The sequence below is a fragment of the Phocoena sinus genome, chromosome 2 (genome assembly GCF_008692025.1).
Source record: "Phocoena sinus isolate mPhoSin1 chromosome 2, mPhoSin1.pri, whole genome shotgun sequence".
Classification (NCBI taxonomy): domain Eukaryota; kingdom Metazoa; phylum Chordata; class Mammalia; order Artiodactyla; family Phocoenidae; genus Phocoena; species Phocoena sinus.
The window spans coordinates 130,385,372-130,529,550 of NC_045764.1; the positions used below are offsets into that span (position 1 = coordinate 130,385,372).

General features: G+C 38.4%; 1 protein-coding gene across 9 annotated transcripts; it reads right to left on the reverse strand.

Annotated features, from left to right (window-relative positions):
- Positions 1-30,535: 30,535 nt before the first annotated feature.
- Positions 30,536-121,030, reverse strand: DDHD1 (DDHD domain containing 1). 9 transcript variants are annotated; one of them, XM_032623219.1, is made up of 14 exons: positions 120,032-121,030; positions 80,828-81,001; positions 73,178-73,279; positions 71,183-71,311; positions 69,966-70,113; positions 62,774-62,880; positions 57,191-57,297; positions 50,045-50,307; positions 48,157-48,232; positions 44,784-44,933; positions 42,150-42,402; positions 40,944-41,135; positions 38,253-38,336; positions 30,536-33,381 (listed from the first exon to the last, which is right to left on the reverse strand). In XM_032623219.1, exons 1-14 carry the CDS (start codon positions 120,882-120,884, stop codon positions 33,200-33,202), a joined length of 2,820 nt encoding a protein of 939 aa, XP_032479110.1. In that variant the 5' UTR covers positions 120,885-121,030; the 3' UTR covers positions 30,536-33,199. The 9 variants fall into 9 exon arrangements, with proteins under 9 accessions (XP_032479110.1, XP_032479112.1, XP_032479111.1 ...); XM_032623221.1 differs by lacking the exon at positions 73,178-73,279; XM_032623220.1 differs by lacking the exon at positions 38,253-38,336.
- Positions 121,031-144,179: the final 23,149 nt, after the last annotated feature.

Below are 144,179 nucleotides of genomic sequence, written 5' to 3' on the forward strand. Positions count from 1 at the left end.
ATTGTGCTCTGGGGGCTGGACTTAATGAACCACACCTGAGGTGCTTCAGCCCCACCTGGGACTGATTTAGATGTTGAGATTCTGGACCTCAAAGTGATGCTGTAATGCGATGAGACTTCTAGAGAACTTTAAAAGGTGGGCGCATTTTGCATGTGGGAGGGACACCAATCACTGGGGCCCAGAAGCAGACAGACTCTAGGTTGGCACCCAATGAATCCCTTGTGTAATCCTCTCCCCTTGCATGTGAGTGGGGCCTGTGGCTTTCTTCTAACCAACAGGTTACGGCATGGCTGATGGAATGTGGCTTCTGTATATTGTACGTCCACCTTGCTAGTGGACTCTGCTGACATTGCCCCTTGCTGGCACTGATGAAGATTCCTGCCATAGGAGAGGCCCACGTGGCAAGAAACTTAGAGTGGCCTCCTCCAGCCAGCCAGCAAGAAGCTGAGGCCCTCAATGTGACATCCCCTCAATGAACTGAATCCTGCCAACAGCCACGTGAGCTTGGAAGCAAATCCTTCCTCAGGCCAGCCTCAGATGAGACCCCAGCCCTGGCTGACACTTTGCAGCTTTGTGAGAGACCCTGAAGCAGAAGACCCAGGTAAACGTGTGCCTGGATTTCTGACCCACAGAAACTGTGTGGTAATAAATGTGTGTTATTTTGTTCCTAAATTTCTCGTGATTTTTTATGTAGCAATAAAAAACTGCACAAATTTATATGGAAACTTAGTTTCTGATAAAGGTAGCATGGGTGAGGATTGGATTATTCAGTAAATGGTGTTGGAACAACTGGATAGGCACCTGAGGAAGTTATAGATGGAGGCCTACTTATCCTGCCACTACAATAAATCCCAGCTGGATCAGATTAAAATGCTAAATATAGAATAACAAATCTTCAAGGAAATGATATGGGGGGAAATTTTGTCATTTCAGGGGACATACAATCTAAATGCTAAACTTTCTGGATGCCAAGAATAAAAAGATAACTTCAACAACATAAAACTAAAGAGAGTTCAGTATGAAATAAACAATGTAAGTACAAAGGGAAGAGAAAAATCAAGTGGAAAAAAATTGTCCTGTATATACACTGACAAAGGACTATTTTCCTTAACATACAGAGTCCAGTGAATCAGAACAAATGATGCCATAGAGAATGGGCAGAGAACATAGTTCACAGAACAGAAAATGCCAGCAGCTTTCAAACATAGGTAAAGATGCTCAGCCTCATTTGTTAAAGAAGAAACTAAATTAAAATTACAACGAGATACCATTTTTTAACTTATCAATTGGCAAACGTAAAAAAGTTGAATAGGGGAAACTCTCATGGATGTGCATATACATTTGTATAATCTCTATGGAGGGAAATTTGACAAACTATCTATCAAAATGTCAAAATGCGACATCCCACCTCTAGAAATCTGACCTACATGTATACCTGCACATGATATATGTTCAAAGATATTCAATGAAGCACAGTTTGGAATAGGGAAAGATTGAAAATAACCAACATGCGTATTAACAGGCTATTGTTTAAATATCTAGTTAAAAATCAACAAATGAACAGGGGAGTTCTATTTGTACTGATATGAAACAGTTTTCTAAGTTTATTAAAAACAAAGAATGGAACATTGTGTAACATATACTCTTTGTACAAAAACGTACATATACCAGACATGCTTGTACATGCAAAAAACACTTCTCGAAAAATATGCAAAAAACAAATAACAGTGCTTGCTTCCAGGATGGAGAACTAGGTGACTGGGGTGAACACAAGTGAGAGGGGCATTTACTTCTTATTTTACAGTTTTTCAAATATTTTGCATGGATATTACGAATGTATTCTCTATTCATAATTATCAATAAAAACACTTAAAAGAGGGTAGTGTTTTGACACCAAAGGCTCTCTCCAGGACTTAAAAGGGAGGAGTGCTTTCAGGCAGGAAGAAAAAGCCAGTGAATGCCCCCTCTGTTGGCATTAAAGGAGAGCACGCCTACTGCATTTTTAAAGAGCTTCTTAAAATAGAGTACTGCAAAGCTCAGTGGGCTCAGCCCTTTCTGGTTGCTGGTTAGAGAACTGTCAGGATCATTTTCCTCCAGCTAACTTGCAATCCTCTATATTCCAGGTTGTTTTTCCTGTGAAAATGTTTGGGGCTTAGAGGATGTGTCTGTTAAGAGCCCACAGCTCCATGCAGAGCAGGCGAGGAGGCTTCAGAGGAGTGGTCCCTACACAGCTTTTCCCTGGTTGTTTTCTTTCTTCATTTCAGCCAGTGCTGCCGCTCCTCTTTCCCGGTCTAGCCTTTGACACAAGCTCTGCAGTTGCTGCTACCGACCCCTCCTCCCTCGTTCCCTCTCTCAGTCTGGAACAACCCTTGCTGGCACCTCTGCAGCTGTGACTCATTGCAAATGCTTTGCATTCCGGGAGGTTCTGCAGGATTTTGGGTCTCCCCTGCTGCTCGAAGCATTAGGCAAGTTGAAAGGGAGGAGCAAAAGAGGTCCCGCAGCTGCCAAAACATTGCAAGGATGAGGGGAAAAATTGTTAGGGAAACTGCAAACGTTTTGTGAGAGCAGGACCCTGGCCAGCCGCTCCCTGGCGTGGGCCTGCTGGTAATTTGATCAGGGCTGGGGGAAGCCATAGAGGCCGAGTTGTAGGGAGTGGTTGTCGAAGACCCGGTGAGGCCCAATCACACATGCAAAAGCACCACAGGCCATCTGGAGACCACCTCCATCTGCCCAGGAAGGACCTGGGTTGAAGCCACTCTGGAAAGCGGAAGTGTGTGTCTCATCCAGAAATGTTTGCTTCAAATATGTTTACCTTTAATTCACTGGAGTTACTATGTTAGCTTATTTCTCCTACCCACCACCTACAACTGTACACAACTTATGTTTATATTCAGGTTAACTGATAGCTACTTTTAAAACAGTTGTGTTCCTTTGTTTTTCTTCCTTAAAGCTATGGAACCCTGTGTTGAAGTCTTTGTGTAAAAGAAAGAAATTCTAAACTGCCCAGATTAATTAAAAAGACATGGGTGGGGGCTTCCCTGGTGGCGCAGTGGTTGAAAGTCCGCCTGCCGATGCAGGGGACACGGGTTCGTGCCCCCGTCCGGGAAGATCCCACATGCCGCGGAGTGGCTGGGCCCGTGAGCCATGGCCGCTGAGCCTGTGCGTCCGGAATCTGTGCTCCACAACGGGAGAGGCCACAACAGTGAGAGGCCCACATACCGCAAAAAAAAAAAAAAAAAGACATGGGTGGGAGCTGGGGGAGGGGAAAGCCTTCCCCAGTGACCTTTACCTTCATTTCTTCCCTGCTCCTCTATGCAGGCTCCAATAGGGCATAATTTAAACAAATCTTTTAAATAAACTTCATCAAGGTAAATTTGCATACAATAAAATACACCCATTTTAAGTGTACAGTTTGATAAGTTTTGGCAAATTTATATACCAGTGTAAGGTATAATTTGAAACCATTGGCTTAGTAGATATGAACACAGTGAAATAAATGTACATTTTTTAAAGGGGAGATAAACTGTATTTAATATTCACCTGTATCGTCCTAACCCCACGGGTGTAACATCATCTCATGTTAAGTCTCCTTTACTATCAAACAAATAATAGTATTTGATTTAGTTTTACTTGTATTTCATAGATGAAAACAACTTGGATTTCTTAGAAAACAAAATTTAAGTGCAAAGAATTGTTGAATTTCCAATAACTTTTTCTTCTTTATAAGAAATATTAGCTCCTAAAAGATCTCTTTAAGATTAAGAAGAGAGGGACTTCCCCGGCAGTCCAGTGGTTGAGACTCCACCTTCCAATGCAGGAGGCATGGGTTCAATCCCTGGTCGGGGAACTAAGATCCCACATGCCACGGGGTGCAGCCAAAAAAAACTTAAAAAAAAAAAAAAGATTAAGAAGAGATTTTGGAAGTCACTAAGCGTGTTTGAGTCACGTGTTTCAAATTCATACATTAGTCGACCCCTTCTATGAAAGATGGGGATAACATGGTCCCCCATCTTCACACCCTCTCTCCCCAACTTTTATAGTACTATCTTTATATGTTTGCAACAGTAATGTTCTCTTCAGTGGCAGTGCAACAGTTTGTACTGGTCTATATTTAAATAGATTTGGTGTTCACTGAAAGCCCTTTATATGGTTTCTCTGTTCCTTTTTTTCTTAAATTTGTCTCTTAAATCCTAGGATATCACCAAGTAGTTTTTTTGAGAGGCTCATGGGTGCTGTGTTTCCTGATTTTTTGCATGTTTAGGAAAGTCCATTTTGCCTATGTACTGGAATGACAATTTATTTGGATAAGACACTCTTGGTTAACGTTAATTTAGTCATTGTTCCTGTTTTCTGACATTAAATTCTGAGGTCAGTTCGTCCCCTGCAGATAATTTGATATTGTTTGTCTGAATGCCCAAAGAATTCTTTCTTACTTTTGAGTTTCAGTAGGTAAGTCATGATATGTCTCGGTATTGAATGTTCCATGTTGAAGTTTTCTGAAACACAATGTATTTTTTAATTCTGCAGATTCACTTTCCTTTGTTTCAGGGGTATTCTCTTGAATATTTTTGTTTAATTTGATGGGTTTACTATATGAGGGCCATCATTTGTGATTATATTAGATAATCTTTAGTCTCCATTACCTTCCTTCTTTCTACTTACTTTAGTCTTGGGTTTTTTTAATCTGTATTTACTGTGATTACTTCGAACTTTTGCTCTATGTTAGTAAATCAAGTTTTAGCTATTTCTACTCTGTTCCTTGTTGTTTTATTTTATTAGTTTTATAATTATGTTGTTTTGTCCTTATTTTCTTTCACCTCATCCTGCTTTTTTCTTTTTTCATCACAGGGTATGTGAGCTCTTGTTTTATTTAATGCATGTTCTTAAAATGGTTTGTGGTGGAAAGCATTTGTAGGCAATTCCCTTGTTCCTAGGGCTCTTCTAAATTGTGTCCTTTAGCTACCATGTTTATGTTCTTTTCTTTCTGTGAATTGTTGGAAAAGCAAGTATGTTTATAAAATTGTTTTGCAATTTTTGTTTTCATTTTATTCACATTCCATCTAGATTTTATACTTTCTATTTGCTTTGAATGAGGATTCTTTTCCCTCTGTAAACTTCTGAAACCAGTTTGCTGCACTTTGTTTCCCTCTCTATACCTCTCTATATGGTTTGAGGGCTGGAAAGTTTGTGTCTTCACACTGTGTTGTCTGTGACTTGAGGTGATGGTAGTGGATAGAGGAGATAGACATCAACTGAGGCAATTCTCAGTCTTAGAATATTTGAGCTCTGCTTTTCTGAAATGTTGTTAAGTATCCTGTACCAGCTTTCTTTCACCCAGCTGGAGGTTGCATTCTCTTCTTGGGGGTGTGGGGAGGAATACTTTTGAGTTTAGGTTTGGACAACTATTTCCTGAAGATATACGTGTGGTCCTCAAACCAGAGGGAAGCCTGGTCTCAATGCTTACTTTTGACCCTATCCTGTGCAATCCTTTGACTGAGTCTGGAGAAACACAAAGGATTAGCTTAGAAAATGTGTAGCAGCAGAAACCTGGTAATGAAAACTAATTAACTGCATGATAGCACCATTACTTGAAAGATATTAACTTTAAGTTTGAACCCAAATTAACAAAATGAAAATTTATACCCAGCAAGGCTCTCATTCAGATTTGGGGAAATCAAAAGCTTTACAGAGAAGCAAAAGTTAAAAGAATTCAGCACCACAAGACCAGCATTGCAACAAATGCTAAAGGAACTTCTCTAGGTGGATAAGAAAAGGCCACAACTAGAAACAAGAAAATTACTAATGGAAAAGCTCACTGGTAAAGGCAAACATAGAGTAAAGGTAGGAAATCATCCACACACAAATATGGTATCAAAACCAGCAGTCATGCGAAGAGGAGAGTACAAATGCAGGATATTGGAAATGCATTTGAAATTAAAAGGCCAGCACTTAAAACAATCTTGTTTATATATAGACTGCTATATCAAAACCTCATGGTAACTACAAACCAAAAATCTACAATAGATACACACACACAAAAGAAAAAGGAATCCAAACACAACACTAAAGTGAGTTATCAAATCACAAGAGAAGAGAACAAAACAGGAAGGGGAGAAAAAACACCTACAAAAACAAATCTAAAATGATTAACAAAATGGCAATACGAACATACATATCAATAATTACATTAAATATAAACAAAATTAAATGTTTCAACCAAAAGACATAGACTGGCTGAATGGATAACAAAAACTCTTAGAGGAAAACATAGGCAAAACACTCTTTGACATAAATTGTATCAGTATCTTTTTCAATCCATAGGGTAATGGAAATAAAACAAAAATAAACAAATGGGACCTAATTAAACTCAAAAGCTCTTGCACTTCAAAGGAAACCATAAACAGAACGAAAAGACAACCCACAGAATGGGAGAAAATATTTGGAAATGATGTGACCAACAAGGGCTTAATCTCCAAAATTTACAAACAGCTCATGTAGCTCAATATCAAAAAACAAACAACCCAATCCAAAAATGGGCAGAAGATCTAAATAGACATTTCTCCAAGAAGACATATTGATGCCAAGATGCTCAACATCGCTAATTACTAGAGAAATGTAAATCAAAACTACAATGAGATATCACCTCACACCGGTCAGAATGGCCATCATCAAAAAGTCTACAAACGATAAATGCTGGAGATGGTGTGGAGTAAGGGAACCCTCCTACACTGCTGGTGGGAATGTAAATTGGTACAGGCACTATGGAGAACAGTATGGAAGTTCCTTAAAAAACTAAATATGATCCAGCAATCCCACTCCTGGGCATATATCCAGAGAAAACCATGGTTCAAAAGGATACCTGCACCCCAATGTTCATTGCAGTGCTGTTTACAATAGCCAAGACATGGAAGCAACCTAAATGTCCATCAACAGATGAATGGATAAAGAAGATGTGGTACATATATACAATGGAATATTACTCAGTCATTAAAAAGAATGAAACAATGCCATTTGCAGCAACATGGCTGGACCTGGAGATTATCATACTAAGTGAAGTAAGTCAGACAGAGACAAATATCATATGATATTGCTTATATGTGGAATCTAACAAAAATGATACAAATGAACTTATTTCCAAAACAGAAACAGATTCACAGACCTAGAAAACAAACTTATAGTTACCAAAGGGGAAAGGTGGGGGAAAGGGATAAATTGGGAGTTTGGGACTGACATATACATACTACTATATTTATTTGTTTGTTTATTTATTATTATATTTTTTTTGGTTTGGTAGTTTTTTGGTATTATTTTTTTGGTTGTGTCATGTGGCTTTTTTTAGTTCCCCAACCAGGGATTGAACCTGGGCCCACGGCAGTGAAAGCCCATGTCCTAACCACTGGACCGCCAGGGATTCCCCGCACTGCCATATATAAAATAGATAACCAACAAGGATCTACTGCATAGCACAGGAAACTCTACTCAATATTCTGTAATAACCTAAATGGGAAAAGAATTTGATAAAGAATAGTTACATGTATATATATCACTGAATCACTTTGCTATACACCTGAAACTAACACAACATTGTAAATCAACTATACTCCAATATGAAATAAAAATTAAAGAAAAAATGATCATGTATATATAGTAGATATTTACAATATTGGTTGCCCAGTGTCCAAAAGCTTTACCTATCTGGGAGGAACCCTAAGATAATAATAGAGAAGCAGCCCCCCTCCCCTATGGAGGCCAAAAGGGCTGCTATCCCCCTGGGAGTATGAGCAAGGACAAGACCTAAGCACAGCCAATCAAATGCTGCCACCTGGACTTTATATCCTGAGGGGGTGACAACACAGTTCAGGCCAATTAGGGATGCTTCCTGGTGGCTGCGCAGGGAGGAGTGTCTGTAAGGGCAAAGTGCATGTCCAATGACAGTAGAACCCAGCACAAGGATGGTAGGTGTCCAGTGGTGCAGATACCAGTCTTGGGGTACTGAGTGCCCTGTCGGTGAGTGGCACGTCCTGAGCAGCCTGCCACTGTGGCGAGTATCTGATCCATTTCTACTTTTCTTTGCTTCTAGGAGCCACCAGATACCCATCCAATACATTCCATTTCTACTTAAGGAACTGTAGTTGGTTTCTGTTATTTACAATCAAGAACCCTAACAAGTATAATATATCTGGGTTCAGGATTCAAAAATCAACTGAGAAGACCTGGATACTTGGCAGTTCATGTGAAACAGACTTCGGAATTTTTGTGCACCATGATATAATGGGTCAATAAAGTGGCGTGGCTGCCAGAGGCTACAGCGGGTAGGACAAAGAAGGTCAGAGGCCTGCTTCCTCATCCTTCTGCTCTTGTTAACTACAACTAGAGTGTATTTTCCTGTTTAAAGCATTTTATTTTAATGCAGACAGGGACAAATTAAAATTTGTCCAGTGGGAGAGTGATTAGGAAGGTGATGAGTCTTTATATGAAGAACCGGAGAAATTTAACTTAGAAAAGCCATACGGAGGACATTCTATGATTCTTTTAAATTATGTTACCACTGAGATAATTTTATAAAAATGTAATGGTACAAAGGCAGATGAAAAATGGCCTTAAAAAACAGCACCCACTCTCTGCACCAAATATCGGATCTGGGTAGATATCACAAAAAGTGAGAGAAAATGAGAGATGAAACTTTCCAGATGGGACTAGGATGAGAAACGAGTGTTGTTTGAACAACTAACTTCCATCACTAGTAGAATGAGCCTGGAGGGACCATTTCCTGGTTCCACCCACTTTCCTCTTGGAGGCCCTTACTCATGGGATGCAGATATCTTCCTCCCATAAAATGTTCATAAAATAACTAAATAACTGGAGTCCAGAGGCTCCAGATGATTCACCTTTTCCATCATAGAAGAAATACAAGATCTAAATTTACTGAAATATTCCAAAGGTATACTATTGTATACTCTCATATTCTCACTTTGCTTTCTGGTTTCTAATGTATTAAAGTGAGTGATAAGCCCCAAATCCTGTTATTTCCTTGCAACTTCATAATAAATCTAAGGCCACTTCCATCATCAGTGTGTCCCTGAGGATAATGGTGATTATTTTGAATTAACTATTTCAAGTAAGAAATGATAAATATATCTCGGAAGTGCATTTATTACTTGCATATCTCTTCTAACTTCTATGTGGAATGTAAGAATTGAAATAATTAAGGTTATTTTGCACTTGCAAGAAATAAAAATCTCTGAAGGTCACTAAACTCTTTTGCTAGCTTGTATGTAAACTGGTTCTACCAGTCTCAGGATCCAATGGCATCAGGAATTGAGAAAAGTTGTGGGGAAACAAAGGCCTCCCCCACCTTCAACTCTCCTTGGCAGAGCACGGAGGACCAAGGCTTCTCCAGGGGAAATACAATCTGGCGATTCAATACCAGCAGGATTTAGAGAGTCAAATAAGAGCTTCATTCAGGCTCATGAGGGCTGCTAAAAGCAATATTGCTGTGAGGATCCTTCTGACTACTGAGCATGCATATTAACCTGCCTAACTTTTGTTCCATGTTTTTACAGTTATGGCAAATGATCTGGGTTAAGCCATCTCTTCTTCTCCCTGTCCTGTCTTGTGACACATATTTCAGTAAAGTCGGATTGAGGCTTAAAGAACAATCTGTACCAACAGAACAGGCTGTAAGCTCCTTAGGGTGGGGTTGAGAAGGTGTGGAGAGAGGGAGGCTTGGCTTACTGAGTTTTCTCTCTCTTGCACTTAAGAACACTTACAAGCAGGTAGTAAAGGACTGCTGGATTGAATTGAACTAAAAGGACTGGAACTAACCGGCCCATAATATCAAAACCATACACAAACAAGGAATATTTGTTAGGTAGCTAAACAATTAAATTAATAGATAAAGCAACGTTTTGGCAGGGAGAGAAGCTGGGGAAGTAGTTTTCCTTGATCTTCATATTATAGCTTGACCCATTGTAGAATAATTTATTAAGAAATAAGAAAAGAGAGGAAGGCCATTTTAAAGAACGTCAATAAGCATAGCATTTTTTTTTTTTTTACTCCTATTGTCATATTAGATTTGTTACTTAGGAGAAATTGTCAACAATTCCAAAATTAAAAAATTACATGACAGTTAAATTTATAATTATATTTATCTAAAACAAAGGAAAAAATTATAATTATATTTACCTAAAACAAAGGAAAAAATTAAGGACTTTATTCCATTTCTCTTCACTAAAATTTAATTCTCTCTCTTTAAAAAATTCTTCATATGGAGGGCAACAGAAATGACATACTAATTTTTATTTATTTAAACAATTTCCAAAATGCTACATTAGGCATGAACTGGCATTATTGCACCTAGTACAGCAAAAGGAAGGAATGCATAAAGATAAAAGTAGATTTTAAAGAATTAAAAAACAGAAAAATAGTAATACTAATAAATAAATCCAAAACCCAACAAAATTAATAATTAACCCTACTTTCACCAATGGACAGATCATCCAAAATGAAAATAAATAAGGAAACACAAGCTTTAAATGATACATTAAAAAAGATGGACTTAATTGATATTTATAGGACATTCCAACCAAAAACAACAGAATACACATTCTTCTCAAGTGCTCATGGAACATTCTCCAGGATGGATCATATCTTGGGTCACAAATCAAGCCTTGGTAAAATTAAGAAAATTGAAACCATATCAAGTATCTTTTCCGACCACAAAGCTATGAGACTAGATAACAACTACAGGAAAAAAATCTGTAAAAATACAAACACATGAAGGCTAAACAATACACTACTTAATAACCAAGTGATCACTGAAGAAATCAAAGAGGAAATCAAAAAAAACCTAGAAACAAATGACAATGGAGACACGACAACCCAAAACCTACGGGATGCAGCAAAAGCAGTTCTAATAAGGAAGTTCATAGCAATGAAATCCTACCTGAAGAAACAGGAAACATCTCAAATAAACAACCTAACCTTGCACCTAAAGCGATTAGAGAAAGAAGAACAAAAAACCCCCAAAGTTAGCAGAAGGAAATAAATCATAAAGATCAGATCAGAAATAAATAAAAAAGAAATAAAGGAAATGATAGCAAAGATCAATAAAACTAAAAGCTGGTTCTCTGATAAGATAAAATTGATAAACCATTAGCCAGACTCATCAAGAAAAAAAGGGAGAAGACTCAAATCAATAAAATTAGAAATGAAAAAGGAGAAGTAACAACTGACACTGCAGAAATACAAAGGATCATGAGAGATTACTACAAGCAACTCTATGCCAATAAAATGGACAACCTGGAAGAAATGGACAAATTCTTAGAAATGCACAACCTGCCGAGACTGAACCAGGAAGAAATAGAAAATATAAACACACCAATCACAAGCACTGAAATTGAAACTGTGATTAAAAACCTTGCAACAAACAAAAGCCCAGGACCAGATGGCTTCACAGGCGAATTCTATCAAACATTTAGAGAAGAGCTAACACCTATCCTTCTCAAACTCTTCCAAAATATAGCAGAGGGAGGAACACTCCCAAACTCACTCTACGAGGTCACCATCACCCTGATACCAAAGCCAGACAAAAATGTCACAAAGAAAGAAAACTACAGGCCAATATCACTGATGAACATAGATACAAAAATCCTCAACAAAATACTAGCAAACAGAATCCAACAGCACATTAAGAGGATCATACACCATGATCAAGTGGGGTTTATTCCAGGAATGCAAGGATTCTTCAATATACGCAAATCATTCAATGCGATACACCATATTAACAAATTGAAGGAGAAAAATCATATGATCATCTCAATAGATGCAGAGAAAGCTTCTGACAAAATTCAACGCCCATTTATGATAAAAACCCTGCAGAAAGTAGGCATAGAGGGAACGTTCCTCAACATAATAAAGGTCATATATGACAAACCCACGGCCAACATTGTCCTCAATGGTGAAAAACTGAAAGGGTTTCCACTAAGATCAGGAACAAGACAAGGTTGCCCAAAGGTTGCCCACTCTCACCACTATTATTCAACATAGTTTTGGAAGTTTTAGCCACAGCAATCAGAGAAGAAAAAGAAATAAAAAGAATCTAAATTGGAAAAGAAGAAGTAAAGCTGTCACTGTGTGCAGATAACATGATACTATACATAGAGAATCATAAAGACACTACCAGAAAACTACTAGAGCTAATCAATGAATTTGGTAACGTAGCAGGATACAAAATTAATGCACAGAAATCTCTGGCATTCCTATACACTAATGATGAAAAATCTGAAAGTGAAATTAAGAAAACACTCCCATTTACCATTGCAACAAAAAGAATAACATATCTAGGAATAAACCTACCTAAGGAGACAAAAGACCTTTATACAGAAAATTATAAGACAGTGATGAAAGAAATTAAAGATGATACAAATAGATGGAGAGATATACCATGTTCTTGGATTGGAAGAATCAACATTGTGAAAATGACTCTACTACCCAAAGCAATCTACAGATTCAATGCAATCCCTATCAAACTACCACTGGCATTTTTCACAGAACTAGAACAAAAAATTTCACAATTTGTATGGGAACACAAAAGACCCCAAATAGCCAAAGCAATCTTGAGAACGAAAAGCAGAGCTTTAGAAATCAGGCTCCCTGACTTCAGACTATACTACAAAGCTACAGTAATCAAGACAGTGTGGTACTGGCACAAAAACAGAAAGATAGATCAATGGAACAGTATAGAAAGCCCAGAGATAAACCCACGCACATGTGGTCACTTTATCTTTGATAAAGGAGGCAAGAATATACAGTGGAGAAAAGACAGCCTCTTCAATAAGTGGTGCTGGGAAAACTGGACAGCTACATGTAAAAGTATGAAATTAGAACACTCCCTAACACCACAGCATACACAAAAATAAACTCAAAATGGATTAAAGACCTAAATGTAAGGCCAGACACTATCAAACTCTTAGAGGAAAACACAGACAGAACACTCTATGACATAAATCACAGCAAGATCCCTTTTGACCCACCTCCTAGAGAAATGGAAATAAAAACAAAAATAAACAAATGGGACCTCACGAAACGTAAAAGCTTTTGCACAGCAAAGGAAACCATAAACAAGACCAAAAGACAACGCTCACAATGGGAGAAAATATTTGCAAATGAAGCAACTGACAAAGGATTAATCTCCAAAATTTACAAGCAGCTCATTCATGCAGCTCAATATTAAAAAAAACACACAACCCAATCCAAAAATGGGCAGAAGACCTAAATAGACATTTCTCCAAAGAAGATATACACAAATCATGCCAACAAACACATGAAAGAATGCTCAACATCATTAATCAGTAGAGAAATGCAAATCAAAACTACAATGAGATATCATCTCACACCAGTCAGAATGGCCATCATCAAAAAATCTAGAAAAAATAAATGTTGGAGAGGGTGTGCAGAAAAGGGAACACTCTTGCACTGCTGGTGGGAATGTGAATTGGAACAGCCGCTATGGAGAACAGTATGGAGGTTCCTTAAAAAACTACAAATAGAACTACCATATGACCCAGCAATCCCACTACTGGGCATATACCCTGAGAAAACCATAATTCAAAAAGACTCATATATACGATGGAATATTACTCAGCCATAAAAAGAAACGAAATTGAGTTATTTGTAGTGAGGTGGATGGACCTAGAGTCTGTCATACCGAGTGAAGTAAGTCAGAAAGAGAAAAACAAATACTGTATGCTAACATATATATGGAATCTAAAAAAAAAAAAAAAGGTTATGAAGAACCGAGGGCCAGGACAGGAATAAAGACACAGACATAGAGAATGGACTTGAGGACACGGGGAGGGGGAAGGGTAAACTGGAACAAAGTGAGAGAGTGGCATGGACATATATACACTACCACATGTAAAATAGATAGCTCGTGGGAAGCAGCCGCATAACACAGGGAGATCAGCTCGGTGCTTTGTGACCACCTAAAGGGGTGGGATAGGGAGGGTGGGAGGGAGGGAGATGCAAGAGGGAAGAGATATGGGAACATATGTATATGTATAACTGATACACTTTGTTATAAAGCAGAAACTAACACACTATTGTAAAGCAATTATACTCCAATAAAGACGTTAAAAAAATTAATTACTTAAATAAATAAATACATTTATTTATTTCTTTTTATTTATTTATTTTTGGCTGCATTGCGTCTTTGTTGCTGCACGTGGACTTTCTCTAATTGCAGTGAGTGGGGGCTACTCTCCGTTGCAGTGTGCGGGCTTCTCATTGTGGTGGCTTCTCTTGTCGCGGAGCATGGGCTTTAGGCGCACGGGCTTCAGTAGTTGTGGTATGCCGACTCAGTAGTTGTGGCTTGCAGGCTCTAGAGCACAGGCTCATTAGTTGTGGTGCACGGGCCTATTTGCTCCACGGCATGTAGGATCATCCTGGACCAGGGCTTGAACCCATGTCCCCTGCATTGGCAGGTGGACTCTCAACCACTGTGCCACCAGGGAAGTCCCAATAATTAACCCTACTTTTAAAATGGAGAATGCACACAAACTAAAAATAGGAAATGGAAATAAATTAATAACCACAGACATAATGGAAATGAAAAAGCCTTATAGGGCTTCCTTGCTGGCGCAGTGGTTGAGAGTCTGCCTGCTGATGCAGGGGACACGGGTTCGTGCCCCGGTCCGGGAAGATCCCACATGCTGCAGAGCGGCTGGGCCTGTGAGCCATGGCCGCTGAGCCTGTGTGTCCAGAGTCTGTGTTCCGCAACGGGAGAGGCCACAACAGTGAGAGGCCTGCGTATCGCAAAAAAAATAAATAAATAAAAATACAAAGGCTTATAAAAGCTGATTTTGCTCAGCTCTATGTAAATAAGTTTTTTAAATGCACAAAATAGATTATTTTCTAGTAAAATATTAATTGCCAATGTTGTCCTCAGAAGAGACAATCAAAACATAGCAATTACTATGAGAGAAGTGTGAAAAGTTGTCAAATTTCCTACCAAAAATAAATAACACCCCAGTCAGAAATGATTTTACTAGTAAATTTTACCAACTTTTAACTAAAAGATGACACCAAATGTTCTAGAGTATGTAGAAAAGACAAAAAACCTCCAGATCCTCCTGACAAAGCCAACCTAAAACTGATAGCAAAACATGACAAAGGAACACAAAACAGAAATCACAGACCAAAAGCACTTATGAGTGTCAATGCAAAGACTCCAAACAGATTCAACATCACATAAAAAGAATAGCATACCGGGCTTCCTTGGTGGTGCAGTGGCTGAGAGTCCGCCTGCCAATGCAGGGGACACGGGTTCGTGCCCCGGTCCGGGAAGATCCCACATGCCGCGGAGTGGATAGGCCCGTGAGCCATGGCCGCTGAGCCTGCGCATCCGGAGCCTGTGCTCCGCAACAGGAGAGGCCACAGCAGTGAGAGGCCCGCGTACCGCGAAACAAAAAAACAAATAAAAAGAATAGCATACCTTCTCCAAAGAAGGCATACATATGGCTAAGAAGCACGTGAAAAGATGGTCAACATCACTAATTATTAGAGAAATGAAAACCAAAACTATAATGAGGTATCACCTCACTCCGGTCAGAATGGCCATCATCAAAAAATCTACAAACAATAAATGCTGGAGAGCGTGTGGAGAAAAGGGAACCCTCCTGCACTGTTGGTGGGAATGTAAATTGATACAGCCACTATGGAGAACAGTATGGGGGTTCCTTAAAAAACTAAAAATAGAGCTACCATATGACCCAGCAATCCCACTCCTAGGCCTATATCCAGAGAAAACCATAATTCGATACAGATGATACATGCACCCCAGTGTTCACTGCAGCACTATTTACAATAGCCAGGACATGGACAAAAACTAAATGTCCATCAATGGAGGAATGGATAAAAAAAATGTGGTACATATATACAATGGGAATGTTACTCAGCCATAAAAAAGAATGAAATAATGCCATTTGCAGCAACATGGATGGACCTAGAGATTATCATACTAGGTGAAGTAAGTCAGACAGAGAAAGACAATTATCATATGATATAGCTTATATGTGGAATCTAAAAAAATGGTACAAATGAACTTATTTACAAAACAGAAATAGAGTCACAGATGTAGAAAACAAACTTATGGTTACCAAGGGGGGGAAGGGGGAGGAGGGATAAACTGGGAGATTGGTATTGATATATACACACTACTATATATAAATAGATAACTAATAAGAACCTACTGTATAGCACAGGGAACTCTACTCAGTACTCTGTAATGACCTATATGGAAAAAGAATCTAAAAAAGAGTGGGTATATGTATATGTATAACTGATTCACTTTGCTGTACAGCAGAAACTAACACAACATTGTAAATCAACTATACTCCAATAAAAAATAATAAAAAAAAGAATAGCATACCTTGATGAAATATGATTCGTATAAGAAATGCAAAGATGGTTCCATTTGAGGAAATATGTATCTATATAATTCACCCTATTAGTGTTAAAAAGAGAAAAATCGGGCTTCCCTGGTGGCACAGTGGTTGAGAGTCTGCCTGCCAATGCAGGGGACGTGGGTTCGTGCCCCTTTCCGGGAAGATCCCACATGCCGCGGAGCGGCAAGGCCCGTGAGCCATGGCCGCTGAGCCTGCGAGTCCGGAGCCTGTGCTCCGCAATGGGAGAGGCCACAACAGTGAGAGGCCCGTGTACTGCAAAAAAAAAAAAGAGAGAAATCATATGATCATCTTCATACGTCCTTTTAGAAAGCATTTAAAAAATTTCAACAATTGTTGATTAAAATGCTTAAAACATGATATAATCACATTATATCATTCATATATATATCCCAACCGGAAAGCCTATGCTCTTATGCTCCATAGGGAAATTGAAGGATGTCTACCCTCACAATTATAACCCAACATCATCATTCTGGAGATAATAGCGTACCTAATTAGACAACAGAAATAAATAAGAGGTACAAATATTGGACTGTAAAGATAGAATTAAGATTAACCATTATTAATAGATAATATGATTACACACTCGAAAAACTCAAGAAAGAAAATCATATGAAAAAATATGATAAACAACATGAGTATTCACTAAGGTAATTAGGAACAAAGTAAATGTAAAAAATCATTAGCCTTTCTTTTAGGAAAGCTATATGAAATTGCCAATATTTAACTTTTTTAGACTCACAGAAATGGCAGTCCCATATAGCTTAACCTAATGTATACAAATAACAACCACTGAGAAAACATAACAGGTAAAAGAGGCCATTTATAACAGTCACAAAAAAGACAAAATATTCAATAGTTCAGTACAGGATAAAACTAAGAAATGTTCACAATCCATACAAAGAAAACTAAAAAAAAAGCTCTAAGAGACACAAAATAAAACTTGAGTGGAAAAACACATCCTTTTCTGAGACAGGACGTTTCAACGTCAAGAAGATGCCTGCTTCATCCCAATTAATCTAGAAATATAACGCAATCTCAATGAAAACATCAAAAGAAATTTTTTTTTAGTAGAAAAACTGATTTTAAAGTTCTTACTGGAAAAAAAAAAAAAGTAATAGCCAAGAACTTTATGTAAAAACAGGAGAACAGTGAAGGAAGACCAGCCTTACAAGATAACATAGCATTATAAAACTGCAGTAGTCTAGTGTGTGTGCTTTGTGAATGAAGTCAACGGAATATATTCCAGAATACAGAAATACACTTATATATGAAGAATTTTAGCATGATAAAAGTGGTATTTTAATTAAGTAGGGAAAGGATTGATTATTAAATTAAAAACTGTTGGACAGTTAGTTAATTGAGGGATGATGTGAAAAGCAATACTTCACCTAAAGACCAAGATAAATTTTGAGATAGATCAACAGATTTAAAAGTAAACAAACTAATAGAAAAAAACACGGAAAGATTTTGTGAGATTCTAAATTCTTAGGAAGTTCTTTGGAGAAAGAATTTTTGGAAGCTCTTTGGAGGAGCAAGTATTTTAAAAATCTCAGGAGAAATTAGAAGTTTTAAGAAGTCTGATCTTCTGACCATCAGTTGAAGAATGGGTTGGTTTAAACTTCTGAAAGTTTCCTCTTAGAGATAGGAGCAGGGAATTCCAAGCACTTCCTTTGTGCCTGTTTAAACTGTTGATAAATAAATGTATTGCCTCTTTCACAATCTCATTGTGCAGGTCTTTAGTGGAGGGAGGTATAACACAGAAGTCAGGTGAATTACCTTCTGCTTTGAAATTCGAAGGGAATTAGTTTGAGCTCTCGAGTGCCTCCTCAGGGAAATCTGGGTAGTCTGTGCATTTTCCAATCACCTCAGTATTTGAAGAATTAATTTCATTTATCCATTGTTCTGCATTGCTTTGTCCCAATGAGGAGCATCAGCCCTTTCCCCCTCATCTCCCCTTAAATTATCATTCACACAAGGCATTTATGTATGGAGTGAGCTTTATAGAAGGTTGCTTGGTTTCCCTTTTCCTTTGAGACCCTTTTCATACCTTCTTACCTTAAACTTACCTGGGCTCTCGGGTTCTCTACTCATCAGCTCAATTCTCTTTATGTGCAGAACTATTTTGATCTTTTCCAGGCCTGCCTTTGCATATCTCCAAACTCATCAGTGTGTTTTGCAAAAACAATGGCTCATCTAAGGGAAGGTGAACCTTGAGCCACAAGGAGAAATACTGGCAAAGACTTTTCTTTTTGGCCTCTATGTGAAGTGGGGAGCAGATATTTTGCCACAGGTAGGAATCACTATTCCACTGTCCTTAGAAGGTAGAAGTGGCTACAGTCAGTTTTGGTCTTACATAATTTGCTTCTTCTCCATCATAAAAAGGACCAGATTTCATAGCCTCTGTGATAGAATTTTCCTCCTTGCCTAACATTATTCACTACATAAAAGAAACATGAAACAATATAAAGGTAAAACAAAACAATAAACTCATTATGGAGCTCCTAGGTCCTGTGAGAAAGTGTTAGATCTAAATCCTGTTATGCATATTTGAATACTATTCCTAAAATGTTTGGACCACTCAGAGGCTAGTATTCATGGGCAAGTGTTATGATTTTAAAAGTTACTTAGGTTATTAGGTTTGACTTGAAGTCATGTCCCTGCCAACACTTCAGTTAGTTCTTTCAGAATACTGGGACAGATCACTCTACTTTTAAAGATTCTGATCCTCTATTCCTTTAAATGTTTGGGTAAGACATTTCTTTCCTGTTTCCAACTTTCTACAATTTCCCAGTATCTTCCTCTGGGATAATAATAATATTTCTATTGCACAGTACTCTCAAAAAAGAAGAGACATTTGCATTCCATAGTATTTAGACTGTGGTATGTAAATGTATCCCAGATTATTCTTCATATTATTTTATTTCTGCTATCAGTGGTTGTATTGTTGTTGTTGTTTTTTAAACACATACTTTCCAATAGGTAACTCACACATACAGTTAAAAATTCAAAAGGCATAAAAGACTATATACCTAAAAGTGAGTTTCCCTCCCACTCCTATCCCTCATCTATCTAATCCTCTTTTGCAGAGGAAACCACTGGGACTAGTTTCTTACCTTTCCAAGGTATTTTATACCCCCCAACCCCCTTCACAATAGATTACATTCTATACATTCTACATTCTATACACGCTGTTCTGCGTTTTGGTTTTCACTTAACCATATAGCTTGGGGATTGTTTTATATCTGTACATCCAGAACTGCCTTATCTTTAATTTCTTAAATCTTTAAAGTGCACATCATTCCACTTTATGGAGGTACCATCATTTATTTAACCAATCCCAATCAATGGACATTTACATTAGTTCTAATCTTTTGCTGTCACTAACAGTTCTGCAATGAATTACTTTATATGTAGGTCATTTTGCACACGTGAGAACATTTGAAGGATACATTTGTAGAAACAGAATTGCTGAATTGAAGGGTATGGGCATTTACAATTTTGATAGCTATCGCCAAATTGCCTACCAAAGGGCAAACACCTATTCGTGTTTCCGCTGGCAAACAATTGAGAGTATCTGTTTCCTAGACCCTGACCAACAGAGTACATTATCAAGCTTTTTGAACTTTGTCAGCCTTACAGGGGAAAAGGGGTATCTCATACTTTTAATTTAGATTCTTCTCACTGAGTGATTTAAAATATCAACTTTATCACAGACTAAATTTATCTATTTGATGCCTTTCTTGGCTTTCTAGTTTATTCCATTGGTCTCTCTTGTCTCTTCATACACTATAGTGTTTTCATCACAGTAGCTTTATACTACGTTTTACTTGATAGTAGGTCTAATTACCCTTATTACTCTCCTTTCCCCTAAGAAATTTCCTTGCTATTCTTGTTTATTTTTCCAATATAAATTTGAGAAATAGTTTGTCTTCAAATAAAATCCTGCTGTATTTTTATTGAGATTGCATGATATCAATAGATTACTTAGGGATATCACTACTCACTTGTTATTTAAGGCTTACCATTTCTTGTCCATATCTTTTGAATAATGTCTTCCTTGTGCTTATAACACTGTCTTAAATAAAATGTTTTCTTATTCATTCTCCACAGCATCTTTGGAAACAGGCAGGGAAGATAGGAGATACAGGATTAGTCCCAGATTATATCTGATAGAAGATCTTAACCCACTTTTATATCTACTATTTGGTAATGCCTCACCAGTAAGTAGATTTTAAGAAAATTCAAAAACAAAACAAACTTTTCCACCCACAATTAAATTTTCCTATTGCAAAAGCAAGCAATATGGAAGCACAATTCTGCAGTGTATTTTCTGTGTGGTGATCTGTGGCCAAGCAGTGTGGAATGCATTCCAATCATGGAGTAACAATCTCAAGAGAATTTTGAAACCAGAGTTGGCTTGAATGCTGTACAATGACACCCAGGATCTTGGCTTACTTCCCAGATTTTCCCTTTTTGGTTTTCTAGCAAGTTTGGTCATGCCTGGGAATTTGCTGAATATGGTACTTGGATCAGTGACTTCCTGAATGTTACGCTGGGATCAATGGCATTTGTCTGCCCAAGGGGTTTTGGACTATAATTTTTAGATAAACCTCTGTTGTAAATAAGTTCTCAGGAAGCCCTGGCACGAGGGTGCAGACAGGAAGGGCAGTTTGTGAATTGTTAATGGAAGGCAAAGATCTTGTGAGAGTATGTTCTATTGTGAATAGTACTGAGTTGTATACCTGGGCACACTGGTGTTCCAGCTGGAGGATCGTCAAGTTTTTAAGTAAATATCTAATGTATTTATAAGCTATCTTTAATGCCACCCTTGACACTCATTAAAGGTCAGCCAAGACTTGATAAACTTGCTAATCTGCAGTAACCTGGCCACTGCCTACCATCACCCTAGTTCAATTAACGTGGAGAGAGCCGAGAAAGCGCCTACATTAGTTACTGAATTACTTAGGACACAAATATGTGTTGACATATATCTGAGTATATTTTTGGATTACATTTCCAAAACAAGTACTGTGTGCATCATTTATTTTTAGTCAACACTTTTCTCCTCAATGTCATGTGTAATTAAGACCTGACTTAGGTAAAATATTTTAAAAATGTACAGCAGTGTGACACACATACTTAGGTAACATCTGAGGCTTTTTGGCACCGCATAAATGAGAACTTTCTTTAGCTCGTCCCTCTGCAACAAAAAGACTACTGTGTTCTAAACTAGAATGTTGTGCAAGAATCTGAATAGGGTACAGTTTACTGAATGCTCAGCCTGTTTAGTGACATACCAAAAAGTAGGACAAAGGCTAAAAGCAAAAATGTGGGGCAAGTTTTAAGCAGTGAAGTTAAAGGCATATGGATGCTGAAATGTTTAATTATCAAGGCAGAGACCAGGTTGTAAAATCTAGCTAATAAAAGTATAAAGATGAGCTGGGAATGGGATAGTTGTTTGATTCAATGATCTCACTTGTTTGTTGAGCATTAAGTGTTGCCAAAATTCTGAAATTAGACCACTGTGAACAAAGAATGGTGATGGTGAGATGGTGTTTTATATCACTTGCCTTTTATTTCCACTATCACGGCAACTCCTTAGATTATAAATATTAACCATTTATACATGAGAAATTAACGAAAGGTGAGGCAAAATGGGGAGCAAAAGTAAAGTGTTACAGTAAATTAGGTAAAGGGTGCATAAAGTTAGGACAGCATTTTCAAGTCTAAGAAAATGACATAAACACAAATTTCATGATTCTACTAAACACAAATTTCATGATTCTCCTCATATTAATAGAATTTGTGTCAAAAAAGTCACACGAGAGTCTGACGAACCTCTTAGAGAAATGTAAAATGTGATTTAAACTAAAGAGGGGACTTCTCTGGCAGTCCAGAGGTTAAGACTCTGTGGTTCTAATGCAGGGGATGCAGGTTGGATCCCTGGTCGGGGAGCTAAGATCCCACATGCTGCGTGGCGAGGCCCAAAGATAAAAAGAAAAACAAAAAACAAAAAAAAACTAAAGGGAATTCTAGTTCCTTTTGATGACAATTTTTCATTTATGGACTCCTTAGGGAGCTCTATATAGCTCAGAACCTGAGTGTCTTCATATATATATATATATGTCATTGTAGAGAACTGTCTGAAAGATTTCAGAGTCTGAATTCTGCAATAGACTTCACACCATTAAAAATGTGGTTCCAGGATGATTATGACAGATTACAATACAGGATATTTTTCAGCCTTCCAAAACCTAGGGAATGCGAGTTAACCATTCCCAGGACTGTTTTATTCCTGGGTGATAATATTCAGGTGCTGTATGTACTTAAAGGAGTACGGGTAAGATCATACTCATTGGGCAACTCACTTGTCAAGACATCGGCCATTTCTGCTCCTAGCCCTGAAGGGGGAAAAGCAGGATGTGATCACCTTGGTTTATTCCTCTCGTGAAATATGCTCATTTCTATCCTGCTTGCAAGCACTGTGGCTATTTTTACCAGCATCTGAGACCACAAGCAGGGGAGTAAGCTAGAATTTTGACTGAGTTACAATTCTCAGGCTTTTACCTACAGATAGTGCGGTAGAGTCTGGTCCTGAGGCCCATCTGGACTGTTTTCCCACACATTGCACTGGGAGAGGCAGCACAGTACAGGCTTGAGCGTCACACACCGTGCCTCCATCTTCTTGTAGCTGTGTGACCGGGGTCTGGTTACCTCAATCTTTCTATGTCTTGGTTTCCTTGTTGAAAAATAAGGCCTGACAACAGTGTTTACCTCAGGAGGGCACTGTAAACATTAAATGAAGGAATTCATCTAAAGCATCTAGAACAGTGCCAGGTAGAGAGCAAACAGGTAAATGTTAATAATTTTAACAAAAGCCACATGATTGAGGGTTTAATTTGGCAAGCTAGTAAGCTCTCCCCCGATGCATACAGATATATCCTTAAATCTTCTTATAGTAGAGAGAGGGAAAAATGAGCAGGGAATCCTTGAGACAGGTGATGTCAGCAAATCTTTACAACCATAGATCTAGTTGAGAAAAATTCCCAGGCTTCAATGTCTCAAGTTGGTTACTATGAGGAGCCAGTCAGCCCCGAATAAGATGCCCCAGTTGTTCCCACTTGCTAGGTCACTTTCCACTGTCACCGCCTGCGGGAGCAGTCCTTCCCCTCTGCAGTGCTGCGGTATCCTTTCCCCACACAGGTCCTCTTTAGTACAGCACTATCAGAGGCATCTGATATCAGTCAACCATCAGAGGCAAAAGTTTTGTGTAAGTACTGACACAAAACTTTGTACATTTACGTACAGGTACAAACTGGTGATCCTCACCCTCCACAAAAGTTGTGCTCCCTAAGTTGACAGCTATTCATATGAAACCTGGAAAACATTCCCTTCTTTATAAACAAAACACAACAGAACATTATAACGTCTCTCACAGAAGCAAATTAATTGACCAACTACCATTTCCCATGAACTCCATCTTCTCCTCCTTTGCTTGTTTTCTCTTCCTTTATGTTTCAGTTGCAGAGAGGATAAATCATAAATTACTGTCTGGTATAGACAGAAAATAGTCTGCAGCTGGAAGGAATTGGGAAAGCACTGAGAATTTTCTTTTCCTAATCATGAATGCAGTGATTACTGACTTCAAAATAAGTAAAAGCTCCGTAAATGGGAAATAAGCAGAACACATTCTAGGGTGAGGGGACAGCAAGCGCAAAGGCAGAGATATGTGAACATGCACTGCTACGTTTCGAGAACAGCATATGGCAAGAAGGAAATACTTCTTGGTCACTGTAGGAAACACCACTGAGTTACTATGGGGCACAAGTTGGGGAGTAATTATGAATACCTAATTAGGCATTTTTCTTCCGCACAGGTAAATACAACAGTCAGTATTTTAAATAGTACACCCAAGATCTATTTTCAAGTTCACCCTGGCATATAATACTTCCTACTTCTTTTCTGCCACATCCTAGGAGCTATTAATTTTGCTCTTTGGTTGTGGAAAAAGCAAGATCCCTTCAGTCTGAGCCTCTTGGTTCCATGTAGGGTTTGCCTATTCTCAAGGCTTCTCCCAATTCAGCAATTCCCACGAATTTCGGTCACATAATTTTCATGGTTATTCCTAGCACTTACGCAGTACCAGTCTAGATATAATTCAATAAATTTGAGCCCCTACGATGTAGTGACCTATGGAGAGTCCGACGATGCTCCCTTTTTTTTTTTTTTTTTTTTTTTTGGTGGAGGTACGCGGGCCTCTCACTGCTGTGGCGTCTCCCGTTGCGGAGCACAGGCTCCGGACGCGCAGGCTCAATGGCCATGGCTCACGGGCACAGCCGCTCCGCGGCATGTGGGATCTTCCCAGACAGGGGCACGAACCCGTGTCCCCTGCATCGGCAGGCGGACTCAACCACTGCGCCACCAGGGAAGCCCAATGCTCCCTACCTTTAAAGAGCCTGTCAGTAAGTGAAAAAGCGACAGGTAATCAAACACCAAATCAAGGCAAAATGAAACCAGTGCAACAAACACATTGTTAATGGGGGGTGCTAAGGACTGAATGTCCCCCCTAAAGTCATATGTTGGGACCTAGTCCCCAGTGTGATAGTGTTTAGATGTGGGGCCTTTGGGAGGTGATTAGGTCATGAGGGTAGAGCCCTCATGAACGGGATTAGTGTTCTTATAAAGAGGTTGCAGTAGAAGATGCGGTCATTGAGGAAGTGCTCTCTCACCAGACACTGAATCTGCCATTGCCATGAATCTTGGACTTCCCAGTCTCCAGAGCTGAGAGAAATGTTTGCTGTTTATAAGCCACCCAGTTGATGGTATTTTTGCTCCAGCAGCCCAAATGGACTATGATGAGAGCTCACGAGCTGTTATTAATTTCAACCAGAGGATTAAGGAAAGTCTTCAAAAGACATTGTCCTTAAACACAGAATTTCCATTAGGGATGTGGAGGTTAGTTTTGGTCAAATGATTATTAACTTGAATTCTTCTGGACCCAAGGGACAGAAACCCATCTCAAAATAGCTTAAGCAAATAACAGGAAAGTGGAATTGGGAACGCTGGGGGTGGCATTTGCTTCAGTTCTCCAGGAACTCTTGGCCCTGTTCATCTGTGTGTGCTTCCCTCTCTCCCATAGCAGAGGGACATAACCCATGTTGCAGGAGGAAGGGGTGGAGTTTGACTACAGGTGGCTCCATGTTCACATCACACCATGTGCCACCAGAGTGTTTTGAATAGCCACGGAAGGCTATCTGCACATACGGGCCAGCAACTCAGTCCTATGGAAGTCCTCTTCTTGGTCTAGTTTGGGGCATGTGCCCATCTCTGGGATAATCACTGTGGCTTATGAGATGGGAAATATGGTCTGATCTGAGACATGTACCCATCACCTGGCCACGGTACAGACAGTGCTTTGATCATACTGTTTTAATAATAGGGACTCATGCGAAACAAAATAATTTTAACCAAGGGTGGGAAAGGTTGCAAGAAGAGTTTTATGGGATTAGCAACTTAGAACCACACAGAGTGGTCAGAGCAAGGGCAGTACTTCATAAGGAGATGGGAGGAGAGGACCCTAAAGGAGGAGAAACAGGATGTTGGGTAGACAAACACAACAGGTAACCACTACAATAACTAAAATGCATGCATCCTTAGGCGAATGGTGTGCAGCCTGTGACAGAAATGCTGCTGAAGATAGGCAGTGAGAACTCAGGCAGGAGGTGCAGGTTGGGCTAGGGTGTAGGGCCTCCAATGATAAATGGAGCCATCCAAGGGCTTCAGTTCAAGAGATGTTGTGATCAGACCCATGCCGCCCTTTTACCCCCCCTTCTCTGAAAATGAAATGTCTAAGCTGTCAGACTATCATGACCAGGTGCCAAGCTTCTTTCCTTCCCCATGTTTGCCTTTTCTTTCTCCAGTTCATACACTGTCCCGTCTCAATTCTATATGTAGTCCCTACATCCTGGCCATTTATTTCCCAATCTAAAGTCAATACCACTTGAGGGAATTGCTTTTGTCTAGCACTGATATGCCTGGATTCTTACAAAATACACCTAAAACCCTACTTTTCAGTCAGTCTGGCACCAACCAAAGGGTGAGAGAACTGGGAAGTTAAGTGGAACTGTCGTAGTGATTGGTCCCAATCTGTATGGGTTCTTGGACTTAATTTTCTATCAGTGATCACATATTCAGATTAGCCTGAAAGCCTGAGGACTATGGTCATCTTCTGACCCATTCACAATTGAGAAGCTGTGAATGGGTTTTATTCTTCAAGATCAGAATGGGCCAACCTTTTCCTCTCACGTTTGAGGGAGCCAGTGTGCCACAGTGGCCACCGACCCTGCTAGTAGGAGGCAGTGTGGTGGCCATTGCTCGTGAAGAGGTAGATTTTAATATTTTCACTCTTCATGAACTTTCTGGATTATCTAATCAAAGATTAGGAGGACTATGTTCCCAAGAATGCTTAGAACAGCCTACTCTTTGAGGCTGTTTACTAGAGGGCACAATTACTTGCACTTGGTGAATGAGATAATGAATGGATCATTCAGCTAGAGAAACAGTGTAATCCAGGAGAGAACTACATTTATCTCTCACTTCCTTGAAATTATTAAAGGTGCATGCACTAGTTCCAAATGAGAAAAATCAAAGCCGGACAATTCTAAAATGAAAGTTATATATTTTTTGCCCTCTGAACTGATCACTACACAGATCCAACGGGAATAATGCTTCAGTAAAACTGAACATTCTGAGAAAGCTAACCTGCTTTGCTAACTGGAAATGAAAGGCAGCAAAGGAAAGGGAAGGAAAAAGGCCACCTTCTGTGAATTGTTACTGCAGTCACTGACAGCACTTAGGGAGGGTAAACGCAAGAAGAGGTCACAGAAGCTGAAAGAAAGGCAACAACGTAAGGGTCGCAAGAGAGTCATAGTGTTAGCTGCCTCTGAGAATTGCACCTAAGAGCAAAAAACAAAAAACTTCCCAGACTCTTACTGGCGGAGTTTGGATTTATTATGACAGCCTTAGACCCACAAAATGGTTGTACTTTTCCATCACAAAGCTCATGGGGAATCAAATATTTTCAGAGATCAAGCAGAGATGGTAGTGAGTGTGGGTGTCGTCAAGGGAAGGTATGAAGGAGCTCATAGACATTCGATGTCTTCCAGGAGAAAGTACTAAAGGTCAAGTATTAACATACTTGTTTTTCATCTTACTCTCCAACAGAAGACCAGATGTAACCTCCCTAAAGAACAGCTTCCCAACACAGCCTGGCAACTGTACAGTGGGAAGGAAGCGAGATGCACTCTGTGACACATAAATGAAAAGCCAGAAGGTAACAGACAATACTAAGTGCACTCCCACCCCTATTCAAACACAAAGGCCGAGGAAAAGTTCATGCTAACTACCTGCCAAGAGACTGTTTTTGGGGAAAACACGCACACACACCAGAAACTCGTCTCATATTCTCCACATAGTACTTGAATTTTAAAATTTCTATTAGTTAACCTATGTTGGAACAGTTTTAGAAGGGCTCTACTTGTCATGAATTGATAAAAGGTCAACATATAAACAGTATAGAAAGGAAACAAAAGGAATATTAAACATTATTTAACACTGTGCAACTTGTTTCCCTACCAAGTTTGTATTGTCACTAGAATGGAAAACTAATACAATGTATCCTGGGCATTTTGGCTCTTATTTTTTTCATTCTTTTGCTTATTATTATTTTCTTTGATTGTGCCACCCAGCCCTCGGCAGTGAAAGCACGGAGTCCTAACCACTGGACTGCCAGGAAATTTCCTCTTTTGCTTTTCTTTTTTTTGGGTATTTTGAATCTAAGACACGAAAGGAAGTCTATCCAGACCCAGTAGGGCACTCTTTCAGGAGAGCCTGGGAACAAAGGAGACCAACTGGGGAACTCAAGCCTAGAGCCATTCTTTGAGAGCTCACAGCTCCTAAAGCATCAGGTTACAGCTAGAGGGCTGGGGGAGGGGATGGGGAAGACACACACACACACACACACACACACACACACACACACACACACACACACACACACACACACACACACACACACACACCTCCCCCACCCCACCCCCTGCCCCGAGGTAGTTTCTGCCATTTAGGAGCTTGATATATATTACGGGAAGGAAAAAGGCACTGTGGTGTAAGACAAAGCTGGGAATCAGGGGACTAGGTTCTAATTCTGACTCTGTCATTGGCTGGCCATGTGACCTTATGGGGTGGGAGTGGTCACTTGTCAAACAAAACGATACATCTCTGTAAAATACAGGAATTAAATGTGATGGCATTTCTCTAAGTATATTCATATAAAGTTATGGTTAAATACGTTTGGAAAAACTCCCCCTCCTGCACCCCACAGCACCAGGTAGATTCACAGTGCATTTAATGCATCAGAGGCTCCTGAAAGTCCTGCTGTAAAGGAATCTTCTAAATTTGGTATTTCTCATACTTATTTTCTGAACCAACATCTATTGAAGTTCCCAGAACATGCTTTGGAAAACGAGGATTTCTACAGCCCTTCCAGCTTTAGAATTCTACTGTGGTCAACGACATTTTCCCTTAGAGACACCATCAAATTGCCTCCTCTACTGCTGAGTATTTAGTCTCTCAATGTCTTTGGGCTGAACCTAACATGCCACCCCTCACTTCACTTTTCATGACCTTTATGCTATTTAAGTGCTTACATGAAACTAAAACAGGGTTGGACTAGATGACCTCTAAAATCTGAACAAACCCTGAAATTTTAGGATCCTTTGAATCATTGCAAACATCCAATGAAGACTAAAATAGGACGCATACGACCCAGGCTGTTATCATGCCAGCAGTAACATTTACTAAATGAGACCTTTGAGATGAAATTTTATATCCTGCCATTCTGTACACTGCTCCAAGCTCAATACTACACATATTTCCTTGGCAACTTCCTTTCCCTCTGACTACTGCGAAAGGAGACAGTGTGGTCTGCAGGCTTCCTAGACCATCCTAGAAGTAACAGAGTTCAGAGTTCAGTCGAGGCACTTCCTGCCAAATCTGCTGTAGATACAGCAAACGTTTTTCTATGTAGGTAAGTTATTATAAAATGTCAGGAAACTATATGCATTGCCCATACCTAACCATAAAAGGATTTAATGTGTGTGTTTCAAATTCAGCCAGAGGACCATCTGACTCCTGGCAGAGGCCTGAGGTGCAGGGATGACAGCAGAATCTGGGTAAAAGACACTTGAGAATAACCACAGAAGTTACCTACCGAACACTCAAGACTGTCTGGTCAAGTTCTAGTTCTTTCTCCAGTCAATGACTGCTACATCCTCTTTTTAGCTCTGCCTTGACTCTTCTTTAATATCGCGTATCTTTTTTAGCCCCATTTCCATGCTAACAAAAGATTATTGAAACAATTGTTAAGACATAACACTCAAATTAGTTTTCTCAATTGTCCAAATGCCTTACTCACTACAGCTGAAAGACAGAAATATTAACTAACCTAATCAGAAAGCAATTCAGTTTTTTTCCCTCTACTGTCGGCCTTACAGTGAACTTTCTAGGTTTGGTCCGATTCCACCTTAAAGGGCTCAAGTGTCATCACTGGAAGGAGTTGTGGAGTTGGCCGTGACACTCCACTGATGGTTTCCTTTCCTCTGTTTACTCTTTGGGGGAAGGATATGACCCGAATGCTTCAGCCCCCAACGAGGAAACAACAGAGAGAAAATGAGAATGAGATGAATGTTTACATGTCACTGTCTGAGGGCTTCTACAGAACATTCAATGTGAGAATTTCCAAAGGCTGACAGATGTTATTTAATAGAAGTCAAACATAAGATTCCTAAGGCTTGCTATGAGAAACTGAGTACATTTTATAATATGTTCTAATATACTGTAACACTGGATTATAACACAAGCATAATTACTGTTGAAAATAAAGTTATGAACTAACAAAACATTCTCCTTATTCTAAGTTTAAATAATTCTTGGGGACCTAACTGGATTAAAATTGTTTGAACAATCTGACCAGTACTCAGAAGAATCATCATAGCAGGTACACAAAATAGAGAATAAAATTTTAATGGTATCAAAAATTTAGTACTTGTTGGAATCAAGTTGCAAAATATTACTCAGTAACTGACTCAGTTTCTAAGTCAAGCTAGAATTACACATACTCTGTATATTACTTGAGTACATACAAGTACATTCCATGATAACATGCAGAGACATGGAAACAAGAGTACTGTGAAATCAAAATCACCATCTCTATTGATGAAATAATGAATTGAAAACAAAACCCCTATCCAATAATCCAGAATACCTCATTTTGAAAAGGAGGTTTTGAATGTTGTTTTCAAGAACTCAAATAACTTCCATGTGGTTAAATTGGATTTTTTTCCTCAATATGAATAAAGGGAAGCAGATATATTCCTATAGCTATGGGAATATACTTTTCTTTTTACTCTATATCAAATGAAAAGGTTTGCTAGGTTTTCACTCCTCTCAGGTAAAAGGGGCTCTTCACATTCTAATGGTTAAGAATGAATCCCTTGGGACTTCCCTAGTGGTCCAGTGGTTGAGACTCCATGCTTCCAATGCAGGGTGTCCAGGTCTAATCCATGGTTGGGGAACTAAAATCCCACATACCTCAACTAAGCCTGCAACTAGAGAAGCTGCAAGCCGCACGAAGACCCAGAGCAGCCAAAAAAAAAAAAAGAGAATGAATCCCTTAAAGCTCTTAGGCATTTGAGTGTCATACCACCCAAATGCTCACATACCTTTAATGATAGAGTCATATGGGATACGAGTTTAATTCTCCTGAGAACTAAACAGACCTACGAAATAAACAGGGTATGAGAATGACCTGAGTTCACAGGAATCTCTAAATTCGAAAGACATTGCTTCAGCTTTGCTAAGATTGCATCAAAAGCCTTTTATAGCAAGAGTTTCTTAGTGAGTCACGTATCTGGGCATGGAGCCTTGGGATCTTTTTAAGCACTAAAAAGAAGTGCTTTATGTTGTGCAAATTCAATGAAAGGCCAAAACAGATAGAGGACTGACAGTGCTGAGTAAAACCTTCAAGTAATCCAAAGATTCTATCATCTTAAAAAGAAAGGAGAAGGTGAGATGTACGACCGACCAACTTTGCTCCCAGTTTGATGATTCCTGGGGAGCTTAAGATAAGCAAAGACAGCACCTTAAGTGGAACCCAGTGGAAGCCTCTCAGAAGTATGGGTTGGTTGTTGCAGAGATGGCTACTGATCCCCTCTAAGTAACTCCTCCTTTGAGTGTGAGAACCCAAGAATGTATATGACAAGTAGGGTAAAGTACTGGCTTCACAGTCATTTCTCCAAATTATGAATTGCAACTTCTGTTATTATTACTGTTTGCAAAACAAGAGGTCACATGTGAATTATCAATGAACAGCACATAAAAGAATATGGTCTGTCTTCAGTCTGAGCTCTGATTTGCTCTGTAATCAAGGCACTTTAAATGTTTTGGTGCCTCAGTGTACTAACATGTAACATGAGAATAACACTCATTTACTTACCTCAAGAAGCTACTACATAGGTTATTAAATCGCAAAGCACTTTGAGCTCCTCAGATGAAAAGCACTGTGGAAAAAATTACAGCTGAGGAAACTCTTTCAATGCCTCAGAATCCTGAACTATTGTGTCTATGTCTCAATTACGATTCCTTAAACACTTTAAAAATAAAATTTGTTAGTGGCACTCCATCCCCTTTTTATATGTTAATTGTTTGGCACACAGACGTTTATGTACTTAAAATTTAGTTGTCATACTCCCTACTCCAAAGAAGTTTACTAATTTTCCAGTTAAGTTTATTAAATGTACCCATTATGGAGTATTCCATGTCAAGTTTAGAAAACTTTAGCTTTCTCTGAGGTACACGGGACATAATAAAAAGTTCATTTTTTTCAAAATAATTGAACTAGTGTTATTTGTGTAAAACTACAACTTTTTAATGAAAAAAATGCTGAAAGTATGCCACAGTGTCTATATATTCATCTGAAGAGTAAAAAGATGGAGTTCTGAGAAAAAAGGGTCTTAACACTATAGAAAATAAATGTGGTTCTTAAATTGTTCAAAGGAAACATTTTAAAAAATGTAATGTTTCATACATTGACATAAAACAATTAGTCAGAGGTAATAAACTATAAATAGTTAAAATGTTGTTTCTATTTTAGCATTAGTTTTTCTAAACAAGTTAAATTCAAAACATTTAAAATCTGTTACACTCATGTTTCAAAGAAATTGTGGAAATGGAAGCTTTCATGGAAATCGAAAACAATGATACCACCTTGTGATCTTTACGTAGAATACCCTGGACCTTGATCATTTTAGATTTATAACATATTTTGATTAATACATTAGATTCAACCCATTAATATGCCTTTATATCTGGGAGAAACTAGATTGTGATCTATAACCTTGCAGTCCACCCAAGTCCTCCTTACTTCCAGGTCTTGCTTGATTCTCTGCAGGGGGTTCTGTCAGACTCATACTTAAAATGATGAAAACTATAAATAACTTCTTTCAGACGGAACATTTGCTTTGTTTTTTAAAGTAAAATAAAGTGCTTCTAAATTCAAATATTTCTTACCCTAAACAAAAGTGAAACATACTTAAACCTGAAACTTCCGTATGTTGACACATATATTTTAACAGAAAAAAATCAGTTTGGGGCCATTAATGTCCTTCAATAGGTCAGACTGGATCAAAGTCGGGTTTTGCACTATTATCGTGCTCATGTTTGTACATGAAGGTTAAAAGAAAGAGGGCGACATCCAAGGACGACCAATAGGCAGTGTGCGATGTGACAGCTGACCAATAGCGGCTCTCCACAAGGCCTTCTCTGAGTTCAAAATCAATTCTGTGATCCAATTCCACTAAAAAGAAAAGAAGTCAAACAAATGAATAAGTATTACAAGATTGGTTCTATACAGACTTACTAGAGTTGAGAATAAAAATTTACCAAATAGAAGTGACTCTCCTAATTATTATTACTATTTTTTAAAAAGTGACTTTCCACTCTAATCTTACAGGAAAAAATACTCAAGAGCCTCAGCAGCTCAGGATTCTATTTGGTGAACCCTCTCCTTTGTGTGCTCAGGTCAATATGGAATAATAAAGCAAGAAAACGAAAATCTCGCTTGGTATCACATAGTATATTTGGAATAAAGAAACTGGGCTCAAATGCTGGCTTTCCCATTTAATCTTTGTGCCTAATCTGTAAAATAAGGCAAACAGCCTTCTTGCAGAATGATGGGCCAGGCTTACACATAACAATGCCTACAGAAGTGCAACAGGGCACTCAAAGGGTCCTTCATTGGGGAGGCCCTCTACATCAACTGGCTCAGGGAGACGTGCTGGAAGATAACATCTATTACAGTCCTACCACGTTTTCCTCTCCACTTGGCTGAATTCCCCAAAGGCAGCCACGACACACCCTAGTCTCTATCCTGTCAGCAGGGCCTAACATGCACCTGGAACATACACTCTCATTAAATGTTTGTTCAATAAAAGAATCCACTAGGTGGCCAGGAAAGTTAAACTGGGAGGAACAATGGTAATTCTTAAGAGGCAGGATTTCATTTTATAACAGTGTTGTCTTCAAACAATTCAGTGAATTCACTCAAGTCTTTTCTAAACACACAGAAAGTCCCTGCAATACGTGTTAGAGAAAAACCACCTTACCAAATCAAGGCGCTAAGATTGTGATCGGTTCATCTAACAAATCCTTAGAGAGAAAACACTTAGAAAACGATAATTTGATCTTCAGAAACTCCTTTAAAACTGTCAATGAGACATACAATATTTTGAAGGGTCTTAAAAATAAAAAGCACCGAAATCACTACTATTCAGACAGTCAAAGTCTGCTCTTTGTTCAGAGTACCAGCAGATGTGAAAAGTAAAAACTGGCAAAAACTAAGGGGGGTGGGAGAAAAAGTTGGGTTTTGCTTTACCCTGGAAATTTGGTAATTGCATATAGGAAATCACATCATTTTAGAGAATGATTTCACATAAATGTTTAGCTAATGCTTATTTTAAACAGGTATTTTGTGACAATACCATTTGGTGATTTAAAAATGCATTTACAGTTGTTATTTTCTATTCAATTGTGCTTTTCTGACAAAGAATGTCAGAAAATATCTACCCAGTTAGGTTATAAAACCCCATGAAATATATCAACATAGGCTTTTTACAAAGTTTTTTAAAAAACAAAATACAAAGTATTTTTTTCATTTAAATTATGATAAGCTAATCCATAATAAATAGTTGAAATCCACATGTGGAACTGTGGGATAGTAATGTCTTAATTTTTTACCTTTTGTATTCCATGGGACATTTGTGTTAAATTGGTAGGTACATTCTGGCACAACAGACAGGAAGATGAAAAGAGGAAATGAATTCTCGAGCACCATGAAGAGGAGTCAAGGTGAAGTTAGTTATAAAGAAAAAAAAGGAGAAATAACAGGAAAAACAGAAGAGATGGGAAACATACACAGTAAAACTGGTGAAGCCCACAGCAAGTTATTTCTAAGAATTCACTTTTAAATGCCACTGTAGAATGTCTTCCTAGTCCAAGTCTTAGGTTGAACTGTTGTTTTAAAGTCAAAGAAAGGGAGATTTTCAACTAGTGTTATTTGGCTCCACTTTGATTTTATGTCCCTGAAATTTATTCTTAATATGCTATTACTGTGCAACACTGCCTTTCATATACTATAAACTCAAATGAAAAATTTATTGTTCCATTATATTATACGCCCTTGTACTTCTCATCACCCAGAGGATCTTCAATAAGTGTCACTAACTAGATTGCCCCTCCCTATCCCTTTCTATTTATCCCCATCAAAATGGGAATTAGGTAGCCAGCTTGTACCTGATGAACCTATTTTAGTCTCTCATCTTCCTTAAAAGGTTTACCCCCGGCAGTCTGGCTGCCATTGCAGCTGACCTCACGTTTGTGTTGGTTTTACAGGTGGATGGATGGATGTAAGAGGGCCTATGTCTCATCTTCCCCCTTTCTGTAGATCACAGTATTCCCAAGGGAGTGGGGTTACTACATGGCAGCACTATTCCATCAATATATGTACTATGAGATGTGCTCTTGGCCAAAGTTGGCCCAAATCTACATGGAGTTGCCTTGGACCCACTTTCTCATTGTTACCATATCAAGAAGGGGTGGCACCATACAGGTTAGTAGTTTTTTCCGAGTTTCTCTCACTGAGTTAGGTCAAAAAGAAAGGAGAACATAAAATCATCACTTCGTCCTTCTTTCTCTCTCTTGAGTGCCTAAGTGCTAAAATTCCTCTATCTACAAAAAGAAATAAGAATGAGATTCCTGAACAATTGAAGAGAGTTAAAAATGAAAAAAAGGTTGTTGGCTTTTAACAATCATCAACAATTAGCACTGTGCTTTCAGCAGAGAATTCTTTTGTGCACAGGGCCTGTCAACATGGATATGGTGTTGAAAAGTAAAACATATGAATAGAAAGTCACCATCTTAGTATTATAATGTGTACTAACTAGACAGGCTTCTTCTGTTTAATGGGAGTGTCTTAACTTCCCTGGAGAGAAATTTTCAAAAACGTAATGAATCTTAAAAGTTATCTTATTTGTAAGTAACAATTATGGTCATAACTGCATGATTTTTTGCTTCAGGTAGATACCAAGAAAACCACTTAAAGTACTAGGTAAAGGAAACTGGGTTTCCAAATGACTGGTGAAAGATTCATTGGCAATAAGAAAGACTGTGCTCAGAGTTCTTGATAAATTATGTCTTCTTATTTTTGTGCTGCCTCAGAGCGACTATATATTTCATGTGGTTAGATGTTTGACATCCAAGGAATATTTAAATTTTGTGACTTATCATAGCTTCAAATATATTTAGGAATATTCTCTAACCATCCTTTATTTGAAAAAAATAACAAAAACTCCATGAGTTTTATAATCAGTTGTCATTTCTAACCCCCAAATTTCCCGACACTAATATACCCTGAAAGACATTCATATACCTAACATTTGACAACAGATGGGCTATTTGGGTAAATACAGGCTCATGGGTTGAATATAAAGAAACTCCTGGAGATGCCCAGATTTATTGGATCCTCTACCATCTGGTTGGAGAAATGTTCCTGATCATATTATTCAGAACTACTCCCTTCCACTCATCCTTAGTTCTCCTCAAAACTAACTTCTGGTTCTCTACATACTCTGTGCTTCCCACCTCTGTGTTTCTGCTTATGCTGTTTATTCTCTCTGCACTGTCTCTTCATCTCTGCTTGTCCAAATCCTACTTCCACGAAGCTTTTTTTGATTTCTCCAGGTTAAATCATTTTCTCATTCCTTAGAACTGTCAGAGGCCTCTACCTGTTTCTCTGTTATGTGGCTCATCACATTCTATCATATATTATAATTATTCCTGTAGTTATCTACCTTCCCTACTAGAATATATGCCCTCTAAAAAATACTTAACTTCCCCACCAGCATTTAAAATCTTTATGGGCAGCACTGAAATCCGTTTCATCTTGGTATCTTTTCTAGTGACTACCTACTTGGCTCATGGTAAAATTGTTGAATGAATAAAAACAGGAAAAGAGAAAATAGAAGCCATATACATAATACCATCTGAATCAGATCAGGGTGGTGCAATTATGATTAGTGGTCTAATTGCTTGGGTAGCTGGGATGGTTTTAAGGTAGTGAATAAAAAGGACTACTTGAATGTAGGACAAATGTATAAGTGGATTAATTTTCCTTTCTCCAACTAAATATGCAAAAAGCACACATCAATTATTTCTCTATGGAAGTGACCATTACATGAACAGGGACCAGAGAGAGCACTTATATAAGATCATTTCTTGAAGGGATTTCACTGAGTTAGATCAACACAAACTGCTGTTATACAGCCCCAAACCCAAATCAGCTTGTTATGCTGAAACACTGTTTTGGAATCTATATCAAGTAAGATTTTTTTTTTTTTAAATAGAAAAAGTGCATGAAAATTAGCAACTATAAATACAGAAATTATGAAATTAGATATGGTTAAAAAATCCAAGGAAACACCTGTAACTTATTTTTTTGTTAAAGGTAAAATTCGATATTTAAAAAAAAGGAAAGAGAAAGAAGCTATAAAAAAAGGAATGAGAAGTTAATGATGAAAATAATTTTAAACTGCTAAGATTAATCTTTACTGATACATTTTGAATCTGCTGAAAATTAAGAGACTAAAAATATCTCTTACATCCAATAATAATTTTTTCAAAGCGAACCTACACCTCTAAAGAACATTAAATATTTGTGTTGAAATCAGTATCAGTTATGGCATACCAACAGCCCTAGGGGAAGTGTTATTAATATCTGAAATAATTAGAAATGATAAAATCCTTTATACTATGAAATCCTTTTAAGTATATTACATGAAAAGAATACTGAATCTCTTTGAAGGCTGTAGGGCAATAGAGGAGAAAGAGAATGGCCTCATGCTTTTCTCCCCTCTCTAAAAGTTTCCTTCTTTGTAGAAGCATATAGGAGTATCATATATTTTAGCACATTAAGGGTCTAATCAATACTCGGGGGTTTCTGGACCACTATATTTAAGATTAGAAAATACAGGAAGAGAATACATATAAAATAGTCTATTAATGGTAACATCCAAGCTGATCTCATAGAACTGATCCAATTTTTCAATGAGCAGGAGAAATCTAAGTAGATCATTTTCATAGTGCTCTGAATGCTATTCCTGACATATACCATACCGAGGGTATTATCTTTATTCTGCATTACATTTTCCGGAAAAAGAAGTTGTGGGAGATTAAAGAACGATTCTTGAAGTCTGAAATCTGTGAAAAAAAAACACAAGATGCTGTAAAGTGTTGGCTGATGGTTACAAATGGCCTTCAGTGATGCAGTGGCCAAAAGTTAGAACAATACTCCCAAATAAGCTGATTAAACCTAGCATACATAAAGAAGTACACACGTTGGTTTTTGTGAAGAGCTCTTTCATGGAAAATGTAAGCATAATTAACTCTGAAATATAATGTCATAATCTGTTAACACCCAAATATCTCCCAAATGTATAGTTCATTTAAGTTCTAACCTAGAGGCAAAACAATGCTAAAAGAAACAGATTCTTTTCATAATATGTTACAAACACAGGGGAGTACAAGAAATGAAACAGTAAAACCACTGGAAATAAGCCTATACTTTTCAAAAGAAATGAAGAGTAGCTATATAAGATGCTTCAAATTGATGTCAATAAGATGGTTTCAACTGACAACACTAAATCTTCAAAGAGAGAAACCTGATTGATCATGAATCCACAGTCTGTGTCCATCTTACCCTCAAAAAGCAAGAGAATCAAAGCCGGTAGCTTCAGAATGAAGGTTATCGAGAAGAACTGAGTCAATCAAATGTGAGCAGAAAGGAAGGAAGGAAGGAAGAAAGGAAGCCAGAATCACCTAATCACAGTGACCAAATTCCAGAAAGAAGAGTTAAGGAAGAAAGGTTTTATGATTTGCAACATATAGCCAAAAGAGCAATTATGACTTAAGAAATTTGTCTAAATCAGGATTACATAGAAGAGTGTATTACTGAAGCAAGTCCAAGAATTAGTAAGGTGAATCTTGAGGATTTGATTTAAAAGGCATAATTCTCCTGTAGTAGTGGTCCAATTTTAAAAGTTGGGCTTTTTAAATCTGTATCTAAAGATGAATACATGTAACTAAGAAATCATGATTAGCTCACAGTTAGTTGAGTCTATAGTTGGCAAGTAATTTACCATTAGGACCAACAAAGAATTTATATGCTAGAATGACAGAAAACATATTCTGTTAAGATATTAAAATATAATAATGCAATACATCTAAGCATCTCTACTCACTTGTACTGCAAGAAGAAATAGGTTTCTTCTTTATTATCACTTTGAAATTTCTAAGTTAAGTAGTAGAAAAACTAAAAGATAGGTTTCTTCTCTCAGACCCTATAGACTTCTCTCTGTATGTCTTCATTACCCCGTCTCTTGGGCTCAAAATACCCTGCTCTTCTTGTTCCCTCGTTCACCCTAATGGTTACTAGCATCATTGCTGTGCATTAACTTTACAAGGAATTGTGACTTTTTACCTGCCATTTTACAAAATTCTTTGAAGTTATTTTTCCTCAGAAGTTTAGTTTTCTTTTGACATCTGCATGTTATAACAGAATTTTGTATTTTCACAATCTCATTTCTGATAGTAAGCAGAAGTGAGAGTTTAAGTCAGCAATAGTATAGGAACTCTTATAAGAAAACTATGAATTTTGTACAAATATCAAAATCTGAAATGAATTTTCTAGGCAGTGTTCAAAAGGCTTGCAACTATAAAATTTTTAGTACTCAGAGTCTGACATAGATAGGATTAAGTTAAAAAAATGGAATTGGCCCAAATAGGAATGTCCAACTCAGAAATGGCTAGGATAATTCATCATGGAGTGGAGGTGACTCTGGAGAAAGATCCAGCCCCTAGGACTGTCGCACAGCAATGAATGCTGGTTGTTTTAAAATTCAGAGTAGCAGACACAGTAGGAAAACAAGGCTCTAAGTATCTGAAATGAAATGCTTAAAGATTTTTAGAGGAAGAAAATAAAATTTTCTTGCTATAGTTACAGAAAGGAAGTAGCTAATTTCAGAGTCAACATTTCCTTATGTAAGTCAATGGAAAACTAGGACTTGACTTATTAGTCTTATTTTACTGGATATTTAAAAATAAGGTTCAAGTTTACATCCCTGGAAGTAAATATATACTAAGTGTATTAGTGTTTCACAACTATTCAAGAGTTTAGACCTTATAAATCCACTGGAAAAAATTAAATAAAGCTCCATTCTAATATAAGTCCAGTATAATTATCCTTTCATTCACTCACTTCTTGAGTATCTATTTTACACAAGGTAGCTGGGACAGGATTGGAAGCGATACAGTGGTTCCAATACAATTAAAGCTCTGAAGGTTTTATAATTCGGTTGGATGAAGGGAACTGAGGGATTAGCACCAGGACAGCTTTGGCATAGCAGTTTTTAAAAGTATCAAGAGTAAATACAGCATAGGTTTGAAGCAATTACATGAATTTTTAAGGCTGAGAAGACCATATTAAAAACAAAAAACCACTTCAGAAAAATCAGGGAGTGCTTACCACAAAGAGATTTGTTTTATGCTTGATGTGTAACACCTCTGTGCCACAAGGCCCTGATTATTAATGCTCTTTACTTAATTCACCAACGCAGAGAGTAAAAATGCATTTACCTAGGGATTATTCCTAAAAATGTAAGTAGAAGAAAAAGCATTGTTTCTTTAAAAGCTAAGGCAGGCGTTAGATTAGATTAAGAGTTGACTGCTAGTGTTAATATCTTAACCCTTTGTGCTCCGCACGTTTTAAAAAGGAACGGTGTAAACCTGTAAAGAACAGTATGAACTAACATGCAGAGTCAAGAAAGCCAGAACTGCTATGTGCAAGGGTCTGCGTTGCCACAGTGGACGTGGGAGGTGAGGCAACCGGCTTCTTCTCGTCTTCCACAGAGTCCCTTGATGCCTCAGATGGCTGTGATGCAGACGAACGTCCGAACCTTGAGAACAACATTCCTCCAAGTCCCTTTCCAATGCTCGCAGCCCCTACATTTCACAAAACAGGGCAGTCATTCTGCTGAATTACACCACACACCAGGCTAAAGAGCACCACCCATATTTACAGCCAGTTGGCAGAGGGACTAAGCCCTAGTCACGTTTTTCCAGGGTGGGTACATAAGAAAATTACAATTTATATTGTAGGTTTCTAAATAAAAATGGTGTTGAATAGAATAAGAGTTGTACAAACTCCAGGAATATAGCTTACAAAGGAGTAAAGATTCTATTTTATTCGTGATCATTGTTTTTTAAAGTATTTCGTAAGATTACAAATGTTAATAAAAAGAACCATGCCATTCACATGGGCATATATTCACTATTGATATGCTTACTCCTGAGGTTAAGTGGATATGTTATAAAAAGCTATGAATAAACAATCTTTATGACGAAGTCAAATATCAATGAGTGCAGCAGATAAAGCCTTTTTACAGTGCCATCTTGTGGCATTTTATACTAAGGCAACTTGTAACCAAAAGCAATGGACAAACCAAAGTGGCACAGAATTGAACTCTGGCGCTACACCATTGTGGCTGGTACCGGAGATCATTCAAAGAGAAATTAAATACCCTTGTTGCCCTCAGGAAGGACACATATTTCGAGAGACTTTTAGGACAGGGATCAGAGAACTGGTCGGCAGGGGCACCCTTAGTACTCAAGCACTCCCTCATTTCATGGATGAGGAAGCAGAGCATTAAAAACTACGTGACTTCCCAAGATCTCACAGTAAGCGATGGGGCCAAGATAAAAATGAGGGACTTGATTCCCCGATCTTCTTTTGTGCATCCAGCTGTCTCATATTCTTTAACTACAGGATCTGATCTAATTAAGAGAACTCTAGGGCTTTTGCCCTCAAATATGAACAGTGAGAAGGTGGTTAACACTAACCACAAGGATTAACTGTTGGATGTTTTGTAATACACAGGGTATTTCCAAGTACTTACAATTTAATGTCTATATAAAAGTGCTTAAATTCATTGATAAGGAATACTGAAAAGAAATTACCTAATATGCTTGCTTTGCCTATATTTGTTATAGATTCCCCATAGTGTCGGCGGGACAAGACTGGTGAAGTCACAGGGCTTGGTATTGCTGAAATGCCTTCACTGTCTGAAATTGAGGTAGGTTCTTTTGCTGGGTGAAGAAAGCTTGGCTTCATATATTCATAAGGTAGAGGATTGGAAGTATTATACCAGTGGATCTGGACTGGTGAAATGTTGCTGTAGTGTTTCAGTATTAACGGTTCTAATCTATAAGCCTTGATTTAAAAAAAAAATTCAAAGAAACAAAACATTAAGGTACAATGCTTGGATTTTAGTAAACTGTTCATTCTTATTTTATTGCATGCTCAGTAGACCTTAGCAAATGTTTAAAAACCTGATATTCTTAACATGCGTTCTTATTTCTTCACTGTTAATAATATGTAGTTTGTCTAATTATAGATCCTTGATGAGATTATAAAAAAAAATTAGTCTAGGCTAATAGTGCCCACTCATTTGTTTTTCAGAGAAATATTCATTTTTATTGTGTTCTGATATCATCTAGCAATTAGATTTATATTAGTCTCACAAACAAAACTGAAGCAGTAAGCAGTAACCTGGAACAGAGCAAATAAGGTCAATGTTTAATATCTAAGCTCCCAGTAAGCCCTACTTTCAAGTAGATTCATATAGTAACAAACACGAGATGATGGTATAAGACCATTTGTCTAATGTGAAGTAGGGATGATACAGCAGAAAAGCCAATGGACTTGGCATCAGAACTCCCCTAGTTCATATTCTGGCCTCTGTCACTTATTAACTATATGACACTCACCAAGTCACAAGGTCTCAGAGCCTCAGTTTCCTGAGCTATAGAAAGGAGATAACACTTCCTACTACCTCACAAGGATGTTGGGAAGGATAGATAACTTTGGAAAAACTGCCTAGCACAATTCTGACATAAGCTATTTAAAATAAATTTTCACAGAAGAACTATAAAATGAATAATAAAAATAATTTGTAATAATAAGTTTGGAACCCTCCTTTATAATACAGCTGACCCTTGAACAACACAGGTTTGAACTGCGTGGGCCCACTTATTCGTGGATTTTTTCCCCCATAATTACATGTTACAGTACTACGTGATCTGCAGTTGGTTGAATCTGTGGATGCGGAACGGTGGATACAGAGGGCTTCCTGTAAAATTACACCCCAATTCTCGACTGAGCACAGGGTGTACCCCAACCCCTGAGTTGTTCAAGGGCCAACTGAATAACAAAGTTTAAGACTGTACAAAGTATAGGGTATATACTGAAAGTTTAGAGTTCACCTATGATCTCAAGTTCACCTTCAAGTTATAGAAGAGTGAGTTAAATGAATGCATATGAACAAAATACTCAAGGTCTAACTGGGTGTTTTGCACACGTTTTACTTAATCCTAATAACCCTATGAGGTAAAATATTATCATCTGCATCATATAGATAAGAAACAGTCTCAGAAGTGAGTTGGCCAAGATCGTGCAGTCAGTATTTGAATCTAATACTAGATTCCATTTCAGTGAAATTTCTTAGATATAACCGTTTTGATTCTTTAACATATGAGAAATTTTCTAAAATTCTGGTGTTTAGTCAATGTTATATTTATTTGGTACTAGCTAAAGATCTTTTAAAAGACTTTATAGAATTATATAAAGCTATTTTTCAGAGAATAAATGCTATTTAAAATAGTTTGTCTTAAATCTAGTTATATCTAGCCTTGTCCCCAAGAGGATTTAAGGAAGAATTTTTCTCATCCAAAATCATACTTGGCGTTAAACTGGTTACCTGGATGCAGACAGATCCTAGGAGTATTTACATTAAAAAATTTATTTACAGTACAAACATACAGAGAATGTAAAAATCCAAAATGTCATAATTCTACCAAGCTAAAATAAATTCTTCCACTTTTCTATGTTTAATACATAATATTTAAATATTTTCATTTCTAAGAGGATCTACCAATCACATTTCAATGTGCAGCATACTTTAGAGAAAAAAGTATTTAAAGTGAGATTTTAAAAATTTATGGTTGCTACATTATTGGTATTACAACTGGTTAAGGTCTGAAAGTCCAGATGACTCCTGTCTTTTGGATTAATTGTCTAAAGATAACATTTTTACATTATGCTTTCATCCTACATATACAACATAAACAGAACATCTTTAAGGTATTTTATTTCCTGATCCCTAAACTAATCAAAGAACAAACATTTAAAAAATATGAACTCATGCAAATGTAATAGATAAAGGCATATCTTGGAGATACCGCAGGTTTGGTTCCAGATCACTACAATAAAGTAAATCACACAAATTTTTTAGTTTCCCAGTGCATATGAAAGTTAAGTTTACACCATATCTGTTAAATGTGCCACAGCATTATGTCTAAAATAACAACATACATACCTTAATTAAAAACTAATGCTGTTGGAAAAATGGCACCAATAGACTTACTCAATGCAGGGTAGGCACAAACCTTGTTTGTAAAAAAATGCAGTATCTACGAGAGATGTCTGTAAATGAATGCTTTCTCATAAATTCAGCAGTACCTTGAAAGATTTCTTACAGAGTCTCTTAGGAAAAATTTAATATTGAGAGATAAATGTCCATATTTGCAACTCACCACTGGATCTGTTGGATGAAAAATGTTTAGTAATCGGTTACAAATCTCTCTGGGCAAAATATGGTCTTGACTTCCAGTGTTTCCTGGGCGGATGCCACGCAATGCCAAAAAAACTGCCAGTGGGGATCCCATACAGAAGAAATTTTCAACCTACAATGATAAAGTCATCCTAAATTTTAAAAGTAGTGAAGTGTTTTTCAAAGAATTCAGGTACAACATAATATATGGTAAAATACAAATAATAAATTTATCTCCAAATATATATATTTTTAAATGAGCTTTGTCTAGATGGTATCTGCATTACTTATTAACTATATAACAACCATTAATTATTCTAAACAGTCTATCCAGGAGCAACTTCCTTACCTTTAAATCTAATAGAAAATGAAGAATGAGAATAAGGAGAAGGAAGATTTATTAAGCTACTATTTTGTGTAAAGTAATAGTATATTAGGTATTCTAAAACGTATAAAGACCAATAAGGCAGAGCTTCTGTACTCAGAGTTTACAATCCTGCGGGAGAGGCAGAATAAAATAGTGCATAATAGAGGGAAAGCGTGCTACAGGAGAGTAGACAAAGGAATAATTAATCCCAACTTTGAGGGCTTTACAAAGGAGGAAGCATTTGCACTGGCCATAAAAGATGAAAAGGATTTCCAAAGTTGGGGTTGGGATATACGGGGGCTGGAAAGATATTCCATACTAATAGAACCACATGAACTAAAGCAGAGGGAGGAAAGAAACTGGCTTAATTTAGAGAATAAAAATAACCTGATATGGTTGAAAATTGAGTGTGGGGAAAATGTAACTTGGAAAGAGAATGTACAGAACCTTGACTGTCTGACTAAAAGAGTTGGGCTTAATTTATTTTACAGGTAGTGAAAGACAACAGGATTTGACCCATGTTTTAGGAGGTTAGTACATCTGGTAGCAGCTTGTGAGTGAACTGGAAAATTAAGAGGTTAGTGACTTGGAGACAAGTTAGAAAACTATTGAAAGAGTTTAGGCAAAAGATAATCTGCACCCAGGAGGACAAGCTGTTCCATTCAGAAATGGAAATTTGAGAGATTAGGATGGAATCAACATGAATGAATGGAGATGGGGATAAGGAAGGTGTCAGAGGCAATTCACAAGATTTGGGTCTGGCTGACTGGGAAGATATTAATTAATCCATTAATTGTAACAGATACTCTAAGTAAATCATGTTTTTGTTCATAATTAGTTTGAGGTATCTGTAACATACCTAACAGGTAATTGAGAATTTAAGACAAGAAATAAAGAATTGGATATGCCAACTTTTCTTTCTTTGTTTATGATTGGTTTGCAGTTTGGTAGACAAACACACAAAGGAATTATTCTCTCTCAGATAAGAGTAACGATTGCTTTAGTGTTATCTATATTCATCAAATAATTTTAAAGGTGAAGAAGAGCTTTAGACATTTAGTCTAACCGCCTCATCTAGAGATGAATAAACAGATGAATTCAGAGATGTTAACTGATTTTGATTTGGCTAATGTTACACAACTAGTTAGTGGCAAAGCCTCATGAGCACAACCAAAGCTTCCCACTCTCTAGACCAATGTTTGTTGACATTTTTTTCCTCTTTTGAAAGTTCAATGGTAATGTGTGACAAATCTAACACTTTTATTTATGAAAGTAAATCCATCTGCCAGTTAACAGGCATAGAAAGACCTCTGTTTCTTTTAGAACTCGGGAGTACTAAATATTAATTTGCTAATTCATCATATATTCCTTTTTAAATTTCAGATTTCTATATTTTTTCTCTATAAGTAATTAAATTAAAAATTCATATTATTAGACTACATGACTATGTATTAGAAGGATACACAATTATAGGGCATCAACTCTGGTAATGTGATAACTGAATTTTGAGATAATAATATACTTAGTGGATTGTACTCAACTCTCTAGTACAAAACCCAGGACATGAAATAGAAGAGTTTACTTTTACTATCAGATCAATTCTACATATTTAACATTGATTATATATAATAATGGTGGTAGAGATGGAACTCAAATTCCAGGTGGGGGGGTGACTCCAAAGACCATGCTCTTATGGCTTTTATTTTATTTTTATTATTATATTTTAACATCTTTATTGGAGTATAATTGCTTTACAATGGTTCTGCTTTATAACAAAATGAATCAGCTATACATATACATATATCCGCATATCTCCTCCCTCTTGCGTCTCCCTCCCACCCTTATGGCTTTTAAATGTATCTTATAACTTTACCATATGGCTTTTAAATGTATGTTAAAAAAAAAAAACAAAAACCTTTATAAGTCATACAGATAGATTCAATAAGAATTTTTGCATCATTCCATCACTTAACCTGTATGTTAAGTGCCCATGATAAAAGATATCAAGAAGAAACAATAGTACACTAGACATGGGCATATATTCAACTGGAAATTAGTATTAGGAAACTTACGTATGTTCCATTTAACACTGCAAACAAATTGTTATTCAGGTATAGGCTGTGTCTTCTCCAATGGTCAGGTCAATGTCAATGTCTCTCTGCAACTTTTTATTCTTCTAAACCATTGCTTTCGACAGCTCTATTCCAACGCTCAAAAACCCTGAAAAGCTTTCCACCGTCCGTATCAAACATAAGGTCTCTTTTTCTAGCTCTTCCTGCTTTCCTACAGCCTCCATGCCCTTTATCCTGTATATTCTGGCCAAACTGGTTTGCTCACTTTGCTCCAAACTAACTGCGTGCACCTCATCTTGTGCTTTTATCGTACACTTCTTATTGATTAAAATGTCAGCTTTCCATCCCTGGAATCATCACTGATATAATTCCAGTTATTTTTCTTACTACATACCACTAGTTGCTCACAGAGATTTGTTGAATTCTAAATATTAGATATTTACCAGATCTGTCTCTGTTTTTCTTTTCTCACTATTTAAGATTATTTGGTGTTTCTTGGACGTACTATGAAGGTATATCCCTCCATGCCTTTGTTTATGCTGTTTCTTTCAAGAACAGAGCAGCATTTCTCCTTTCCTCTACTTGGCAATATCCAATTTACTGAGATTAAGTAAAAATGTCATTCATTTGTAAACATTTACAGGCAAAATTAAGCCTCCTTCTTATGCATACATCATTCTTTATACTGCTAATAGATCCAGTAACACTGCGTTACATATTTTGAGGGCTAGAAAACCATCTTGTCCATTCTTAGTGAAACACAGAAACCAGCAGTGTCCAACACACTGTAACTGTTAAAAAAAAAATTCATTTGAAAGAATAATTAGGATTTAATTTGAACCCTAACATCATGCTTCAAATGATGTTTGAAAAAAACCCTGAGATCAACAATGAAAATATCACCTGTCTTTCCTTACCTTAAATTTTAAGGCAGGTGTTTGTGTCATAGATGATGCCTTCAGTCCGTGTAGCCGTTCTTCTATGTCTCTCAGCCTAGAAAGGAGTATGAGATTATGTACACATTCATATTTATAATTTCATAAGTATTAGATGTTTACCAGTTCACTAAGCATAAAGAAGAAAATAATGACCCATCATCCAATCCCTCAAATTAATCCTTATTGACAGAATTTAATAAATGTACCTGCTGTAGTACAGAAAGTCTAAAAGTTTATGAAAGGACTTCCCTGGCAGTCCAGTGGTTAAGACTCTGCACTTCCAAAGCAGGGGGCGCGGGTTTGATCTCTGGTTGGGAAATTAAAATCCCATAAGCCATGTGGAGCGGCCAGAAAAAAAAAAAAAAGGGGGCTAAAACAAAAAGTTTATGAAATAATTAGTAAAAGTACCCCTATTCTTCCAATACATGCTGTTAATAGCTTTTTGGGGGAAACCTTTAGAAAAATGTGAGGCACATACAAGCATATATACATCTTTAAAAAAAAAACAAAGCAAGTGTTCATACCACATACACTATTCTATATCTTTCCTTCTTCTACAGTTAATAATGAATCTTAGCAATCCTTTCACTTGTCTGCTGACCTACTTCAGTCTTTACAACAACTGTAATTGTCCATCATACAGATAAACCACAGTTTAACCTTCCTCTGCTAGGAACATCTGGGTTATATCAACTTTTTCCTACTACAATGTTCTGTATCTAAGTCTGTTAAATTTGTTTTACTGGATTTTATGTCTAAAATATGGCTCTGAGGCTTGCCAACATGACATTTTCTTTCAAAACTACCAATTATTTCTGACACTAAAAAATTTATGTATTTTTCCTATGGTACTTAATAAAATTCTAAATGAAATCCTTAGACAACTTCTATAAGACAAAAATAAATTCAACTGTTCCTGAGTGAAAATTTAAGTCAGCTAAATTGGTTGTTTTTATATAATGCTAACTATCAAAATGAGTGACTTTTCACTGTTCTATTAGAATCAATCAGATGATCATTAAGAGAACAAAAGAGCATGTAACTAGAGATGAAGATAGGAATGTAGCAAAGAATTAAAAGATAGTATCAGGGGCTTCCCTGGTGGTGCAGTGGTTGAGAATCCGCCTGCCAACGCTGGGGACACGGGTTCGAGCCCTGGTCTGGGAGGATCCCACATGCCACAGAGCAACTGGGCCCGTGAGCCACAGCTACTGACCCTGCACGTCTGGAGCGTGTGCTCCGCAACAAGAGAGGCAGCAATAGTGAGAGGCCCGTGCACCGCGATGAAGAGTGGCCCCCCCTTGCCGCAACTAGAGAAAGCCCTCGCACAGAAACGAAGACCCAACACAGCAAAAATAAATTAATTAATAAACTCCTACCCCCAACATCTTCTTTAAAAAAAAAAAAAAGATAGTATCAGGAAGGCTGCAAGTGATAATTATAAAATCTGTCAAAAATATATTTGTCAACAAAAAAAGGGCTTTAAAATTATTTTCAGAATAATAAGAAAGGTAAAGGTCCATCTCTAATATTAGTAAAACTACGAAGGATTACAAGCTAGTAAACATTTTCAGTAAGGATTCTACAAAGTGACTCAGCTTGGAATAAGTTTTAGATTTCACTCCTAATAAACTGTGAAGAAAAGACAGAAGGAAAAAGAGGAAGATGGAAGAATAATTCATTCCATGCTATAGGAAAACACCTAATTAGTATGAAAATTAAGTCTCTAGCTTGATTAGGCATGTTATTCAATAATCTTTGTACCTGAAACAATATATTTTTTTCATTATGAAAATCTTTTCACCTAAGAAGTTCAGTGTTTCCATGAAGACATTTTAAATTCTTTTAAGAGATTAGGATATTTTACCGTTGTTTAGTTATATAGAGCTCATCAAGAAGATGACGTTCTTCATAGCTCATCCATTGTTCATCAGGCAACTCTTCTTCCTTCTGCAACAACTGTTCATAGAGTCGAACTGGATTCCAGCCAGTCATTATGTCATAAGTGATTACACATCCCAAGGAATGTGACACTATTGAGACTTTACCCCCTTTTTCTTCAAAGTCTGGATTCCGAGAACAGAAAAGGGAATATAATCGATTCAGCTCTTGCTGAAGGCCTTTAACTAGCTGTTTGAAATAAGAAAACATCAAATTAGAGTAATCACTGACTACTATAAACTTTATTTCTAAACTCAAATACACTAAGGAAGAAAAACACACATTACTGGCCAAATATATCTAGGTAATTAAAATGAACTCAGAACCCTACAGGAAATGAAGTAAAGGTATATGTAATATTATAATCCATATCAACACTAAAGAATAAAGGCAGATGTTACCCACACAGATCCTTTCATAGTCCTTAAACCAATTACTTAAGCCAGCAGTTCCAGAGATTTAAAAAAAAGTTCCATGCAAATTCTAGTAGATTTCCAAAGAGTCCTGGATATTTCTTCTTCGTTGCAACGGACTCATATGCAATTCTAAAGTCTTGTACCTTGTAGTTTTTAAGCCACAGTAAGTTTTAGGAAAAGAATATCTGAGTTTATGGTAACAGGGTTACTAACATATTGTACATGCAACATATATATACTATTACTTTATGCATTCTTTTAAAGATTTTTTTTGATGTAGACCATTTTTAAAGTCTTTATTGAAATTGTTACAATATTGCTTTTTTTTTTTTTTTTTTTTAATGTTTTGGTGTTTTGGCTGTGAGATGGTAGCTCCCCGACCAGGGATGGAACCTGCACCCCACGCACTGGAAGGCGATGTCTTAACCACTGCACTGCCAGGAAGTCCCACTTTATGCATTTAGATAAGAGTAATGTAACAAAAGCCCATTGTGTGACAAAAGAAAAAGCTTATGTTGATCTACTTGATATTCCAAAATTCCCACTAAGTTGGTAATACAGATAACAGCAAAAACTTGTTTTTAAAAAGCAGGACTTTTTTAAGGTTTAGAGGTTAATAATGTGGAGAGTATCATAGTCATTTTTCTTTCTAAAACTGCTTTCTTGAAATTTAGCTTTAACAAATATTACTGAAATATTCTATGAAGTAGGAAGAACAAGGTTCTTTTGTTACTCAAATTCATTTATATGGGGCCCTGACCTGACTTTTAAGGCAGTCCTCTCCTCTTCCTATCATTGCTTACTACTATTTAGTTATAAAATTCCTGCCTGATATTCAATTTCTCACTTCAGTCCTTCCTAATATGTCAGCTGTTATTCAGACAAACAAACATTATATACTGCTTCCATTTTCAATCTTTAGCCTCCACTAGGTTTCACTGAACATTCTTTAGCAGATACAAACTGGAAATTATTTGAGCATTCATGCTTGGCTGGGTTAGCAGTGACATGAATGAAGGTGCAATGTTCTTTCTGATTGCTGACATCACAGAGCTCTACACTGCAATACTGAGGTCTGGTTAAAGCTACTGAAACCATGTGTTGGGTCTGGAGGGCTTGTTAAATACAGATTGCTGGGCTCCATCCCAGAGTTTCAGACTCAGCAGTTCTGGGGACCACACTAGTGGCAAATGCATATAAAAATCTCCCAAGACATGGGTTGTAGGTAATTCTAGTCAACAGAATTTAAGAAATAGGCAGTGTGATATCAAATTACATGCTCTTTTCAAAGGGAGCTATAATATAATGCTTTGGACTTGGCTTTGATAAGAATATGAACCAACCCTTAAAATTTTGTTACTTTCCTAATTTATAATCTACATGAAGGGATGTGTAGAAAAAGTTAATGTTCCAATAAAATAAATTCCTTTAAAAGCAACATTTGTTAATAGTTTTTACTTTTGAAAGCCTTGATTTTAAGACTCCTACCATGTAAGAATAGAAGCACTAGATCCCTTTGTGACCAACTATATTCATTTGGGATATCTGAACCAAGATTAATGATATATCCTGTGATCTTGATTTTATTAATTCTACAATATTATCTAATCAGTTCAGCTAACCTCTTACATACGCAGGCACTGGATGGCTCTTCAAAAGTTTAAAAGTTTCTCATTCTCATAACCACTGCCCCCAAATTAAAATTTATGAAGAAAGTCAACCGAAGAGGAAAAAACCCCAGCAGCTTCAAGAGAGAATCCAAACAACCAAAATAGGGCTGAAGAATATAATTAGTCATTTGTCCTTCTCCCTGTTACAGGAAATTTTAATGAGAAAAAGTAATTTAGAGAGTTTTAGTCATATACATCAATTAAACAATTTTCAAATAACAATGGCAAGATAGGGCCATGACAATTCTCTTTATAGTTCTTCATTTTTAAAAGCCATTGAAAAGAGAGTTCAGATGTACAAAAGATATACAGTTCTCTCTGGATTTTTCATGTTACTTTATTTAGGGTTGAAGAAAGAGCCAAAGGCTCTCTGATGATGTCTTGATAGAATGGAGTTAGTTTCTTTTTTAAAAACTGGTCCTCAGAAAGTATGGCCTGAGAAGTACTGATCGATACACAAAACTTTTTCCCTAAGCACACTTGTTTAGTGCACAATCACTAATTAGGGTCCTCCCATGTGCATCTCAGAAACTTGAGTGAAAAGGGGCCTTAGAGATGATCTAACTTAAACTGCTGTGAAGATAAAAGTCCCTTCAGTAACACTCCTCTTAAGGGATAAGGAGCTCAGCATCTACCCCAGTGAGTGTCTTCATCCAGAAGTGGTCACTCCTATTTAAAAAAAAAATTTCCCCCCCAGTTTTACTGAGATATAATTGAGATAGACTGTTTAATTTTAAGGTGTACAATGTAATGATGTGATACAGGTATATATTGTGAAATGATTATCACGGTAAGTTTGGTTAAAACCCATCACCTTACATTATTTACAAATTTTTTCATTGTAACACTTCTGTATTTTTAAGGCAGTTTTGCTTATAACACAGTTCTTCATTAGTAACCAAACATGTTCCTTTCTGTATTTTCAATTCACGGATCCTTATTTTACTTTCTAGAATTAACAGAGTAAGTCTATCCCTTTTTTTTTTTAAATTGTAGCCCTTGAAATATATAAAGACAGATATATACTTAATTACAACTTGAAACTCTAAGCACAAGGAATTTATATATCATAATATCTTTGATCCTCATGACAATCTTTATCAACTAGGTATTTTATATCCATTATATAAGTGAGGAAGCTGAGAAAGTGAGAAATTTGATCTAAGCTAGTTAAGTGGCAGGTTTTGAATCTGCATCTATTTGACTCCAAAGGTTGAGAGGAAGAGAAAAAAGACTCTTATTTATGCCTATCAAATAAACCTAACAAGGTTAATTCACCAGGCATGACAATCCTACAGAAGCCCTGCTGGCTGTTACTTATCACTACTTCCCTTAGGAAACACATATTGTTGAAAAATAATTTAGTCTAAATATTGCCTAACACCAACCTTGTGTGAAATGGACTTTGATTCGCAAAATCAGCTTTCCTTTTTAAAGAATAAGAACAATTTTTGCCCACTTCTCACTAAGTTTTTCTTTTCTTTTCTTTTGTTCTTCACAATGCCTTAAGCAATGTTCCCAAACTTCTCTGATGTTATCACCTGGGGAACTGTTAAAAACACAAATTCACAGGTTCTATCTCAGACCCACTGAATCAGGATCTCCAGAGGAGGGACCTGGGAAAGTATTTTTTAGTTTCTTTTTCTTAACTTCTTATTTGGGAGTAATTTCAAATTTATTAAATGTTGCAAAATAAAAATAGTACAAAGATCCTCACATAGGCTTTATCCAAAATTCACCTAATGTTAGCATTTCCTCCTATTTGCCTTATCATTTGTTCTGTTTCTGTAACACACACACAACTTTTTTGTGAACCATTTAAGGATATATTACATGTCATGGTCCTTTACCCCCAAATACTCCAGTGTATATTTCCTAAGACTAGGAATATTCTCTTCCACAATCATAGTGCTGTTATCAATTTCATAATTCACTTTGATATATTTCATCTAATCTAGTCTACCATTCACATTTTAAATTTGCCAGTTGATCTAATATTATCCTTTGTAGCATTTCCCCCGATCTAGTACAGGATACAGTCTAGGATGAGATATTACAATTAGCTATCACATCTCTTTAATCTTCTCTATCTGGAACATTTTCCACAGCCATTCTTTCTCTTTTATTATACCAACATTTTAAAAGAATACAGTCTCATTCCTACTTTTTTATTACAACTTCCTCATTTTATGTTTGTCTGATGCTTCCTCATAATTGGAATACTGCATAAATAATGCTGTGTCCTTCTCTGGGTGCCCCGCAGGAACACCCCATAAAGTTGTGCTTGATTTCTCCACTGTATACCTTTATTTTTCTAAACTAAAAGCAGTCTGAGAGGATACACTTTAAGACCATGCAAATATTGTTTCTCATCAAAAAATCTGTCCTCATTTTAGCATCCACTGATGATTCTTGCCCAGTCCTCTCCCCTACCTGATCCTACCATGACGGCTGCAAAATCAGACTTTCCAACTCCAGCATTCCTTCCACATTTATTAGTAGGCCCTTGGCATCCTACTGAAGCAAAGGACCTCCCTTCTTCCCAATTTGTTTATTTATCATTGATAAGGACTTACACATTTTTCAATGATTTAGAATTCCTTAGTACATTATCCTTATTATAATTCTACAAAAGTACTATTAGTAATTCCTTACAATAAGTAATAATTACTTAATTATTTTGGTGCTCAAATTGTTCCAGATTTGGTCAGTGGGATACGCTTCTTTAATTTGACTATTATGTCCTTGTGTCTTGCTTCATCATTCTTTGGAGCATTTTTCTACCTTCTGTCAAAACAAATTCTTCCAGCTTTGACTTGGACCTATCCTGTCCCAGCCCTGGAATCAGCCATTTTTCCAAGGAACTCTACTTTTTCTTAGTGGAGAATAACAATGCTAGAGGCAAAGATCTGGGTGCTAGGTATGCTCACTGGACTGGGGTGTCTGCTTCTTGGCCCTTTCAGTGGACAGAGGTAGGAAATATATGCATATATATATATACTTCTGTGCTTAAGCATATACGCTTAAATATATAGATGTTATCTACATACACTGGCTTATTTTCAAAATAATAAATTCACATTAATACCCTCAATTCCAATGCCCCTCATGGGGTTCTTTTTTTGCCCGCATTTTTAATGAGCACCACAAGTGACTGTTCTAATTAGGGATGTTTGGGATACATTGCTGAAGATTGCTGGTGAATCTCAGACACCATTCTCAGTGCTTTTCCATGAAATTCAACTGGATCAAAAAACCAACTAATTTAAAACACTGGGTGTTCTTCCATTTCATTTATCTTAACGATCAGTTCCCTTTTCCTACTGAATATCTGGTTTATTCAGTTCCATTCTGAGGAAAATTATCTTTGACTATAAGAGCAAACTAAAAAGTGATCACTTTCTCAGTCATCATTCACCAATGGCCAGAGGTCTGAGTCTGGCACTTTGCTCTTTTTAGTTTTTCTGGATATTAACGCCAACTTAAAGTTTTTAAAAAGCACTTATTACTTTTGGGGGACATGACTCAGCACATTTTAGCCTTGAAGATTCAGGATACCGTTTTAGGAGTACTACCAACCACATGTGCATGTGCGTGGTGTGTGTGTATGTGTGTATAGTAATATGCTCTCAGCCCTTCTCTTTCCTTTCCCCCCCCTCACCGGTTTACTTGCAATACTATAGTTCAGTGTTCTAACCTTTAGAGCATATCTAATGATGCCCATTGTTCACTATAAAGGAGTATGAACGTGGAAATTATTAAGTGTTCTACTTCACCGACTAGGCCTTCCTTTTTGGTTAGAATTAAGCCCAGAATAGCAATTCTCCTTGTAGTTTCTTTTACTGTTTGTTCTCAATCAGATCAAGGCAGATCTTGCCCAATACTGGTATATGGCAATGAGGGGATATAGAAAGAGGAATGAAGAAAAATCCTAAGGGGATGGTAGTTGGAAGAGAAGGAATTTTCTGTGGCAACTAACCAAACATATTTCTGTCGATATGTAAAAGATATCCTGGATTAAGTTAGGGAATGACTCTGAATGAACAAAATCAGCAACGGACTGGCTTGGAGTAGCACAGAGCAGCAGAGCCGCTCTATTGGTAATTGCTCCTTGTACTAGTTTCTTTACCTTCAAATGAAGATACTAATCATATCTACTTCATAGGGTAAGGATTAAACAAGTTAATACATGTTAGGTAATTAATGTGGTTATTCCCATGAAACAAAATTCTTTTTCTGTTACCAATAAAGTGACAAATTGCATTGGTAGAGACTCCCTCATCCCTCTGAATAAACTATCTCCCTTCACCTACCCTCCCCATCTGCCCCCCTTTAGGGTTATCTTTGTGATGCATGAGCAAAATTACCATTTGAAAACTACAAAAATCCACTATAGAAATGACACAATAAAAGCAAGTCTTTTATATACAAAAACACTTGAAGGACATTTCTAAGTGTTTACAACTCTTTTGTGGGACTTCCCTGATGGTCCAGTGGTCAAGAATCTGCCTTCCAATGCAGGGGACATGGGTTCGACCCCTGGTCTGGGCAACTAAGCCTGCATGCTCTAGAGCCTGCGTGCCACAACTAGAGAGCCCACACGCCACAACGAAGAGCCCGTGTGACACAATGAAAGATCCTGCATGCCGCAACCAAGACCTGACACAGCCAAATGAATATTTTTTAAAAAGCTCTTTTGTGAGGATAATACTTATAGATATTACTAATCAGACTTATGAAAACTGTTATTTTTCAAAGAGCTATTTTCTAACCAACTTCTCACTTCCAAGGTTACCCATTTTATTAAGTGTCCCAATGTGCAGTTTAAGACTTCAAATGCACTATGAAATACAGGCTATTTATAGATTAATGGATTCCTATAATTTCTCACTTGCTTGTAAAAAAAGAACATAAAATGTTAAAATTCAGGACACATGTTATCACTCAAAAAATACCCAACAGCAATAAGATAATCATGATACTTACTTCATCTCTATAAAGTGGGCTAGTATAATACATTATATCCATTGCACTGCTATTTAACATATCCCTTAAACCTCGCACTTTGTCTGGAGTAATGGAATCAACAGTGTCTACAAGTTAAAAAAAAAATTAAACTTAGAGAAGATTCATTTTAGGGAAAGAATAAACTGTGAAAAAAGTTACATTCCTTGAAATAACTGCTTTAAATTAACATTTATATATTCAAGACTAGCTTTGAATCTAATGAACCTTACCTTCTTGAAATTTTACTATATGTAAATTTTAAAATAATGATGAAGGGTATTTACCTACCGCAAACATCACTGCACTCATTAGTGCTGAAAGGTTAAAAAACATTTCCTCTAAATCAGGAACAAGCTAAGGATATCTACTTTTTTTTTTATAATTAAAAAAATTTTTATTGAGGTTCAGTTGATATACAATATTATATAAGTTCCAGGTGTACAAACAGTAATTCACAATTTTTAAAGGTTATATTCCATTTTCAGTTATAAAATATTGGCTATAGTCCTAGTGTTGAACAATATATCCTTGTAGCTTTTTTATTTTATATGCAGTAGTTTGTACTTCTCAATCCCCCATTTCCTCTATCTTCTCCCTCCCCCCGGTAACCACTAGTTTATTCTCTGTGAGTCTGTTTCTTTTCTGTTATATTCTCTAGTTTGCTTTGTTTTTTAGATTCCACATATAAGTGATAACATACAGTGTTTGTCTTTGTATGATTTATTTCACTTAGCATAATACCCTCCAAGTCCATCCATGTCATTGCAAATGGCAAAATTTCATTCTTCTTTTATGGCTGAGTAGTATTCCATTGTGTATGTATATATATGACATCTTCTTTATCCATTCATCTGTTGATGGACACTTAGGTTACTTCCACACCTTCACTATTATAAATACGTAATGCTGCTATCAACATTGGGGTGTGTGTAACTTTTCAAATTACTGTTTTCGTTTTTTTCGGATATATACTCAGGAGTGGAATTGCTGGGTCATATGGTAGCTCTATTTTTAGTTTTTTGAGGAACCTCTGTACTGTTTTCTAGGGCTGCACCAATTTACATTCCCACCATCAGCGTATGAAGGTTCCCTTTTCTCCACATCCTCTCCAACATTTGTTATTTGTGTCCTTTTTGATGATAACCATTCTGACAGGTGTGAGGTAATAGCTCACCGTGGTTTTAATCTGCATTTCTCTAGTTAATAATGTTGAGCATCTTATTTGCCTGTTGGCCATTTGTGCATCTTCTTTGGAAAAACGTCTATTCAGGTCTTCTGCCCATTTTAATTGGGTTGTTTATTTTTCTTGATGTCGAGCTATATGAGGTATTAGATATTAACCCCTTATTGGTCATATCATTTGCAAATATTTTCTCCCATTCCAGAGTGTTCCACCTATGTTTTCTTCTAGTTTTGTGGGTTTACATAGGTCTTTAATCCATTTTGAGTTTATTTTTGTATATTGTATTAAAGAAAATTCTAATTTCACTCTTTTACATGTAACTCTCTGGTTTTCCTGGCACCACTCATTGAAGAAACTGTGTTTTCCCCATTGTATATTCTTGTCTCCTTTGTTGTAGATTAATTGACGATAGTGCATGGGTTTATTTATGTTCCATTGATCTATGTGTTGGTTTTTGTGCCAGTACCCTACTGTTCTGATGACTGCAGCTTCATAGTATAGTCTGAAGTCAGGGAGTGTGATTCCTCTAGCTCTGTTCTTCTTTCTCAAGATTGTTTTGGCTATGCAGGGTCTTCTGTTTCCATACACATTTTAAAATTATTTGTTCTAGTTCTGTGAAAAATGCCCTTGGTATTTTGATAGGGAATTGCACCGAATCTGTAGATTGCCTTGGGTAGTATGGTCATTTTAACAATATTAATTCTTCCAATCCATGAACATAGTATATCTTTCCATCTGTTGGTGTCATCTTCAATTTCTTTCATTGGTCTTATAGTTTTCTGAGAACAGGTCTTTTACCTCCTTAGGTAGGTTTATTCCTAGGTACTTTACTCTTTTTGATGTAATGGTAAATGGGATTGTTTCCTTAATTTCTCTTTTTTGACAGTTTGTTGTTAGTGTATAGAAGTGCAACAGTTTTCTGAATATTATTTTGTACCCTGCAACTTTACTGAATTCATTGATGAGCTCTAGCAGTTTTATGGTGGTGTCCTTAGGATTGTCTAGGTATAGTATCACAACATCTGCAAACAGTGACAGTTTTACTTCTTCCTTTCCAGTGTGGATTCCTTTTATTTCTCTTTCTTATCTGATTGCTGCGGCTAGGACTTCCAATACTCTGCTGAATAAAAGTGGTGAAAGTGAGCATTCTTGTCTTGTTCCTGATCTTAGAGGAAATGCTTTAAGTTTTTCACCACTGAGCATGATGTTAGCTGTGGACTTGTCATATATGGCCATATATGTTGAGGTATGTTCCCTCTATGCCTATTTCCTGGTGAGTTTTTATCATAGGATGTTTACTATTTGAACAAATGTTCTACCTGAAGTCTTAGCCAGTGCAACACTATACGAAAAAGAAATAATAGTTTTAAGAAATGGAAAAGATCTGTTTTCATTTGCAGGTCATGTGATTGTCTACACAGAATATACAAAAGAATCTACAGAAAAATTACTAGAACTCTCAGTTTTAAGGCATGTAGTTTTGCATAACTACCACCATGATCAGGACACAAAACTGTTCCATCACCCTAAAAAAACTCCCACATGCTGCCCTTTAGAACTCAACTCCCCACCTCCAAACCTGGCAGCCACTGATCTGTTCTCTATCCCTATAGTTTTGTCTTTTGCAGTACGTCATATAAATGGAAGCATAAATTATATGACCTTTGGGTTTCACCTCTGTGATGTTGTGATATAAGAAATACATATTTCGTCCTTGTCCCTGGTTCTGACACAGGGTTCCAAAAATCCTTTTAAGTTCCTGAGTGATAGGGTGAAAGGAATGTCTTCTGTAATTCATAATGAGCCTCTGCCAATCCTAACTAAGTATATGCTAATGAGCTGACTCTTAAAGAATGCGGGCTGGTTGCCAGAGGAACCAATTTTGAACTTTCTGTCCCATTCACCAACCTCTGGGAAGGGGAGAGGGGCTGGAGGTTAAGTTCAATTGCCAATAGCCAATGATTTAATCAATTATGCCTACATGATGGAACCTCCATAAAAACCCTAAACAACAGGGTTTGAAGGGCTTCTAGGTTGTTGAACAAATGGAAGTACTAGAAGCATTGTGCACTTGAAGAGGACATGAAATCTCTGCATCCCTTCCCCATACATTGCCCTATGTAGCTCTTCATCTGGTTGTTCACCTGTATCCTCTGTAATAGTCTTTAAACTAATAAATGTAATTTAAACCAGTAAATGTAAGTACAGCTGATCCTTGAACAACATGGGTTTGAATTCTGTGGATCCTCTTATATGCAGATTTTTTTCAATAAATACATACTACAGTACTAGACCATCTGTGGTTGGCTGCATCTGCAGATGGGGAACTGTGAATACAGGGTTGGACTATAAGTTTATACTTGGATTTTTGACTGGGGCTGAGGGGGATGTTGGTGCCCTTAATGTCTGTTCAAAGGTCAACTGTAAATGTTTCCCTGAATTTTGTGAGTTGTTCTAGTAAATTACTGAAGCTCAGGAGGGGGTCGTGGGACTCCCCCCCCCCCCCCATTTATAGTCAGTCACAACTACAGGGGACAATCTGGAACTTGTGATTGGCATCTGAAGTGGGCAAAAGTCTCATGAGACTGAGACCTTAATCTGTCTATACTATCTCTGAGCAGTTAGTGTCAGAAATGAATTAAATTGTAGGACACCCCACTGATGTCCACCAAGAACTAAAGAATTGGCTGGTGTGGGAAAATCCCCAACATATTTGGTGTCAGAAGTGTTGAGAAGAGAGAGAAACAGTGGTGTTCTCCCTTTAGCTTCTTTCACTCAGCATGCCTTCAAGATTCCATTGCAGTAGTTTAAACCTAACAGAAAATTACAGACGTAGGGGTTTTATTAAATGTTAATTCATCCAAGTTATCTATTGATACATTCCTGAGCAGCCTAAAATATTTATCTGGGTGAATGGAAAAAGCTCAAAAGATAATGTTACTACACCAGAACTTTACATATGAGCTGTTGCTGCTGAGAAGTCTTCTTTGTTCACAATCTTTTTTTGCTGTTGTTGTTAAATGCATTACAACTTTGATGTCACTTTGGTTTATAAGCTATAACTGACATTCCTAACTGACTATGAGACAGAATCACAGACTAGGAAGAAACTTTGGAAATCATCCAGGGAGGCAGTTCAGATGAACAAGGGCTCTGGTATCGTGCAGACCTAGATTTTTGCCTGCCATTCTTCATTAAATTCACATTTTACTGAGTTTCAGTTTCCCTATATATATATATATATTTTTTTTTTTTTTGTGGTACGCGGGCCTCTCACTGTTGTGGCCTCTCCCGTTGCGGAGCACAGGCTCCGGACACGCAGGTCAGAAGCCATGGCTCACGGGCCCAGCCGCTCCGCGGCATGTGGGATCTTCCCGGACCGGGGCACGAACCCGTGTCCCCTGCATCGGCAGGCGGACTCTCAACCACTGAGCCACCAGGGAAGCCCTTCCTATTTTTAAAAGAGAAAATAAAAGTAGGTATTTCATAGATTTGTGAGAAAATTAAATGAGATACTCCAAGTAAAATGAACTACAGAGTGCCAGGCACATAGTAAAAGCTCAACAAACAGCAGCTGCTACAATATTCAGTACAACTCTCTCATCTTTCAGATTATGTAAATAATCAATGTAAACATTCTATTTTTATGGTCTTAATATTCAAAGGACAAAACTTTGTGTAAAGAAAGATGCATATATTATATAATTTCTCTATGTCAGATTATAATTCACCAGCCCAAGGAATGCAGGAACAACAATAAAACAAAAGGCCTGAAGGCTTCCCTGGTGGCGCAGTGGTTGAGAGTCCGCCTGCCAATGCAGGGAACACGGGTTCGTGCCCCGGTCCTGGAGGATCCCACATGCCACGGAGCAGCTGGATCCATGAGCCATGGCCGCTGAGCCTGCGTGTCCGGAGCCTATGCTCCACAATGGGAGAGGCCACAGCAGTGAGAGGCCCACGTACCACAAAAAAAAAAAAAAAAGGCCTGAGATTTTTATCTTCCAAATATAAGGGAAGAAAATTATTAGGAAGAAAATGTAAGCTTATATAAAACTGTGGACAAGAAATGTTTTAAAAGCATTGACGGGTCACTTCTCTGTCAAAAACTTTAGAAAACATTTTGTTCCCTTCACTTGTCTCTCTCCTTCCCCCCATCCACAGAGGGCATGCATAAAAACTGTGTTATCTGTGAAATCTATACAGTGGTCCAAAACGACATAAGTTGATGTAATTATTTTTTTTAAATCAATGGATTTTATTTTCTTAAATAATCTAGAACAAAGAGTATAACTCAAGACAAATAAATTAAAGACACTTCATTCCCAATGAGCAACACTTTGTTGCCTGACTAAATCATTTAATTTTTAAACAAAATGTACCTCCATCCAGAGTAAGTTTTGACCGCCACTCAACAGGCAGAAATTCAACATGTGTTGCATGGTTGGAAAAATGCCTTTCTTCTATTTTTCTTGCAGCCTCTCTCATCCTAAAAAAACCAAACCAAAACAAAACTTTATCAGAGTAACTTCCCCTATGTATTTACATGGTATAAAATGTCTTTAATCATAACACTTCCACTTGCTTATAACTTTGTCCAATTATGTTTCAATTATTGCTACACTGTTCAACAGTTTGTAATACTAGGACACCTTCATTTCAAAACTATTTTCCTAAATTTGCCATCTATGATTTCAAATATTACAAGCTTCAATATTATATTCTAAATAATTATATGTATAAATCTTTAGAAGAGAGAATAGTATAATAAAATACACCAGCTCCAAATATTAGCACATCGTGACCTGTTATTTCATCTATTCCTCCACTTGCTCTCCCCACTCCAGAATTGTTGGCTCTTATGCTAACTTGACATTTAATTTTTCTGAGGAAGTCCCAAACTGTTTTCTAAAGCAGCTGTGCTATTTTACAATCCCATCAGCAACATATGAGGGTCCTAATTTTTCCACATCCTTGCTAATACTTGCTATTTCCCATCTTTTTGATGAGTCATCCTAGTCGTCAGCATGAAGTGGTATGTCTCTGGTTTTGAATTGCATTTCCTTAATGACGAATAATACTGAGCATCCTTTTATGTGCTTATGGGCCATCTATATATTTTTTTTTTTTTTTTTTTTTTTTTTTTTTTTTGCAGTATGCAGGCCTCTTACTGTTGTGGCCTCTCCCGTTGCGGAGCACAGGCTCCGGACGCGCAGGCTCAGCGGCCATGGCTCACGGGCCTAGCCGCTCCGCGGCATGTGGGATCTTCCCGGACCGGGGCACGAACCCGTGTCCCCTGCATCGGCAGGCGGACTCAACCACTGCGCCACCAGGGAAGCCCCATCTATATATTTTATTTGGATAACTGTTTATTCAAATCCTTCACTCATTTAAAAAATTGGGTTATTTATTTTATTATTGAATTTGTAGGTGTTCTTTATATATGTTAGATGCTAGACCCTATCAGATTTATGATTTGCAAATGTTTTCTACCATTTTGTGGGTTGTCTTTACTTACTTGATAGTGTTCTTTGAAGAACTAAAGTTTTAAATTCTGACAAAGCCCAATTTATCTTTTTTTTCCTTAGTGGCTTTTACTTTTACTTTTAGTGTTATATATCAGAAACCATTGCCTAACCCAAGGCAATGGTTGTAAATCACAAAGATTTACTCCTATATTTCCTAAGAGTTTTATAGTTTTAGCTTTTATATTTAGGTCTTTGATTCACTCTGAATTAATTTTTGTATGTGGTGTAAGGTAGGGGTTTCACTTCATTCTTTTGCATGGGGATATCCCGGTGTCCTAGCACCATTTGTTAAAAGGCTATTCTTTCCTGATTGCATTATTTTGGCATTCGTGTTGAAAATCAACTGAACTCTCAATTCTATTCCATTGATCTAGGTCTATCTACACACCAGCCAGTACCACAATGTCTTGATTACTATAGCTTTGTAGCAAATTATGAAATTGGGAAGGGTAAGTCATCCATCTTTATTCTTTTTCAAGATTGTTTTGGCTATTCTGGGTCCCCTGCATTTACACGTGAATTTTAGGATCAGCCTGTCAATTTCTGAAAAAATGATAGGTGAAATTTTAATAGGGATTGTGGTGAAATTTGTAGATCCATTTAGGAAGTACTGGCATCTTAACAACACTAAATCTTCAAATCCTCAAATGTGGGTTGCCTTTTCCATTTATTTAAGTCTTCTTTAATTTCTTTCAATGGTGTATTATAGTTTTCAGTGTAGAAATCTTACACTTCTTTTGTTAAACTTATTCCTAGGTATGTTATCCTTTTTGATGCTATAGGAAGTGGAAATGCTTTAATTTTCATTGCTAGTGTAGAAATACAATTGATTTTTTTGGCCACACTGCACGGCTTGTGGGATCTTTTTTTTTTTTAATTTTATTTAAAAAATTTAAATAAAATTAAAAAAAAATTTAAATAAAATTGGCTGCATTTGGTCTTTGTTGCTGCACACAGGCTTTCCCTAGTTGCAGCAAGTGGGGGCTACTCTTCGTTGTGGTGCGCGGGCTTCTCATTGCAGTGGCTTCTCTTGTTGTGGAGCACAGGCTCCAGGTGCACAGGCTTCAGTAGTTGTGGCTCATGGGTTCTAGAGCACAGGCTCAGTAGTTGTGGCACATGGGCTTAGTTCCTCTGTGGCATGTGGGATCTTCCCAGACCAGGGCTCGAACCTGTGTACCCTGCATTGGCAGGCGGATTCTTAACCATGTGCCAGCAGGGAAGCCCTCCTCTATTTTTAGAAGTTCTTTATATTTAGAGATATTAACTGTTTATCTGTGATACAAGATGCAAATGGATTTTCTCAGTTTGTCTTATTTCTTTTTTTTTTGCCATATGGCTTTTTTGGGATTATATATTTATCAATATTTTCCCTTAAGGTCTCTGGATCAAGTTATAGTTAGGACAGTTTTCTCTATTACTAAGGTACATAAGAATTCAAACTCCCCTCAATCCTACCTTTTAAATCCATAGTATCTGTAGGGTTTCATTTCTTAGGTTCAAATGTGACCCCACTGAAATTTATCTTAGTGTGAAAAATGGGCCCAATTTAACTTTTTTCCATATGGCTGCCTAGCTATCCCAACACACTATTTGTTAAAAGTCTATCTTTCTCCATTTCTAGTATATTTTTATTTTTAAAATTATTTGTTTATTTATTTATGGCTGTGTTGGGTCTTCATTGCTACACAGGCTTTCTCTAGTTGCAGCGAGCGGGGGTTACTCTTCGTTGTGTTGTGTGGAGCGCACAGGCTTAGCTGCTCTGAGGCATGTGGGATCCTCCCAGACCAGGGATTGAATCCGTGTCCCCTGCATTGGCAGGTGGATTCCTAACCACTGCGCCTCCGGGGAAGTCCTTCTAGTATGTTTTTAAAGCATTATTTACAATATGATTATATTTTATTGATTATCTACCACCAAATTTGCCATTTAAAAAGTCTATATAGATTCTAGGTTGTGAAAAAGAAAATCTGCTTCCATTAACATCACTGAAAATAAAGATGATAGCCAAAACTTCAAACTCTTTTATTACCACATTCTAAAAAGTTTTTTTTTTGCCATCTTTCAAGTATTCAGCTTTAACAAATTTGAACATACACAAGAAGGAATATATTTTAAGATTTCTAATATTATTCTATGCACTTATTCATTTTTGATGGCTATATAGTTCATATATATTTCACTATGATATAATAATCAGGAAGTGGTATGTGTGTTGCTGTCTGAATGTACAAAATAATAAAGAAGTTCATTTAGGCTAGTGGTTCTCAAACATGCATATACTTATTTTTTCCCCCCTCCAGGGGACAATGACAATGTCTGGAGACTTTTTTTTTCTTTGGAGACATTTCTGGTTGTCACAACTAGGGGTTCTATTTGCATCTAGTGGGTAGAGGTCAGGGATGCTGCTAAATATCTTACAATGTATAGGTTAGCCACCCATAGCAAAGAATTACCTGGTCGAAAATGTTAATAGTGATGAGGCTGAAGAACCCTGATTTTGACTTATAAACTCAAACACTACAGTTGTTTAAAATACTGTCCTCTTCTACAGTAAACTGAGACAATCCTCTACTCCACAGGATCACTATCATAGTTCTCAAATGGCCACATATGTAGATACTTTAGGCAAGCAGGTACGTCTACTGAATCACTTGGTTGTAATTAACTGGAGTGACACACACACACACACACACACAAAAGAGGGGCAAGGGGAAGGAAAGGAAAGAAAGATGAAAGAAGATAATCAGGGATGGAGGAAAAAAGGGAGGGACAGAGATAGAGATAGACAAATAGATAGGTAGCGAGACAGACAGAGAGAGCGGGAGAGAGAGAGCGCACACGCTATGTCCCTCCTATTGCCTTACTAAAAATAATAAAATCTGTTTCCTAAATATATAGGTCTTGACTACATGAGAAACACTGAGACCAAGGAGGGATGGAGGAAACAAGAAAAAGGAATGATTTAAAAATATTATCCTACAGCTCAGACTTAACCCATTACTGTGCAGCCATGCACAAACTCATGATTTCAGTTCTAAGCTTATTAAACTTCCATGTTCTCCCACTAGGCAGTGAATGTTTAGTTCATATTTTGAAAAAGGAAGGAAGAGATTAATAGCACCTGAGAATTACCGTTTAATTAAGGATCATTAAATAGCTCTGAAAAAAAAAGTCTTTATAATTCTTCTCAATTAGGAAAACAATCAATTGATAAACTAACTGGTTTTAAGAATATATATAATATATATATATTATATATAATATATATATATTATATATATATATGAAAGGAGGGCAATAGAAAATCATGCAAATAATATCCAAGATACATTTTTTTACACAAGAAAGCAATGTCTAGAGTGTATATAGTATGCTGCCTTATGAGTGAAAATAATCTGTATTTTGTCTAAAGAAACTCCAGAAGAATATAAGATAAATAACATTGCTTTGAGACACAAGGATGAGTGGCACTGGGGGAAGATGGAGACAGGAAAGGAGTCAGACGTTTTTCACTCTATACATTTTCCTATTTTGATTTGTGAACCATGTGAATGTATTTCCTATTCAAAAAATAAATCTTGTTGACATTCTTGTTTGCTGTGTCCTCCCAGTTTTTTCTGTACATATGGGTCTACACCAATTTATTTAAAAAATTATTTTGCTATCATTTTCAGTGAGGTTTTAGGAGGTAATAAGCTATGTGTTAAATCTGCCAGGCTTAACTAAGAGTCTCTTTTTACTCTTCTAAAATTGTAGCTTTAAAATTACTAATTTGTAAAGCAATTATAATCCAATAAAAATATTAAAAAATAAAATTACTAATTTATTCTATTAGATATATAAGTTCAGTAAAGATTTCCCTTGTAATAAAATGCCACAAAAAGTAAATCCAATTGTATTTAAAATACATTCATCCCTTTTAGTAAACCAATTCTGATATTCCTAGAAGTTGTCTATAAACTTTCTTTTCAACTCATTTAAATAATAAACATATTTTGCTGGAACAAAATTGATTAAATCCAGTTTGAATTCATTTGTACATTCACTAAAATAAGGTAAGAGGCGAAAATCTCTATTTCCAGGCCTCTGGGATATGATTTCAAGAGTTCCTCAGAGAACAGCAGGTTGCCAAAGAAGTGGAGTGTGGTAACCCCTTATTCTATGTTGCTCATTTCAACAGTAGTCTCACAAATGAAATCATAAGTACAAGCAAGCTTCAGAGTAGCAATGACAAGGATGAAGTTAATTTTACTTTCTTTAAAGTCCTGAACAACTAACTTAGGAATGGTAGAAAGCCAGGGAAGGGTAAGAAATCCTTTGAACTTTCCCATCTATTATTGAGCAGAATTCCTTTCTGTTTGAATATTTTCCATCAATTACTAATTTATGTGAGGAGTTTCCCATCAAATTAACCTGTCTCTGCAGAAATGATGGCCATCTTCTCTGTAGTGAACACTTTTTTTTGAGTCACCTTATATTTACTCATCCTACTTCCAATGGTAGCTCTTGATTTTTATCTGTGGCTCTACCTCTCCCTATGTTATGATGAAGTCAACTTCCATCTGATTCTAGGGTGATGACAAGTTTTGCAGATCAGATCATGGCCATGCATAGATTCAGGCAGTTGGAGGTGACATCACCAGTCACTGAAATGCATAGACTAGCAGGGACTTCTGGAAAAAAAGACTTTTCTTCTTGAACTCGAACACAAGATGATATAAACCACATCTGGAACCACAGGAGACGTCTGAAAATAGCTCAAAAATGAAGGCAAGTAGAACAGATAGCAACTGGATTCTGATGACTTGTTTGGCAAATCTTAGACTTGTCAGTTTTATGGGCTACTGAATCCTCCTTTTGAGTTAAGTTTTCCCTCACTTGCACCCAAAGAAATCAAACTGGTACCTTTCCAATTATCAATAGCTCCAGAGAGAACATGTTATTAAAACTACTTCTCAGGTTCCTTAGATAACCAAGCAAAAAATTAGTATCTTGACACAGAACATAATATAAATGTTGTGAGAAGTAATGTGCAAATCATCAGAAAATAAAATCAGAATCAGAGGGGAGAGATCTCTGTAATACAAGCTATGGAGATTGACAAGGATCAGGATGGCCTAGAAGCATCTGACAAAGATTTTTTTTCCAAATTAAACTGTATTTTTATTTTAATCCATGAGCTGGCATTAAGAGGTATTACAATAAAAAGTGAAACAGAACACTGTATTATTATAGAGATACTGCTGAGGACACAGTTCCTGGTATCACACAGTATTTGCTTTATAAGGACTCAAGAAATACACTTACTTGAAGCTTCAGAACCTGATAAACTGTGTTCTCAACAACTGATTTGTTCTCATCATATTATAAATCTGATAAGATTTTTCTTTATACTGGCTGCTAGCTCAGAGCCAAGTCTGTGGTGGTACCCTTAACTCTAAAATTTCCTTTTTACACAGTCCTAAACATTTTTGAAGCACAAATACAAACATCCCTCCCCCCAACAACATCTTAAAAATTTTTTATAATAAAGCTGAATATAAATAAACGCGGTAAATAACCGGCCTGGTGTGCTGGCAAAGCACCCACTGTTTCTTCTCCATGTAAAATTTAGAGTTCAATTTCCTCTGGTTGTAATTACTTGGACAAGTTAAGCTGCTGACTGGCAACTTAAACAATTCTTAGCTTTTTCATAATTATACAGTATTCTCAGTTTCTGCAATTCAGAGAGTAACATACAAACTTCAAACCAGACTTTTTTCTTGCTTTCAACCTCAGTTTAATGTAAACTAACAATATATTAAGTTAAAAAGGCTTTCTTAAACCTCTTCTCCATGTTATGGAGGAAAAAGAATCAAATAAATATCATCATCATCATCTAGATATAATCACTCTCAAAATCTGGTCCAGAAATTTACTCTACAACTTAAACAGATAGAATAGTTGGTACTGAAGAAGCATGTGGCATAACAATTAAACTCTATTATAGCCTGGACAAAAGTTTGGACTCCGACTAGATGGAGAATGTATTCATCAAAGAACTCACATGGCTGTATTTTTGATAATTCTTCCTTGGTCCATTTTCTGCCCAATGCCATGCACAACAAATACAATATGGGCAGTCTGTGATGGCTTGTCTTCTAATGTGGCTTCTTCTACATAACCTCTATGAAGTCTGGTCCCACTACTTGATGCTGTAGGAAAATTATGATTCTAAGTTTATTGTTTATTATAGAAATAGCATTTTCACAATATATTGAAAAAATAAAGAAAAGGAATACTATGAAAAAATTTCACTGGGTTGGGGGAGATAAAATTTGTAAGATAAGTATTGATCAGTTCTAATATAAACTGCTGAACTGGACATGACAGCGAAGCCAGAAACCATAAGGCAAAAGGAAAGAAAAAAGGATGAACTGAACACATAAAAATTAAAAACTTCTCTATAATGAATGTATCATGAAGCAAAGATAAATGACAAACTGGGAAAGTTTTTGCAAAATATGACACACAGTAATAAGTTAATTACATAAGCATACAAAAAGAACTTATCCATCAAAAAGTGAAATGAATCAACCAAATAGCAAAATGGGCTAAAGATGCTGATAAAGTAACTCACAAAACAAATACAACTGACTAATGAACATGTAAATATTCAAGCACATCTATTATCAAAGAATTAAAAATGGGACAGTAAAAAAATTATCAGACTTAGAAAAAATTTTTGAAAGATTTTTTGATAATGCATTCACCTCTTCCCCAAGTAACAGTCCCTCTTCTCTTTCTTTTAGTCGAACTTGTTTAAAGAGCTATCTATTCTCACTGCCTCCATTTCTTCAACTTCTACTTAAACTTCAACCCATGCCAATCTGGTTCTGTCCCAGCAATCCATCTAAGTCACCGATGACCTACATCTCACTAAATCCACTGAAAAATTTCCAGTCTTCATCTTTACTGACACTATATTTCAACTGTCATGTTTTATTTCACAGCACTGCCTCAGGTTTGACTGCTTTTGTGCTTTTAGAAGCAAAAAGTGTATTTATTAATCTTGCCAGACCATTCTAAATATATAATTATTCCTTAACGAACACATGTTAACTCAGTCACCTTATAAAGAGATTAACAGGGTAGTAACTGGCACTAAATTTAATACATACTTAAAAAATACTAAAAATAAAACCTGGATCATCTATTTTGAACATAAGAGAAAAAGTTAGATTCCCAACATTTTGACAAAGTCTAGTAATATTTAACAAATACCTTTAGAAAATCCCAGTTTTTGAGTAACTGTTCTTGCAATTTTAGATGTTGTTGCATCACTATAAAGATACACTTCATCCACACTGTGCCAGTCCACGTGGTTTCGACTCAACTTGAAACTATGAATAGCTGTTGCAAAAGGAAAAACTAATTTGAAGGTCTCCAAGACAAACTTCATTTGTGTGCAAATTGTAATACACAGATTTTTTGAATCAATATTTTAACTCAGTTCAATAAAAAACTACTTCATTGAAACATATATTGATGTGAAACAAGTAATGGATAGGGACTTTATAAGTTATTAAGCATGCTACAGGAAAAGGCAACCTGTTGGAACAACATGGAATAAACTGGCTTAACTACCATAATTTTAACCTCTATAGGAAATATGCTCTGATTATTAAAGAACTGCTTTCCCAGGTGATGTGGACGTTCCTTAGGACTAAGGGATATACACCTTCATGAAAGTTCTCAGTACATTTGACACAGAAATTTAAGTTTCATTTCTTCTGTTGATTTTATTTTTTGATCTGTGAAAATTTCACTCAGCACAAGACAAAACAAGACTCAGATGAAAAAAAAATTATCTTTAAACTGGGAAGGGAATCATCTAATTTATTAGAATATAAAGTATTTTTGGAACAGACACTAAAGCCAGTCATCACTGGATATTGCCCACCATAACAGAGCTCCAAGGTTGAAAGATCTTTTAACAAGAAATACATTTTTTCCTATTATGATGTTCAAATTAGTATGGTTATTTCATTTCTGTAACCGAGGTATGCTTGGTGAAAATGAGCTCTTAAAAAAAAAAAAAAGCAAACCTATATCCTTCAGAATACGCAAACTCTGTGAGGCAGGGACATACCTTGGTCATTTTGTATCACTAGCACCAAACACAGTCATAGCACAGTACTTGCCACATATCACAAATTTAGTAATGTTTGTGGAAGCAACAGTTAAGAAAATTGTCAAAACATGTCCACCAATTCACAGTTTGATGTCTTATTGACTGAAGGACTTTAACTTTTCCTCTTTATCTCTTGTATAGAGTTAAGAAAAACTCACATACCTCCAGAAAACAAGCCACCTTCAAATCACTATGCCTAATTTATTTTCTTAAAATCCTCTTTAGGCAAAAATATTATCTCCCATTATATATAAAGACATACAGGTACAAAGGGATTAAGTGACTTGCCACAAAGCTAGTTAGTGACAGAGTCCAACTCTCCTGATTTGAAGATGCTAACTATGAAAGGATGGAGTCCTGGTCAAGATCTAAGATCATAAGACATTTTTGTGAAAAGCTATTCCTTACTAGAATACATAGAAAAGCAAATCATTGCCAGGAAAATGTACTTCTGAGTTATGGTACAAATGCCACTTCAAAAATTTACGAAAAACCTATTTATATCTTACTTACCTGCCAGGACACATTACTAATATTGAACACAAGACCAAGATGCAATTAACATAACAAACATGAATAACATCTTCAGTTGCAAATAAAACACAAAACCAGTGTACAAACTCAGGTTTTAAATAAAAGAACTTTTCATAAATTAAAAAAAATCTTTTGCAAGAGTTTAATAATTATTTCCTTTTCTACTTCTATGTCTGATCCAAGTCAGTACTTTAAGCCTTTTAATCCAATGTTTCAAAACTACATTTTGTTAAAATAGTTTTGAGCAACATATGCTTAAAACATTAAAACTATAAGACCAAGTTAAGCCAACAAAATTTTGTTTCTCTCTAAACCTTTGTGTTGTCTTAAAGCATCTTAATATTGGCGAATATCCCATTATTGAACTATACACATTGCTTGCAAATGTTTACACCACTTATAATTAACACTAAGCAAAATAATACAATGGATACATTTCTAAAATACTAGTAATTTCTATGCTCTAAATACAACCGAATGCTATAAACACAACTGAAAGCTACAAGCCAGGAATATTAACTACATTGAGAAGTAAACCACAGTTACTGTACCTTGGGAACGCTTTCGTTTAAGACCTGCCGCATCTGTACTCTCCTTATATCCTCTCCATTTGAACAGAGAAGGGAGGGAGAAGGGAGGGAGGTGGTAGACAACTAAGAAAGCAAAAACACTGAGCTTCAAAGTAAATTTTAAATGAGGTTTGCCTTTTTGTTGTATTAACTTTAAAAAGTGAGTTGTATTTGACAAACATTATTCTAAATGCTTTATTTATATAATTCCTAATAAAAATCAGTGCAGCAAAATGTTAGTTTAATAATGTTTATCAAATATATGCTCTACTTTTACTGAAAGTAAAAAAGGCAAATGATATCTAAATTTATCAATTAAAGACAACTATGTGATCACCATTTTTAATGTCTTTGTATAGATGGAATAAAAAAAATAGAACATGGCATTTTTGTATGCATAAGAGATTTATAAACCACATCTTTACAATACTAAGGTTATTTACTCTCACCAAATTTGTGACTATGACACAGCCAACATCTGATGTGCAAATTGAAAATGCAATAAATAACCATCTAATGAAGCTTTCCTAAGAAGATACCACAGTATACGTTCCACTAGATGCTTTCCCTTACTGAAGTGTAAATAGAACCTTCCCACAGAACAAAATATTCTTTTCACAACTCTGTTCAAGTTGTTAAAATACTTTTAAAAACGAAACTTTTCCCCAAAAAAATTAAGTTGAAAGCTCTACTTTGAACTGACTTATTAGTGACAAAATAATGAAAGATTCGTTAGCAATAGAATGACAAAAAAAAGTCATTAGTAAAAATGTATGCTGTGACATCTTTTAAGTGTAAAACAGACAACAGAGTAAAGCAGACAACAGAGTAAAGCCAGACATAGACTTGGTATTTGGTAAATCAGTAGATAACCTTAAAGTCAACTCTTTCCCTGTCAAATATTGCTAGTTATATCTCAATAAATTTCTTTACATTTTAAATAAGCATTTATTTTAAAATCCACTTAGAACTGAATCTTAAAATCATTTTCTTTACCGTTCAGTTAATCACAGAATCTTTATGATTTAGCTTAAATTTATGTTCTAATACATTTGATTTTCATCCTCACTCCCTTCTACATTAATGTGACATTCAAAGGTTAAATACTGCTCAAATACAAAAATACTTAATTCCCGTTGTATAGTACTAGAAGTTAAAAAAGAAACCTGCTGTTATATACAGATAAGGTATATTTAAAGATATATGTGATAAAGGTAATTGAGAAATGCTTATGAGGCACTTAATAACTTTAACTGTATGTAATTAGATGACTATAAAAAAGTATAGACAAGAATTAAAAACTGGGTTGTAAAATCAGGATTATGAAAACATCTCATTGTCATAGGGGGTGGAAAATGACAACTAAAGTAATTTTCTTCACTGAACATGTTTCTTCTTTCATGTGCCTTCTGGTCAGTTACTGAGGAGTAGAGGTATCACTTGCAAGAAACATTTTCACACAAAAAAAATCCTTAGGAAAAAGCTAACATAACCAACTAGATCAAATTTGGCATAAACTTGAGACTGTACTGCTCAAACAAAACCTAGATTTTATAGTTCTACTAGTAAAACTAACATGAAACAATTCCACATTTACTAAAAAAGAACTAGTGGGAAACACATGGACCACCTGATCACACTTAAAATTACATAAACACTTTCTAAAAGTTAGTCAAGATACAAAAATGAAAGGCATTTTTTCCCCTAAAGGAATACTAATTTAAGGATTAACATAAAGCCAAACACCCCAATATACTAAAATCACAGAAACATATTTTTAAACTTTTCACTAAATTGGATAGACATGCTTCTTTACCTTCTTCTCATATTTCTTATTTTCACTTGAAACTCACTTGCTTTGTTACAACATCCTCTAGCACAGAAAGCTTAACTTTTTTTCAACCCAAAGCAAAGGATAAGTACCACCATAAGTACACTAGAGACAAAAAGGTTTACTATCATTCCAACAAGGATCACTAAAATAAAGTTTTAGTTAAGAATTCTTATATAGTGTTAGCAAAAGTATGCATAAACACAAAATGCAACTAAAATGCTAATGCTAACATTTAATAAAACTTTTCATTTATGTATTAAAGTCTTACAAAGCAATGAAAAAGATTTTAAGTACTAAAATACAGTCTTTTCAATAAATTTCTGTACTATAATTCATCTCTTAAAGAAATGTTCTTCATTATATAATTCTGAAAGCAGAGTATCAAAAAAGGGGGTTGCTGGGCTTCCCTGGTGGCGCAGTGGTTGAAAGCCCGCCTGCCGATGCAGGGGACACGGGTTCGTGCCCCGGTCCAGGAGGATCCCACATGCCTCGGAGCGGCTGGGCCCGTGAGCCATGGCCGCTGAGCCTGCGCGTCCGGAACCTGTGCTCCGCAATGGGGGAGGCCACAACAGTGAGAGGCCCGCATACCGCAAAAAAAAAAAGGGGGTTGCTGATGATATACTACTCCCTAGAATAGAATAACTCTATAACTTTTCCCTCTATAAAAGCTGGCAACCTAGGTAATCTCAACCGCAAGGGAAGTAGGCTTGCACATCTCAAACCTACCAACTATAATGAGAAAACTTCTGTCAATCTTCTTGGATCTCAGAGAAATTAAATTAAATACATTTATAAAAATTGATAACTAAAAGCTAGAAGGTGGGAGTCCTCTTAGTCACCAAAGAGAAAGGAAAAGAAAAGCCGATTAGAAAGGGTTAATATTCCTTCCCTCTCCCCACCCCGGCCCTCCCCCTTTTAGACTTTTAAAATGATATATTCACAGTTTGGGATATCCTTATCCAGCAATAGGATAGGCATATACACTACATGCCAAATTGTTAAATGCTGTAAATCCTTAGAGATCCACCAACACTTGTGCTGTCACAGCACCCCAAATTAGCTTGAACAGTAAAAAGTCCATTTTTTTTTCTTTTACTTTCAGCCTACCTGTGATTTTATATTGAATGTGACTCTACTATACAGCATACAGTTGGATCTTGCATTCCTAGCAAATCTGTCGATCTCCGTTTTTTAATTTAAGTGTTAGTTCACTTATATTTACTATAGTTTTGATATGGGTGAATTTAGGTCTACCATTTCCCATATATTTTCTTTGTTCTAGGTTTCTTGTTTCTCCTTTTGTTGTTTCTTTTGGATTAATTAAATATTTTTTACTATTTCAATTTCTCTACTGGCCTTAAGAAAAAACAAAACACCTTTTTATTGTGGAATAATTTTCAACCTACAGAAAAGTTGCAAAAATAGTACAGAGTTACCATAATATCTTTCACCCAGCTTCTCCTAATGTTAGCATAACTATAGTACAATTATCAAAACTAAGAAATTAACATTGGTATAATACTACCAACTAAAATATTGACTTTATTCCGATTTCTCCAGTTTTTCTATTAATGTCCTTTTCTGTCCTAGGATACAATCCAGGGTACCATGTTGTATTTTGTTGTTATGTTTCCTTAGTTTCCCCTAAACTACGACAAATTCCTCAGTCTTTCCTTGTCTTTCATGATCTTGACACTTAAAAATTTTTTTTCAGCTTTACTGAGGTACAACTGACAATATTATAAGACGTTGAAAGTGTATACTGTGTTGATTTGACATACATTGTGAAAGGATTCCCCCCATCTAGTTAAATATGACCTTGACACTTCTGAAGAATACTGGTAAAGTTACTTTGTAGAATGTCCCTCAATTTGAGTTTGTCTGATGTTTTCTCATAACTGGATTGAGGTTATGCATTTTTTGACCAGAGCAGGTGCAGAACTACCCATTTAGTTCAACCATTTTTTTTTTTTTACTGATTACTGCTTGCATAGATAAATTATAAAATGAGGGAAATACTACTCCAGTACTTTTAAGTATTTACAAAATTACTTATTTGAAGGCCTGGTTTTATTTGTATGATTCATCCCCAGTGAACTTCTAGCTTTCATTTGTTAGGCTGCTAGATAAACATTTCCTAGCCTAGGAGGTGGGGGGGGAAGAGAATCATTTTTAATTTTAACTCTCAGAGAAAATGAAATCTAAATCACAAAATATGATTATACTTTGGGGGTTTATCTTTCTTTGAATGATAAAAAAGTTATGCTAAACTTCAATCAATCATTCATTCCTTCATTCATTTATGGCTATGTTGGGTCTTCATTGCTGCGCGCGGCTTTCTCTAGTTCCGGTGAGCGGGGGCTACTCTTCATTGCAGCGCGCGGGTTTCTCATTGCGGTGGCTTCTCTTGCTGTGGAGCACGGGCTCTAGGTGTGCAGGCTTCAGTAGTTGTGGCTCAGGGGCTCTAGAGCGCAGGCTCAGTAGTTGTGGCACATGGGCTTAGCTGCTCCGCGGCATGTGGGATCATCCCGGACCAGGGCTCGAACCCGTGTCCCCTGCATTGGCAGGCGGATTCCCAACCACTGTGTCACCAAAGAAGCCCCAATAGATCTTTTTAATTCAATGCTTACTTTGAGATTAGTAGGATAATTAATAAGGAGAGAATAATAAATATATTCAGTGTATGTGTGGCAATAACTACCCTAACCAAGACATAGATAAGGGCAGAAGAAAAAGGAATTAGTATTTTATTTCATTAGTATTTTATTTTATTTCATTAGTATTTTATGTCCTTCAAGGCAAGAACTCTGTTAAGTTTCTTAGGAATTCCCCAGAGCACTTAAAAAGAGTTCTTGAATATAGTACTTTAAAATTATTTTAAATTATTAAATACGGGATTGTACTCTATTGTATACTCTACAATACAATAATTGTACAATTTGTACAATTTTGTACAACTGTATTGTACAATTTTGTACAATTGTACAAAAATATTGTACAATTTATTGTACAATAAATACTCTATTGTACATCCTTTTTCAGAATGTTTAACATGCACTGTCTACTTTGTTACCTTGTACTTACTCTTTGTAACTTCTCATCTGCAGGCTTTGTCATCCCCAAAGGTTTAAAACTCCCTGAGAGCCAAAACCCTGTCTGTTCCTTTCACAAAAGTAACTGGCACAGTACTATCTGCACAAGGAATATTCAAAATCTTCTAACAATATGAAGAGTCAATGCTTTATCCTATGTACATGAGAAGATTTAGGTGGAAAAGCTATTTTCCCCCCTCAGATTGATAAAATATGAAATTTCAGAAGCTTGGAGGTAAGAAGCGATATAATCAAAAAATTATAATACTTTTTATCTTTGTATTATAAATTTGAGTTATTTTTCCAACAACAGTAGCTTTTTGGGCAGCAGATGTTCTTTCATTAAGACCAGTGATAATTTTCAAATGTACTACAGAATGTCCCATAATCTTCAAAGTCAAAAGTCACATTTTAACACATGAATGTATGCTTTACATAATACTAAATAATAAATAAAATGGCTGGAAATTCATGACAACAGTATATATACTGAATTGAATTTATAACCTTCGTTGATAACAAAACATGCTGATGTTTTATGTCACAGTATATTTAAAAAATCAATTTTTCTTCTAATGAACCTCAAAAGATCATCATTTTGGAAGATTACAATACAAAAGTGTTCTAACAGTTTAACAATTTTCTGTTATTACTAATTAGAATTTTACCACTCTTTAAAGCTAGCAAAAAATACTACTATATATAATATCCTAGACTGATACTCAAGAATTGACACAGACTCAAAGATATACTGAAAAATATACTCATACAAACTATGTTCTTTTATCAGACTTATTTAATAAGTGACTGGATCATAAAATTAGGGCACTTTGAAGAAATCTGAAGTATGCTGCTCCATTTAACATTTCAGATTCCAAGTAGATGGGATCTAGAGATGAAACAGAGCTGAGGACTAACTTCCACAGGGAGAATTAGCAAGTGGAAAAGAAATGCTTTGAACACAGTATGAGAAAGGGGACAATATACTTATATTTTTATTTTTCATACTCATCCTTTTCCTCTTCCAAGCTCCTGGGTTTTTTCCATGCATTAATAGTAAAGAATTTGGGTGGATAAACTGGGTTTGTCAAGGTGAACTGCCATTTTTGAGGCAAGACTTAAGGAGAATTAATAGAAAGGAAAAAATCCAGAACTCAGCCTTTCCCAATAGGAATGAAATTTTGAAAAGAGTTCAGTCTTTCAAATACTATGAAGTAGGCTTTTGTGGTTATTTTGATAGTGGTGATGAGAGGTTCCAAAATATTTCAGTCACTAATAAAAGATCAGAGATATACAAAATTTGCTATCTGTGCTTTAACCAGAGTATTGTCTTTATGGCAATCTGCAGGAATATAGATACAGCTCTGCTTTATAGATACTGAACTGTTCTTTATATATTGAATTGTAAGAACCTTGAGCTTGAATTTCACAGTGAAATAAGAACATAGTTGACTCCAGGGATTAGCAAAATGAAATATTTAAAATTCCTAGAATATGGTATCTGGCACATAATAGACATTTCTTAGATCTAATTACCAATTTATTTAGAAGCCACCGTTTTCCTCAATTATGCAGACTTTTAAAGGTACAAAGATATCTTTACTTGGTATAAGCTAAAGTATACAGTTTCCCTGCGTGTGTGTTGTGTGTGTGTGTGTGTGTGTGTTCAGAGAGAGATAAAAGAGTAAGGAATAGGAGAGAGAAAAGACTTGGAATGTTATTAACAATAAGGGGAAAAAGCCAATTTAAAGCTTATTGTTTTGTAATTAATTATGTTATGTAATCAATTGCTCCCAACTACATAATTCATTTTTTCCAAGCTGCATTCTGTGAATTACTTGATCAATATTGAGTTTTTCTGCTTTATAGATGTTTTACAAGGAGAAGGGAAAAAATCACTTAATTCATAGTTTAATTCACTAGATTAAGTAGGGCTTGCCAAGAAACTTACCAAATAAAGACAAGCATGGATGAAGAAACACTTTTAGGAAAAAAAAAAAATTAGAGAAATCCACAAATTCTAATCTACCTGTACTGTTATACTCACCAGAATAGCTGATCCCACTGCCTGCAGTAAATGGAACAACAGAAGTATTTTTAACTTTACCACACATTTTGAATTTTACTCAAGATCAGACACATAATGAAACATGGCAATCTTGGCTAGTATATAAGTATTTTAAACTATTGAAAGAAAAACTATCCAAATGCCAAATAAGGAAATATAAGGAGTAGACTGTTTCAGACTAAAAGCTGATACGGTTATCAATACGGAGACACCTAAAAGGGACTTATACAAAAGAAATTAAAGTTTTTTAAACTTCAGGAAAAGAACCAACATTAAAATATTAGCAAAACCGCTCTTTTGATATAATGACAAGGGATTTTTTATAAGTTCAATTTTCTTTGATGACTAAAAAGCTACTCAAAAGAACGAATTCAGAGAGCACATTATAACAATTTGTACATTTATAGTAAATTATGTGTCATGTCCGTGAAAACACATATTAAGTAAAATAAAAATGGAAATAGTTCAGAAATTTATAGCAGTTTTAAATTCTAAAATAATAATCAAATGTTTGAAATAATCAAATTGTATAAATTCTAACACTTCTGAATTACTATTTTAAACTTAGGAACCACTCTAAACTTTATCAACAACTTACTTGGTTTACAAAACATATTAAATATATTAACTGGTCTTACCATCTTTTCCATCTATGGGTTTTGACACTTCAATATCAAAACTTTCCTGCATCTGCTGACCTCTAAAACAGCTAAGATGTTCTTGCTCAATTAAATTACTTTCTTCTTCTTCTAGCGGCTGCCAAGTACCATCAATAAACCACTGTCCACGCATTACTGGTATTTTATCGGACTCTGAAAAGGGAAATCAACAGAATTATACGTTTTAGGATCCAACCTCTCAGGAAGTGAAATAGTAACTACAATTTTATATTTTACTACTGCTGTGGCAAAAACAGACTTTCGTGATCCAATAGAATCATTTAAAGTTTTAAATTTCAGACATCAAGCCACAGTATATAATTTTGCTTACAACATATAATTTTACTTGTATTAAATAGTACACGTAAAAGGTACTTTGGCATTAGAAAGGGAGAGGAGCGTTACCTATGTAACTGAGGCCCCAAGTAACCAAAATTAGTAGGCTGAGGGGTTGACAAACTTCATGCAAGACTCCAGTGATAGTTCCAATGTCTTAGAAAATACTGAGATAAATTTCCACAAGTAGTTTAGAAATAATGTGTATTGTCATAGTGTGGTACATTTTTTAGGGCTGCCTTGGAGGTCAAGGGCTCCCAGCGAGTATACGGGAATAAGTGAAACTTTTAATTACAGTAAATTCCTCATCCATTTCAGAAAAAAATTGAGAAAAAATTTCTTTGAAAAACTGAACATTTCTTTGATTAAACAGTGTCCCATAAACTAAGACTTTTAGCTGCTATTTATAAACCACAACTGTTAGCTAAGTTATCTTGAATCCTTTAGAATAACTTTTTTAAAAACCCATAAAGCAAAAATAAAATTGAAACAAAACCCTAAAAATAAAAAGCAAAATTAAAAAAAAATGAACCTTACTATACAGAGTCGGTGGTTTAACCACATATAGAGAAGTTATTTCAAGAGGATTCAAAACACAGTAATTTGTATATACATATTAGGATATACCCTATGTACAAAAAGAACTGCAAACATATCTTAAACCTTTTGCAGTAGCTATGCTGTTATAATTGTAGTAATATTGGTATTGTTAATTTGAAACTGTAGATTAAGATGAATATATTAATTTTATTCATCATTAGAATAAATTAATATCATAAGAAACCAAGATTTTTAGCACAGGTAAAAAGAGATACAAATATAAAAATCAAAGAAATAAATCTGTATTTTAAATTTCAATTAGAAATGTCAGCATGAAATAAAGATGTATATTTTCTATTAAAAAAAATTATCCTAAGCTCTATGTGCCAAAAAGGCCTAGAAATAAAGACCAACCCCATATAAGTGAGCACTCCTGATATAAAGATCATGATCTCTAAATATCATTTCCTTAAAAAACGGCCAATTCCTGGTTTGAAACAAAATTTACTAGACGATCCTGAAACATCTTGTACCAGACTTATACTGTGATGTATTCAAAATCTCCTATTATGTGTTTCTAATTCTTGCGTTATCCTTTATTCTGCTATAGCAATTCTGCTATAGTCAGATGTTTGCTGTGTTATTTGGTGGATAGATACTCAAAAATATAAATTCGTTGAGAATTTTGGGTTTTAACATTATAAAGTACACTCTGTTGTGTTTGATGATTTTTTTGCGTGTGTGCTAGATTCTACTTTGTCTATCAAGATTACAAACCCCCTGAGCTTCCCTGGTGGGGCAGTGGTTGAGAGTCCACCTGCCGATGCAGGGGACATGGGTTCGTGCCCTGGTCCGGGAAGATCCCACATGCCGCGGAGCGGCTGGGCCCGTGAGCCATGGCCGCTGAGCCTGCGCATCCGGAGCCTGTGCTCCGCAACGGGAGAGGTCTGCATACCGCAAAAAAAAAAAAAAAAAAAAGATTACAACCCCTGCTTTCTTATTGCCTCCATTTGCCTGTGATGTTTTTGTACATCCCTTTATTTTTAACCCTTTTCTCTGTTTTAGATGTGTCTCTTGTATACAGCACAGAATTGGGTTTTGCTTTATGAAGCCATTTAAAATCTTTTAATAGGTGAGTTAAGCTCATTTATGCTTACTGATATAACTGATATGTTTGAACTCTTTTTCTATAATTACTATTTTTTATTATTCTTACTCTCTCTAGTTGATGATTTTGCTTTTCAAAAAAAATTCTTTTGGTATTTAGGAATATTTGCATTTTTGGTTCTAGGGGTTACCTTCACACATGCATGTGTGAGTATGAATGTATTTACAGTGTCCTAAGTCTCTTTTTTGTTTATTTAAACTTTTATTACCTGGTCTGTCCATTTTAAGTGGTATCCAAAATTCCCACTTATTACTTATATAATAATGATCTTATTCTATTTTTCCCTTTCTCTCTCTACCCACTTACATACAACAATTGCAACCATGTCCCCACCACTGTTTTAGTCTTGGATCTACAATATATTAAATTCTCACTAAAGATTTCCTAAATTCTTTCATGTTCAAAGCTGCTTATCTATAGCCTTGATACTTGAAGGACAGGTTGGCTACCTTGAACTTTGTCTCCTTGAGTTTTAAAAAATGCTCTACTGTAGCCTTCCTTTGTATATCATTCTAGAGAAGTCTGATGTAAGCCTAATTTTTTTTTATTAGTAATGGGGTTTTTTCCCCCCCACCAGGAGGCCCAGAAAAAAATTTGCCTTTAAAATTACTAACAGTTTTACTAGTCTTTAAATTCTAACAGTTTATGACTCAGAGGTCATTGCTCTGAATCAATTTGCCAAGGTGGGTCCTTTTAATTTGTAGATTTCAGTTTTCCTCTTATTTCTGAAAAGTTTCCTTGGATTAGTTCTGTTCCACTGATTTCTTCTTCAGAGACTCCAATTATAAGTATGTTGGGTCTTCCTTTGCCTGTATTGCATTTCAACCACTTCCTCTCTGAAGGCTTTTTACTTCTTTCTGCATCTCATTTTCATTCTTTTGGTTGTTTTCCTTCCTTTCATCAGTGCCCCTTACATCAACATTCCTTTCATCAGTGCCCCTATTAGTATGCCCCTAAGTTTGTTTGAGAATATTTGGTTGGAGTGTTACAATACAGTTTCTCTTTGTTTTGTGTTTGCTTTTGGGGGAAGAACTATAATCAGTGGCAATGTACTGATCTCACATTTTCTGTATTCCTCTTAGAGTAGCTTTGTATGGCATTTGATTTATTTCTGTAAATGAGCATTTTATGGATGGACTTCTTAGTTCCAGAGTGTCTGCTGCTGCAGATTATTAAGAGCAGCTCCTTTAATGGATGGATGTTATGGTGGTGGCAGTGGTGGTAGTGGTGAGTGAAGACTGGATTGGTGTGCCTTGTTCTTCTTTCATTTCTCCAGGACCCTTCACTTTCTCCTTACTTCTTCTTTCCTCTTATTGCCATGGCTCCAAGGGGCAGTACCTTTTCTCTTTCTCCTCTCCCACCAGCAATGTTTCTCTGATGTTACTACTTCTGGTCCCTCTCACTTTCACACACCCTCCCTACAGTTAGTGCTATGAATTACCAAGTCCCAAGCCCGTGTTCGTATTTTGCCAGTTGTGTGGAGGACATTTTCTTTCTGAGGGTGCTTTTGTGCTTCATTTTAACCTCTAATCTCCTCTCTATTTTCACTGTCTCTTAAGCCTCTCCCTGCCCCAGTCTCCAGATTCAGAGGTTTATAGCAGTAACAAGAACTACTGTAATTTGCTGTTTCTTTATTTACAAGTAATTTAAAATTTGTGGTATTGTCTCTCTCGTAGTAATGCTAAAGGTGTCAGCTATGTATGGTTTATGTGTATGTGGCTTTTGGGGAGAATGTGTGGAGAGATTTAGATTTGGACAGCTGCCATTATCCTCCACATCCAAAAGCTCATCTCATTTAATCTTAACAGTAACCTTAAAGATAGCTATGACTTCCCCAGTTTTACAAATGAGTAAAACGATTCTTAGTGAACCTAAATAATTTGCCTAGAGGCAAACAAGTATTATGAGAACCAAGATTCTAACCAATGTTGACTCCAAAGTTCACTCAAACTCTTTCTACCACACAATGCAACCTACATTCTCAAACAGGAAAAGGTCCCTTTTTATCTCTCTCCCCAAGAAATACAGGCTAGTTAGTTGTATTCATAATTTTTAAATAAATAATTTGGGAAATTTTACATTGCCAGGCTATTATGAGACTTACAAACCAGAGGCAAGCATGCCTCCCCATAAAAACCATGGAAGTAAAAAGTAGAGTTAAAAAGAGTAAAACAAGTTTTAGCACACATCTACACTCTCAAATCCTTTCCTCTCTTGAGCCTAATATTGGGTTGGCCAAAAAGTTCATTCGGTTTTTTTCATAAGATGGCTCTAGTAGCACTTAGTCTTTCACTTCATTCAAAACAATTTTGTTAGATTGTATGTGACAGTTGTCATATCAGCGTGCATTTAAAAAAACTTATCAAAACTGGTGAATTTTTGTGTAGCTATTTTAATATTGAAGACCGAAGAAAGCAACATTTTCAGCATATTATGCTTTATTATTTCAAGAAAGGTAAAAACGCATCTGAAATGCAAAAAAAGGTTTGTGCAACCTGTGGAGAAGGTGCTGTGACTGAACGTGTCAAAAGTGGTTTGAGAAGTTTTGTGCTGGAGATTTCTCTAAGGACGATGCTTCACGGTCAGGTAGCTCAGTTTAAGTTGATAGTGATCAAATCGAGACATTAATTGAGAACAATCAACGTTACAGCACGCGGGAGATAGCCGACATACTCAAAATATCCAAATCAAGCGCTGAAAATCATTTGCACCAGCTTGGTTATGTTCATCACTTTGATGTTTGGGCTCCACGTAAGTTAAGCAAAAAAAAAAAAAACCTTCTTGACTATATTTCTGCATGCAATTCTCTATGTAAACATAATGAAAACGTTCCATTTTATAAACAAATTGTGACAGGCGATGAAAAGTGGATACTATACAATAATGTGGCATGGAAGAGACCATGGGGCAAGCGAAATGAACCACCATCCACCACACCAAAGGCCAGTCTGCATCCAAAGAAGGTGATGTTGTGTATATGGTGGGATTGCAAGGGAGTCCTCTATTATGAGCTCCTTCTGGAAAGCCAAAGGATTAATTCCAACAAGTACTGTCCCAATTAGACCAACTGAAAGCAGCACTTGACGAAAAGCATCCAGAATTAGTCAACAGAAAATGCATAATCTTCCACCAAGATAATGCAAGACCGCATGTTTCTTTGATGACCAGGCAAAAACTGTTACAGCTTGGTTGGGAAGTTCCGATTCATCTGCTGTATTCACCAGATATTGCACCTCCAGATTTCCATTTATTTAGGTCTTTACAAAATTCTCTTGGGCTTCCTTAGTGGTGCAGTAGTTAGGAATCCGCCTGCCAATGCGGGAGAAACAGGGTCGAGACCTGGTCTGGGAGGATCCCACATGCTGTGGAGCGGCTCAGCCCATGTGCCACAACTACTGAGCCCACGTGCCACAACTGCTGAAGCCTGTGCGCCTGGAGTCCGTGCTCTGCAACGGGAGAGGCCACCGCAGTGAGAGGCCTGTGCACCGCAACAAAGAGTGGCCCCCTGCTTGTCGCAACTAGAGGGAGCCCGGGCACAGCAACGAAGACCCAATGCAACCAAAAATAAATAAATTAAAAAGAAAAAATTCTCGGGCTTCCCTGGTGGCGCAGTGGTTGAGAGTCCGCCTGCCGATGCAGGGGACACGGGTTCGTGCCCTGGTCAGGGAAGATCCCACGTGCCGCAGAGTGGCTGGGCCCGTGAGCCATGGCCGCTGAGCCTGCGCATCCGGAGCCTGTGCTCCACAACGGGAGAGGCCATAACAGTGAGAGGCCCGCATACCGCAAAAAACAAACAAACAAAAAAACAAAAAGAAAAAATTCTCTTAATGGAAAAATTTTCAATTACCTGGAAGACTATAAAAGGCACCTTGGAATCGTTTTTTTTCTCAAAAAGATAAAAATTTTGGGAAGATGGATTTATGTAGTTGCCTGAAAAATGGCAGAAGGCAGTGGAAGAAAAGGGTGAATATGTTCTTCAATAAATTTCTTGGTGAAAATTAAAAATGTGTCTTTTATTTTAACTTAAAAACCGAAGGCACTTTTTGGCCAACCAAATAAATCTAAGCATGTATCCTCTGGATAGATGTCTTGGGAGCTTTACACCTAAGCTTTGAATTCCAGCAGTATGCGGTCAAGTACTACATCATTTTGGTTCAGGCCTCTGTCTTGAATTCTACATCCAAACATTCAACTGCCAACTGAACATCTCCTAGTAGAAAGATCAATAGTTACCAGAATCACAAAGAGCCATGGAACACATTAGTTTCCTGGAAGAAACAAAACAGAACACAAACCTGTTACTCCACCTGTATTCCCTATCATGGCAAGTGGTGTGCTGACAGTATTTAGCTGGTCACCCAAGACAGAAATCTGGAAGTCATCCAAGATGTCTCCTCCTTACATGTGTCTTACAACTATAGCTGGACACACACTGAGGACTACACATTTTATCGCCTAAGTCACCCTCAGATTCATCCCTCACTCATCAAGGTTTGGGGTGGTGGTGGTGCTGGCATCTAGGCCAGGGATGTTGCTAAACATCCTACAGTGCACAAGACAGCTCCCCACACCCCACATCACCCCTCCCAGCAACAATGAATTGTCTGGCCCAAAATGTCAACTGTGCGGAGGCTGAGAAACTCTGGCCTAGCAGTACCTTTTAAAACCTAAAAACACTTCTATCTTTTACAGATCAATTCTAGAAATACACTTTATAAGAACTCTTGCAAAAATGCCTAAAGATACAGTACAAAGATGTTTATCTCATTTTACAATAGAAAACAAATAAAAACAAACAAACGAAATGACCTACATTTCTACCAATAGATGATTGACTATGTAAATGATGCTTGGCACACAGCAGGTGTTAAAAATATTCATTAAATAAATCAAAATATGAATGAATGGATAATAACCCGTAGTGAGATAATGCTCAGAAGACATGGAATAATGTCTAAAATAGAAATGAAAAAATTAAACCATAATACTACATGTATATATATTTGTGCATGTGCATATATATGTATAAATAGTATAATCCTGTTTTATAAAAGTATACATATGTACTGAAAATAATTGGAGAAAAATACACTAAACTATTATTAACAGATATCTTGGGGACGTGGGACTATAAGGATCTTTCTGTTTCCATATTATAAATATCTATAATGTTTGGCATGTCGGTAATATACATGTTTTAGTTTTATATGCAGAGTGGTTAATCTTATGTATCAACTTGACTGAGCCACAGGGTACCAAGATATTTGGTCAAACATTCTGGGTGTTTCTGTGAGGGTGTTTCTGTTTTTATTTATTTATTTTTATTTTATATTGGAGTACATTTGATTAGCAGTGTTGTGTTAGTTTCAGGTGTAGAGCAAAGTGATTCAGTTATACATATACATGTATCTATTCTTTCAAATTCTTTTCCCTTTAGGTTATTACAGAATATTCAGCACAGTTCCCTGTGCTATACAGTAGGTCCTTGTTATTTATTTTAAATATAGCAGTGTGTACATGTCAATGTGTAGGTGTTTTTGGATGAGATTAACATTTAAATCCATAGACTGAGGAAAGGAGACTGCCCTCCATAAGGTGGGTGGGCCTCATCCAATCAGTTGAAGGCCTGAATAGAAGAAAAGGCTAACCCTCCCTCAAATAAGAAGGAATTCTGTCAACAGCCTTCAAACTGGAATATTAAGCTCTTCTTGCTTGGTGATTTGAACAGGAACACTGGCGCTTCCTGGCTCTAACAGTAGCCAGCTGGCCTCTGGATTTGAACTGGGACATCTCTGTAAATTTCGGACTCGCCAACCTCCAAACCTGCATGCGCCAATTCCTTATAATCTCTGTTATTCTCAGGAGAATCCTAATACATTCAGCAAAAATAAAGATCACATATTTTGGAAGAAACTGCTAGATGCCCGTCCTGTATCTATCCTCCTCCTATTCCTTATAGAAGAATACCAATTTATTCAGGGCAGTAATATGTTCAGTAAAAAGACTAGTTCTGGTCTCCTTGGGCAGCTAGGTTTGGTCATGTGATTGAATCTGGGTAATAGGATACAGCAGAAATTACTGGTGGTACAGCTCTTTGACCTTCCCCTCTTTCTTTTCTGCTACCTATGTCTTGAGCTCCTGAAACTCTCTTAGATCGAGTCACTTACAAAGAATGGAAAGCTGAATAACAGAAGGAGCCTCTGTCCCTGATTACAGTGGAGCTGTCACATAGCCCTGAACTCTAGACATCCATATTTCCTCTAAGTACAGAGAAATAGACCCTTTTGTGTTTAAAGCCACTGTTATTCTGGCTTTAAAATATCATATGCAACTGAATCTCATGCTGATAGGGGCTTGCACAGATATATATTTAAAATGTCACCTCACTTTGTAGTTATGGAATGGAAAGATCTGGATACATCTGTTATACAACAGAGTATGTAGACAGGGACCAGAGACAAATTTTTCAAAGGGCTAATGGATTAAATTAATATGCTGGAACTAGATTAACAAAGAATTACGTTTCATTTATAAAACACTCATTGAAAGTCAATTTAAACTTAATAAAGACTAGTACTTATCATTACCACCCGCCTGGAAGAAAATAACCAAGTTATTATCCTAATTATAACTCTTAGGCAAATCATAATAAAAGATGGGCCTTTACTGGAATCAAAAGAAAAATGTGGGTTCTCCTTGACTAGAAAACAATTACAAGGTCCATTTTCCACTATGAACACTTCCTTCATTTAAGTAAAAGCCTGAGTGGATCTCTTATGTGTGGGGAGGGGAATTCTGGGAAAAAGAATTTTATGTATTGGGACTTTCCTGGTGGTCCAGTGGCTAAGACTCCACGCTCCCAATGCTGGGGGCCCAGGTTCCATCCCTGGTTGGGGAACCAGATCTCACATGCTGCAACTAAGAGTTCGCATGCCACACTAAAGATCTCGCATGCCACAACTAAAAAAGATCCTGCACGCCACAACAAAGATCCCACATGCTGCAAATAAGACTTGACACAGCCAAAAATAAATACATACATACGTAGTAAAAAAAAATGGATTTTATGTATTAAAAAGCTAGACTTATACCAGAAGGCAGAGGGAACAGTTATAAGATTTCTAAAGGACTGTTTTCAAGAACTATTTCAATCCACATTGTACTTTGCAATGTATGATATGTATAGAGAGAAAGTCTTCCACTTTCCCTCCAGCTTCACTATGCCCTTACAGCTTTACACACCCGGGTACAAAGCATGCCTATAATTCACTGCTCTAGAAACTTACAGAGCACATCTGACCACAGAGGACTTAAAGATGAAGGAAGTCACAGAGTAACGGAAAATAGGAATGGTGGAGTATTGCTATTCAGAGGAAGAAGAAATAAGAAAGGATGAGATATAAGAAAATTAGAAGACATAAGAAAAGGGGAAGGAGATATGAGAGACAAGGAGGATAGAAAACAGGTGGAAGATTAAGAAAAATACTTAATACCTAGTATTTACTATCTAGTACTCTGAATATACTCCTCATAGGATTAATGCTATAAATGGTGGCTAGGGCTCTAGATCAGCCCCACAGAGGCCCACTTAAACCATCATGCGGCTAACATTTTGCTGAATTACTTCTACCAAACTGTCCTTTATAATGGAAGAGGAAGGGGTTTCTCTCTCTGGTTCCAGTGTGCTCACCTTATTGAATTCTTGCAGGGAGTGAATTTTATTTTTTAGTGCCCAGGTGCTAACAGCAGTGGCACCCTCCCATGGGCAGCTTTGCCACATGGGCAGGAACACAGCCCTGCAGGCAGTTTCACTGTGGAATGTCACCTGCCAGGCACCTCCCCTTGAAATACTTCTTCCACATCCGCTCAGGCAGCCTGTGGTGAGTTCCTGTCGAAGTATTCCCCTCAGCACTCCAGAGGGCAGATTTCCAGCAGTCCCAGAGGGGTAGCATCTCAGTGACTACTGTCACACTCTCTGGGTCAGAATCTCAACACTGAGAGGAAATAGCCTCTTCCTTGAGTGCGCTATCTCAGTCCTAGGGATGGTGGCTACTACCTGCATCTGCTGTTTCTGTATGTTTCATTGAGTTCTCCTTGTCCTGTGACTTCATTCCTCTGTTAATAATTCTTCATGTTACACTTTCTCTGTTGAAATTACTGTGTGGTTTCTGTCTCCTGACTGGACTCTGATATAACAAGATTTTCACAGAACAGGAAATCCAAACAGTCAATAAAACTATAACATGAAATATGCTCAGATTCACTGGTAATCAGAGAAACAGTTCCATTCCTAGGTATATACTCTACAGAAATTCTGGCACATTTGTACAAGGAGATGTATAGAAAATTTTTTATTACAGCACTGTTTATAATAGCAAAAAACTGCAAACATCCTAAGTGTCCAAAGAGGAAAACAAACTGTGGTAAATTCATGCAGTGGAATATTATTATATACAGAGAAAACAAGTAGCTGGAGTTACATGTGTCAGCATGGATACATCTCAAAATCCTAAGCTGAACCAGAAAGCAAATTGCAGAAGGCACAGAATGGCAACAGAATGGCACTATAAAGTTATTAAAACAGACCAAAAAATGTCGATGTGAATACTAATCTAATAATCTAAAAAACATATGGGAATAAACAGCAAATCTAAGAGAGTGATTACCTTTGGACTGAAGAAAAGGGAACGGGAGAAGTTGCAGAGGAGATTTTGATTATATCTGTAATGCTTAAAAAGCTAAACAAGGGGGAGTACTGACTGGTGGTTATATAATCTAGACTTTTGTATATACTTGAGATAAGTCATAATAAAAATCAATATTAAAAGTAACAAACTGACTTTCTCAAAATGTGGGTGATAAGAAAAACATTATGCATGAAAATAATAATGTTTAATTGGTAAATGGAATGAAAGGTAGTAAATTAGGAACTAGATAACAAAATGCTACCTTCCATTCTAATACCTGACGACTTGCTCATTCACTAGACAGGAACTATAATCTGGAGGAATACTGTAGGACAAAGGTAACTAAACAGTCATTATCCTAATCATCATTTAGCTTAGCTACAAATGTTATAATTGCAAAATTTCATTAGTTCCTAGCAATCATAAAAATTTCTATCTTATGAAAGAAATACCTATACCTCAAAACATACCGGGGGATCCCATCTGAAAGTAACAATTACACTAAAAATACTAAATTATGTTTAGGCAAGAGCTACTGTTAATATTTATGACTCACCAATTTAAATCAATTTCATAGGGGTAAGAAACTCTGGGTAATATAATTATACCTTAAATACTTTTTGTTTCTTTTGACTCAAGAAACAAGACCATAAGAGTTTTAAAACCTGCATACATTTATTTCTTCATTAGTGTAACTGTAAAGCTGAATAAGTGGTTTACTGTCCTTCTATTAGTCTGCTAGAGCTACCATAACAAAATACCACATTATTATTTTTTTTTTTTAAAGACAGTACTTATTACTGCCTTTGGGAAATACATTGGCTTTTTAAAAATGTTACTTTATTTATTTGTTTGTTTATTTATTTATTTTTGGCCACACTGGGTCTTTATTGCTGCACGTGGGCTTTCTCTAGTTGCAGTGAGTGGGAGCTACTGTTCGTTGTGGTGCACGGGCTTCTCATTGTGGCGGCTTCTCTTGCTGCAGAGCAGGGCTCTAGGCATGCAGGCTTCAGTAGTTGTGGCACATGGGCTCAGCATCTGTGGCTCACGGGCCCTAGAGCGCAGGCTCAGTAGTTGTGGCGCACGGGCTTAGTTGCTCCACAGCATGTGGGATCTTCCCGGATCAGCGATAGAACCTGTGCCCCCTGCATTGGCAGGTGGATTCTTAACCACTGCGCCACCAGGGAAGTCCCACAAAATGCCACATGCTTGGTAGTTAAAATAAAAGAAACTTATTTTCTTGCAGTTCTGGAGGGTAGAAGTCCAAGATCAAAATGTCAGCAGGTTTTGTTTCTTCTGAGGCCTCTCTCCTTGGCTTGCAGATGGCCACCTTCTTACTATGGCCTCACATGGTGTTTACTCTGTGCATGTGTATCCCTGGTGTCTTTTTGTGTGTCCAAATTTCCTCCTCTTATGTGGACAGCAGTCAGATTAGATTGGGGCCAACCCTAATGGCATTTAACTTAATCATCTCTTTAAAGGTCCTACCTAGAAATACGATCACATTCTGCGGTGATGGCAGTGAGGACTTTAACATACAAGTTTGTGGGGGGACACAATTCAGCCCATAACAGTCCTCAAAAGTTTTTACTACATGATCCTTCCAGGAATTCACACTACATTTTCATCCTTTTCTCATACCTTCATTCACAGAAGGCAGTTTTTAGATGTTGTTAGCAATCTCTCCATTTCAAAATGGAGAATAGGCTTTAACTGATATACCTTTTTGCCCTTAGCCTTCCAAGGTTAATATTCTGAAGGATCGAAGATCTAAGTAATGCAGAATTTTACACGCTTAAGGTACATATTCTCTCCAGGTACTTGAATGTTTGATATAATTTGCATAGATACGGGAGAGAAACCTGTGCCAAAAATGGAATATATAACATTAAAACAGACTTTTGAATTTTTAATGTTAATTTTAGCTTATTGGAGATAATCAATTCAATACTGACTATGGCCATTCTATCAGATTATTAAAATCAAAAGAATAAGAATTAAAATAGTTGGAGCTTTTAGAATCAGCAAAGTGTCATTTAAACCTATCTTTTCCTTATCTTCTCTTTCTATACTCTACATATTTTCCAGTTTTAATGTGTGATTCTCAAACTTGGCCAATTATCAGAATTACCTGTGGAATTAAATTAAAAGATGAAGTTTTCATATTTCCTGCTACACACTTAATAAATCAGTCTCTGGAGATAAGGTCTAGAAATATGTATTTTTTAAAAAGTCCTCGAGGTTATTATTGTAAAGCAAAATGTTCAGACTGATCACTAGTTCCAACCAGTTTAAATTAGTATCTCCAAAAATATTTTAAGCATATTCTCATACATATGTACTTACTTATAAATCATGCATATGCATTACTGTTCTAAAATGTTTTATACATTACAAAACATACAAAAAGAGAAAACTTGAAAAGATTAAACAGAAAGTAAATATGTATTCAAACATTTTTGTTCTAACACACAATATAGAGTTTGCATACCCCATTTTAGAAACCACCAGTTTAAATTATGAGGATTTTTGCATTTTTAATTGCAGCACTGTTTTCTTCTGAGCTCCAGACCTATTTATCCAAATGCCTAGTGAACGTTTCTACCTGGGTGTACAATAGGCACCTTAAATGCAATGTCAAAATAAACTGTTATTTAACTTTCCTCTGCCACCCCAAGATGGACCTGGGTGGGAAACCTGTTCTTCCACAACCCACCCAAGTTAAAAACATCAGCAATAACCTGGACCACCCTTCCTTTTACTCATATTGCACTGATAGCGTACATTCTACTTTCTTAATATTTTCCTCTACCCCTTCAATAACCATTCAAAGAGTGGTTGAATAACCATTCAAAGAGTGGACCCCTAAGACCAGGGGTCCCCAACCCCTGGGCCGAGGACCAGTCTGTTAGGAACCGGGCCGCACAGCAGGAGGTGAGTGGCAGGCAAGTGAGCGCAGCTTCATCTGCCGCTCCCCATCACTCACCTTACCGCCTGAACCATCCCCCCTGCATCGCTCACATTACCATCTGAACCACTGATCTCATTACCGCCTGAACCATTCCCTCCCCACCCTTCCACGAAATCGGTCCCTGGTGCCAAAAAGGTTGGGGATGGTTGCCCTAGACCCTCACGGTTTCTCACTTGCAGTACTGCAGTAACTCCTTAACTAGTCTCCCTGATTATGATATATCACTTTTCTGGCTCTCCACTTATTTTTTTTTTTTTTTTACATTTTAAAATTAATTATCTTTTATTGAAGTATAGTTGACTTAAAATGTGTTAGTTTCAGGTGTACAGCAAAGTGATTTACACATACATATATTCATTTTCAGATTCTTTTACCATATAGGGTATTACATAATATTGAGTATAGTTCCCTGTGCTCTACACAGTAGGTCCTTGTTTATCTCTTTTATATGTAGTAGTGTGTCTATGTTACTCCCAAATTCCTAATTTATCCCTTCCCCCCACCTGGCTCTCCACTTATCTTCCACATGGCTGTCAGAATGATAACTTTAAAATGCAAAACTGGAAAACATGTAATTACTCCATTTTATACCTTCCAATGTTTCATTTTCATAGGATAAAGTTTCAGTATGAAATGGCCTGTCCTGATCTAGTCTCTATCTATCTACCCAGTTTCCCTCTTCCACTCTTTTCTACCTTATTTCCAATGCTCCTGCCAAAGAGAGCCTGTGTCCTCTGCATGCATTATCTTCCTTCATAACTCCAGGCCTCTAAACATGCTATTTCCTCTGCCAATAACACCCTTCTTTAAGATCCAAATCAAGCATACACTTCTCTGGAAAGCTTTTTATAAACTTGAGGTAGAGGTGATCACTCCCTTCTTTTATCTAGTAGACATTAGATGAGTATTGTGGAATGAAATAAAATGTGACCTGCTGATTTAAAAAAAAAAGTACTGAAAGAAAACAATTCATATTATAAAAGAGTAGCACAAAATTTAGGAAGCTGGCAAACAAATGTCAGACTGTCAAAACAGTTTCTCTTCAGGCAGGTTAACTAGCCATAAGTGAAACGTGATCATCAGAATTTAAGCTCTAAATTGGGTCAAAATCAAAAGAAAAACTAAAGCTGAGGAAAACATTTGAGAAGTTCCTAAGACTAAAGTCACAAGGAACTTATATGAGGAACATATTCAGAAAATCATCAAATAGAAGGAATAGGTAGCAGTAAAAATGGGCAAGTTACTCTAACATAGGTTACAAAATACTCCAGGATATTAGGTATTGTCGGCATATAATCTTCACATCTGACTTCACATGGCATAAGCTGTGACATCATGGATGCTGTGATACAGCAGAAAGGAACTGGTTAAGGACTCAGAAGGCCTGGGCTCTAATTCCAGTTCCATCCTTAACTTCTCTGAGCCTCAGTTTATTATCTGTAACATGAGGATATTCTATCTCACTGCAGAGTTGTAATAGTGATTAATAAAATAACTTATGTGAAAGCATTCTGTAAACCATAAAATCCCATTCCAAATTATGGCATTATTGTATACACACAGTATCTAAAACCACATGCAGCAGTTAAATCTGACTATATCAAGACTAGCTTTCTAGAATCCTCAGCCATTTGATTTACCTAGCCTCCTTTTCCCCCATCATCTCTTCCAAAATGAAAACCTCACACTATGACAACCAGAAAAGCAGGCTCAGAAAACCAAAAACTAGGGACTTCCCTGGTGGCACAGTGGTTAAGAATCCGCCTGCCAATGCAGGGGACACGGGTTCGAGCCCTGGTCTGGGAAGATCTCACATGCCGCAGAGCAACTAAGCCCGTGGGCCACAACTACTGAGCCCACGTGCCACAACTACTGAAGCCCGTGCGCCTAGAGCCATGCTCCACAACAAGAGAAGCCACCACAGTGAGAAGCCCGCATACTGCAACGAAGAGTAGCCCCTGCTCGCCACAACTAGAGAAAGCCCGCAGCAATGAAGACCCAACACAGCCAAAAAATAAATAAATTTATATATATATATATATATATATATATATATATATATATATACACATAAAAAGGAAAACCAAAAACTAAGTATAAGGTAAGACTTGCAGATGGGATCACAGACACACGTGACTGGCAGCTTAATCCAGTGCTCCAATTTACTTCCTGGTGATATCAATAAAAGGTGCGTCCTTTAAATGTGAAAACAGATCCTCAAGAGTCTGTTTTTACATTGAGTTAGAAGAAATAAGATGGTAAAAGAAAGGTGGAGACTAGGAAGCATGAGAAATGCAGCAACTGGTCTGTTAGGCTACAGGTGGTATGCCAGCAAAAAGAGGCAACAGCAAAGAGTTCTGATGTACAAATCACGTCTATCCTACAACCCTATATAAAAACAGCTGCAGAAGACATCTCAATTCTAGTCTGTGTGGCAAACAGCCACTTGACCCATATTAGCTTACTAAAGGTATTATCTTTGTCTATTCCAACATTCCTGGGAAGGAAGGCATGCAGGATATGAGTAGTAGGTTGTGCCTAATAAAGGGAGAAATAAAAAAAGATCAAGAAGTGAGAGACTAAATCAGTTTGCTAAACTGGAAGGACAGACTTCTAAATCTAGCCAAAAGTAGACTACTACTTCCAGCAACACATACTGGATTTACTATCCTACCTTAACTAGAAAATCAGACAGAACACCCGGAACAATGAGCTTTCAGATATTGCACAATAGGCAGGGGAGGACAGTGATCATGAGAGAACTCCTACAACTGCCCAAGCTTTGTGCCTGGAGTTTCCAGGCTACAGCACAGGAAGAGGTAACCCACACAGAGTCCAGCGGTCTTGCTCAGTAGTGAAATAGCTCACAGTTCAGGGAGGTCAAGATAGCTAGAATGTGTGAGGCAAAATATTGGAAAGTGGAGGGCTATCCAGAAAGAAAGTGCTGGAATTCTCTAGAGGAGTTCCCTTGAGTCTTTGGTCAAATACTCACCTATGCACGCATGGGAGGAAACTACCTGAGGTCAGGGAAAAGGACCACTGGAAAGGGGTAGGTGGAACAATCTCCGGAGCTCAGATAGAGCTAGGAACAGTTCAAGTTCTAATCAATCAGAGCAAAAAAGACCTATTCCATGGGGAAATGAGTAACGTTCTCAGAAAGGTACTGCTTCAGTAGCAGGAATAAATTATCCCCAAACTAAAGGCTGCTCTCACCGCCCTAATAAAGCTCAAAAGAAAGCCTCGATAGGATCAAACTAATCTGAAGTGACAAATGTGTACTAAAACAAAGTCCAACAATGTTAAAGGAATCCTACAAAATCCAGCACACAATATAAAATTTATAACATCTGGCATGAAAGAAAGAAAGAGAGAGAGAGAAAGAAAGAAAGGAAGGAAGAAAGAAAAGAGAAGGGAAGGGAAGAGGTGGGAAGAGAAGAGAAGGGGAGGGAAGGGGAGAGGAGGGGAGGAGAGAAGGGGGGAGGGGAGGGGATGGGATGGGAGGGGAGGGGATGGGAGGGGATGGGAGGGGATGGGAGGGGATGGGAGGGGAGGGGAGGGGAGGGGAGGGGAGGGGAGGGGAGGAGAAGAAAAGAAAGAACAGGTATTCAAAGCAGCAGGAAAATTCAACCCTTAGGCAGGGAGAAAAGTCAATCAACAGCAACAGATTCAGAAACAGCACAGATGGTAAAGTTATCAGACAAAGATGTTAAAACAGTCACACACTCCCTAGATTCCAGGAGGCAGAGGAAAACAAACCTAATGAGGAATAAAGTGGAAGACAAAAAAATACCTAAAACTGAACTTCTAGACATGGAAAATACATCAGAAATGAAAAATATACCAGACTTCCCGTGCAGTGGTTAAGAATCCACCTGCCAATGCAGGGGACACAGGTTTGAGCCGTGATCCAGGAAGATCCCACATGCCGCAGAGCAACTAAGCCTGTGTACTACAACAACTGAGCCTGCGCTCTAGAGCCTGCAAGCCACAACTACTGAGGCTGCGTGCCACAACTACTGAAGCCCATGCGCCTAGACCCCATGCTCCACAAGAGAAGCCACCACAATGAGAAGCCCGTGCACCACAATGAAGAGTAGCCCCTGCTCGCCGCACCTGGAGAAAGCCTGTGCACAGCAACAAAGACCCAATGCAGGAAAAAAAAAAAAAAAACCACACCAAGACACATCATAATCAAACTGCAGAAAATCGTCAATAAAGTGGGAAATGGTGGAGTGGGGGAAGCTGTCAGAAGAAGAAAATGACATCTAGAAGAAAGATAAAAGTAGCAGCATACTTCTCAAATACCACACAAGTGAAAGGTAGTGGAGTGACATGTTTAAAGTTCTGAAGGAAAAAGGTCAACCTAGGATTCTATATCCAGCAAAATTATCTTTCAAAAATGAGGGAGAAATAAAGACCTTTTAGATAAAAGCTAAAAGAATTTATCACCAGCAGATTCACAGTATGAGAAACAAAAAAAAAAGTTCTTTAAGCAGAAGAACTAGATGAAAATTTGAAGCTACATAAAGGAATGAAAAATAATAGAAATGATAAGTTTTGGTAAATATAAGATTTTTCCTTTCGTTTAAAGAAATCTCTTTTAAAAATTGCTTAAAGCAAAAATATTTTATAACATATATAGTAGTAAAATGTATAAAACAATAGCAAAAAGGCTATGAGGGAATAAATGGAAGAACAATAATATGGTTTTTCTTGTACTCTACATGAAATGAAATAGAACTTTTGAAGTTAGACTGTGACAAATTAAAGATGTTCAGTGAAAATCCTAGAGCAACCACATACACAAAGAAGTACAACTGAATTTCAGCCTTTGTTTAGGATGTAGAAAGCTGAAAGACTGTTGCTCCTACCCTGAAAACAAAAAAAAAAAACACATTTAATTTGTAAAATTATGTCTTCTTACACCCTTCAGAGACCTAAGGACACAGGGCAACTAACTAATACAATATGTAAGGAAAAATAGGGAGAAACAAAATGTGAGCACTTACTTACTGAGGGTAGACACCAGATGCCATATAAGCCAGTAAAAAAATTTCAGCTAAAATATTTAACAAATTGCAAAAGTTCAAGTGTGGGTTACATCAGGAAAACAGAACCCCTGGAAGACACAAAAGGAAACTGTATCTGAAGGGACACAAAGGGAAACTGCACCCTTTGCACCCACCCCCTTCTCCAAAAATTTCATGAGGAGCTCATTAAGAAAGACTGGGGGAGGGGTGAGAAACCTGAAAAAGTATCCTTTCATGGTGCAAGCCTAGGGGAGAGGGATACCAGTACCTGTGGGAAAGATATGAAGCCTTGCCTAGAGCCTTCCTATCTCACCTATAGAGCAAAAATGTTAAGCTGCTGCTAGAAGGGCAGCAAATTCTGTTGTGTTTAGGGTACAGATGAAGACTCATATCAGTTGGGAAAAGGCAACAGAAACGAACAAACAAAACAAAAACAAAAACAAACTACCCCTGGTGTAGGGGCAGGATGCTGTCCTGGGTCTAGATCCTACAGCTGGGGCAGGGGTAAAACCACTGAGAAGACCTCACTCTTAAGACTCAAACATATTGCCCCTAAGAATGAAAATGCATCAGAACAACAGAGAATGTCCTTTTCTCCACTCCCACCATTATCACCAATACAGCAAACATTCAATCTACTCCTGGGGAAGGGTAAGCGCATGGAAAAAAAGCGCATGGTAAACCAGCCACCAATCTAAACACAAGGTAAAGAAGGCAATTTTATGCCTGTAGTGCACTGATTTTAACTATTGTAGTAATAAGATCCAAACCCAGTTCAATCCCCAATTAGATTGATCAACCTCCCCAACTAAAGCCTAACAAAAGACCAGGTGTGCCTAATTCTAGGCATAAATACTCTACTGTCCAACATGAAATGTCCAGCTTTCAGCAAATAATTGAGACATACAAAGAGGAAGAAAAAAGAAAAACAGAAGACCATCAACAGACAATCAACAGAACTAGACCAGAGATGTCCCAGATGTTGGAAATATTAGAGAGTTTAAAATAACTATGATTAATATGCTAAAGGCTCTAGTGGAAAAGGTGGGCAACATGTATGATCAAATGGATAATTTCAGCAGAGATGGAAACTACAAAAATAAAAAATGTTAGAAATTTAAAAACACAGTGAGATAAAGAATACTTTTGATGGGTTCATCAGTAAACTCAACACAGCACAGGAAAGAGTCAGTTAACTTAAAGTAAATCAAAAGAAGTTACCCAAACTGAAACACACACACACACACACACACACACACACACACACACACACACACAGTGGTGGAAAAATTAAAAAACAGGATAGAGCATCCAGGAGCTGGGGAGCAGTATCATAAGATCTAATATATGTGAAATTAGGACACAAATAGCTCAGAAAACACAAACCAGGATAACTATGTAAAAGGTATCCCCAGAAGTTAATAATGAAGATAAAAAAGAATCATAACTCAATCCAAAAGAAGGCAGCAAAAGAGAAGAAAAAGGAACAAAGAGAAATGGGACAAATAGAAAACTAGGAAGATGGTAAATTTACACTCAAACGTGGCATTAATCACATTCAATACAAAAGGCCTAAAACACCAAATAAAAGGCAGGGATTGTCAGAATGGATTTTAAAAAGCAACATCCAATAGGTATATTAAGACACTTGCAAATTTAAAAGTAAAAGGACAGGAATAGATATAACATGCAAATACTAATCAAAAGAAAGTTAGGAGAGACAAAGTATCAAAGTAGACTACACTACAAAAAATAAACCAGAGATAAAAGGACATGCTTCAAAATGATAAAGGCATTATTCCATCAAAAGGATGTAACAATCCTAAATGTGTATGCACCTAATAACAGAGCTTCAAAATACATGAAACAAGGTAGTTCCCAAAACTGCGGAGTAGGAATACCCCGAGTTCAACTCCTCTCATGGCAAACAAAAATCACAACTATTAATAGAGAAACTATTGATGAGAAGGACCAGAATCTACTAGAAAAGGCCTTCTACAACTAAAGATATAAAAAAGGAACCACCATGAGATGGGTAGGAGGGTAGAGTTGCAGTACAGTCAAGGCTCATACAAACTACAACTGCAGAGGTTCTCCCCGAGGAGCAAGATGTCTGAGCCCCACATTGGGCTTCCCAGCATGGGGATCTAGTGCCAGGAAGATAAGCCCCCAGAACATTTAGCTTTGAAGGACAGTGAGGCTTACTTTCAGGAGATCCAGAAAGCTGTGGGAAATAGAAACTTCACTCTTAAAGGGTGCACACAAAGTCTCACACACACTGGGACCCAGGGCCCCCCTGGGTTTGTTCCACAGCCAGCTGTGCTGTGACCTTGCCCCACCAACCAGCGGCTTGCAGCCTCTGCACAAGGCAGGGGCCAGCCATGCATATCAGACTGCTCACAATAGTCAGCCCATCACACACAAAAAGGACCCACACAGCCCACATAGGGGGCACCGCTAGAACATACAGCTCTGGTAACCAGAAGGGAGTAAGCTGCTGAGATACATAGGACGTCTCCTACAAAAGGCCTCTTCTCCAAGGTCAGGAAACATAACCAACCTACCAGATACATAAAAACACATAAAGGAAATCAAGCAAAGTGAGGTGACATAGGATCATGTTCCAAAGAAAGGAACAAGATAAAAACTGAGAAGAGGGCTTCCCTCGTGGCGCAGTGGTTGAGAGTCCGCCTGCCGATGCAGGGGACACGGGTTCGTGCCCCGGTCTGGGAAGATCCCACATGCCGCGGAGCGGCTGGGCCCGTGAGCCATGGCCGCTGAGCCTGCACGTCCGGAGCCTGTGCTCCGCAACAGGAGAGGCCACAACAGTGAGAGGCCCGCGTACCAAAAAAAAAAAAAAAAAAAAAAAAAGAAAACTGAGAAGAAAAACTGAGTAACGTAGAGATAGGCAATCTACGCAAGAAACAGTTCAAGGTAATGATTGTAAAAATGATCAAAGAACTCAGAAGAAGAATGGATGAACAGAGGAAGAAGTTAAAAATTTTTAACAAAGATTTAGAAAATACAAAGAAGAGCCAAACAGAGATGAAAAATACAAAAACTGAAAAGAAAAATACACCAGACGGAATCAGCAGTAGATTAAACGATACAGGGGAAAGGATTAGCGAGCTGGAAAACAGAGTAGTGGAAATCACTGATGCTAAACAGAAAAAATAAGAAGAAATAAACACAGTTTAAGAGACATGTGGGACAACATCAAGTGTACTGACATTTGCATTATAGAAGTCCCAGAAGGAGAAGAGACAGAGAAAGGGGCAGAGAACATATTTGAAGACATAATAGTTGAAAACCTTCCTAACCTGGAAAGCAAACAGATCCAAGACTAGGAGACAAAGGAAGTTCCAAACAGGATCAAACCAAAGATGACCACACCAAAATACGTTGTAATTAAAATGCCAAAAATTAAAGATAAAGAGAGAATATTAAAAGCAGCAAGAGAAAAGCAATAAGTTATGTACAAGGGAACTCTCATAAGGCCATCAACTGATTTTCCAAAAGAAATTCTGCAGGCCAGAAGGGAGTACATAGAGTTATGAAAAGCAAAAGCTTACAACAAAGAATACTCTACCCAGCAAGGCTTTCATTCAAATTTGGAGATATCAAAAATATAATAGACAAGCAAAAGCTAAAAGAGTTCAACACGACCAAACCAGCTTTGCAAAAAATGTTAAAGGGACTTCTCTAGCTGAAAAAGAAAAGGCCACAAATAGAAACATGAAAATTGTGAATGGAAAAAGCTCATCTATAAAGGCCAATATAAAGTTAGTAAACCAATCAAATTCAAAGTTAGCAGGAAGATTACAAGACAAAGGTAGTAAAACACCTATACTCACAATCAGCAGTTAAGTGGTACACAAAACAAATAGATGAAAATATGTCAAAAACAGTAACTGTGAGGGGAGGGGAGTAAAAATGGAGGGTTGTTAAAATGCATTTGAAATCGAGAGATCAGCAACTTAAAATAATCACACACACACACACTCTCTCTATATAGCTATATATAAACCTCATGGTAATCACAAACCAAAAATCTATAATACATACACATACAAAAAAGGGAAAGAAATACAAACATAAAGATAAAGATAGTCATTGAATCACAAGAGAACAAAAGAAGGAACAACAAAAAAAAACTACAAAAACAGCCCCAAAACAATTAACAAAACAGCAGTAAGTACATGCCTTTAATAATTATTTTAAATCTAAATGAACTAAATGTTCCAAACAAAAGACATACAGTGGCTGAATGGATTCTATATATATGTTACCTATAAGTGACTTGCTTCAGATCTAAAGACACACACAGACTGAAAGTGAGGGGATGAAAAAAGGTATTCTATGCAAATAGAAATCAAAAGAAAGCTGGGATAGCAATACTTACACCAGAAAAAATAGATTTTAAAACAAAGACTTTTACAAGAGACAAAGGACATTACATAATGATCAAAGGATCAAGCCAACAAGAAGATTTAGCAACTGTAAATATATATGCACCCAATCAAAACAGTATGGTACTGGCACAAAAACAGAAATACAGATCAACGGAACAGGATAGAAAGCCCAGAGATAAACCCATGCACCCATGGTCTCCCAATCTATGACAAAGGCAGCAAGAATATACAATGCAGAAAAGATAGTCTCTTCAATAAGTGGTGCTGGGAAAACTGGACAGCTACATGTAAAAGATTAAATTAGAACTTTCTCTAACACCATACACAAAAATAAACTCAAAATGGATTAAAGACCTAAATGTAAGACTGGATTCCTCTAAAGCTCTTAAAGGAAAACATAGGCAGAACACTCTCTGACATAAATGGCAGCAATATCTTCTTTGATCCACCTGCTAGAGTAATGAAAATAAAAACAAAAATAAACAAATGGGACCTAATTAAAGTTTCTGCACAGCAAAGGAAACAATAAACAAAAAGACAACAAACAGAATGGGAAAAAATGTTTGCAAATGAAGTGACTGACAAACAATCTCCAAAATATACAAACAGCTCATGCAGCTCTGTATCAAAAAAACAAAAAACCCAATCAAAAAATGGGCAGAAGATCCAAATAGACATTTTTCAAAAGAAGACATACAGATGACCAAGAGGCACATGAACACATGCTCAACGTCACTAACGATTAGAGAAATGCAAACAAAACTACAATGAGGTATCACCTCACACTGGTCAGAATGGCCATCATCAAAACAATCTTCAAACAATAAATGCTGGAGATGGTGTGGATTAGAGGGAACCCTCCTACACTGTTGGTGAGAATATAAATTGGTACAGCCACTATGGAGAACATTATGGAGATTACCTAAAAAAAAAAAAAAAAGAGCTACCATATGATCCAGCAATCCCACTCCTGGGCATGTATCTGGAGAGAACCATAATTTTTTTTAACATCTTTATTACAGTATAATTGCTTTACAATGTTGTGTTAGTTTCTGATGTATAACAAAGTGAATCAGCTATATGGATACATATATCCCCATATTCCCTCCCTCTTGCGTCTCCCTATCCCACCCCTTTAGGTGGTCACAAAGCACCCAGCTGATCTCCCCGTGCTATGCAGCTGTTTCCCACTAGCTATCTATTTTACATTTGGCAGTGTATATATGTCAGTGCTACTCTCTCACTTCGTCCCAGCTTACCCTTCCCCCTCCCCGTGTCCTCAAGTCCATTCTCTACACCTGTGTCTTTATTTCTGTCCTGCCCTTAGGTTCGCCAGAACCATTTTTCTTTCTTTTTTTTTTTAGATTCCATATATATGTGTTCGCACATGGTATTTGTTTTTCTCTTTCTGACTTATTTCACTCAGTGTGACAGACTCTAGGTCTATCCACCTCACTACAAAAAACTCAATTTCATTTCTTTTTATGGCTGAATAATATTCCATTGTATATATGTGCCACATCTTCTTTATCCATTCATCTGTCAATGGACACTTAGGTTGCTTCCATGTCCTGGCTATTGTAAGTGGTGCTGTAATGAACACTGTGATACATGACTCTTTTTGAATTATGGTTTTCTTAGCGTATATGCCTAGTAGTGGGATTGCTGGGTCATTTGTTAGTTCTATTTTTAGTTTTTTAAGGAACCTCCATACTGTTCTCCATAGTGGTTGTATCAATTTACATTCCTACCAACAGTGCAAGAGGGTTCCCTTTTCTCCACACCCTCTTCAGCATTTATTGTTTGTAGATTTTTTGATGATGGCCATTCTGACCAGTGTAAGGTGATACACCTCATTGTAGTTTTGGTTTGCATTTCTTGAATGATTAGTGATGTTGAACATCTTTTCACATGTTTGTTGGCAATCTGTATATCTTCTTTGGAGAAATTTCTGTTTAGGCCTTCTGCCCATTTTTGGATTGGGTTATTTGTTTTTTTGATATTGAGCTGCATGAGCTGCTTGTGTAGTTTGGAGATTAATCCTTTGTCTTATGCTTTGTTTGCAAATATTTTCTCCCATTCTGAGGGCTGTCTTTTCATCTTGTTTTTGGTTTCCTTTGCTGTGCAAAAACTTAAATTTCATTAGGTCCCATTTGTTTATTTTTGTTTTTATTTCCATTACTCTAGGAGGTGGGTCAAAAAGGATCTTGCTGTGATTTATGTCATAGAGTGTTCTGCCTATGGAAAACCATAATTTGAAAGGATACATGCACCCCAATGCTTATTGCAGCACTATTTACACTAGCCAGGACATGGAAGTAACCTAAATGTCCATCAATGGAGAAATGGATAAAGAAGATGTGGTACATATATACAACAGAATATTACTCAGCCATAAAAAAGAACAAAATAATGCCATTTGCATTGAAATGGATGGACCTAGAGAGTGTCATACTGACTGAAGTCACGGAGAAAGACAAATATCATATGGTATCACTTTATATGTGGAATCTAAAAAAATGGTACAAATGAACATATTTACAAAACAGAAACAGACTTAGAAAACAAACTTATGGTTACCAGTGGGGAAAGGTTGAGGGGGAGGGATAAATTAGGAAGTTGGAATTAACATATACACACTACTATACATAAAACAGATAATTAGCAAGGACCTGCTGTATAGCACAGGCAACTCTACTTAATGCTCTGTAATAACCTATATGGGAAAAGAATCTGAAAAACAGATATATGTATAACTAAATCACTTTGCTGTACACCTGAAACTAATACAACATTGTAAATCACCTATACTCCAATACAGGGACATCCCTGGTGGTCCGTGGTTAAGACTCCACACTTTCACTGCAGAGGGAACGGGTTCGACCCCTGGTCGGGGAACTAAGATCCCACATGCCACACAGCGCAGCCAAACAAATAGACAAAAAAAAAAAAAAAGAAAGAAAGAAAACCAAAAAACTATACTCCAATATAAAATAAAAATTAAAAAAATAATCACCAAAAAAAAGCCTTGAAAATTAGATCAGGTGAATTGAGACTTATAAAGGTCTCCATAAAACAGAAACAAACAAAAAATTGCAGAGCAGTGGACACTTCCAAACGCCTTCTATTAGGTCACCATCACTCTGATACCAAAACCAGACAAAGATATCACACAAAAAAAGAAAATAACAGGCCAACATCACTGATGAACATAGAAAAATTCTTAACAAAATATTAACAAACTGAATTGAACAATACATGACTAAGTGGAATTTCCCCAGGAATGCAAGGATGGTTCAACACTGGCAAATCAATCAATATGATACACCACATTAACAAACTGAAGAATAAAAACCATATGATCATCTCAATAGATGCAGAAAACGTTTCTGACAAAATTCAACACTTATTTACGATAAAAATGCTCCAGAAAGTGGGTACAGAGGTAACGTACTTAAACATAGTAAAGGCCATATATGACAAGCCCCTAGCTAATGTCATATTCAATGGTGAAAAACTGAAAGCATTTCCTCTAAGATCAGGAAGAAGACAAGATGTCCACTCTCATCACTTTTATTCAACATAGTATTGGAAATCCTAGCCACAGCAATTAGACAAGAAAAGAAATAAAAGGAATCCACATTGGAAAGGAAGAAGTAAAACTGTCACTGTTTGCATATGACATACTACACATAGAAAATCCTAGAGATGCCATCAGAAAACTACTAGAGCTCATCAATGAATTTGGTAAAGTTGCAAGATACAAAATTAATACACAGAAATCTGCTGCATTTCTATATACTAACAATGAAAGATCAGAAGAGAAGTTAAAGAGACAATTCCATTTACCATTGCATCAACAAGAAAAAAATACCTAGGAATAAACCTATCTAAGGAGGTAAAAGACCTGTACTCCAAAAACCATAAGACGGTGATGAAAGAAAAAGATGATGACACAAACAGATGGAAAGATATACCATGTTCTTAGATTGGAAGAGTCAATATTGTCAAAATGACTATACTATCCAAGGCAATCTACAGATTCAATGCAATCACCTATCCAAATACCAAAGGCATTTTTCACAGAACTAGAACAAATAATTTTGAAATGTGTATGCGGGCTTCCCTGGTGGCGCAGTGGTTGAGAGTCCACCTGCCGATGCAGGGGACACAGGTTCGTGACCCGGTCCGGGAAGATCCCCCATGCCGTGGAGCGGCTGGGCCTGTGAGCCATGGCCATTGAGCCTGCACATCCGGAGCCTATGCTCCGCAATGGGAGAGGCCACAACAGTGAGAGGCCCGCGTACCGCAAAAAAAAAAAAAAAATTTGTATGGAAACACAACAGACTCCAAATAGCTGAAAGAAGAACAGAGCTGGAGGAATCATGCTCCCTGACTTCAGGCTATAGTACAAAGCTATGGTCATCAAAACAGTATGTTACTGGCACAAAACCCAACACATACATCAATGGAACAGAAAAGAGTGCCCAGATGTAAGCCCATGCACACAAGGTCAATTAATCTACAACAAAGGAGGCAAGACTATACAATGGGGAAAAGAGAGTCTCTCCAATAAGTGGTGCTGGGAAAAATGGAAAGCTACGTGTAAAAGAATGAAATCAGGATGTTTTCTCACATCATGTACAAATAAACTCAAAATGGATTAAAGACCTAAGTGTAAGACCTGAAACCATAAAACTCCTAGAAGAGAACATAGGGAGAACACTCTGACATAAACTGTAGCAATATTTTTTTAGATCTGTCTCCTAAGACAAAAATAAACAAATGAGAGCTAATCAAATTTAAACGCTTTTGCACAGGAAAGAAAGCCATCAACAAATGAAAAATGGCCTACTGAACAGGAGAAAATATTTGTAAACGATATGCTCAATAAAGGGTTAATATCCAAAATATATAAACAGCTCATACAACTCAATGTCAAAAAAAAAAAAGACCCAATTAAAAAATGGGCATAAGACCTCAACAGACATTTTTGCACACAAGACACCGAGATGGCCAACAGGCACATGAAAAGATGCTCAACACTGCTAATCAACAGGGAAATGCAAATCAAAACCAATGAGATAGCACCTCATGCCTGTCAGAGTGGCAATCATCAAAAAGATCATAAATAGGGGCTTCCCTGGTGGCGCAGTGGTTGAGAGTCCGCCTGCCGATGCAGGGGACACGGGTTCATGCCCCCGTCTGGGAAGATCCCACGTGCCGCGGAGCAGCTGGGCCCATGAGCCATGGCCGCTGAGCCTGCGCGTCTGGAGCCTGTGCTCCGCAACGGGAGAGGCCACAACAGTGAGAGGACCACGTACCGCAAAAAACAAAACAAAAAAAAAGATCATAAATAACAAACTTTACTGCAAATGTGAGAAAAGGAAGCCGTTTTGTGGGAATGTAAATTGTTGCAGCCATTGTGGAAAACAGTATGGAGGTTCCTAAAAAACTAAAAATAGAACTACCATATGATCCAGCAACTCCCCTCCTGGGTATATAGCCAAAGGAAATAAAAACACTAATTTGAAAAGTACATGCACCCCAATGTTCACAGCAGCATTATTTACAATAGCCAAGACATACACAGAAGCAACCTAAATGTCCATCAACAGATGAATGGATAAAGAAGATGTAGTAATAACATGCACACACATATACATGATGGAATACTACTCAGCCATAAAAAACAATGAAGTGTTGCCATTTGCAACAACATCGATGGACCTTGAGAGTATTATGTTTACTGAAGTAAGTCAGACAGAGAAAGGTAAATACTGTTATCACTTACATGGGGAATCTAAAAATCAAACATATATAACAAAACAGAAACAGATTCCCAGATATAGAGAGCAAACTAGTGGTTACCAGTGGGGAGAGGGCAGTGGGAAGGGGCAAGATAGGGGTAGGGGATTAAGATGTACAAACTACTACTTATAAAATAAATAAGTTACAGGGATATATTGTACAGTGCAAGGAATACAGCCATTATTTTATAGTACCTTTAAATGGAGTATAATCTAGAGAAATGTTGAATCACTATGTTGTACACCTGAAACATAATATTGTAAATCAACTACACCTCAACAAAAATAAATATTTTTTAAACCTACAGAAGACATGAAACAAAAACCAATATAACTAAAATGAATAAATAAATCGACAATTACAGGTGGGGACTTCATCCTCTGTCTCAATAATTTATAGAATGAGTAGATAGAAAAATCAGTGAGGACACAGAAGTTTTAAATTGGAAGGACAGCAAAAATAAGTAGGTAAAAGAAAAACAGAGGTGAAATAAAATATAAAATGTGGGTTGAAGGCTACTTCCTCTAGAACCCTTTCAAATGCAACTTTGGATTGGCTGAACTGGTAATTTTCTGAGTGTATGTGAAGACAACTCTAATTTCCAAGGATGAGATCTGAGAGTCTACATTTTTAACAATTCTCCCAGTGACTGTTAGGCTCAATGAAATCTGCAAACTACTAGTCTAAGACAGAATGCCGTTCCACCGGCAAGGGAATCCAGCAGAGCTGATTCAGAGGCTGAAGAGTATTCCTCTGTCCTTAGATCACCTGGAAAGGTATTCATATTGTTCAACCTCAGAGTCTACAGAAGGAATTAAGGTTTCTGCAGTGTGATTACTTCATTGTGATTCCCTGAACTCTCAGGGGTGATAAAGCTGGTTTAAGATGAGCACACAGATGTATACATAGAGGGGGGTGGGGGGCTGGGGGGAGTGGGAGGGGGAGGAATATGTGTGTATGTACGTGTCATGTGCGTATATGGTCATCGAATTTAGGCTGAAGTAATTCTGGTAGAACCGTAGCCTCCTACTCTTGTTTTTCAAAAATACAACAGGTCAACCACACACTTTTTAATTTCCAGAAGCTAGGCTTGGCTTCTAGTTCAAGAGCCAGTATACCAGCCTGACTTAAATACAACAGTTAACACGTATTAAAACCAGGTTCTGTGCTAGGCGCTCTACATGTGTATTTCAACAGAATCTTCAAATATCCCTGTGAAGCAGGAATTATTATCCCCGTTTACAAAGAAGCTGGGCCACACAGCAATTATAACTTGCCCAAAGTCATACAGTTATGGTAAATCAAAGATTCATACTAAGGGAATTTGACAACCAAGATCTTTTCTCTGAGCCCACTTGGCTTTTACTGTTAATGCTGGATAAGGAATGGCCACTTCAGACCCCTGGAGTAAGGGTAGATTCATATTTGAAGCTAGACCTTGTACTAGATGCCAGAATCTAGCTGCCATCCCTACCACTGCTGGTTCAACTGCAGGTCAATTAAGAGAAATTCCTCAAAGTTTTCAAGCTGAGGTCTGCACCGTAAGGAATTATGGGCCACTTCTTTTATGTCAATGTGGCATAAAATCCAGAACACTACTAGCTCTGCCTTGACTGAAAACTGAGCTGTCTTTAAGAAAGCTGTAAAGTTCTCTAGTGTATCAAAAATCCTGATAGCTGGTAGATGCTTTAAATGAGCTTTTGGGGTGGACTCAGCACTCCCTACATCTGGTGATAAGATCTGCACACTGAAAAATAGTAGATGCTTAAGAATTTAGAATGCTTTTATGGGAAAGAATTCTTCCTTTTCCACAGTCAGTAGCTTTCTAAGAGGATGACTGGTGCACTTCTCTGGGGTCCAAGCCAGGAAGACTCAAGATAGTACAGCTCTTTCAGGGGTCTGAAAGACTAGGCAAAAATCAGTCACAGTTTCTCACAAGAGAAGGCAACAGTTATAGAAGTTCTAGGGCTGTACCTCAGAGTTGATTATCAAGATAGCAGGCCAAGAAATTGCTACGTCAGGAAAGAGACTACCAACTGGAACAGGAGAAAGCCAAGAATGTCAAGTGAGTTGTAAATTTGAAAGGATAGAAGAGGCAGGAAAACGAAGAAATAAAAACAGCTGTTATATATAACTTACTATTTGTCACGGATGTTTCAAGATCTTCAAATATTTTAACTTATTACAACAATTCTAAAAGATAGGTACTCTTTTTTTTTTTGCGGTACACGGGCGTCTCATTGTTGTGGCCTCTCCCGTTGAGGAGCACAGGCTCTGGACGCGCAGGCTCAGCGGCCATGGCTCACGGGCCTAGCCGCTCCGCGGCATATGGGATCTTCCCGGACCGGGGCACAAACCCATGACCCCTGCATCGGCAGGCGGACTCTCAACCACTGCGCCACCAGGGAAGCCCGAAAAGGGTAGGTACTCTTATCCACATTTTACAGAAGAAGAAACATGGAACATTTAAGTTGCCCAAAGTGACACAGATAGTACATAGAAAAGCTGCGATTTGGACCTAGTTCGCCTCCAGTGGTTATTTACATTCATAATCACTATACAACACTGCCTCTCTAGAAAAACTGGTATGAACTGAAACAGAGGTGGCAGAGATGAAACTGATGAGCTGAGGTAGGATAAGAGTTGATCTGAAAACAAATGTTGTGAATCAGGTCCACCCTTTATGTTGTGATCTACCATACACTTTGATGGGTTCTAGGTCTGTCCATAAAAGACAGAATCCTGGCAGGCTAGCATAATTCTAAAAAATTCAATACAGTATTCTAGGATTAGGGACATTCACTATGTATGAGAAACAGTTACACCCTTCTCCCCCACCAAAAAAGTGTAACAGATAATGTAGTTTACACAAAATAATATGAGGCCAAATAGTAAGCAGCTTAAAGAATAAACTGCAACTATATTCAAAGATATTCTAAAATATAAAGGTCCCAATTTTTTTCTAGTGAAAGGCAAAGAGCAGAACCATGGCTAGTGGTGCTAGTCTTAAACAAGAAGAGTAAGAACAGTGGCTACACAATGAAAATGTCGAGCAAAGGCAGGAATCTATTCATAAACATTACAGACACGTACACCTGTCCCATTTAGTGCCAGACATATATACGGGTTCATTTCAGTAGTGGGGAGCCAGCATGGAAGAGGGAATGCCATTGAAAGTGCTTGAGCAGTGTACTGTGCTTTCTTCAGGCTGAGTGGTCCTCGACAGTCTCTTTGAAGTAGACTCTCCTTGCAATATCTTTGGATTCACAGCAAAGATTTCATTTTCCAAACCATAAACAAACGTGGGGGGTACTTAACATTAACACTTATATCAGCTGTTAAAATACAAGTTTTCCTGAAGATCTACGTGGGTGAATCAGGTAGAAACGGGATACCCTGGGCCTACTTATAAGCGATTCTATAGAATGAGAAGCAAATAATGTATTCAGTCGATAAACTATTAACTGAAAGTTGATTATCTGTAGTAAGGAGTAAAATACAAGGTGGGATTGCATTTAACTATGTATATCAAGGCTCAGAAGTAATTCCAACTCTGCTCCTTGTACTTCACCTAAAGTTATTTTTGCAGCTCCTTCCACAGCATGTGATTTAGTCTTATGTTTTAGCATAGTTCATCCAGTTCTTTGTCCTATATCATGTGTCCCAAGAACTATCTGCATCGATGTTCAGAATGAGGGTTCACTGAGAAGTAGCCAAAGGGAGAATAGTAATATTAGAGAGTTTTCCATTCATATAGTTAAAATTCTACAATAGCAAATAAAAGCTTAACTCTCAACTATTTGGAAAAGCCATCCATTCAGATGGAATTTATATTTCTCAAAGATTCCAGATATCTGAGGTCCTTGGGTACAGAAATATTAATAACATTTCCAAAGACTGGCCTTGCCCCCAACAGTCAGTGAAGAGAGTTTATTTGAACACACAAGTGTAATGATTATAAAGATTATGTAGATATAGTTAAATGTAACAAGATATTAGAACAAGTATTAATGATTGTATAGTTTATTCTTATTGTATGGTAATCTGGCAAAATTAGAACATAGAATTACTTTTATATGATCATATCAATATTTCTACCATTTTCCCTTAGTTCTCTAGCACAGGCGATTTCTATTTTTCACCACTTTGAATTCCACGTGTCTCCTAATCCAGGGATATCAAAAAAGTATCTGTATTACGCTTTTCATCCCATTAATCCACTCTTGTGTCAGTGGTTCAACATCTCCTTTTTTTTTTTTTTTTTTGTGCGGTACGCGAGTCTCTCACTATTGTGGCCTCTCCCGTTGCGAAGCACTCCGGACCCGGACGCGCAGGCTCAGCGGCCATGGCTCACGGGCCCAGCCGCTCCGCGGCACGTGGGATCTTCCTGGACCGGGGCACGAACCCGTGTCCCCTGCATCGGCAGGTGGGCTCTCAACCACTGCGCCACCAGGGAAGCCGTCAACATCTTTTATAGGCACAATTTCCCTTCACCAAGGCAAGCTCAAAACAGTAGAATTGTAGGTTAAATATAGTGGCTATAAAAATGTTTTTCCTTGTTTTACTTTTTAACTGAGCTTCTAGGAATGTACTGTGACAAAAAAAAAGAAGAGACTATATCTATAACCTTCATCAGTGTTGAAGTTCTTGATAAAGTACACAGTTTAAATTTCATCAGACTCATGAAAAGATAAAGGTCTTGGATCAGACTGCCCAACAATCAGGGATTCTAGGACTCCCTGCCTCCCCACCTCTTCTGCCAGGAATCTTCATCTTAGGCTTCCTGTGAACACATTCCATACTTCCCTCTCTCCTTTTTATCCCCCTACTCTCCTCACCCAGTGAGAATAATTCTCAGAGGATTCCATGACCAGCACAGCATATCCAGCTTTTCCTTGCTCTCTACAGAAAAGAATCAGCCGTAGGGTTTCAGACATCAAAGATCTTAGCAAAGCAGAAATTACAGGGTGTAATGTGAAGATAAAAGACCCAGGAAATAAAATTTGGAAGAGGAAGAGTAGCAAAAGTCTTTTTTTACAGCAAAATAGTAAAGGAGGAAACAAGAGGGTGATGACAGACGGAGGAAAGAAAAGCGTACTAATTAGTCTGAACATTTATATAAGGTAACTTGCACAACAGGCATTATCACATTTGAGCCATACACAAACAAGGTGGATCAATAAGTGATATTAAATCAGTTTTTAAACTAATGGTACAATGCAAAGGGAAAGAAAAGTCCTGAATGCTTTGGTCAGGTAGTGCCAAGTCCTACCCTCCATACAAGTCACCCACTAGTCATTCATATCTTTGTGCTATTTCAGTAGGTCTCTGAAACAAAGTCTAAAGCAGGCTTGATCTGGAACGGAGCTCTCAGAAGATTTCCGCCAGGGTTCTAAAACCTGAACAGTCAGAATTCCAGTGCAGCCCAAGGCTGCTTTCCAGGCTGAGCTAGTGGGAGATAATGCAGTTAAAAACAGTAAAAGATAAAAGTCTCCCAAATTTTTTAGAGTCAGGCATCTCTAGTCCCTATAGCTCTGCTTTACTGAAGGCAGAAACTGATCAAGAAAGAGTACCTTCTACCAGCTTGGACTCTATTACTTTCCTCTGATGCCTTGTGCTTCATAAAGGATTATTACTTATTAAGGTTATTAACCCTTGAATGAAAAAGACCTAAGAGATGGTTACAGCTACGCCAAGTTAATAAAAATCATATAATTTGGGTACTTGCAGAAAAAGGCCTAATTTTTCTGCCTTTTTATTGGGATAACACTTTCCAATATTTTATTGGGATAATAATATTTTCTCTTCAACATATCATGAAGACTGATTAATTTCTGAAGTGTTTGAAACTGCAAATGGCTTAGAATTATAATAATGTACATAGGCCTGATAGTACACAAAATGGGGGAAGGGCAGGGGTGAGGGAAGCTGTGGCTTATAGTTAATGACTGCTTCTGGAAACTACACATTTATATAAATATTTGGTCAATTAAATAACTAATTTAGGACTTCCCTGGTGGTGCAGTGGTTAAGAATCTGGCTGCCAATGCAGGGGACACGGCTTCAATCCCTGGTCTGGGAAGATCCCACATGCCGCAAAGCAACTAAGCCCGTGTGCCACAACTACTGATGCCACATGCCATGGCTACTGAAGCCCGTGTGACTACAGCCCGTGCTCTGCAACAAGAGAAGCCACTGCAATGAGAAGCCTGCGCACCGCAACAAAGAGCAGTCCCCGCTCACCGCAACTAGGGAAAGCTTGCATGCAGCAATGAAGACCCATCACGGCCAAAATAAAAATAAAATAAAGTTAAAAAAATAACTAATTTAGTCAATGAATGGATATTACATATTGCCTAGTGCACACTGCACACATCACTGCTATCAGAATTGCTTTAAAACTATTCTTTTTTTTGTTTTGTTTGTTTTTGTTTTTTTTTAATTTTTGGCTTCATTGGGTCTTTGTGCTCCATGGCATGTGCGATCTTCCCGGACCAGGGTTCGAACCCGTGTTCCCTGCATTGGCAGGCAGATTCTTAACCATTGCGCCACCTGGGAAGTCCTAAAACTATTCTTAACTCATCAAATATCTCTATAATGTTCCAAATGCCTTCCCATAGCCTACTACTAAATGCTTCGGCCATTTCTTGTTATTATTCTTGACAAACATTTCACCTGTGATGAGGTAAAGGCCAGTGACAACAAACCCTGGGTACTCAACAGTTTGAATACCCAGTCTTATTAACCTTCATGTGAGTTTCTACAAGTAAGGTATAAAGTTTTCTGAGATCCACACAGATATAGTTAACACCTAGTACTTTGTGTCTACTATTGTTCTAAGCATGTTATAATAATAATTCTCAAAACAAGCCTATAAGGTGGCTACAAGCAGCTTCGTTAAAACACAGGGAGCAAGGGAGTTCACTTAGCCATTATCAGCAATGATCAGTTTTTATCTGAAATGTCCACATGCATTGAGAAAAATATCTGAACAGTCAATAAACAAAAATAAGTTTCCTATAATTAAAGTTTTCACATGTAATAATATTGGCTTCCTAGCTATGGTAGACAAAACTTTTGTTCCCCTTCCAATTCATGTACCCCAAATTGGTTCAAATTTTATCTGTCAGTAAGAATTCAAAAGGAAAAGTAAATATAAATTAAATTAACACCTTTCTTTTAGACTAGGCATAGATAGCTAACGTATTGGCTTCGATACCCAGATAAAGTGTACTTAGGTCACAAAAGTCACTAGAATCCTACCACCATTATATGTAGGAACATATTGGACTCTTTTTTAACCTTTCATTACCACTATTTGGAAAATTTCCAGAAAGGTTTAAAAAGAAAAGTAAAAAGGAGGAAGGTGAAAAGCTGCAAAGTTCATAAGAGTCCTTCCACTTGAAGAAAGGCTGAAGAGTCCATACTGGGACTGAACCCTCCTGAGACGGTGTGAAAACTTACATAATACACAAAGACCTGAAGAGCCAATTAGAACAAAGTTACATGGGATTTTGTAAGAAGTAGTAAATTATGGACAAAAAGCACTATTTTCCTTTCAACTCATATGGAGGCCTGGGACACCCACAGAATTGTATCTTGCAGAAAACTATCTAGAAAATGCTAAAATGGAGTCAAAATAGGTGTTGCCGTTATGCCAGTAAACAAAAATTAATTTATAAGCTATAGTTGGTCTATTGGTGATCTGATTTAGGAAAGAAGATTTGAGAAGACTAAGCTTTTCCTTTCCGGTTAACTTTTGTAGGCCCTAACTGTTCCTCGATTTATGACACTAGCATTCTAATGATATTCTCCAACTGTCCAATTCAACCTTTGTGTTGTCACTAATCATCTAAGTAATAGAGAACCTTCAAGTGTTTGGTTCCTTGATACAGGGTAAAGTCCAAACTCCTTAGCACTGCATGCTACCCTCTTCCTTTTCTAGCTACTCTCCCAAATGCACCATTCACAGGCAGATGCTTCCTTCACAATCACCTCATGTCCCTAATCAAACACGTCTGTCTCTGTGGTGGTCAAATCTCAAACCTAAACTGTGTGGTTTGACCCCTGCAGGTATAGCCCTAATTTCCTCAAAGTGCCATGAGGTTTAATGCTTCTGTATCCTTGCATATGTTACTCCATCTGGCTGGTATGCCTTTCTCTCCATCTCCCTGGTTCTTCTGTCTGATTAAATTCATCCCTGAAGACTCAGTCTCACATAATCTGAGAAGCTTTTCTGACATCCTCATCCCTAGGTGGGTCAGATGCTCTTTGGACACTGGGCTGTATTCCCCCGCTAGACTATGAACTGTTTTACCACTTTCTAGGTGAGTGACCTTGGACAAGTTCATTAATTTCACTGAGCCCGCTTCTTCATATAAAGAACATTAGCATTCATTTGCTGCTATCACTATGAAATAATGAATGTGAAAAAATCACTTTGTAGACAGTCAAGCACTGTGTAAGCATTAACAATCTTATCATAAACCAAAAGAACACACAGTATTCTAGGTGAATATACTTCAGTTGATCTAAAGGTAAGATTCATCTCTTGGTTTCCAGGCCTCTCCAAGGATGCCCTGCATTTTATCCAACTTTATAACTCCAATTAAGTCCTTGTGCTTCTATCTTCAAAGGAAAAAAAAAATCTATCATGATGTCTAGGTCATCTGAAGAAAAGACTTAGTGGGAAGCTCCTCAAGGGTAAGGATTGTCCTTTTTTTTTTTCACCTTTCCTATTGCCTTCACAAGAGTACTGCGTGATGTACAAATACTGGTAAAAAGGAAAAAGATGAATGAGTGAGTGAATACAAGCATATCCTGTCCTTAGTGAGCTTACAATCAAAAGGAGTGAATGATGTGACAAGTCCCATATGAATCTGGCCTTGTGAAAGTGGTAACAAATGCCTTCAATGTCATCTTAAAGTGTAGGAAGAAACTGAATTTCCTGCTATGCTTATTTTGTTTGGTGATTTGATACATCTTGTAATTGCTATCTTAGTGACTCATGCTTAACGTGAATGTTTTAACATTATAGAATCGCTTATGCAATTCAATACCTATTTTAAAAAATATTTTCTGCACTAGGCCCTATGAGAATATGAAGACAAAGGTGATGGACTTTGCCCAGAAGATGCTAAACATACAGAAAGGAAGCTAAGTCATCAATACATATAATTAATACAAGGCAGAATGTTGTAAGATGTACGGAAGACATCTGAGCTAGGCCACTGGGACCATAAAAATTATAGCTATATATCACAAATTACTGGGAGCCAACAGCTTCTGCTATTATAGAATATTATATACATGTATATATATAAAACATTTGCTACATGCAATGGTGGATGTTTCTGACGGCCTTCCTCCTTAACCTAATTACAAACCTAACTGTGTTGTTGTGTAATGAATAAGGACTTACTGTTAACACCTACATCACACGTGTGTACCAAGCACAGTTCCAAGGCCCTTAGGTATATTGCCTCATTTAATCTCCACAAAAACCCTACGAAGTAGATACAGTAATCCCTATTTTACAGAGGAGAAAACCAAGGCATAAACCTTGTACCTTTTCAAGGTTAAGAGGCAAAAATGAAAAGATGTAAACAAGGACCTGAGAGAGAAAAACGAGTATTCCACATAGAGAGAGTGAGCGGACTCCATCTGCCACAAATGCTTCGACCAGTGCTTTCCACCTCTCCCAAACGCACCACTGGGAACAACCTATCTCTCTTCCCTTCCCGCCAGGGATTAATTTTCTTTTCCCAAGTCCATAACTGATTCAGATTCTTTTCCCAAGTCCATAACTGATTCAGATTCTCTCAAACGTTTCCAATCCAGAGGGCAGACTGGTATTTAAATCATAGGCAGTTCAGGGTAAATGAGACCGAATCAGATCCCGGGGTGGACGAAGCTCAGGTAGGATCACGAAACTAAAGCTTTGGCGCTGGCCATCCGTTCCTGGATCACCTCCAGGGGATGGCAGCAAAACCCGGCTGACCCAGGGGGCGCTACCCCGGCAGTATCCCCCAGGCGGCTGGGGTTTTGCCATCTGCTCGCTTCACCCTTCACCTGCCGGCGCTGCCTGCACGGTCTCCACCCTACTCGGACCAAACGCCAGGCCTCACGCGCCTCGCTCTCCCCGCGGTCAAGTTCCAAAGCCACCCGGGTGCGTGTCGGCCCCCGTAGAGGCAGCCCGTTCCGCTCCCTCCCCCGGCCGGCTACTCACGGTTCCAATACACCGGGTAGCATTCTCCTTGGGTCACATCCACCTCGTAGAGGCCGCCCCGCACACACACCCGCTCGATGTTCACCAGCTCCTCCATCTCGCGCCCGTGCCCGGCAATGCGCGGGCAGAAGCCGCAGACGCGGTCCTCGGCGTCGTCCTCCGCGGAGCTGGAGGCCGGCCCCGCGGGGGAGGCCGGGCCGCCCACGTGGTCGCCGTCCGGGTCCTGCGCCCGGGCCCGGGCCCCGGTGGCCTGCGGCAGGGCTCGGAAGGCGAGCTCGATGCGGAACGAGTCGTAGCCGATGAAGGGCTTCCAGGTCTTCTTGTCCTCCTTGTAGAACCAGCGCACCTCCTCCGGGCCCAGCTCCGTCACCACCTCGTAACGGTGCCGGGCGGCCGCACCGCCGAGCCGGGTACGCTTCCTCTCCCCGGGCCCCCCTCCGGCCGTCCCGCCGCCCCCCGAGTTCGTCGGGACCAGCGGCGGCTGCTGCGGCGGGTGCAAGGACGAGGAGTTGCCGCCGCCACCACTCTCGCCCTCGCTGTAGTAGCGCAGCGAGGAGCCCGAGTTGGCCGAGCTGAAGTCATAGTTCTTGTCACTGAGGCAGGGGTCCAGCGCCAGGTGGTGGTTGTGGTCCTCCGCTCCCGACGCCAAATGCAGTCCGGGCTCCCCGCGCAGCAGGGCCAGGGGCACCTCGTCGTCGCCCGGGTCCCCGGCGGGCAGGTGGTCGAAGCAGCAGACGCTGCCGCCGAACGCCGGCTGCGCATCCGCGCCCAGTTCCCAAGCAGTGGCACCGCCGCCGCCGCCCCGGCCGTTATGCTCGGGGTTTCGGGGAGGCCCGTGGCCCGGGTAATTCATGCTGTGGAGATGCCGCCGGCTGCCCGGCCCGGCGCCGAGCCGTGGCCCACAGCGCTTCCGCCACACATTCAACGCCGCCGCCCTCTCCACCAGGAGTTTTTAATCTTTCAAATCCTGACCGGGGCTGCGGCGGCAGCGGCGGCGGCTCCGCCCCCACCGAGGCCCCCGGCCGCCGCAGTCGTGTTCCGCCGCCCGCCCCATTGTCACGCAGCTCGACGTAGGTGGCGCTTGGCCCGGAGCCCCGCCCCGCCGGCCGCGTGTGCAGTCCCGGAAGTCCCTTCTCAGCCCAAGCAGTGCGGGATCCGCGCCTCTTGCCCTTCCCGCCGCGGGAGAGGGGTCAGCTCGTGATTCCTCAATTCCCTTCACCTCCTCTTCCTTCTCCCTGCCGTGCTGCTGCTTCGGACCCCGCCCTTCTGAGGGTCAGAGTTCAGGTGTGGAGAAGCTTTAGCCGACTCATCCTTGCAATGCGAGTCTCGAGCCCAAAGGCTTAAGCTACCCGTCGAGAGGGCTCTGGGAAATTGGATTCTCCTGACACTGGTTTTGTGACCTTAGGCCTGCCTGCAGCCCCAGCTGGACCTTATCAATCACCTGGTTCTGGTCCCTCCAGAATTGTCGGCCTACGCGAGGGCATTCCACCACTTAACCACTGATTGCTTACGTTGCGCCAGCACTCCCACTCAAACCCAAGTCTAAATCTCCCTTCATATGCCATCTCATATTACTGCTAGTCTTACAATACTTATTTTCTGTTTTCTCAACCTCATTGTAATGCCCCTGTTGGAGACCAAGTCTATATGTCTCAATCTCTCCCACACAGTGGATGCACCGTCAATGTTGATTATAATGGTGTCAAGCACAGCCAGTTGTGATAGATTACTGGATTGAAAACCAGAAAACCAGGTTCTAGACTTAGTTTTGATAACTAACCACAGGCTGGTCACTTAATCTCCATCTGTTTGGTTTCCTCATCTGTAAAATTAAATGATTGTTGGACTAGATGCTCTCTTAAAGTCTCATAGCAATGGAATTCTGTAACCTTTTTGTAAAAAATTAATATTTATTTATTTATTTGGCTGTGCCAGGTCTTAGTTGCAGCACATGGGACCTTTTTAGTTGCGGCATGCGGGATCTAGTTCCCTAACCAAGGATAGAACCCTGGCCCCCTGCAGAACTGGAACCTGTTCTCCATGCATCTCTGATTCTGTAGCTTATTTCCTGGGATCAGGTTGAATGCGGAGGCTCCCCTATGCGGTTCTTTTATATTACAAAAAAAGTTTTATAAGCCAATCACCCTTTGTTAAAAATCCAGAGAAAAACAATCTCCAATGTCAGTATTCTCAATTCAAGATCAGACAATATTCAGTTTCTTTTTCCACCATTTGTGATGGAATCAGATTGATAGAGCATTTTTTTTCTTGCTGCTGGGATCTAACCTGTCAGAGATTGCCATTATTTAAAACAGGACAGTCTGGGACTTCCCTGGTGGTGCAGTGGTTAAGAATCTGCCTGTCAATGCAGGGGACACGGGTTCGATCCCTGGTCTGGGAAGATCCCACATGCCGCAGAGTAACTAAGTCCACATGCCACAACTACTGAAGCCCTCGCACTCTAGGACCCCCGAGCCACAACTACTGAGCCTGTGTGCTGCAACTACTGAAGTCCATGTGTCTAGAGCCGGTGCTCCGCAACAAAGAGAAGCCACAGCAGTGAGAAGCCTGCGCACAGCAACGAAGAGTAGTCGCCATTTGCCGCAACTAGAGTAAGCCCACGTGCAGCAACGAAGACCCAACACAGCCAAAAATAAAAAACAAAACAAAAAAAGGACAATCTCTAGCTTGTATGTGTTTGAAAAAAGGCATTGCTTCCCATGGGCAGATATAAAACACTGTTGGCAGTCATGGCTTGGTAAGTAGAGCATAGGCTGGATTTCTGCTCCAATTTGTGCCCTTGGCTGGATAATCTTACACAGTGAACAACCCGCCCAACTAGACACTGCAGCCCTGACTCAAAGCACATAAGATCAGAGCCCTTGTTTCTGTGTATATTGCTTTCTGAGTACCTGCATGTCAATTTCTTCTCCAGTCTTTCTATGGACAACTTTCAGAATCTGAAATTAGCTCTGAGCTTTGATCTATTTGCTACCCATAACAGCATTCATTCTACAGTGTTTTGATGGTCACCTATGTGCCAGGTATCTCTGTGCTAGGTTCCAATACAAAAGAGAATGGGAGAGACTCAGTTCCTTCTTCAAGGACATTATTGCCTAGTGGGGGATACATACAAGTAAACAGATACATTATAGTACAGTGTGCAAAGTACTATAAAGGTTATTTAATATACAGGATATCACAACATTTAAAATATCTCTATCCCTTTAGGTTTCTTGATGGACTACCTGTACAGCTACCTGGTCAGAGTATTTTCCTCTGTAAAAAAAAAAAAAAGAAAAGAAAAAAACTTATTCCCTTCCCTGTACTGAATGAATGTTCCTATTGTTTAAATGTTGTGCTTATTAGGTTACGCTGAGAAGATTATCCTCTTGGGGACCACTGCATAAGGCCACAATTTTTTAGGTAGCATGATCTGTCTTGAAGAAAATGTTGATCCTCAGAGATGATGAACAAAATCACTATCCATTTGGCAGGAGCAGGGAACCTCAGGTTCTCTCCTGACCTCACTATCTTGATTTAGACCTTAGTGAGGGCAGATATCAATCAGTATTTGTGGGAGTTAGTTGAGATTGCCTCTGTCTCTTGGAAATGAGCTGGGACCAGAAGGACAGAGCCATGTAGCCAACCTCAGGCTGACAGTGAATAAAAGATATTTGAAAGTATAATACCTAATTTCACATAACTGTATGTGTTTATTTCATTGTTATTCCTTAGCCATATCAAGGCAAAAGCCACAAAGCTGCTCTATTCAATGTCTTCTGCTTTAAGAAGTCATCTTTTATCTGATACTTCCTGCTACCACTATCCTACCTTTGCTTTCTAGAGCATCTTTTCAGATCACATGATCCTGACAAGAGGGGGAAGGGTTCCTCTATTCCAGTCCCAACCTGTTGGAACAGATGTCAGGTGGGTCCTCACCACTCTACATTATTAGTGTATGCGATTCACACAGCAGTATCTGAACTTCCATGGTTGTATGCAAAGCATTCTATTTTTTTTTAAAAATAATTACCCAAGACCAAGCCTTCTTCACATAAGCCAAATAAGTATGATCGATTCAGACTTTTGGCATTTGTGGACCCATGCTGCTGCAATAACCAGGTGGATGTGGAGCCAAGCCTGGAAAGTTCTCATTGGTTGGGAGAGAAAAAGAGGCAAAGCCAGCTGGTTTGTAGTATAAGAGACTGAAGCATCTCATGGGCACATCTTGCCATGCTCCGTTTACTATTGGGCACATGGCAGGGGCTATCTAGCAATAGCAGCCATCTTCCCCTTGCCACCTCTCAAAACTTACATGGTGCAATTTTGTGCTACCCTTCCCTTTTCTTCTCTCTCTCTCTTTTTTTTTTTTTTTTTGCGGTACGTGAGCCTCTCACTGTTGTGGCCTCTCCCGTTGCGGAGCACAGGCTCCGGACACGCAGGCTCAGCGGTCATGGCTCACGGGCCCAGCCGCTCTGCGGCATGTGGGATCCTCCCGGACTGGGGCACGAACCCATGTCCCCTGCATCGGCAGGCAGACTCTCAACCACTGCGCCACCAGGGAAGCCCCCTTTTCTTCTCTCTTAAAGGTTGTCCCTGTTGTCCATTTTAATCCATTTTCACCTGTGTAAAAATATTAGGGTTAGCCTTATGCCATGTAATTTATTATGAGCCAATAACTCACACCTGCACTTGAAATGGCTTTGTCCAAAGTATATGGCAGAATATTTAGAGTGAAGAAAGTCATATAACAATACCCTCCGTCTGCTGTATTTCCTATTTGATAAGCCATCTGCTACATTTAAATTTTTTATTTTAGGATTTCTACTTACTTAGTTTCTTAAAATGTGAGTGTCTTAGTCTCAGGCTGCTATAACAAAATATAACAAACTGGGTGGCTTATAAGCAACATTTATTTCTTATAGTTCAGGAGGCTAGTAAGTTCAAGGTCATGGTGCTGGCAGATACCGTGTCTGGTGAGAGCTTCCTGGTTCATAGATGTTATCTTTTCACTGGGTCTTCACTTATTGGGAGGGGCTAAGGAGCTCTGTGAGGCTTCTTTATAAGGGCCTTCATGACATAATCACCCTCCAAAGGTCTTCACAGATGAAGATCTACCCTCCTAATGCCATCACCTTGGGGATTAGGATTTCAACATATGAATTTTGGAGAGACACAAACATTCAGACCATAGCAGAGAGTGTCTTTGGTCACAGACTAAATGGAATGATAACCTAGCCTGAAGGAGGAAACATTCATTGAACCTGTATAAGATGTCTACAGAGTTTCAGGCATTATCCTAGGCCCTGCAGTGAAGCATTCAACTATCTAGAGGTATCTTTAAATAAACCCAGAATGCCAACTTTTTAGTTCCTGTGAGGAAAATATTGATAACTGTAACGCCAGAATGACCACAGGAGTCATTCTTCCCCTAAAGGCAAATCAAAAGAGGAAGCCAAGTTACAATCAAAAGGTAGCTGGGCAAGCAGAAATAACGTAGGAATACATAATGAATAAAGTCATTCATCCTTTTGTTTATTCTTTCAACAAATATTTATTGTCTAGTGCTATTTTGCTGATGGTTTGTTGTTTTTATGTTTAACAGAAGTCACACTTAAGATGTAGAATTATTAAGTGCATTTACTTAAAGATTTGCAAGACGTCTGCCCACAAAACTGTACTTATCAAAACCTCATAAAATTATTTTTTATATTCCTTCTGGAAATAAAGGTCAATGGTATTGAAGGTTTATATTCAAATGAAAGAAAATGTAAATCAATACAATATTGATGCTCAGTGGAGGCAGCCGCAAAATCCTCAGCTTGTTTGTATCAGAAAGAGCAGAGTTAGCTATTTCCCTGACCTTTCATTATAGAAAAGTGAATTGGACCATAATCATAGGCTGCTGTGAGGTCTGCAGTATGCATGCATTATAGATGCATTTGATGACGTTTGTGCTTCAGGGTTCTTTCCTATCTCACCCTGGGGCTAAACTGAAAATTTAGTATATAAACTGGAAATACAGCAGTTATATAGTATATAACTCATATGGGCCTTCAACACAAAGTAATTGATAAGCATAATATTAGGCTGAGAAAGGCTTAAAAGCAGCATCATGTATGTGTATAGTTTCTTCTGGTTTTCATATAACAAGAGAAAAAGGAGAGAAGAAAGAAGTCATGTTTCAGTAGGGATTTCCATTAGAGCAACTCTGGGTAATTTGCAGAGTGTTTCAAGGACTGAGTGGCAGAATCGATTCACTGTTTTTGCAACTGCTGCTTAAGAGTGTTTATCCAGGCTTCCCTGGTGGCGCAGTGGTTGAGAGTCCGCCTGCCGATGCAGGGACGCGGGTTCGTGCCCCGGTCCGGGAAGATCCCACATGCCGCGGAACGGCTGGGTCCGTGAGCCATGGCCGCTGAGCCTGCGCGTCCGGAGCCTGTGCTCCGCAACGGGAGAGGTCACAACAGTGAGAGGTCCACGTATTGCAAAAAAAAAAAAAAAAAAAAAAGAGTGTTTATCCTTACACCATAAAGTCAGCATTTCAAATATAAGGTTTCAGTTTGAATAATATATAATTCTAGACTCACAAATAAAACCTCTTTCACAACTTTCCCACCGGCTTTTTGGCCCACACTAAACAGCTGTTAGGGTAAGGTCATTGATGAATTAAAATAGGATGGTAGGAAAGCAAAGTTCTTCAGGAATACAGTCTTCTTCAAGATTTAACAACTTGCATTTTGAATACAAGAAATGAGTAACAACGGCCTTGCCTTTACACTATGGATATTCTTTCCCGGAATTTCTCAGAGAAGTCATGCGTTTTCTACAGAACGTTTTGGGGGTTGGGCAATGGGAGAGAGTATCTTTCCTAAACACTTACAGAGACATAGTACTAGAAAATACAATTCAAACTGTATTATCTCTGTTTTGAAAACAACACAATAAGAACAAACAAAACAAAAAAGTAACCCAGAGTAGGAAGTATCTTGGCATTGGAATAAAAATAGCAGAATGGTTAAATAATCTATTGTACATCTGTGAAGCTATGGAACATTAGGCAAAGAGCAATTAAAAAGAATGTACTGGCACAGAAAGATCTCCAAGTTGTATTACTAAGTGAAAACAACAAGTTACAGAAGAATTATCTGTGGTTTGATTGCATTTTTACATTAAAAACACAAACCCACACTCTATATGTTTATATAGACACATGTTTGTATATATTCACCTACATCTGTGTAAATAATTGGTAAAAGTTTGAAAGGATAAGCTGCAAATTACCCACATAGTTACTTCCGGAAAGAAAATGAAGTTGACCTTAAGTTCTATATTAATTGAACTTTATATAAGCATACATTTGTATGTTACTTGTATAATTAAAAAATTACTGTACTGATATTATCATCTTTCTCATATGGTCCCACCAGGGGCTTATCCTGTGTAAGTCTTTGCTCAGTTTTGATGGGAAGGACATTGCAAAGCTCAACCTGCTTCAAAATATCGATATTTCTTCAACAGCCTGCCATGGTGAGTCCTTCCTTCCTACCTGGTCTGATATACACCCATAATTTGAGACACTTTCTTGAGTTATATAATAAAGGTAGGTGTATTGTTCTTGTATATGTACCCTTAAAGTGTGTATAACTGGTATGGCCAGGCTTTTCACTAAGTATAAATGAGGTCATATTAAGTTTTTAATGCACGAATTATGACTTGAGCTCCCACTGACTGGATTGCTAGTCAAACATTTCCCAAATATTTTCTGTTGTCCCCAAAAGGATGGCTTACATCTTCTCACAATCTGTTCTGTCCACTACAGTAATCATCCTCGCCCACCACATTCCATTTCTACTGCTCTGGTAGCACTGTGTCTACCCACGTGTTCTTACTGGCCTCCAAGTATCTTGAAGGAACCTCACTGTCACCTTACTAATGGCGCCATCCTCTCCTGATATTGGCAGTAGCTTTGCCAAGTTGCTGTCTTCAGATTCTCCCCGAGCCTCCACCATCCAGGTGCCAGAGTAGTGCCAGGCTGAGCTGGGAGGAGAAGAGATCAGCCCTCTTCTGGGCTCCGAGAAACACCTTTCACCTGAAACTTAGAGACTCTGCCTAGAGTCACAAAGCTTCCCCTTCAACCTCTCCCTTCAATTTCCAGTTCCTAGGGCCAACTCTCAGTTCCCTTCTTCTTCCTGTCTTTCCCCTTCCCAACATAAAAGATGAAGATAAAGCCTGGGGTCAACTAGCACAGAACAGTATGTGCTCAGATCGGAACATGTAGCATCTGTGGTCAAGTTAATACACGAAAAAGGTCAAGCACCTTAATAGCTTCTCCCAAGAACAAAGGAATAGTCTCCGCCAAAGGCAAAGAAAGAAGTCTCTGCTTCTGGGTACAAAAGAAACTACAACTCTTATATGACAACATTCTCACTTATACTCACTGTATAGGAAAACCCTCAACTTTTCCCCTTCCTCCTGTTCGGCGAAAACCCAGTTCTTCCCTACTGCCTTTTTCTCCTGTGTGTCTTCTTTACCTTCAAACAGAATGCTTCACTTCTGACACTTCTGGTCACCAAATGTGTGGAGGTTTTTCCCACACCAAGAAATTCTCCATGACACCAGCTGGGTGTCCTACAATTTAACTCAATTCTGACACTATCTACCTGGAGATAGTGTCAGATCCTGCAGGTTAGGGGCTCAGTCCCACAAGCTGCCCCTCCCACCACACTTCAGATGCCAAGTGAAAGTAGTAGGTTCCCAGGTTACCCACCACTTCTATCTAACTTGGCTTCAAATGGAGATTCCCACAATCTCTCCTAGTTTTAATTTGCTAGAGTGGCTCACAGAACTCAGGGAAACAGTTACTTCCTTTTACCAGTTTATTAAAGGATATGATAAAGGCTACAGATGAACAGCCAGATGAAGAGATACATAGGGCAAGGGATGTGGGAAAGGGCCTAGAGCTTCCATGCCCTCTCTGAGCCCACACTCTCCTGGCACCTTCGTGTGTTCACCAACCGGGAAGCTCTCCGAACCGCATACTTTTGAGATTTTATGGAGACGTCATCATGCAGACATGATCAATCACTAATTCCATTTTCATTCCTTCTCCCTTCTCAAGAGAATGGCAGGGGGAGGGGGCAGGGCTGAAAATTCTAAGCTTCCAATCAAGGCTTGGTCTTTAGGGTAACCAGCCCTCATCCAGAAGCCATCCAGGAGCTGAATCGGAGTCACTTCATTAGAACAAAAGACACTCCTATCACCTAGGAAATTACAAGGGTTACAGGAGCTCTGTGCCAGGAGCTGGCAGCAGGGACCAATATGTATTTTCTATTGTCTCCCACTCACCCAGGTTTGAAAAATATTAAGGCCCAGGCCCAGCTAGGGCATCCTGGGTACAATGGAAGTTCTGCCATCCGGAAGGAAAAAGACAGCTTTTTTCCATTAACCCAATAAAGTCACAATAGTTTATCAGATTGGTAAAGGCACAAAGGGTTAAAACTCTTAAGACCAATCAATGTCAGTGTATGAAAGAGTTGGAGCCAGAAAACACTGGATACTTCCATATGAATCTGGTAGAAAACAGGAAAGACAGAGGGTAAGAGGAAAAACTTCCAGAAAGAGATTCTAGACATTGAGTTGTGTGGAAGAAAAACTCTGGTCCTATCAATTAAGTGATAAATGTTTTGACTTTCTAAATTCACCCGTTAAGTTAGTATCATCAACAAACTGAAAAAGTTGTCATAAAGATGACTGACATAAGATTATAAATCTTAATAGATAAAGAGTTCCTATTCATGGATTGGAAAAACTAATAAACCCCTGTCAAAAAACTGGGCAGAAGTTATGAAAAGAAAATTAGCTGAAGAGGGAAAGAAAACTTAAAAATGGTTAAAAGAATTGGATGAAAGGTTTATTTGGCACATTAACAAAACCAAATATAAAGTGAAACAATACTTGCATTCTATTTTGTGCCAAGCAGAGTTTGTTTTTGCTAGATCACAGAGGCCCCTGAGCCAGTACCATGCTTGTGAGGCTAGAATTTATTCAGTAATACTAGGAACACACAGACTGTTTTTTTAGTAGAAGAGTAACATCATCTCAGCCCCTTCCCTCTTTTTGAAAGGAAGATTAATTAGTCAATGGAGTATAAGATGGATTAAAGAAAATGAGATTGCCTATCATAATTGTAAAGATGAGGGAACAGTTCTAGAAATGATCTGCACAGGCATGTTGTTGGAAATCTAGCTTTGGCAAAACCCATGAGAAAGGACTGAGTTATGCACTGACTTCTTCCATCCATTACACTGTCTCTCAGTAGACCTCGCTGCTTCATAAGTGATGCTAATGTATAATGAGGCTCTGTATAAGTGGATATCACACAAGAGCAGCCCAGAACTCATTTTTTTCAAATTGAACAGAGGTGTCCTTTTTTTTTGTCGTACGCGGGCCTCTCACCGTTGTGGCCTCTCCTGTTGCGGAGCACAGGCTCTGGACGCGCAGGCTCAGCGGCCATGGCTCACGGGCCCAGCCGCTCCGTGGCACGCGGGACCCTCCCGGACTGGGGCACGAACCCGTGTCCGCTGCATCGGCAGGCGGACTCTGAACCACTGTGCCACCAGGGAAGCCCCCAGAGGTGTCCTTTTAAAGAAATTTTGTCCTTCCACAAAAATTAGGAGGCATCAGCATCAAGAATTAGGGGATTTCCATTTTCAGAAAATCCTTTTCTTTTTTTTTTCCTTCTCAGTGCCCATGACCCACGAGGAACAGTTTTCTAGGCCTCCTTTTTTTTTTTTTTTTTTTTTTGCGGTATGTGGGCCTCTTACTGTTGTGGCCTCTCCCGTTGCGGAGCACGGGCTCTGGACGCGTAGTCTCAATGGCCATGGCTCACGGGCCCAGCCGCTCCGCAGCATGTGGGATCTTCCCGGACTGGGGCATGAACCCGTGTCGCCTGCATCAGCAGGCAGACCCCCAACCACTGCGCCACCAGGGAAGCCCTCTAGGCCTCCTTAAAATGGCTATGCCATCCATTTTTAATCGTCCTACTTCATTGCAAAGATAGCCTACCTTAATTAGGCTTCCTTAAGTTTGGCTTCACTTCAAGAACAAAGAGTTTTCAGATACATATTTTAACAAATACTGCAACCTTCTTAGAAGATGCCCTTCCCCAAATGAACATAAATATTGCTTCCTTCTTTCAAAGAAATAACAACAGCAATTGTTTGATTGGCAATAACATTAAGCAAAGCCCCATTTTCCTGTCTAGATTTCTTCTGTTTACTTCCTATGTTTTAACTATGCTCCCCACAGCTCACCAAGGACATGATGATGCAATGATGGCTTACCCTTTGCCCAATGGAGGCCTGCTGTCATCTGGTCCATCAGCTGTACTCAAGTGACTAGAGAACCAGTTAACTGTTTTTGTTTTGTTTTGTTTTGTTTTGTTTTAATAACTATTGCATGGGAGTATTTTTCAGAACTTTTCCAGGAAGAGCTCTGGGTTTAGAAAAATAATATTTGGGCTACAGTAACTTTCTCTTCCTTTCTGTAGGTGGGTACATTTGGCCTTGTGGATCCAGAAGTCCTTAGCAGGGTCCTTCGTAGAAATGGAAAGAAAAAATTTGGTACTATTAACAGAGATCAGGGAAAGCATCTGTGTTTCAAGATATAGAGTGAATAGCAGCATATGGGAATGAAGCAGTGGAACAAGCATGGGACAGGAAATTAGGAAACCAGGATTCTAGACTTAGGTCTGCCACCAGCTAGACATGTGACCTCTGGCAACCCTTTTAGTCTCACAGGGTCTGACTTTTCTCATATGCAATAGGAGGAAATAGAGCTAAGGTTGTTTCTAGCTATGATCCTCTATAATTATTTTTCCTACCCCCAAATTTGGTGTCTGTGACTACATAAGATTTTTGGCTCTTTTGCCAAATGGGGGCATCAGGCATGCCATTATTAGCACCTACCAAGATGTAAGCAGTTACACTGATATGTTCACCCAGAGGGAACTAAAGCTATTGAAATAGTGGGAATGTCCCGCGGGTTGGGGGGACATTGGATGTGGCTTAGTAACTGCTTACATGATCTTATGTATTCTGTCTCTTCTCTATGCTTCTCTCATTTTTTCATTCTTTTCTTACCTTATTCTTGTGTTTTACAGTGTTTTATATTCCTCTCCCAACTCTGACCCTTTTCTTTCCTTTACAGTATTCAGGTTTCAGTGCTCTTGCAAAGGAATTTTCAGAATTCAGGGTCTGAAAGAAATGTCATATTGTAACTCTTGCTAAATGAAATATAATCCTGGCCAATTTCATGCATCAGTTCACACTGGGCAAAGCCTCTGGAGTGTGAGTGTGGGTGGCGCTGCCCCTACACTGGGGTCCTGGGACAGGATCCTTATACTTGTCATCCAAGTACAAGTGCCATGTGACTCCCACGGCATGAGGTAGAGGCTCTTGATTTGCTTCTGTCCATGTTAACCTTGTGCCCTATCTCCTTGGTTTTTTGTTTGTTTGTTTGTTTGTTTTTGGTACGCGGGCCTCTCACTTTTGTGGCCTCTCCCGTTGCGGAGCACAGGCTCCGCGACGCGCAGGCTCAGCGGCCATGGCTCATGGGCCCAGCCGTTCCGCGGCATGTGGGATCCTCCCGGACCGGGGCATGAACCCGTGTCCCCTGCATCGGCAGGCGGACTCTCAACCACTGCTTCACCAGGGAAGCCCCTCCTTGTTTTTTAAAAACACTTTTCTCTCTGTTTAAATTGCAACTTCTATTAACCAACGTAGAGTGTACCCATTTTGGGCTACATATGCAGTTATGCAAGGGACGTTCCCTCTTTTTTCTCTATTCTGCCAGGTGGTCAAAATTCATCTCAGGGTCTGAGTTCTGGGGTGCTCACCTCTGCCAGGTGCCAGACTGGAGGTGGGGAGCCGGGACATGTGTTTTATGTTGTCATCATTTAGCCATCCTGGCATCTGCCAAGATTGTCAACTTTCCTCTCTGATCTTTGATGGTTGGCCAGTGGGTCACTCTTGTGTCTCCCTTGTCCCAATCTCAAGGCATCTTCAGGCCTGCTGGTCCTCTCTCAGTTGTATGTTGGGCATTGTTCAACTTGAAGGCCACAGTGGTACATGGAAAACTCTGCGAAGCTGTCTCAGGCACTCTGGGCAAGGGGAGACCTTGTGCAGCCATTTCTACTCTCCCACGCTAGGCCAAGTGGGCAAAGGTGAAGGACCTAGCAGCCTTCCTAGGTCCTTCTGGAGACAGTGAATGTAGAAGGACCTACTGCGGGGCCCTGGGAAGGGCCTAGGAATACCAGGCACTACTGAGTGGAGGGGTGGGGGAGGGGTAGAGGGGTGAGAGTAAGGGGGAGAACTCTAGGTTAATATCACAAAATGTTATCTCACTACATCAATATTAATGAGTCTATATTTAATCCTTGATTTGGGGCACAACAATAATAAACCTATAAACTATTTTGACTTTTTCATTCTAAAGATATAGCTAAGGTAGGATATTGTATTCAAAAGTCCAATGCTGTCCATAGTAACAGTGACTTTACAAAGGGTTGATGCTGCCTGGTGCTTCTGTTTTTCTTTTCTTCTCTCTTTTTCTGTCTTTCAGTGCTTCCTCTTCTGAGTTGCTTCTGCTATCTGATTTCTTCTGTTCCAGGGGGAAAATGAGATATTTCATTCATGCTGAAAGTCTCTGTCCATAGGAGTATTTAAAATTTTTAAAAGGGTAGTAGAGATAGGTCAATGTTTAACACAAAGGAATGTATCACCATAAGTGGAACTTAAGATAATCATGGGGAGAGATTTTTACCTCTTTTTCACTACAGGAGTGACCATTCCATGGTTCAGGGGAAAGGAATGGGTACGCTCTCCTCCCTCTCTGAAAGGCGGGGCAAATCAGGTAAGGGAGGAAAACTCAGATAAAGGAGCAGCCCCAGAGGCAGAATGAGTTGATGTGAGGGAGTATCTGCAAGGCTGTACAGGGCAGAATTGCAAGGCTGCTGTCAGAAGGAGCCAATTAGAGACAGGCAGGCATGGAACCTGGCTGGTACACCGGAACATTAGGATGGGTTGAGAAGTACCGGTGGGGGCTGAGGGCTTCCCAGGTGAGGTCTAAAACTCAGAATGAGAAAAGACGTTTGCTTTATGTGGTGCTTGGCGTTTGCTGTGGGCTTAAAGATACAGAGCCAGACTGGTTAGTGATCATGACGAAAAGATAAGGGAAGTAGACTCTCTTTAGTGTTCTTGGAAACTCCCTACCATGCAAATGTTCTGTTTCCTGTGTTTTGTAATACAGTCAGAATTTATTTTCAAGAGCTGGTATTTGGCATATTCCATAAGTACCAAGCAAAGTTCTTAATATAATGGCTTTCAGATGTATCTTATTACCTATATTCTCTGCAAAAATTGTAAAAAAATGTCTGTCATAGTCTTTGGGGCTGCCATTACAAAATAACCATAGACTGGGTAGCTTTTAAATGATGAAAATTTATTTCTAACAGTTCTGGAGTCCAAGAAGTCCAAGATCAAGGTCCTGGAAGATTCAGTGTCTGGTGAGGGTCTGCTTCCAGGTTCGTAAACATCCGTCTTCTTGCTGTGTCCTCACATGGTAGAAGGGGTGAGAGAGCTCTCTTGGGCCTCTTTTATAAAGGCACTAATCCCATTCATGAGGACTCCACCTTCATGATCTAATCACCTACAAAAGGTTTCATCTCCTAATATGTCACATTGTGGGTTGGGATCTCAACATATGAATTTTAGGGGGACACAATCAGTCCATAACAGAGTCTTACTTCTAAGATCTTCCAGTGTAGCTGGATCCTTTCATTTCAACTTTGGCTCAGCAAAGTGGGCCAGGGTCAGTACACAAGGAATCACCTAGAATATTGTCAGGCTCCCACAGTCTGGCCTGACCTGCCCTCACCTGGTTCAGTGTCTCCTTACAAAACTTAGCTTGTCCCAATGCATCTGTATATGTTTAGTCAACCCTCAGCTGATGGGCTGCTTATGATTCTGGACTCTGACACCAATCTCCTGCTTTCCTGACTGCAGGTCTTCACTCTTGGCCAGATCTGGATGCGTGTGCCAAGGCCTAGGACCACCCTTTGGTATATTGTTGTCCAGACATGAGGACCTTGATTAAATTTATTAGTATGACGGAGGGCGGGATTGGGAGTAGAACCCAAATAAATACATTTAAGCTATAATTGAATTTCCCCTACTTGTCTTCAGTTATTGAAAAAGATACTATACTTGGGATACTAACTGTAATCCTACAAAACTTCTTTTCAATAATTTATTTGTAGTCCTGTCATCACTGATAGTTAACTAAAATAAAACAAATAATTTTTTTTGCTTCCATTTTCCTGGGTTACAAGCCAGCAGAATACACCTTTAGAATCAGGTTCTTCTTTTTAAAAAAAAATTTTTATTTATTTATTTTTAGCTGCATTGGGTCTTTGTTGCTGTGCACGGGCTTTCTCTAGTTGCGGCGAGCAGGGGCTACTCTTTGATGCAGTGCGAGCACTTCTTATTGCTGTGGCTTCTTTTTGTTGTGGAGCACGGGCTCTAGGCACACGGGCTTCAGTAGTTGTGGCATGTGGGCTCAGTAGTTGTGGCCCATGGGCTTAGTTGCTCCGCGGCATGTGGGATCTTCCCCGACCAGGGCTCAAAACCATGTCCCCTGCATTGGCAGGCAGATTCTTAACAACTGCGCCACTAGGGAACTCCCTAGAGTCAAGTGCTTCTTAAGAATTATTAGCAAAAGGGATTATTGACTGAAGGCTGACGAACCTTGCTTGGGAGACTCTCCTGAGGTGAGGTGAGAATTAAGATGACTCAACTTCAGACCAAGGAGGAAATGGATACACTGAGTTAAATACACACACTATTCCTAGCTGTAGATTTTGCAAAATGACAGGAGCTAACAAGCAAGCCCAATACTTAAGAAACCCTGATGGGGCTTCCCTGGTGCCACAGTGGTTAAGAATCCCCCTGCCAATGCAAGGGACACAGGTTCGAACCCTGGTCCGGGAAGATCCCACATGCCGCAGAGCAACTAAGCCCGTGTGACACAACTACTGAGCTTGTGCTCTAGAGCCCACGAGCCACAACTACTGAGCCCACGTGCCACAACTACTGAAGCCTGCGTGCCTAGAGCCCGTGCTCTGCAGCAAGAGAAGCCACCACAATAAGTCCATGCACCACAACGAAGAGTAGCCCCCTGCTAGCCCAATTAGAGAAAGCCCTCATGCAGCCATGAAGACCCAACATAGCCCAAAATAAATAAATTAAATTAAAAAAAATAAAAAAAGAAGAATCCCTGGTGACAGGACTTCCCTGGCGGTCCAGTGGTTAGGACTCCATGCTTCCATTTCAGGGGATGTGGGTTCGATCCCTGGTCAGGGAACTAAGATCCCACATGCCATGCGACACGGCCAAAAAAAAAAAACAAACAAACAAAGAAGAATCCCTGATGGTGTGGTCCTTTCTGAGAAACATTTCAGGACAGAGGTTAATTAGAAAGTTTCACAAACACAGTCCTGTCTTGCCGAGAGCAGTCTTACCTTCCCCAGGCTTAGTCAGACAGCAAGAGGTCCATTAGCACAGCAGACAGAGTCTGAGCTTGGGAGCCAGACAGGCCTGAGTTGAAGTTTTGAGCCCTCCAGTTTACCAGCTGTGTGCTCTTGTGTGAGATGAGCAAATCTTCTTCAGCTTTGGTTTTCTTCAGCCAGAAAACAGGGATAGTAATACTCATCTGAGAGGTTATTGTAGTGATTAATGATAATGCATATAAATCTGTTGGTTGATAAATGACAGCTTTTATCTCAGTGAAGGAAGGTCAAATTGCAGTAGCTCATAAAGCTTGTTATCTGGTTATGACGGATGAAATGCATACATTCCTGGATTCGAAGGCACAGCTCAGAGTGGTCTGTGATCGCCAGCATGTTGCACAGAAGCCTGTTTTTAGACTTCCCTTATTTTTGCCAAGTAGCGATAAATGCTGATAGAAACTGTCACTTGTCACATTCCCAGAAGCCACGCATCTCCCTTATCTCTCTGTTCCTCTCCAAGGAGGCTGTCAGGGAAGGCAGATCAAGAGTTCAAACAGGGGAGACACTGAATGAACGTGCCTGCTGCTTTGGCATCACGCCTTTGCTTACTTGTGGAGACGGGCCAGGCGTTCAGAGCTAGCTGGAGGAGCCCAGATAGTTTCACAGTAGTGGATACTTCCACACATTAGTTTTAAGGAAAGGCTGATATGTCTGTATGATAAATATTACCCCTTAAGTGTGGTTATGGCCAGAGTTAATCACAGTTTTGTTTTGTTTTTTAAATTTATTTATTTATTTATTTCTGTCTGTGTCGGGTCTTCGTTGCTGTGCGTGGGCTTTCTCTAGTTGCGGTGAGCGGGGTCTACTCTTCGTTGTGGTGTGCAGGCTTCGCATTGCGGTGGCTTCTCTTGTTGCAAAGCACAGGCTCTAGGCATGCGTGCTTCAGTAGTTGCGGCATGCAGGCTCAGTAGTTGTGGCTCACGTGCTGTAGAGTGCAGGCTCAGTAGCGGCAGCACAGGGGCTTAGTTGCTCTGTGGCATGTGGGATCTTCCCGGACTAGGGTTGGAACCAGGGTTCCCTGCATTGACGGAATTCTTAACTACTAGGAGGATTCTTAACTACTGCACCACCAGGGAAGTCCATTAATCACAATTCTAATCTGCAGTGTTGCAGTGTAAGTAAATAGGGGGTCCTGGGAAAGTGTCCTGGACTCTTCAAATGTATCTTAAGAGAATGTGTAGAACTTCTGGGTGTTATTGCTGACACGAATTCTCACTTCCATACTACATGGGTTCTCATCTCCTTATTTAATTACCAACTTATTTCAATATAAGAGTTTACCTCCTACTAGTGACCATCAGGGTGACAGCGATTTCATAAAGTCAGGCCTGGAGACAGAAATGAGGTTTGTGTTCACTCGATGTCGTCCACTGTCTTTCAGTCAGTCATGTATGAATAGTTGGTTCATTCAGTGCCTCCACTGCCTCAAGTCGAGTGACAGAAAATATCAGAATCACTGTCACCACAGATATCATCACCACTGAGTCGTATTTATCATAAATTCACCACTGCACGATGCCAAGGCAACACATGTAGGCAAAATAATTGCCCATGAGTCAAGCCTGCTTAACAGACAGATAATTTCACAGAGCCCTCCAGACCCTAGTGTAAATACCCAAATGGGTCTTTGTTAATTTGCAACAAAGATAAATTATGTAGATAAAGGGGCAGGAGAGTTGGTAATATTCTAAGTTATTTAATTAAAAAATATAGTTCTCTCTCCTTTTACCTTAAAGGGCTTCAAAAAAGGAAAGTGGGAGATAGGGTACTATAGTTTAGTGATTTCTAGATTTTTTTTTTCATGAATCAGTTAAATTTAAAAACAAGAATTGGAGGGACTAATATAAGGGTATGAACTGTTTTGCAGATTTGTCAAGTGAGGAAATTAAAAATGAGATTGACTATAAACTATTGTTATCATTTCATGAAGAAAGACATCTGAATACCAAAATAAAAGGGTGGATATCATTTCAGAATAAGGAATGGTCTTTCAAAGTGAATAACAGTGAACAACAATTATTAAACACTTATTACGTGCAAGGTACTGTTCTAAGCCATTTGAATGTACTATTTTATTCATACAACCTTGTGAAATGGATACTATTATTATTCCTATTTTACAGATGAGGACATTGAGGTACAAAGAGGTAACGTGTCTAAAGTAACATAGTAAGGGGAGACTTTGGATTCATTTCTGCAGAGTCCATGGTTTTAAAAACTATGTGATAAGTCTTGGTAAGCCCTCACAAAGATTTAATTTTACTAAAAAAAAAAAAGGTTACATAACTTATTTTTTCTAATTTTGATATTAACAGATGAAAACCTGGTCACAGATCTGCTCTCGCCTGAAAATCAGGTTATCTCTCAAGGAAGGGGCAAGAGGTGGGTGGTGAGAGTAGGGGGCCAGTGTAGGCTTTGGCCTGAGCTCCATGTGGGGCCTCAACTTTAGACTTTTGATGCTATCTTCAAATATTGCTATACCTGTAGACACAAAGAGACACCAACTTGTTTAAAAGACAAAAGCAGTCATTCACAAAACTTCTTTTTACATACCACCTGTAGTGCACTTGGAGTTGACTTTTTTCCAAGTAAAGTGTGCAAATTATTTTGTGAAAAACACCATTCTGACATTGAAACTCTATTGTGAGGGAGACAGTACTTATTTCCCACTCCTCATATTTCCACACAGGGATGGATGATCCATTGCCTTGCCAGGAGGAATAGTCATGTCAGGACTCCTTTTATCTTTTGCTCCCCACCACCAACTCCTCCCCCAGGGAGATGGGATAACTTGCCCCACTGGGGGCTTGGCTTGGCTTGGCTCTGTGCCTTTTGGGTTTATCTTTCAGAGCCATTCTGTCTCTGGGATGCCCACCTCTTCTGCTCTTCTCTGTGGTTCACTCACTGAGGCATCTCTGCACCTGAGGTCTGCTGTTTCAGAGTTGGGGTAAATTCACTTTGGGGAGGGTCTTATAAACCCCTTTGGCTTCATATCTAAACTCACTTTATCCAGTCAGCTTTATCTGTTATAAAGTTAACAGATATTTATGTTTCTGTCTCGGGTTTTATTTCTTATTTGGTTGCAGATTTTGGAAAGGAATAAAGGAGCTCTTATTTATTTAGTCCCTAAACTCCAACACTGCGTGATATCATACAGTTGTAAGAGGGAACTTAGAAGGAACTTTAAGAGGTCATCTGGAACCACATCTAAGCTAAAGACTTCTACAAAATAATCATCCTTAACATTTTTCTTAGCACTTACTATGTGACTGGCACCAGATCACAAGCCTCTGCACTAATGACCTCATTTAATTCCTATGCAATTGTATGAGATGGGTACTCTTGACACTGTCACTTTACTAATTAGAAACTTGAAGCTTGGAGAGGTTAAATAATATGCCAAAAATTACAGAATGATTTGGTCACAGAGCCCTATTGAAGAGTGAGCCAGATAGATTCCTTCCCAGCTCTGCAGAGAGAAGACAGATATTGAACAATTAACCAAATAAATAATTGATGACAGCTATGAGGAGTGTCACGCCCAGTGCTGAGAACACATAACCTCTAGTCTGAGGGTCAAGGAAAACATGCTTTCCTGACAAAGTGAGTTCAACTGTGAGCCTTGACACTGCGTAGGAGTTAGTGAGGCAAAGGGGTGAGTGGTTGGGTGGGCTGGGAGTCAGGATGAGGGGAGGGCACTATTCCAGGAAGAGGGTACAAGAGCTGGGAGGGTCTGAAGTGAAAAGAGGTGTGGTAGTCAAGAGCTGAAAGAAGGCTGCTACAGGGAAGGTGAGGAAGGAGGGAGCAGCAGATGAGGTGGGAAAGCCAGGTTGGGGTCCTGGTAGGAGATTTGCAAGCCACGCTAAGGGTTTGGGATCCTAGGATCAACCTGATACCCTCGAGAGGTGTACTTAAAGGGTGTGACAATGGCGACCATTTCTCTCTGTACCAACCCCTATTTCTAAGCTTTGAATTCTGGCTCCATCAAAGAGAAAATTCCTATTAGGTGCTACTCTCTCTTCAACACCTTTTTTTTTTTTTTGCCACGCCACGCAGCATGCAGGACCTTAGTTCCCTACCAGAGATTGAACCCGTGTCCCCTGCAGTGGAAGCTCGGGGTCTTAACCACTGGACCACCAGGGAAGTGCCCACCCTGTGGCTTTTGATGAATAGCTCATCTCCCTCTTAATAAGAGGCAGCGTGTGCGAAGTCTGTTCAATAGTTCTTAGCCTTGGTCTTCTGATCACCTGAAAACCTTTTAAACATTCTGATGCAAGGCGGCATTCAAGCCCGATTAAACCAGAACCTGATTTAATTGGGAGCCAAGCATCTGTATGTTTCAGACACAGCAGCCTCTGCAACTGAATTTAGCAAACATCTATTAAACCCTACTGATCCTAAATACAGGCGCCCTGTGAGATGCCAGGCGTACAAACCTGAGTAAGCATGAACAACAGTTAGCAGCTGTGAACTATTCCAAAGCTGTCACTGCTGCAGTTGCTACAAAAGCAAGCAAGGTTGGGCAGCCCCAGAGATCAGGAGGCAATGAAAAGAATCCTTGAAGTCAAAGTCAATGAGAATAATCAATCATGTGGTTGAGTATCCATAGTATCTCACCTGTTTTTTTCAAAGCATCGCCACTTGGAAGGAAACCCCAGAAATTAGGAACTCAGACTGAGGAAAGGTGGCTGATCACTCTCCCGGTGCCCTGTGTGAAGATTCAGAGCAGTCAAGGCAACCTGCTGCTTCAATTGCTTCCCCTACTTTTGCCTTGGAGAATTGGCCGGAGGAAGGAGGCAACACATCATGTATTCAAACATTTATCAAGCACCTACTTTGTGCCCAGCAGTGCGCTAGGCATTGAGGCTACAATGATCATCCACATTTCCTGAACTCAAGTTGCTCACAGAAGACAAGGGATCTAGGGACTTCCCTCGTGGCACAGTGGATAAGACTCTGTGCTCCCGATGCAGGGGCCGGGGTTCAATCCCTGTCAGGGAACTAGATCCCACATGCATGCTGCAACTAAGAGTTCACATGCCACAACTGAAGAGCCTGCAAGACAAAACTAGGACCTGTTTTTTAGTTTATTTATCAAATAAACTAATAAATTTTAGTTTATTTATTGATCTGTGTGGAAAAAAAGATTACAAACATTCAAGTGTTTTGGAAAATAAGGAATCCATGATGGGTCAAGACAAAATTCTATACCTGAATCATGAAATCATAAACCTTCAAGGTTTGCTATTTATGCTACGGATTTTGGAATGTGTTTTCAGAGAGCAGCAATGATTTCTTTTTCACTTGCTTTATGTATCCTCTAGCATTGTATCAGACACAAAAGGGTATTTAACAAATATTGTTTTGATTACGGTTAAATCCAAGCTAGAAAGGATACTTTTTCTTAACAAAGTTAAGAAAAAAAAGAGAGGACATTCCAGTATGAAAATAAACCAAGTGTTGAGGCCAATAAAGTTTGGACAGTTTTAAAACAATATAGAATTATGTCTCATTTCTAAAGCTCCGGGGTTAGCCTACATTTATAATGGCCTCTGGGAGCTTGAAATTCTAAGGTTTCAATCCAAATAAGACAGGAAGACATCTTTTAAAAATAAATATCCAAGTTTTTATTGAAGTGCTTTAAGTGTTTCTCTTACTTGGCTCCACTTTGAGATAAAATTAGAAAAAATAAAGATATATTTCATAGCCTTGAAGAATCTTAGAAAAGGGAGGAGGGAGGATCCAGAAGACCATCCAGAATGACCTTGAGAGCTTTTTCAGAACATACCTGCTGGACTTGGATGGGGTGATCTGGAGTACAGGAGCTAGGCATGGGAGACTGGGCATGGATCCTTTTAAGAAGCTCTCCAGATGATTCTAGTTCAGAACCACATATGAAGTCCAGTCACTCTATTTTATAGATGAAGAGACTAAGACCCAGAGATTTGAAGTGAGCCGCTCAAAGTCTCATAGCTCGTTAGTGACAGAACTTAGTATTGTGCCTTCTATTATATCACATAGATTTCCATATTTCAGCTAAGGTTACCATAGCCTCAATTCCATTGACACAGCTCTATAAATAATTTAAAAATATTTTTTCTTGGATGTTGTATAAGAGGGAAGCTTAGCTCTGAATGGACCAGTATGCCTAATCAGAAGCAGTAGTTAGGAGGTAAGATCATAAATGCCTCAAAAAATCACTTAAATTAAAGACTGGGGTACACTGGTGCAGTCTCTCAGGATGTGGAATTAAAAGGAAAGTGACGGGCTTCCCTGGTGGCGCAGTGGTTGAGAGCTCGCCTGCTGATGCAGGGGACACGGGTTTGTGCCCCGGTCCGGGAGGATCCCACATGCCGCAGAGCGGCTGGGCCCGTGAGCCATGGCCGCTGAGCCTGCGCGTCCGGAGCCTATGCTCCGCACGGGAGAGGCCACAGCAGTGAGAGGCCCGCGTACCGCAAAAAAAAAAAAAAAAAAAAAGGAAACTGAAAGATTATTCACTTGGTTTAAAAAATAGAACAATTTATCACAGTACAGTCTCTTTTGCTCTACTCTGACTTTTGAAATGAAATATACACAGAGTAGTTAAATAAAATTTTAAAAAAACATAGCATTGTGTATTAAGAGCACATTTAAAATTTTTCTTATCATATAATAATTTGGTATAAGTACATTTTTCCCCCCACCTGCTGCTAATAAAATCTAAGATACTTTTAGTGGAATAAGTCAGAAAAAGAAAGACAAATTCCATATGATCTTACTTATACGTAGAATCTGAAAAAACAACAACAAACAAACTCATAGGTACAGAGGACAGACTGGCGGTTTCTGGAGGGGCAAAATGGGTAAAGGGGTCAAAGGTACAAACTTCCAGTTATAAAATCAATAAGTCCTGAGGATGCAATGTACAGCACGGTGACTACAGTTAATAATCCTGTGTTGTATATTTGAAAGTTGCTAAGACAGTAAGTTCTCAACACAAAGAAAGGTTATAACTCTGTGTGGTAATGTGTATTAGCTAGACTTACAGCGGTGATCATTTTGCAATATATATCTATTTTGAATCATTATGTTGAACACCTGAAACTAACACAATTTTAATGATCTTAAACATAATCATATCTTAATTAAAGATATTTAATCTTTAAATATATCAATTATGTCTTAATTAAAAAGTTTAAGATACTTTTCCCTCCTTCTCAGATTTCAGTATGATCAGAAACTTGTATCTAACTGAACTAAATATATATTAAGTGGAAAGTGTTGCCACAGTTTGGATTTCACACACATTCTTACTTATATCTGTCTTGAAATACTCGAGACTGGTATGCACAATGCTATTTATTCTAAGACTAAATATAAATGCAGGTCACAGTGGAATTGCAAGTATGTTTGTTCCAACAGCTCCAAATTATAAGGTGAGCAACCTGTTTTTATGCTCTTTTTCTCTGGCCTTTCTAAAATTGCAAACTGCCCAGCTAGCTTAGCCCATGGGTAAGCTGATAACTGGCAATGTGGGTGGAG

What these genes read in the sequence shown, in the direction of transcription:
- DDHD1 (XM_032623219.1), bottom strand. Translation starts at nt 120,884, where the DNA reads ATGAATTACCCGGGCCACGGGCCTCCCCGAAACCCCGAGCATAACGGC. An exon ending in AAAACTGGGATTTTCTAAAG is followed by an intron (nt 70,114 to 71,182) that starts GTATTTGTTAAA and finishes ATTTTCCTACAG; the next exon opens with CATCAAGTAGTGGGACCAGA. An exon ending in GCCCACTTTATAGAGATGAA is followed by an intron (nt 50,308 to 57,190) that starts GTAAGTATCATG and finishes TATTTCAAACAG; the next exon opens with CTAGTTAAAGGCCTTCAGCA.